The 141483-nt window shown below is 44.6% G+C and overlaps 5 protein-coding genes and 1 long non-coding RNA gene across 14 annotated transcripts; 3 read left to right on the top strand and 3 right to left on the bottom strand.

Annotated features, from left to right (window-relative positions):
- Window positions 1–1763: 1763 nt before the first annotated feature.
- METTL22 (methyltransferase 22, Kin17 lysine) lies at window positions 1764–16136 on the top strand. Of its 5 annotated transcripts, none has more exons than XM_082314529.1 (12): window positions 2086–2624; window positions 2958–3103; window positions 3194–3544; window positions 6128–6478; window positions 6867–6907; window positions 6993–7137; window positions 7622–7693; window positions 8306–8359; window positions 10162–10242; window positions 11258–11360; window positions 12160–12328; window positions 13891–16136. In XM_082314529.1, the coding sequence occupies exons 3-12, from the start codon at window positions 3415–3417 to the stop codon at window positions 13924–13926; spliced, it is 1182 nt and encodes a 393-aa protein (XP_082170655.1). In that variant the 5' UTR covers window positions 2086–2624; window positions 2958–3103; window positions 3194–3414; the 3' UTR covers window positions 13927–16136. The 5 variants fall into 5 exon arrangements, with proteins under 5 accessions (XP_082170658.1, XP_082170655.1, XP_082170654.1 ...); XM_082314531.1 differs by lacking the exon at window positions 2958–3103 and having other exon boundaries at window positions 2110–2209; window positions 2568–2624; XM_082314532.1 differs by lacking the exons at window positions 2086–2624; window positions 2958–3103 and adding an exon at window positions 1764–1790.
- A 42848-nt stretch (window positions 16137–58984) lies between these two features.
- On the top strand, window positions 58985–86331 carry ABAT (4-aminobutyrate aminotransferase). Of its 4 annotated transcripts, none has more exons than XM_082312800.1 (14): window positions 58985–59075; window positions 59952–59981; window positions 60722–60839; window positions 67807–67856; window positions 72164–72244; window positions 72759–72851; window positions 73654–73716; window positions 75418–75481; window positions 76194–76342; window positions 77884–78021; window positions 79747–79914; window positions 80647–80793; window positions 81936–82047; window positions 83337–86331. In XM_082312800.1, exons 1-14 carry the CDS (start codon window positions 59043–59045, stop codon window positions 83456–83458), a joined length of 1368 nt encoding a protein of 455 aa, XP_082168926.1. In that variant the 5' UTR covers window positions 58985–59042; the 3' UTR covers window positions 83459–86331. The 4 variants fall into 4 exon arrangements, with proteins under 4 accessions (XP_082168926.1, XP_082168927.1, XP_082168929.1 ...); XM_082312801.1 differs by having other exon boundaries at window positions 58995–59075; window positions 77923–78021; XM_082312803.1 differs by lacking the exon at window positions 72759–72851 and having other exon boundaries at window positions 58995–59075.
- On the bottom strand, window positions 80087–83419 carry LOC309591057. The gene is made up of 3 exons (XR_014228261.1): window positions 82983–83419; window positions 82250–82364; window positions 80087–80275 (listed from the first exon to the last, which is right to left on the bottom strand). It is a non-coding gene; the product is annotated as an uncharacterized lncRNA (long non-coding RNA).
- A 101-nt stretch (window positions 86332–86432) lies between the features above and the next one.
- TMEM186 (transmembrane protein 186) lies at window positions 86433–89112 on the bottom strand. The gene is made up of 2 exons (XM_082312804.1): window positions 89090–89112; window positions 86433–88085 (listed from the first exon to the last, which is right to left on the bottom strand). The coding sequence occupies exons 1-2, from the start codon at window positions 89096–89098 to the stop codon at window positions 87348–87350; spliced, it is 747 nt and encodes a 248-aa protein (XP_082168930.1). The 5' UTR covers window positions 89099–89112; the 3' UTR covers window positions 86433–87347.
- A 107-nt stretch (window positions 89113–89219) lies between these two features.
- On the top strand, window positions 89220–96808 carry PMM2 (phosphomannomutase 2). Its single transcript, XM_082312135.1, has 8 exons — window positions 89220–89299; window positions 89727–89838; window positions 90811–90887; window positions 91838–91929; window positions 92660–92759; window positions 93762–93837; window positions 94988–95103; window positions 96693–96808. The coding sequence occupies exons 1-8, from the start codon at window positions 89228–89230 to the stop codon at window positions 96795–96797; spliced, it is 750 nt and encodes a 249-aa protein (XP_082168261.1). The 5' UTR covers window positions 89220–89227; the 3' UTR covers window positions 96798–96808.
- A 591-nt stretch (window positions 96809–97399) lies between these two features.
- CARHSP1 (calcium regulated heat stable protein 1) lies at window positions 97400–136718 on the bottom strand. 2 transcript variants are annotated; one of them, XM_082312140.1, is made up of 5 exons: window positions 136642–136718; window positions 116973–117165; window positions 113901–114023; window positions 98330–100572; window positions 97400–97540 (listed from the first exon to the last, which is right to left on the bottom strand). In XM_082312140.1, the coding sequence occupies exons 2-4, from the start codon at window positions 117143–117145 to the stop codon at window positions 100410–100412; spliced, it is 459 nt and encodes a 152-aa protein (XP_082168266.1). In that variant the 5' UTR covers window positions 117146–117165; window positions 136642–136718; the 3' UTR covers window positions 97400–97540; window positions 98330–100409. The 2 variants fall into 2 exon arrangements, with proteins under 2 accessions (XP_082168266.1, XP_082168265.1); XM_082312139.1 differs by lacking the exon at window positions 136642–136718 and adding an exon at window positions 119775–119851.
- Window positions 136719–141483: the final 4765 nt, after the last annotated feature.

The raw sequence follows: 141483 nt of genomic DNA, 5'->3' as shown, positions 1-141483 counted from the left end.
GCCTTTATAGAAGGATGCAGATGACGAGAAACAGATATCTAGAAATAAATACAGACTCTGCATGACATTTCAAGGTTTTTACCAGCATTAACTCTTTAATTCTTCCTTCCCCACAAGCATCCACTCAAGAAAAATACAAGGATCATCTGTAGCAATTGACATCAGTTTCACATAACAAGTAATGAGTATGTAAATGCCCAGTTTTGAGCTGGATCCTCCTGCTGAAAGGTATGGACAACTTCAATAGCCCTTGCAGCCTTGCAGAGGGGCCTAACTAGAATACAGGTGGGAGTTTGGAGCGTATCTGTGTCTATGATTTTGCAGAGAGACCGGGTTGCAGAGCTGTGGTCAGCCGCAGCGAGTCCAGCTGCTGTGGTGTACTGTGCCGGCACGCCGCCGGCGGCCTCCAGACAGCGCGGCCCCGCGCGGTGCCAGAGCAGCAGCCAGCTCTCGGCTGTGGATGAGCTCAGCTGTGCAATGACTACCTAAGGCACCGACATCCAAAACGTAGATACTAAAATCTGCTAGTCAGCTGTTGCCTAACTCTGCAATTTAGATAAATTTCTATTATTACAGTTTCCCAAAGCACTGATATGGTGTTCCTGCTCAACACCTAACTCAGTCTTCTGTTTATTTTACCTGGTTCATGATACCTAGTTAAAAACTCTGCAGAATTCAGCAGCTAAACCCCTATCCCCAGAATAAGCGAGCAGCTACTGCTATTGCTTCATGTAATCTCACGGTGGGAGTAGAGTTCTGACATTATTTGGGCTAAGGAAGAAACGCCTGCTGGTCTCCACGTAGTTTTTATTCAGTTTTTGTTTTGAAGCTGTTTGGCGGTTTTGTGTGGAATTACGTATGAACTGAGACGGATTAAGTAACGCTGAAACCAAGTAATAGAAGAACAGGGGTAAGAAAATGATCAGAGGGATGGAGCACCTCTGCTGTGAGGACAGGCTGAGAGAGCTGGGGGTGTTCAGCCTGGAGAAGAGACGGCTGCGGGGAGACCTTATTGGGGCCTTTCAGTATTTAAAGGGGGCTTATAAGAAAGATGGGGACAGACTTTTTAGCAGGGCCTGTAGCGACAGAACAAGGGGGAATGGTTTTAAACTAAAAGAGGGTCGATTCAGACTGGATATAAGGAAGAAATTTTTTACACTGAGGGTGGTGAAACACTGGCAGGGGTTGCCCAGACAGGTGGTAGCTGCCCCATCCTTGGGAACATTCAAGGCCAGGCTGGACGGGGCTCTGAGCACCCTGATCTGGTTGAAGCTGTCCCTGCCCATGGCAGGGGGATGGACGGGATGGCCTGGAAAGGGCCCTCCCATCCCAAAGCGTTCTGTGGTTCTACGATTCTATGATTAGGAAACGGGGATTCAAACGCTGGGCAGCTGCTGCGGATGCTTCAGTGTAAGACTAAACTTGGCTGCCGGTGTTTCTTCCACCGACTCCGCAGACCGGTTCGTGCCCCGGGCCGCTCAGCCCGGGGCGGCTCGGCGCGGGGCGGCTCGGCCCTGGCGGGGTGCAGCCCGGGGCGGCTCGGCCCGGGGCGGCTCGGCCCCGGCGGGGTTCGGCCCGGGGCGGCTCGGCCCGGGGCGGCTCGGCCCTGGCGGGGTGCAGCCCGGCGCGGCTCGGCCCGGGGCGGCTCGGCCCCGGCGGGGTTCGGCCCGGGGCGGCTCGGCCCGGCCCCGCGGCGGCCGCCGGGGCGCAGGGCGGGAGCGCGGCGTCAGCTGCGCGCCGGAAGGAGCCGTCGCCTGGAAATGGCGGCGGGAGGCGGCCTGCGGCGGCAGGTGGGGGCCGGGGGAGAGGCGGGGTCGCCCGGCCGCGGGGCCGCGCTCGGCTCGGCGCCTGCCTGCGCCGCTCCCCGCAGCCATCCCCCCCCGCAGGGCCGCTCCTCCCGCCCCGCGGCTCAGCCCTCCCGGCCTTGAGGGGCTGGGGGCCTGCCGGCCGCCTGCGCCGCGCTACCCGAGCAGGCGGCGGTGGCTCCCCGGCAGCTGCGGGCGCTGCGCCGGGCTGCGGGCGCTGCCCGGAGCGGGAAACGGCGCCCAGCGTTCGCCCGGTAGCGCTGCGGCGGCTTGTCTGCTCCGCGGGTGGGGGAGAAACTGCGTTTTGTTGCTCTGCGTCAAGTTGGGAGGTGGCTGGTGCTCAGATTTCTGCTGGCAGAGGGCAGGTTTGGAGGCTGGATCAGGCTTTGCAGAAGTTAATAGAAGTTGGTAACTAAAGTGATGAAGGCTGTCTGTTTAACTTGAAGCATTTTAAGCCTGTGTATTTATGGTCTCGTTCAAACACAAGCAGATAATAGAAAATTTAGCTTAATCTCCCAAGATGTTAATGGCAACATAGGAAATGGCATGAACAGTTTTTACATAATGGGTATTAGGGGTGCTCGTAGCTGGTGAGACCTGGGTGTCTGTTAACTATAGTGCTTGGTGATACGTATGTGTGTGTGATCGAAGCTTGTCATCTCGGTTTTTAAAGACATAAATTTTGTTTTCAGATCTATGGTTCATCAGTGTTTCACATACCCTTCACGAAATAATTGTTCTCTTTATTTTTCTGTTCATAAGAGGTAATTTATTTGTTTGTGCCTTAGGACCAAGAAGCAACTCAGCCTTGGACATTAGGTAATGAGAATGATTTCAGGTGTTCATATTTATTTTCTGGGGAAGAATAAAGAGCACCAAAGACAGGAGACATTAATTGCCTAATTAGTGGCGGTATATAAAAGGAGCTGAATTTTCTTCAGGAAGGCCAGATACTCCTTTTACAAAGTTTGAGGGACTAACCTATGATAATGCATTCAGTAATTGTGTCCATTTCTGAGAAAATTCAGAGATTCCTATGAAGAACAAGCTCCCTTAAAATGGTGAAGTTGTGCAGACAAGGCCTTATGTTCCTTTGAAGATCTTGACTTCTGTAAGTCTGTGCATTCATCATAACATCTGGGTTTTTTTCAGGGAGGCTGTTTTTAACACAGGCTAATTAGTAGCTCTTCCTAAAATATGCGATGTCTGCCAGTAAGCTACTCGCAATTAATGTATTTGATGATTCTTTGGAGCATTGTGAAAGAGAGTATTGGATCATTACAATTTTATTGGACAGGGTAATGTGATTTTTGTCTTCTAAAATATGGCTGGAGCCATGTTCAAACAGTGTCAGGATGCCACTTAAAGTTGTCTGTGTTTGGTTTTAGGTTGAATATCCTGATGTGCAACTTGCTGTCTTACTGGAGCCTGATGGAGCTTGCATGGTCATATCTTGCCTGAGGTCTTCTCAGAAACTATGTCATGAGGTTATCTTGCTGAGCAAAACTGATACTCTTCTATTAACAGGCATCAAGTATCATATCACTTTGTGACAGAGCTTCATAGGAGACTGTTTGGGTACTGTAGATGTTCCTCTCACCAGCACATCATGGTAGATGTAACAGAGGAGGAGATGGATAAGCCCATATTTAAAAGTGACACTGTGCTTTCTGATGTTCACTTACACTGTCCAAACAAAAGACGTCTCATGGTACGACTGAATGCAGTTGGACAACCAGGTAATGTATGTTTAGACTGATAGAGCTATATTTTAAGTGTATTCATATCTTTGTAATGTCTGAATCCTCCTTTGTATGGTTGATATTAATAATTACATATCGTATTCCCGTTAGAAGCAGAATCACTTCCTACTCTGTGTTTAGGAAGAGGGCTAGCTGGATTCTCCTCATGAAATTAACTACAGAAATGAAAACTATTAATGTGAAATTTGTAGACAGCCTATCTTAAAAAAGAAATCTTAAATTACTTTCTGAGAAGAAACCAAATTAACTTGCTTGCAGGTTTAATTTTATTTATATATTTGTTCGTTTATCTATAATCTCAATATAGCACTTTGGGTATCATGTTAAAAAGTTGGGATATTTCTTGCATACAAACAAAAATTGAGAAGCCAGGGGTTTTAAATAGTTTAACTTAAGTTTAAAATAAAATTTATCAGCAATTAATTTATGAGTTTTTATAAAATCCTTTTTTGATGATTTACCATCTATTCCAGAGGAGCCTAACAGCTTTGTTTGTTTTTTTGTTTAAAAATGGCAACAAGAAAGCTCAGAATAGTAATGGTTTTGACTGGCCTAGATAATTTGAAGAGTCAAGGCTGTAGTGGAAATGAATTGGCAAATGCTTCTGACTGATTGCCAGCTTGTAGGTTTGTATAAAGTTGTCAGGGAGACTGACCTTGAAGCTGCTGGTAAAATGTTCTGTAGAAAAGTACTGCTCCTGCTGTGACAGAAGCATTAATTGTTTTTTCAAACCCAGTTGTGACATAAAAAGAAAAACTTTTGCAGCTGTTCTAGCATGTAACAATGTAAAAAATGATGAAAGTAGGCTTGACAAAGAAGCGGATAACAATGGTGGCCCTGATCAAGTCAAAAACAGGTGGTTAATGCTGTGCTGTGTCTTCATGCTGTTCAACATTTGTTTGCTGTGATTTTGCTTGATGGAAAGAACCTTTCAGCAGAATGAAATGACAGAGTGTGCTGCCTACTCTGAATGTACTTGTTCTGGGAAATTCCTTTATTTATTAAGACAAGAATTGGATTGTAGTATGGCAGCTTTTACTCTAACAAATACGATGACAGTCTACCACTGTCACTTTGCTGGTTTTTAGGGAACCTCATGGGGATTTAGTCTCTGCCGCTTTGGGTGAGTTTTACCTTACACCTTTTGAAATGCCATAGAACGTGTAGAGGATCAGAATGGACTTGGAGAATGAAAGCATTTCATTAATTGATGGCATCCTCTAATTTGTTAAATATTCGAATCAGTTTAACCTGATTGTCAGGCAAACAGTAGGTGACTTGAAAAATTTCTCATGCTAGGATAGGCAACGAAGATTTTATTAGATCTAGCTGAAAATGGTCTCTTTAGAGAAGAACTTCTCTCAGGTTACAGTAGACCAACTTTGAATATCTTGCTTTCTAAAGAAACTGGAATAGAACTCCATAAATTGTGAAACTGTTGAAAGCAATGGTGGCAAGCACTTTATCTCTTCCCCTTTGGTGTGAATGAACATAATTCCCAGACATTCTTCTTAGAATCTTGCTGACCTTTTTCACTAGTTGTATTCTTGGCTATCGTTTTCTCAAGGCTCAACACGTTGTGTGTGATTTTGGAATAATAATACCCAGCCTAAAATGTCTACAAACGCTGATTTCCTACCAGAGTAGGTGAATCAAATTCCACGATTCTGTATTCCGCGACTGGCCCGTTTAGTCAAGCACAGTGCGTTCTGAGCACTGCTGTAGGGCTGAGATCGACTGTAGATGGAAGGACAAATGTTTGTTCTTCCTCATGTGTTGTATTCAGGCAATACAGACTCCTATAATTAAAATTGCAAGGTCCATGTTTGGATAACTTAAATTTTTAATAGATGCTGATGTCACTGGATGATGGTTGCAAAACGTTTTTAATTGATTGGTTTATTGAGAACAATGGCGTTACTCATTTAACCTCATCAAAGATTTAGTTTGAAGACTTTAAAAAAAAAAATGGTGTCAGCATGTCCAGCTTCAGCAAGCTGTCTCCTATGAGCTTATTTCTTCCTTCTTATACTCACATTAAGCTGATTTCAAGGCTTGCAGTTGCTTGAATTCCTAAAGACTTTTAAAACAATAAAAAAATTTCTACTTGCTTTTTACTAGAACATGTTTGTTTCTTATAAGATAGGAATTAAATCTTAACGAAAAGAAACAAATTCTAACTTGTATTAATTCTTCTTTCAACTTGATTTGAGCTTGTCTTAGCAGAAGATCTTTTGGAGGGTGTAAGAAACCATCCCTTCTGCCAATTGTTAAAATAAGTGTTACTGAATCAGATGAAAGTGTGCATTGTGACTGAGTAGATGCTGAGTCAGCCAGTAGACTGTGGAAGTGCTTCATTTATTTCTACTGACAGAACTTAATAACAGAAATATTTCTTTGTAGCAAATTGAGCTATATTTCAAGTTATTTGTATGATTTTTTTGTCCTCTAGATTTTTAATATATGAAATGCATACCAAAATTTCATGCATGTGGAAGTTGTGCGTAGATTCTGTTCTTACCTGGTGTTTAACTTTTCCCCCCTGCTATGTTCTTGCAGTATTCCTGTCATATTTCAAACTCCTTTGGAACACAGAAAATTTAGCATCTGAGAAACACGTGAGAGAAGCTACAACAGAAGGAGAACACCAGTACAGAAGTGGAGATGGACTATGTGAGAAGGACAGGAATAATCTAAAAACAGAAAGAGAATTAAATAGTGAAGGAGTAGAAGCTCTGCTAGACGATGACGGAGACTTGGAGGTGGTCAGAAGACCTCGAAGTGCCTCTGATTCAGAAGCGGAGGATCTTTGGAGGGATAGAGTGTATCCTGTAATTCTGATGAAAGGGAAAGAAGATGCTTTTGAAGATGAAGAACAAGAATGCACTTGCAGTGATGTTATTAAAATAGGTAAACAGTAGTCTTACAGTCACGGAGAAATGGAATAAATATGTTTGTGTAAAACAAAAGAAAAACAGGTTTTCTTTAGAAATGGAACAGCAGTTGTTAAGTGAAAAGAGGTAACAAAACAAACATAATACTGTGATATTGTAAATATCTTAAAAATTTACCATTTTTCCTCCAGAAGTAATTTGGGCAATAGCACACCATGGGAAACTCAGTGCTCCTTAGTTAGAGTGGGGTTTTTGTCATTATCTAGCTTTATTACATAGAACGAAGAGTGTTTAGTTCTATATTGGAAAGGAAAGCATGTCTCGATTTTCAAATTTGCCACTATGGAACTTGATACAAACAACATTTTGAGATAATCATTTCTACTCTACTTTCATTTTCACAGAACATACCATGGCAACCCCCTTAGAAGATGTCGGTAAACAAGTATGTATTCTGCCTCGTAGTATCTTGCTGTTCATAGATTGTGCTTCAGAATTTACTCAGTTTTAATTGCTTCTCTTATCCACAGGTCTGGCGTGCAGCCTTTCTTCTTGCTGATTACATTCTGTTTAAACGGGACATGTTCAGGTGTTGCTCAGTGCTGGAGCTTGGAGGTGGCACTGGGATTACAAGCATTATCATGGGAACAGTTGCCAAGAGAGTTTATTGCACAGGTAAGGCAGTTATTTTCGGTTAAATATTTTCATGAAACTTCATGAAGCAGTGCTTTCATCATGGGATTTTCATCCTCATCGGTTCAGTTTTAGTTAATAATTTTTTATTAATGTATATAAAGTTGTGTTTGTTTATAGAAAAATAACAAGAACTTTCTCAACAGATTGAAAAAGCAGTACTACTTTTAAGCACAAGAGTTTAAAAGCAAAATACATGGCTGTGAACTCAAGATAGTGTGCCTAGATTAAAATGGGAAGTATAGGGATCTAACTTCTTTCTTCAAGGGTGGCTCAGAGCTTAGTACTGAAAGACAAAAGCAAGAAGGATACTGGGGAAGGCAGTCAGCAGTGAATAGAGTTGTTCTGAATTTTCCTTAATCTTGTTGTCTTGAGAGAAACTTAAGAGTGTAAGTCTGAGGGGTCGGGGCATGCACAGCCCATGCAGAATACTCTCATTTTGAATATCGTTGTTGCTTTTTTCCAGATGTTGGTGAAGATCTTCTGGCCATGTGTGAACAAAATGTTGCATTAAACAAACACCTGATGGAGCCCGGAAGTAAGTGCTATACAGTCAGTGTTTGCGCAATTGCCTATAGGTGAACTACTTCAGGATTAAACGGCACAGTCATTGACTACCTAGCATATTCACAAGTAAAATTAGATTTGTGTCTTGGTTAAGAGTGACTCATTTAAAAAGAAAGATGCAAGATATCTCTATGTGGTCCATAATGGGACAGCTTCCTTTTGAGAAGAGCAAAATACTTACTCTTTCTCTGGTCAGCGGTTAAGACCAGCTGTAGTCCCTACACAGCCATTGTGTGAGTTTCACTGAGGTACTTGGGAGGATCATAGATATCCAGGTGCCAAGGGTCCCATAAACAGAGTGTAAATGGCAGAGGTAGAACTCTGGAAAGGAGAAATATTTTGGAGGTGAGACATGTAAAAGAGAACATAGGTTGTCTTTCTGACCCTTAAGTTCATCCTGTTCTCTTGTGAGGGGGTAACTGGTTTTGTACAGTAAATTACTTGATGTTCAACTTTACTTGTTTCATATGTCCTCATAATATATCATCATTGCTTGTTTCAATACAGATTTTGACTCTTTACTTTTGCTTAGGTACTGTCTGAAAGGCTATTTGTGACTGATGTGATCTTTCTTCACCCACAGGAGGGGAAGTTAAAATAAAAGAATTGGACTGGCTGAAAGATGAATTCTGCACGGGTAGGTGGTTGTAATGGGTCCTTTCAAGTAGGGTTTGGTGTTTTGTTTTGTTTTTTCCCTTCAGAGCCATCAAGAAGTGCTTATTCGATTGTTCATGAAGTCCTCCAGCACACATGCCTCTGGAAAGATAGTTGAAAGTACACGATTGTCTTTGGGTGCATCGTTGCCATGTGAATGAGTAATGAAGAGTTTACTGACAGGTTGAGAATAGACAAGTGGTGGCTGTCCTTTACTTAGGTCAGAATCCAGAGATGCAAACAAGATGCATCTGTTATGTGGTAACAATGGAATCCAGGCACAATGATGCGGATTTGAGTTATTGTAATCCAGATTTTGATGTGATGGTATTGTGTGGCTTATGAGCAGGACCAGGGATGTGACAGTGCCCCTGTATTCGGCACTGGTGAGGCCGCACCTCGAGTACTGTGTTCAGTTTTGTGGCCCTCACTACAAGAGGGACATGGAGGTGCTGGAGCGTGGCCAGAGAAGGGCAACAAAGTTGGTGAAGGGTCTGGAGCACAAGTCTTATGAGGAGCAGCTGAGGGAGCTGGGGTTGTTTAGCCTGGAGAAGAGAAGGCTGAGGGGAGACCTTATTGCTGTCTACAACGGCCTGAAAGGAGGCTGTAGCGAGGTGGGGGTCGGTCTCTTCTCCCCAGTAACAAGTGATAGGACGAGAGGGAACGGCCTCAAGCTGCGCCAGGGGAGGTTTAGGTTGGATATTAGGAAAAACTTCTTCCCTGAAAGGGCAGTCAGGCACTGGCACAGGCTGCCCAGGGAAGTGGTTGAGTCCCCACCCCTGGAGGTATTTAAAGGACGGGTAGACGTGGTGCTGGAGGACATGGTTTAGTGGTGGGCTTGGCAGTGCTGGGTTAACGGTTGGACTCGATGATCTTAAGGGTCTTTTCCAACCTTAACGATTCTATGATTCTATGACTGCATGAACACAAAACTGTAAAACGTGACAGGGAGGGTAGGTGATGATTTGAAGATGTATAAATACTTGCTCCAAATGTAGTGGTGAATGTGTTATATTTAAAATATTTGCCAAGGGAATGTGTTCTGCTGCTTTTAGCAAAATAAAGGCAACTAACTTGAGTGAGATTTGAAGTGCAATTAATGACAGTAAAGCAGATCACTACAACTTTCTTTCTAGTGGTTGCAAGGTCAACACAAAATTGTAGCACTTGGTTATATGAAGCCTGCTTTATAGATTTTTACATCATCAGTTGGATTTGATGTAATGCTTCTAAAAAATAGAACAACTATTTAAGCAAGTGGAAACATCCTTTATGCATTCAAAAGCCTCTCTTGGACCTCAAAAAATTCTGATTAATGAAAATATTTGATACTGGCAGTTGAAAAGGCTTTGTATTTTTTTAGACTTTTCAGAGAAAGTTTCTATATTGTAACAAAGTCTAAATTTTAAAAAGCATGATGAAGTAGGAAGCTTAATCAAAACTTATAGGAAGATGCCTTTGTTTTTTTATTTAAAACAGTATTTATTTTAATCTAGTTAAATCTGTGATTTTGCTACAGGGTAGTAATTGGTTGTAAATTCTAAAGTCAAAGAAAACTTACTCTTGCCAGTCAGCCTTGGGAGGCTTGGACATAATGCAGAGAAAGCAAAGGACTGCAGGGAACTTCAGAGAATGACTAGAGGGAGGTTTTGATTTACCTTCAGTGGGGTGCTCCCTTTAGGGAGTAGCAGATGACCACGAGAGTTAAGAAGTTTCTTTTTTCCAGAGCTACCAATCATTTGAGACATTTAATCATGTACACCAAAGCCATGTTCTTTGTTACAGATCCTGAAGCTCCTTATAGCTGGTCTGAAGAAGAGATTGCTGATTTGCATGACCACTGTACTGTGATAATGGCAGCTGATGGTAGGAAAATAAACACAGTAAGCTTTTAAATCAAACACTTGATCATTATAAGTAATAATTTAGACATACCTAGCTTGCTTTTAAAATCTAATCAGGCCCTTACTTAATTTGTCAGAGCTCTGCCTTAAGTGTTCTTGCCTGTATTTTTTTTTTTTAAATAATTGTATTTACATTCTGAGTTAGCAATAGGAGAACAGATGTTGAAAACTACTAGCTTTTTCTTTCATTTGGCGTGGTAATTATTTGTGACTAAATAAATTACTCAAAGAACATAATCACAAGTCAGTGATGAATTTCACTTTCAGGAGAGTTTTTTTTTGTCCTACCTTCGTCTGGCATCAGATAACCCCTGTGCAAATAATGATAAATTGGTGGCTAGACTAATATATTCTATAATGTGAAAAACAGTTTCAGATGCTGCACTTGCCCATAGAGGCTGTGCCTTTGGATATCTTTTTTTTATTTTTTTCCCCTGCTCTTTTTCTTGCTTAATTGAAAGACTGAAAAATGACAGGCTAGCTTATCTGTATAGGAAAACCATTGTTGTTTTGATATATAAATAAAGGAGAATTGGTTTTAGTTATGATATTGAAAGGTGTTGCAAGACTGCTTTCCAAGGAAATATGGTTATAATGGTATATTAGTTATTGCCTTTTTTGTGTTTTTGTAAGAAATGAGGCCGTATACATTGTGACATCCTGACTTTTTTAGCTTTGCAATCAGGTATTTCCAGGCTGAGAGAAATCTTGTTAAAGTTTTGTAAGTTGTCTGACAGAAGTGATTCCCATTGATACGAGAGAAATCTTAAAGAAAGCCTGACATAGACAGTAGCAGTGGATACTGCTATAGGGTCAGTTGTTGCCATTAAAAATATACTTTGAGATTTAGTTAAAATAGTGACTTGTTTGATTAGAATAATCAAACTAAGGCCTGTTGTTGTTTCATACCTGAGACTTCAGTAGGTAATACACTTAAACATACATATTTTATGCTCTTAATCTTTTTTTTTTTGTAGTGTTCTATGATGATGACCTGACAGATGCCTTGTTCAGAACGCTGTATAGAATCACATGCAACTTGAGAAATTCTTGCACAGTTTACCTAGCATTGGAAAAGAGGTAAGTATTACCAAGAACTTAAAATAAGAAGCACTAAAAACTTTACATGCTTTCTTTATTTGGAAGAAACATCTGATTTGATTGAAGGTCGGCTTCTGATTTTCATTGTATTAGTTGATCACAGGCTACAGTATATGCTCAGGACAAGCATTTGTTTTTATATGTGCTTAATTTTTAGCAGTTCAGAATTTGACTTCCACAAGAGTTCGGCTTTTGTTGTCCTACCTTTGTCTTGCAGCAGATAACCTCTATAAATAAGTGGCTAAACTGTTGTGTTCTATAATGCCTGACAACATTTGCTATATATTTTTAGGTCGTAGAGTGGAACGAAGGGGCTTAGAATTAGGGTGTATATTTCCCAGCTTGAGTACCTCTATAAAAATTTCTCTTGTGTTTTCCTTCAAGGAATCTTTGAATGTTTTTAAGTAGTCACGTGTTGCAGTCCATTCATAAACTAATATATATATAGGCTTTGCTTAAATCTCTGGAGATGTGTAAGCAATAGCTATTCATATGATTTGTTGCAAAGTGTTTGTCCAGGAAGCCAAGCCAATGATTCTGTTGCGGCAAAGTGCCTTAAAATCAATGGCAAGGTTCATCCAAGAGTTACTGGTGTATTGATGCTAACATAAGTCTTGTTTGCTTTTCAGGAGTAGTTGAGGGGTTACTTTTTTTTGGCTGTCAAAATGAGTTAATTACACTGAGAAGACCCACATTTTGCATTAGCTGAGGACAGTTACATAGCTATTTAAGATGCTAGTACAGGAGAGACACTTTAAATTAAATATTCTCTTGCCAGGCTGAACTTCACTTTAAGACATATGGATGTTACATGTGAAGCCTACAGTCATTTCAGAAATACTCTAAATGATTTGGAGAACCTCCAAGATAGAAAAATGAAATATACTGTAGAGCCCATTAAGCTTGATTTCTGCCAGTTTCTCGTTTATGAACGAATTGAGCAGTTGGTAAGTGGCATTCATTAAAATAAATGTAATGTGTTGGGCTAATCATCTCAAATTATTTTTCAGCTGTTTACTTAACATGAAGTAAGAACAGGAGAATAAACATTACCTTTTCATTTATCTGCCTTTAGCTTTGTGTTGTTTTAAAATTATTCTTGTTTGTGCTTACATAATCTATACTAGACTGACATAAGGTACCCTTTTCTGTCACTGGCAGTACAGTGCTTAGATTGCACTCAGTTCCTCAAAGGTAAAGAAACAATCTCCATTACTTTGTAAGATACGATTTTTGCTATTGACTAGAAAATGGGACCAATATCTCTTCTTATTTATTTGCTTGTAAAAGAGCTTTCATTTCATAGTTTTAGTAATTCCTTTCCCAGTTCAGGGTTCAGGAAATAATGTTCTAATATCTATGAAGAAGTTGATTAGCTGTAAACTTCTATTATTCAGAAACATGTCAGATATAATTTTTTTATTTATCTAATTACCTCCCAAGCACTTAGGGTTCTCTTTCTTTTTTTTTTTTTTTTTTTTTTCCAATTGTCTGCTCTTACTAATATTATGCAGGGTAGCTAATAGCTTGCTAGCTTCTAGAACAATACAATTTAACGCATCTTTTTAGAGAACTTGCAAATCTTGTATTGGATTGCAAATCTGTTACCAAGAAATTATGTTCCTGTAGTCAACGTACTATTGCTGTGCCTTCTGCAGTGTGTATGCGTAGTAAGATTACGGGGGCCACGGTTACTTCATGAGATTGATTTTACTTAATGCTGATACCTTCAGGCATAAAACATGCATGCAAAACTTTAAAACAAGTTTTACAAGTATATAAATGTAACCTGGATTATACCTGAATGTGTAAACTCATTCCTTAGCCTTTTTGCGGAAGGCTACTGCTCTTTGAAATATATGCATTTTTAAAATGCCTAAGTTTTTTAGTTATCATGTGTTATATTGCAACAATTCAAGATGTCATGGTGAAGAGTATGTGATAGTCTGCTTACTAATCTTTTGTATAGCAGACAAAGCATATACTAATTTATTCTACAGAAATAAAGTGGTCTGGTTTTTATCTTCATTGTCTAATAGATAGAGAAGTGTGTGTGTGTTTGTATAAGACATGCATTTGTGAGACCTTGATTCCTCAGTAAATTGAGTATTTTTTCAGTTGTATTTTTACTAGCATTATTGAAAGCATTTGTCAACACAGGCTAAGAAAAAGAGCAAAATTATCAGTCGAAATGCTGCAGAAGGTCATGCAGACCAATGAAATTATTTTAAAACAAATTATTTGAATGATACTGATTTTTTATTTAAAAAAAATCCTGCTACAAGAATAAAGAAATCAATTCTATTGCTCTGTCTCAAAGATAATTTGGTGGTTGTTCTAGGAGATTACATAGATGGATTTAGTATCCATCCACAGGTGGATACTATCTGTAGATGGAGGTATAGGGTGTGTCTTAAAACTTGTCTTCAAGTGGGCGTGTTGAACTTTTTCGTAATTGCAACCTACTGATCTGAGAAAATACCTCTATGTATTTTTTCCACTCCTGCAGGAATTGTGGAAGATCATTGCTGAGCAGATAACATGACAGGGACATGAGAAAATAGAAGATCTTTATCTAAGGATAAAGACTTTTTTGATGTTTTATTAAAAATGGATTTTCATCCCAAGAAAAGCATTTTCCTGGTGGAACTGTGTTCTCGGAAAGTATTGCTATGCAGATTTGCTTTACTTCAGTAAGTTTTGGTTTTGGCACTTAGGACATGGTTTCTTTGACGTTTCTTTTACAAAACTGTTGAACGTTGATCTTCGGAATGCGTGCTGGATGCTAAACAGTGGCAGTGACACAGTGGCTTCCTCTTCGGAACTGATGACTTAGGTTGTAGAGGGTGACAAAGAGGTATTTTAACCTTTTCCACGTGGCTGATTTGCAGATGTCGCGCATTTTCCTTTTTAGTTTTCTGAACATGGACACTGTTCTTGGTCTCATCCCAGCTCCACATTATTTATATTTGTGGACATTTGTGAAACAGTGTTCTGGGCAAGACCTGTTTGTCTTTCATGGACTTCTCTTTAAACAATCTGTTTATGAAACTTAGTCCTTAATTTTCAGTTTGTCCTATCTAAATCGTTCCAGTTTAGGGCTACTGTCTGAACTGAAAGGAAACAAGATTCGTTTTGTTTGAGCCTCTAAAAACACTCCACAGAGGTCTTGGAGCTATATTGTCCTGCTGGAATTTTAAGCTATTCTGTCCTTGCCAGTACCACGTGAAGTGATAGGCTGCCGCTCTTTCAGTGTTTGAAATTCTACCTTCAATGTGTATGTGTGAGGCTGGGGAGAAGGAGGTGACCAAGAATGTCTTGCCCATACAAATGGGGCCTTTTGGTATCTTAGTTTTTGGATTAAAGTACAACATATTGATCAAATCTCTCTTGTGTTATCAGTGAAACCAAAAAGCTGTCTGTACTTTTTATAAATTTTATGTGTACTATTATGTTTATATCACTTGCCGTATGTACGCTGTCACGGAAGTTCTTGTGCCTGCTGGATTCTTTAGCATTATGAGAGCATCGGCGATGAAGCTGTTCCGGCCTGTGACTCGTGGGAGTGCGCGTACCTAACATGAGAAGCATCGGGCTGTCTTCTTGAAAGTCTGTTTTACGTTTGGTTTAGTTCAGTTGGTTTAGGTCAGTTACTTCATAACCTGTGTGTGTGTACGAAGACGGGGTTTTTTTGTGTTCTTTAATGAGATGAAAGGTTATTAGATGACGATGGCCTTTTCCTGTGAGTATAGTCAAAGTAAAAATTACACTATGTTAGCTTATATCTGCCTAGATTAATACAGAACGTCTCTCTTACAACCCTCATTTGAACTTCAGAGATAAAAAGCTGTATTTTGATTCAAAGATTTCCAAACTACTGTTCTTTTTGTTTGTTTGTTTTGTAATGTTATTAACTTCGGTAGATTAACTGAAAACAACTGGCTTTGAATGTAGCTGCCTATTTAAGTAGTAATTTTTTGAAGGCTGTAGCAAGAAATCAATTTGAACTGATGTGAAATAGCGTGTGCAGTTAGAGAAGATTTTTACTTGCGCAGGACTTCTGAGAATCTTTGGAATTATCAACAGAAGGTCATTTGGGTAGAGAGATACTGTAGATCTTCTAAATGTAGAATTGAGCCATTTTACCGCAGCTGGCTTAAGTTAACATCTGAAAAAGATTTTTATACTTGTATTATTGGCTGAGTAAATACAAACATCATGGCTGCTTGGGAAGCAAGCTGAATTTCCTCCTAAAGAAATAAAATTAATCTTTCTGTTGAAGTGAAACAACAGCTTTGGGGGTTCAGTGATTGAGATCTAAAGGCCAAATTGCAAATTTGGATAGGACCCTTACCACTGACGATAAGGAGTAGTCAAAAATAGGCAACAATACTAGGAACACAAGAATCGCAAGAGTCTTACAAAGCCTTAGCTTTGCAGTGTTAATGAGAGATAATATAGCTTGCATTGCCAAAGAATTGCCCGCTGCTACTTAAGGATATTAAGTGTGGATGCCATCTTCTCAATTATGACTTTAATCCTACTTGAAGTATGTCACACATGGTAGTTGTTCTCTGAACTCATCATGCAAATTCACACCTTTAGCAGTTCATTGTTTATTAAGATGATTAAAAGTGGGGAATTGTTTAGTCTTGAGCATACAGATTATGACTGGAAATCAAGTTAGTGCCTAAAGTGATAATGCCTTGAGCACATTATCTGTATTTATGTAATCAAGAGGGATTTTTTCCTAATAAAGCATGATTTAAAAAATAGTATGCTCCTGTGATGTTGTATCTAAATTTTGAAAAATTGTAACAGGTAACATTCATAGATTTTTTTTTTTTTTTTTTTTTGGCAGTCCTGTCTTATACCAGGTTTTTTGCTGTATGTTAGACACAATGTGCCATGATTTTTAGCCAGAGGGAAAGGAGAGAAAATATGATTGCTAGGGGGAGAAGATGTTAGTATGTATACGACAGTCCAGCGTAAATTCCCTGAGGCTTTCAATTCATACAAGGTACGGAAAAGTCAAGTGATTCAACATCAGGTTGGATGGTCTTGGACTTGTGAGCTACTGGGAAAGAGTTTGCGTATTTTATTGTAAAACCCTTAAGAACTCTGCTGGCCTATTCATGTACTTCTTTCTGATCACCTCATAGCTAGTAGGGAAAAAAGGGGAATTAGTAGATGTTTCTAGTCAGTGTCATCCACTCCTGCAAGTCCTTGGGAAGGGGAAGGAAGAGAAGGTAGGTGCTTAATCTAAAATTTATTAATGTTTGTACTTTGCTGTGGAGCTGAGGTTGGAAAGATTTCATTTGGAAAACTGACTTTCTCCTCTGCTAAATAAAACCATTCTGCACTTGGGGACACTTCTGAATGTGGTTGGCATAGTCTGGTCAGCCAGATGGATCGTTTTGGGGAGAGAGGAACCCAGAGGAGGTGGAGGGGAACCTGTGGAACTCTTGCAGTGCACTTATTTCTGATAAAGGAGAGGAGCGTCACAGTTTTGTTGGGAAGTGTGGTAATGGATGGACGTGTGATCTTCCAGGAGGAATCTTGTTTGAAACAAACTGATTTTTACTTTTGTCACTGGTATATGGTGAAATAACACGTCCTTTCTCCGTCCGCACATTTCAGATGAAGATGGCAGGCATCCCTGTCCTGCTTTTACCCTCTCTTAAGAGGAACATGGATGACGTAATTGTAGATATTGGTCCAAAGAAGAACTTGAACTTTTATGTGACATTTGAATGAGCACTGCAAGCTGATTATGTTATTTCTTTTCAGTCTTTGTTGACGTGAAACTTGGAGAGCTGCTTTGTTGTGAACTTTTGTGCGACACTTTGCAGTAGAAAGAAGTTGTTTAAGATAATCACTTGATGGGATGCATTATGTATATTTATTATCTCTGTGTGTTCTCATGTGTAGGTGGCTATTCATAGACCATACTTGTAGCTCCATCTGCTGTACAACACTTTGAGTCAAAACATTTTACAGTTTGTTAAACACCCTGTTCCTTTCTGGTTTGACAATATTGTATTTTGGAGTAACAGTTTAGGTTGAATACGTAGTTCTGCATTTCTCACCTAGACTTGCAGATGTGTGTATTGGAGATGAAATTACTGTGGAAATAATCTTGGAAAAAAGTGATGTTTAATTACCTACTTTTTAACAGTAGCTTTAGGAGGCTGCCTTCAGCAGCTCTGGATTTTCAGGAAATATTCTAGGAAGAAGCAGATGTAACTTTGTGTGTGTGGTAGGGACTTCTCATTCATTAGAAGATCAGGACTTAAATTGGATCCGAGAGTTTTATAGCAGGTAAATCTCATGAGATTGTCTATTCATTGGCTCAACTGTTCTTGAGAACTTCTACATGCACCACTAGCTCCAGTCCTTTTCAGTTTTCACCAGAGAATTAAGGGCTTTGTCCCTGGCGGTTGCATTTCTGGGTTTTTTGATCGTTTGTTTTGTTTCTTCATTCTGGTTGGCATCTTCATGAAACTTGCTTTTGTGTGTTTGAGATTTCTGCCGTCTTTCATGTCAAGATCAATAAGCCAATGGACTCCAGCATCTTTCCTTAAAGAACTGATATACTACTTCACTGTCTCTAGTGGGGTAGCACAATGCGTTTAAAGTAAATTATGAAATTGATTATTTCACAACAATAAAAGTTACTAGAGTCAAATTTGGAAAGATTTAAATGCACATTAACAATGACCTTGCAGTAGTATATGATTTTATGATGTGCGTTACACTGTTTCCGAAGCACAGACCCACGTCTTGCTAGAGGTCTTAAATAGCGTAAGGGGAAAAAAATAGCAAAGAGGATTATTGTACTTTTGCTGGTGCTATACAAGCAAATCATATTAATTACAAAATAGAAAAGGGACAAATCCTGGAGAGAAAAATGAGATTCCCTGAACCTGGCGGGGAGCAATCCATAGTGGTCCTAGAAAGCAGCACAAGGAATTCCTGGCAACTCCGAGGGATTTGGAGGGGCATGGGGATTCCTACAAAGCTGAGGGAAATCCTAGCCAGTAGTGTTGGGGGTTTCCTGGAAAGGCAGGAATTGTGGGGAGGTGCAGTCCTACGCCACAGTGTGGGGACTGCCAGGAAGCAGCACAGGAAACTTAGAAAGCAATGGGGGTGGGGGTTAAGCGTTGGGAAGTACCTGGGGGACTCCTGGGAAGCAATAGGGGAAATTCAGGAGCCCAAATGTCTATCTGATCCATACAAGTAAGCTTGATCATGAAGTATTTATAATTTTTTTTTTCTTTGATGTCCTTTTGTGTAGAGGTACTGGCCTGTAAAAAGATGAAGATGGAAGTTATAATGCTCATGGAGAAATAAAATGATAGATTCTTGGAGGCAGAATGAGGAAGTCCCCAGTTTTATTCCATCTGTGCAGATGCCCTATTTCTTGCATTGAGCAAAGTGTTTTCAGAAGCAGCCTTTTATGTCGGCTGAGTTTTGGCTGCCTGTGTTTGAAGAGCCCAAAGAGTCTGAGTCCAGTTCATGGGTTGCTGTGCTGTAACTGAATCACAGTCTGTCCATCTGAACCATGATCGCTGAAGCATACGTATGGTTTTCTCTATGTGGGCTACAGGTGAACGGTATCATTTTGTATTATGCTTTATTTTGATACAAGAATAGGCAGCTGCTGTAGAAGCAGTCCTGCTTTCAACCCCCTATGCTTATTTAATATTCTAGTTATATATTTTGTCTGTTTCCCCCTTCCATGGTGTTGATTATAGCAATTTTGCAATTTGAGTGAGATTTTTTTGATTCCAAGAAAATCTAATTGCAAGTGTATTTCTCCATTGGATCAATGCGATCTAATCCAGCTGACTCCCGTGATCCAATACAAGGCCATCAGTAGAGGTTTGTTGCTGGAGGTACAGAGAGCAGACCAACTGCTTTGATGGCCATGGGTAGGTGGTTCCACTTGGGAGGTACATGAAACTGTACTCGTAACGCGTGGCAGTGCATGGCATTTTAGCAAGCTGATTTATCCCAGTCAGGTGCCTGAGACCACGATTACCTGTAGTCAGACTGCCAGAAGCGTTACAGCCAAATGCTGCTGTTGATTTTAAAGGAGTTGTTGGTGCTGAGTGTTGGGTACAGAAAGCTAAAGACTGCTTCTAAAAAGTAGATGCTAAATTCCCGTGTATCTGCTTGTTGTGAAATGTCAAGAATAGCTGCCTGCCTTGTAAACTTGTAGCGATTTTTTTAATCTGAAAGTAAATTGAGAATTATTCACTTAATGCTTAGCAATATGTCTTTAAAATGCAGTTCACCTCCTAAGTGTGATTATGGTATTTGTAACCTGAAAAAATACAGTCGACAAAAAAGAACTTTCCTGTAGATTAATCCCAAAGGTTAGGGACTGAAAAATTTGTTAAGATCCCTGTGACAAGAAATAGAAAAAGGGGAAGGAGCAGAGTTAGGGAGTAAGTAATAATTCTCCATTTCTTCCTTCATTCTGAAACTTGTTTTCATTTACTTGAAGACATTGTCAAGAGAGAAACTAATGATCGTTAACCAAAAGTAATCAGGCTCTAGTCCTGAATGGGATCTGCCACAGCTGCTGGAAAGAAGCTGTTTCTTTTTGGATTCTTCTGTGTCTAGTTACAAATCCTGCCCCTTCTTCACTTTCCCCTACCCTCCAAAGAAAAGATGATGCAGTGGTTTTCATAGGACAGAGTATAAATTACTGATAAATGTGCTGACGGTGACCTGGAGAGTTACACCAGACTGACCCGGTAAGCACGGCGTGACGTGCGTGGCTAAAACACAACAATGGAAGGAGACGAAAGAAGTCTTTGGAGGTTCAAGTCCAGTAGCAGGATTTGAAAATGAATACTCCCTGCTGCTAGGCAGTCATATGCTTTGGCATGTGACATAAGTCCAAAGGCTTGTATTTTCTTACAGGCTTCATCCTGCTCTTGTTTCACTCATCCTGACCCTGACTTTCTGTGTGTCCCGTGGGTCGGTGCTGAAAGTGGGTGTGTGAACAGGGTAAAGGTTCATCTTGAAAAACACCGCCTCTTTAGGCTGCCCGCAGAGTGCAGCCAGGTGCGTGGGTACGGCATGTTGCCTCAGAGTAAGATTTCTTCCAGCAGATGGCATCTGGAGTTTCTTTTCGCAATGCCCGCACCCCAGTGAAGTAACATACTATTTGCATACATGTGTTTGCATGTGTGTTTACAGATTGCTCGCCTAAGCCAGTCCCGGTGGCGTCGGGAAGAGGAGATGCGAAGGAACGTCCCTGGCTTCTTCAGCAAGCTGAGTGTATTCTCTAGGCTCCTGCTTCCTTTGTAAGAGGGGTTTTCTTTTGTAATGGGGATAGTGACAGCAAATTGTGCTCTATAAAAATTCTCTTTATTCGATGGATTTTGTTCTCTCCAGTTTCTTGTAACTAATAATGATTCTGAAAGAACAAGAGTCTTGTTTTATGTTTATACTCCTAGGACTTGAGCTGATCAGGCAATGAAAATAAAACACTAGCACCAACTATAAAGAAAGTTCTTTGGAAAAGGAAGGAGAAGACAAGAGTTTATCATGGGAATATACGATCCAAAAATGTCTTTCCAGTCTTTGAGTGCAGTTTGGTGCTAGCACAAGTGACTGTACCATGTAATCCCTTGGGAACTTGTCAAGTGGACCATCTCTCCATTCCTCAGGAAATGCTGTTTTTGCCTTTGAGTGCTGGGTATATTTGATAGTGGTTCAGATAGTGACAAGTCAGATGTTAATAATAATTAAAACGTAACATTAACTCCTGCTTCAAAGATGAGGAAAAATATGTATAATGAGTTAGGCAAGAAAGTTAACAGTGAGTTGGACAGAAAATACCATGAGGAAAGTAGAGTTTACTGCTCTGTAATGGCCCAACTCGATTCCTACTGTGGGGTATCAGTCACAGGTTTACATTGCAGGCTGATCAGAAGGGACACCAAGAATTATCTGCTCTGTTTTCCTCTCAGAGCAGAATCATACTCGTCTGAGAATCTTGATGAGTGTTTGTCTTGCTTCTTAGTAAAGCCTCTCATGATTCAGGTCTTGTGTTTCTCCCAGTAATCTGTGCTAGTGCTTCATTATCCTTTCTGCTACAAAGGTTTTCTTAATTGCTGAACTGCTGCCTTTCTTGCAATTTTGGGCCATTAAATCTTTTTTATTCTAATAAACTGTGACAGAGATAAGAGCATAAGTGGAAATGAAGAGGCGTAGATGGCCCAGCCTCGAGCAATGTGTGCAGGGACAGAAGGATCCCGTGACACCATCTGCAAATCGGTGGTGTTTGCAGCAAAAAAGAACCACTTTGGCAGCTCAGAGCCTGCAGGGCTCCTGCCTTGCTTGTGTCCTGCTCAGCTCTCCTCTCTGGTGGCCTCCAGCTGCTTTGCCAGGATATCTGCTCCAGGATACATACTCCTTGGAGCCTTCAGTGGAGGTACTTGAGGGCCGAGCAGGGTTTGACGGCTCCTCTCTCGTGACTGAGTGTCCATCTGTTACGAATCCCAGTGCACAAGTTCTCCTGTGAAGTCATCTGAGAGGGGAGAGGATGCCTGCGTGTTGGTCGCAGGAGAGAGATGTACATTTCCGAAGCTTCTGCTGGCCGCCTGCTAGCCAGGTCTTGGGTTTTGAAGAAAATCGAGACCTTGAATGAGACCTAGAATTCTGTGAGGTGAGAGTCAAGGCAGGATTCAATATGCTTGCAATAGCTTCTGTTGCGGAGGAGATACATAATAATATTTATTATTGGGTGGGAGTTTCAAAGGTAGTTTTGTGTCTGCAAATACCACGTTGCTGTAGATGAACTAAGCGGTGACAGAAGAAGGGGTCATTATTGCTTATAGAGAAACTATTGTGAAAGCTCAGTATTGCTGAGCAGTCCCACTCCCTCACGACAGAGTTGATTGATGGCTGATGTCTTCAGAGAGGATTGAATCCTGGCTATAAACTTACTGATGCTCTGCTGCTTCATCTCATCTGAATTCTGGACTGTGCCAGTGGCAGGGACATGCGTGGTGTTGGGTAGGACGATTCACATGCCGTCTGCGTGTCACTGCCATGCGCGTCGCATCTAGCAGCTTCGTTCCACTACTATCTGCAAGAAGAAGGTGTTTGTTCTAGGCCAGGCTTAAATGTTCCCAAAGACTTGGATTTTAAATTTGGAGTTTGACATCAATACTCGGTTTAATTCGAGTTTCTAATCCGAGTTAAAAGCCCAAATGGCTTACCCTGTTGCCGTGTGTGCTAAATGAAGCATGTCCCAAGTGACTGCAGGTGAATATTAGGAATGAATGAAAGGGCAGCGGGTCTTTGTGACGCTGTGGTAGTGCAGGCCCAGATTCCCATCACGATTAGCGAATAGGCTCGGCCCTTCTGTCGGATGCATCGTGGCCTGCAGAGCTGAGCGAGGCCGAGCAGTCCAAGAGAAGGGCTGGCAGCTCCTTTTTCAAGAGCAAACTGGCTGCCAGTGCCAGCAACGGGATTTTGGTTTCTCTTCCTTGTGTTCCCTGCCAGAGGTGACAGGGAGCCAGCGTGGGTGAGCGCTGCCCCAACGGAGAGCGCCCTGGCGGCGGCGGCTCGGGTCCCGCTGCAGCGGCGTGTTTCGGCAGGGTCTGTCCTTAGCAAACCACCCTCGGGAGAAGACGGTCTCCCCCGTGCCTCCGGTCAGCGAGGCCAGCCCTGGTCCCTGCAGACACCCTGTTCCTCGTCCCGCGGGGATTGGGGATGGGGATTGGGGATGGGGATTGGGGATGGGGATTGGGGATGGGGATTGGGGATGGGGATTGGGGATGGGGATTGGGGATGGGGTGGATGGGGATGGGGCGGGGCCCTCCCCCGCGCAGCCCCGCCCCGCCCAGCGCCTCCCCGCGCCGCCGGGGGCGAGCCCGAGGCGCGCGTCCCCATTGGCCGCGCGGGGCGCGGGGCTGCGGGCGGCGGCGCCGATTGGCTGCGCCGCGCGGAGCCGGGCGGAGGGCGGGGAGCGGCGGCGGGGCCGCGGGGGCCTGAGGCGGCCCGGCCCAGCCCAGCCCAGCCCGGCGCCAGGGAGGAGACGCAGCCCCGCACCTCCCGGTGAGCGGCCGAACCGCGCGGGGTGGGGGGCTGCGGGGGCCCGCTCCTGCCCGGCGAGCGGGACGCCCCGTGGGCCCCGCTGGGCTCGGAGCCCGCCGGCTGCCGGGCCGCCCCAGCCCGGCGGCGCCCCTCTCACCGCCTCCGTCCCCGCGGGGGTGCGGGGCAGCCGCAGGTCGCCCCGCCGCTCAGGCTGCCCTCGCCTCTCGGATGCCCTTCCCGCGGCGAGCGGCTGCCGGCCGCCCCCCCCCCCCCCCCCCCATCGCTGTCCCCGGCCCCGCGGGCACCCCTGCAGGGAGCGGGGTGGCGCTGGGCCCGCCTGGGGGGTCCGGCCGTGGCCCCCCGCCGCGGCAGCGCGGGCGTGTGGGCCGAGCGGGGGTCGGCGTGCCTGGCTGCTCGCGGGGGTGCCGCGTCCCCGGGGAGCCCTTTTTTTTTTTTTTTTTTTTCTTTCTTGTCAGACCTGACCCCGCAGGCGCCGGGCAGGGCGCAGCCGTTCCCGGCGGGTTCGGGGCCCCTCCTGAGCAGCGGGATGCGTGTAAGGCGCTGCGCCGTCTCGGTGGGGCTCCGGTCCGAGGAGCAGGTGCACCCGGCACAGGCCTGGGGAAGGAAGGGAATGCAAGGGCACGACACCTGTGAGAAAATATACGCGTACCGTGGGGAAAACACGGTTGGTTTGGCGTATAGCTCTCCCCTTCTTAATATGTTGCAGCCAGCTGAGTGGAAATCTTCAGTAATGGTGTTTACGGAGGCCTACTGCTGCACTTCCAGCTGAGATTCACCAGTTCTTTTCAGTTTCTTGTTCTCCAGCTAATGCTTGTGATGCAAAACCCAAGCCACTACCTCAGGCTTTGCCTTGAGACCTCCCTGGCTTCGCTTCCCTTTTCCTTCATTCATGCCTTAAAGTCCTGCGTGGCTGTTTAGCCAGAGCTTTGCCTTTGCCTAGCCTGGCTTTTGCCTCTGTGATTCTCCTCTGTTTATAAAATGTAGTGAAGGGAATGGTATGCAAAGAAACTGAACTATTGTGGGAGATTTCAAAGAGTTTTGTAATCTGTAATGAATGTTCAGGCTTATAAAAATTGGATTTTGCCCTGCAGTTCAAAGGCATGGCTTGTGGGTGCAGGCTCTTAAAAGAGTCTTTGCTCCTATGATTTGAGGCAAGGAATTCAGTAAAGGGTGAAAGCCAACTGGTATAAAAGGAGGGTACTAGTAGGGTTACCTTCTGGAAGCTCTACATTAAGGAAATTACCTATTGAATCCTATTATAGTCTGATTATTGTATTATAAATTGAATTGAGGACATTTTTTGCAGCTCTGTTGCATTGTTTGTTTTTTTACTGTAATTGGTCTTTCTGTGTACTTGAGTAGTGTGAGTGTTGGGCAAATTGTGTCAGTTTGTCTTCTCTGACTGGAGTTACATCTGCAGACTCGGAGGTCAGCGATTCACATGCTGGATCATAGCTCACAGTACTAAAGCACAGCATATGCAAAGAAGGATAATATCTGGATGTCGTAGTGTTTCTCATCCTTCATGTTTAAAGCACTTCACAAATGAGATAGATAAACATCACTGGACTGACTCTACAGGTGGGGAAACTGAGATAGATACAGGGAAAGAAAGCTGTTATTGCAGGTAACCTCCTGGGTAGCCTTTTGGACTCGGGATCAGCGTCCAGGTCTTCTGTGTCTGCAGTGAGCCAGTGCTCTGCCATTACTCTGTGTTGTACCTCTTGGACAATCTGGAGTGCAAAAGAGTGTGATGCAGACGTCTCCAGATAATGGAGACCTGAGTCTGTAAGTGCATGGTGTTACTAGACAAGCTGACCACTTGTAAAATGCATGGGGAAAAAAATGCTATAGAACTGCTTTCTCCAAAGCCCAGCCCTTTAGTCTTCTGAGGAATAACAGGCTTAGAGGTATACTGTACAGTGAGACGTCTTGTGCATTCAGATACAAAGTAAACTGAAATAAGTGGATAAAATTGGATATTTATGCCCAGGAGGCAGTAAGCAAGCACAGCATACAAATAAACACCAAGCAAATCAGTAGGTGTCCTGCTGGCAGCTGTGCTGTCATTGGAAAAGGAAAATGTCCTGATCTGGATTCTTTCAGAAGCAGAGAGGAATTAAAATGCTCGCAGGCCATGTGTATATACATCCAAACCAGTTCCTGCTGCACCTGCCAGCACCTTAGAGGTCTCCAGGTGGTTCCCCTCGCCCTGTCTGGTTTGTATGGTGCTTAACAGTGAAGCTTCAGAACAGTTTGTGCAACGCCTTGTCTACCCCACAGCTGCATTCGTCAGCAGTCTAGGAATAGCTGCCTGTGTGCTTAGGTACAACTGCACAGATCTCAGCCCTGCCGGGTGTGCTGACAGGGACAACTCCTGCCTTCAGAGGTGTAACTTCAACTGCAGAGTGTTCTTCTGATCTCTGGCCCTGAATTAAAGCAGCTCAGGTTACCTCACGACATTTACCTCTACTACTGCTTAACTTCATACTTTCAGTGATTATAATGTCAGAGTTCACAGAATTAGGAAGGTGTCACAGCTGGACTAAGACAAATTGGATCTGGTTCTTGTCTTCCCAGCTCTGTTTTATGACTTCTAGGATTTAGAGTCCATTCCAGAAACACTTTTAAAAAATGTTAACTGTTTCAAGTACAAGTTAAGATTCCCTTCCTTTCTTATCCAAATGGAAACAGCTTGTGGAAATGTCTCAGAAAAAAGGGCTGTTCAGCAGCGGTACGTGTACGTATGGTATGAACAGTACAGCATTCATTGTTTTATCTCTGTTTTTAAGATACAACCCTGTTGTATCTTAAAATCTTACTGTATTGGCTGTATACCAGAAACTTTTGATCAAATGGTGAGTCTTTGAACTTGGATGAATCTCCTTTGCTCTTGGCTTTGCCTTTGCGAGAGGGAGCAGGGAGAAGAAAGGAATACTTCTTGATGGGGTAATTCTCAGATTTCACGTAAGATGTTTCTCCTCTTTATTGTTTTCAAAGACCATTTGATTCCTTCTTGTATGTTGCAAATTGTCAATCTGTGTGCACCATTTTTGTTCAAGCAGGCTTTTCCAGTACTGCCTACTCTTCTTTTACGATTCTCTATAAGCTCTTAAGAGTTTTTCAGGCATAATGATAAGTCTGTATCAAATAGTGAGGTATCTTAGCCCATTTGAAAGAGTAACTAATAGAGAATAGCTGGATTCCATCAGAAGGAGAGCAGCTAGTACTGACGTGTAGGAAGCTGTGAAAGTATAGGTAAGTAATGCAAAATGATACATCGGGATTGCTGCAACTTAAAGACCATGAATACACTGCACAGATAATTATCAATGTGGGCCTATCCCCTATGGAAGGATGGATAAAACTTACATAACAGATTTATCTTTCAGGAGGCTGAAAACACTCTATTCTTGTTCCAGACTGATCTGCTTTTAAATTACTTTTCTTTATGAACAGAAGAGGTTGCCTTAGGGGTCAGAGCTGCTACCAACTTAAAGTAGATAATTCTACCAGCCGCTGCTCTGTGGCTTGAAAGCCACACATCTCTGTCCCCTCTTTGTTTCTGAATTTTGTGATCTGCTTTATCAAATCCCGGTTCTGTTTCCTGAAATGACGGCTACAGGCCAGGAAAACAGAAAAAGTGATATTTTTCTTAGCCATATGGTGTTTGTGCAAAAATAACAGTATTCTGGGGGTTTTCCAAAGCATGCAAAGTGTATAAAACAGAGAATATTGTCCTAAACTGTTTCTGTGGCTTTCAGACTCTTTTCTGATCTGTGGGAGTAGGGTTCTGTACTGCATCCTTGTATTAGATTGTTTGTCTTTCCTTTTGCAAAATATTTTACTGTTCGTTTCCCATCTCTTAGTTAGCCAGATACTAGAAATTCAGCTGAAGAATCGGGTAGGGACCTTGGTTATGTGTTGCAGTTCTTGGTTATATGGGAGAAGAAGGTTGTCTCTCTGTCTGTCCAGTGGGGGCATTTGCAGCAGAGAGAACATTTTCAGAGAATATGATTTTCTTTTGAAAAGAAATCCCACTTTTTGCAGCATGAAGTTTATGTTCTTCTGTCCTAGTTTGTGGATTTGGAGTATTTTTGCATTTTGTGCATGGCAGCTTCTACAGTTGTAAATTCTGTTGAGGAAATGAATGCATGTTCTAGCTCGGGCTGGGTAGTCATTTAATTATTTTACTGCACCAGCTAGCAGCTGATCTCGCTAGCTGCCTTTGTGAAGGTGTATGGCAGTCGCTTCTGAAGCTGTACTTCTGAAAGCTTGACACCTGCGGTGTCAAGGACACAGGTCTGCCCTAGTGATGAACTTACTTTTGAAAAAATGAAAAATGAGAAAGCTGCACTGTGCTGGTTGATGTGAGAAAGCACTGAAACCACTCAACTAAAAGTACTGCCTTTAGTAAACGAACACTGCCAGCTTGAAGGAAGGGGCCAGGAATGTGAACTTAGTTATTCAAAGTTAAGTGATTCCCCTTTGTATTGTCTGCTGCAATTATTTTAGTGAATTTCTCCACTTTAATGCAGGAAAAAAGCATTTGTGTAGATGAGTGCTTATATTGTATGGTATCAAACTCTTATTTTGGCCTCCGGCTGAAAGGCAGTGTACTATATAACTTTCTGTGGCAAGGTATAAGGCACTTTAGGCAATAAAGCTTCAGACTTGGTGAGCTTCCCATTTAGATTTTATGATTTCACTGAAATACAACTCAGCATTGGCAGGGAGCGGAGCTTTCTAAGAAGTGTTTATCTTCTTGTGACTCTTGTGACACTCAGTAGTTTAAAAATTAAAATCTAATCCTGATGGTTTTTCTGGGGGCAATTGAGAGTAATGCAGCTTGCTAAAGATTTCATGTGAAAAGGTCAGTATGTCTCAGGTACGCTCTGGGTGACAGAATGAAGTGCCAAACTACTGGTTTAGCTGTACAGCTGTAATTCTGAGAGTAAAACAACTTCTAAACCTGTCGCCAGCTTTCCTTATCTTGAACACTTAAAAATATTCCTTACTCCAGTGGGAATTTTCCTTGCCATTCCCAAGCAAAGTTCAGTTTTAATTTTACAAGTGAAAATATGTTGTTTTGTTGTACCCATATTTAATTCTATTTTACCTAAGAATTTTTTAGCCATGTCCTCGAAATGCCTGGAGTTTGAAACCTGGCATAGTTCAAGCACCCCCTTTTTTTTTTTTCTTTTGGAATACTATTCCTAGCTGGATCTGGGGCAGAAAATTGGCTGGATAACGGCAAAGAGACTGAGTAATCACTCTTTGAGCAATTCTTACCTGGCACCTGCGAAAATACACCAGTAGAATCCAGTTTAGCCTTGACCCGTTTGGGAGATGAGAACGTACCCTTTCCCAGCCCAGCCTGGCGGGCACGGGCCGCGGCTGGGAGCCTCTGCACAAGGCTGACGGTACTGGGAGTGCGGCACTGAGATGTGGGCTTCCCGAGCAGAAAGCTGCTCCTTAGCCACAGGAGGAGACAGCTGTTGTGGGAGAAGCCTGCTGCACACGCTTCCTTTGGTTTATAGCACATTCACATTTTGTGCTGACTCCCTTATGATACCTTTCGGTGAGTCAGCTGAGAGATTTGGATTCAGGTTGCCGTGTCAAAGCCTGCTCTCCGTAACCCACAGGCAGTGCCACTTTCACAGCCGTATCGGCCATGTTTGTGAGCATGGATCCTGGCATCAGGATCAGCACGTCTTCTTCGCCTTTCCTTTCATCTCTTCTGCCATCTGCATGTCATGAGCACCAGATTTTCTTTCCTGAAGCCTCTTAGCCTGCCCGCAGTGTCTGCATGATGTGCTCTCTACTGGTTTTCCCACGTAGCTTTCCAGCCCTTGTGTTTACTGTGTCTCAGATCTGTTTTAAGGACTCTTAGTCCTACCTGTCAGCTCTAAAAACAAATGCTTGTGACTAGAAGACCTCTGTAGGAGGTAGGTGTAGCAGAACATAGGCTAGCCTGTTGGGTAAAAGACCTGCTGGTGTGGAAAGGGAGGTTGGAAGCGTGGCCAGGGTAAACGGACAGAAAAGGTGAGGAGAGGTGCTGTCCTGCCAGCGATGTTAGTGGGCATCTCAGCCTGGAGTACGTGCGTTACCAGTGGGTCAGCTGGCTGGCTAGAAAGCACTGTGATATATTTATGGGTGTGGAAGAGTGTTACCAAGGAGTGTGGATTTCCAGCACAAGGTTTTCTTTCTAGTTGCTCCTTGGGTTGTTTTGGTTGGGGTTTTTTTGGGTTGTTTTGTTTTTTGTTTTTTTTTTTTTGACGGCTTTTATTTTTTTCCTCCCCTTGTAACCTTGGTTTCATCACTGGTTTCTCACAGAACAAAACAGTGGGTGTTGGGAGAAGACCTAAATTAGTGATGATGTTTTCATGATGTCCTATTTTTGATGTTTGGCTCAATTTTAAAGTATCCAGCTTCCATCTGTAAGCCTTGTATCAGGAAAACCACAAAGCAGCAAGCTCTTCATGGAAATCTGTACCCTAGGGCTGGATGATTTCATGCTAGCTTTCTTGCCTGTAATCTTGGTATTAAATCACGCCTTCCTCTTCCTCCTTCCTACCCAGCAAATGAACAACCCTACAGATTTTTTCACAAGAGATGCCACCTCTTGCCCTTCCAGCACTTTTCCTTTCTGAATGAAGTAATGCAAGAATATAGGCTTGCAGAAGCCACTGAGGAAAACAGGGGAAAAAAAAAAAGCAGTTTGCAGGGAAAGGAAAGAATAATATCCCTCATTTGTATTTGTATAGCATCAGGCTCAATCTTGATTAAAGACTTTGAACATCACAACAGCATGCCAATTTTGGCTTCCTCTTTTAGCAAAGGATAGAGTGTGCAGAGGTTCTTGGCAGCATCTCTTGACAGTAAACACAACTGAAATCAACTCATATGTTTTAAATTGGTCTGGCAATAATACAAAAATGTGAATAAGTAACATAAATAACATAAAAATTAAGTATTTTAAATAAGCTTGGTGTAACTTACTAACAGTCATATTTTTTGTTTGTATTATGTTTCCTCCAAATCTGTCCGCCAGGCTTTCTTCATGTTAGATGCCAAAAAATGGGAACCAGCCATCTTGTTCTTCTCCGTCACCTCTCTTTCAGCATCTGGCACGAATGACACATTTTTTGCCAGGTGCTTGCTTGATACTAGTGTCACGATGTACACCAAAAAAAATTAGGACACTGGGAGTAGGATGGAGGGAGTAAGTTTGTATTGAAGCATTTTTAGCAGCTTACTGTGTAAATCTGGTGATATAAATGATTGCCTCGGTGGGAATTAGAGAACGTGGCAGGTTAAAAAGCTGTTTAGAAAGGAAAACATGCTGCTCTAGCATGACAGGACAGATTTCAGGAATAAGATGCTTCCTGGCAACAGGCCAGAGCGTAATCCGACCACGCAGGGCTGCGGACAGGCTAGAGGCCATGGCTTCTGAACCCTTACCGATTCCATCCTTTCAGGCGAAGCACGCTGCTGAGCGTACTGACAGCGACGGTCCCCAAAAGGCAGGCATGAGGGATGTGTTGTACCTCTGTGGACCATAATGTCATCCACCTCAACGTTCTCTCATCCTGGCTCCAGTATAAAGCAAACCTTGTTTTTTGCTCCACGGCTATTGCTGCAATGCAGCTTCCTGGAGAGGGAAATAGGATTACACAATCAGAGCGTGCTGATGGAGGTAGGAAAGCAGAGGATGAGCTTGGCTCAGATGAACTTTGCGCTCCTTGTTTGCCGTGCAGTTTTACCAGGTAATGGAGTTACAGGGGTGAAAATCTTCAGTTTGTTCCATGGTTTGGGCAGCGGGTATTGTAAGGGGCAGGTGTAACCACTGTAATGTGATGCTTCTGCCTTGGCTGTTGTAAGAAGCAGCTGAAGAAAAACGTAAAAAGCAGCTGAAGAAAAACATGAAAAGGGCTAGCTTGTGTTATTAAGAGAGGGAGTAGAGGCAAATGGAGATAATGACAAGTAGTGCTAGGGGCTGGATTCATGATGTGGGGCCTTTGATAGGGAAGAACTTTCGTGATGCCAGCAACCATCTGTGCCTTGCAGTAACTATAGCTAACAAATCTTGTGCTTTTTTCCTTCTAATTGTGAAATCCAAAATGCCAGTTCTTTTACAGGTGCCTTTTAGCAGTAGCAGGAGAACTGTGACTACTTGCTTAAATTCTTATCAGTAATCTTTATTTTTCCTTGGCCAAGAAGGTGATTGGAAAATACCTTTTCTGATGCAACCTGTATGATTCCTGGTGTTAGTTTATTCATAAGAATTGGACCATTACATGGTCATGAATGAGTTCAGAGTTTGTTCTTTTGCTTCGCTGTGAGTTTTAGTGTAGTGGGACTTTGTTCGGTCAAAATGGTAGGACTGATGACAAACACGGGTTCATGGATAGGTGATGTTTCAACAGTGAGTCAAGTGTGGTGGCTGCTCTGGTTGGACCTCTTGTTCCTCACACTGCTCAGTTGTTTTCCTTTCACTGGTGTACCTCGTTTTCCCTGAGCTGAACTTGTGACTACACTGGATGCTGTGAAGGGTTTGGTGATGTTTCTTCTCCAAACTGGGAATCTCTCTGGTGTGGATGGGAGACTGAGCCATGCAGGTGACAGGAGAGCTAGATGAAAGTGGAGTTCTTCAGAAAAGAAGCTAAGAAGGCGCTACTACCCTTGCAAACCCAAGGTTGGTTGGGTGACACCATACATAATTTGTGGATGCAACACTTGCATAAATTGTATTTTTTTTTGCAGAAAATAGGCAGGGAAAATCATGTTCCAGAGTGATCTGATAAAAAATGGGAAACAGCTCACGGGTCCAGTTTTAGTGTTCTGAATGGAAAAGGGAGGAGAAAGGGACTGTTTGTTACATCTGGTCAAAATCCATATGCAGCCTTGCATAACTGATCCTCTGCTCTGGCTGGTAAGCAAACTTTGCAGGCTTGCAGCCGCATTCCTCTCATCTGTTGCGAAAGTTCAACCTCTGATTACCTCTTTCAGCTACTGTCACTGGTTAACAGCAAAAAGGGAAAAGGGGCAGCTTGAGATAACACTGACAGAGTGCTTCTAAAGGCTAACAAAGCACGTGATTTAGTCACTTCTATGAAGAATTATCTGATTATCGATAAATCCTGCAGTTGCATCCATTTGGTGAAACCTTGGTTTCATGAAGGAGAAGAAAAATTTGCCTTTTTTTTTTTCTTTTTTTCTTTTTCTGAGCTGCCATGACCGTGCTCTCTTGGGGCCTCTTGAGAGGGAGAGGTTAAGTACCACTGAAGGAGGATGGAGGACAGTGCTCTGAAGGGACAAGCTCCGCTGTCCCATTGTGCTAGCACTGCTTACGTTCATGAGCTATCCTGAGAAAGATAAATATTTCCCTTAACAGATTTTTGTTAAATAAATAAACAAGCTGTTTAACCTAACTACTAGCTCCTTATTCCATACTGACTGTATTCATCCTGGAGTAACTAGGGGGAGCTGCTTAAAATTACACCAGCGATAGACTTACATTGATCTCTTTTTTGATACGGCAGTCATTCCTAGTGTTTATTAGTGCCTTTCTGGCAATATTGTAGTTACAGAGGCAGGCTTGTCTGATAGTGCAAAAAGGGAGGATAGCTGCTGCCCCATGCCACTGCACAGCTTACATTAAGATGCCTTTCTCTGCCCTTGTTACAGCATTTTTGTGGTATTTGACAAAAAGCGCCATCTCCTACCTGTCCCACCACACTAAGGCTAGTGGTATTGCCAGCTGATTTGTTACTTCATATTCATCATTACAGCCTGCATTTGCAAGATATTTCCTTGCAGCACCCATGGATGTTCCTCATCGGGTATTTGCGGAGCTGCAGGACGTCCACTGGCTCTCTTGGTTGCTGGAAATGAGTAGAGCCAGCACAGAGCTGCTCTGAAACTGTTGGTGTGGGAGGTGAGGCGTGCGGCACTGACGGTGGCTGCTGGCGGCATGGATGCTGGCTTCAGGTACTTCTCACAAGGTTTCAAAACATGCTTGGAGTGTGGGTGCAAGTAGATATTCCAGAAAAGGTTATCTCCCAAATCCTTAAAAATCAGTTCTTTTCCATTCCTGCTTTTAGCATGTCTATAATTCCAGTCCATTGGGCCTTCTCCTTTATGAAATGGAAATAGTGGATATCTTCTGTGATTCCAGAAGCAGCTGACATAATATCCTGGCTTTGTGTCCCCACTCCCAACTTGTGCAGCCTCTCTGAGCATCGCAGTTACACAAGGATTCCTTCAACAGTTTCTTGATTCCAGGTCCCTCTTCTCTGACCCCAACAACTAAGCTGGACTTGCTCAACTCATCATATAAACTTTTATAAAGATTTGCCCGGTACTAGCAGCCTTCCCGAAACTGTCCAACACTTTTTAAATACCTAAATATGATGTATCAAATCTTCACATTCCTGTGATTCATAGCTTGTATGTACCAGACTGGAAAACAGAGCTCAGTCTCTTATGCGGGTGTCAGTGTTATCGTGAGAGTAGAGGGTGCAGTATAGATGGACGTGGATGAGACTTTACCAGTGAGTTTAGCCATTAGCACACTTAGTAAGGTCTAATTTACCTCCTCAAATTTGTGTCCAGGTATTTAGTACTTGTGTGAAATGTAGTGCAACAGCTTCATTTTTTTTGTCAAATAGGCAATATATAAGGAGTAAATAAGCGCTGTTTATGCAGTAGCCATGTGTTTTTTTCCCTAGTGGGTAACTTTCATATTTTGGTAACCTTCAGTGAGTCTTCCAATTACCCGTTTTTCTACCTTGCTTTTAATTCAACAGAGTGCTTTGGCTCATTCACAACTACAGTTTTGTGAATGGGCCCCTTGAAGTAAAAGGGACCACTTGAGAAATATGTATCTTGCTGAATCAGATTGGCACTAGTTTCTTTGTCCATCTGGAGCCCAAAAATAATATTTAAAACATACTAGGGAATTTAGCCACAGAGTCTATTGATTAACACTGCGCGTGTATATGTTCCCTAAACTGTTTTGAAAACTGCCCAACTGCTGTTCTTTTTAACCTATTGCCTGAATAAACAGGCAATAATAGGACTTTTGAATAGTAGAAATTCATAGTAATTGTGCTATATCCCTTTCCTTCTCCTCCTTCTGAATATGAAGTTCTCATGTTTAATGGGAATTAAAGTAGTTGGCATCTGAAGAACAGAGAGGGGTAATCCCACTCTCCCTGTGTCAGTGTAAGTTATACCAGTCAGTGATTTGTAAGAAGTGCAGGTGCAGTTCAGGTGTGCCTTTGCACACATGCAACCTCTGATTTTTCTAAGCTGAGCATCTCCCCACCAAAAGAAATCCCTGGATGTCAGTGGTATCGATTGCAGTGAACCCACTCTGTTCATCAGGCTTTTTACTTCTTTCAAAGAAGAAAAACTACCTCTGTACACTTTGTGTAGTGTTATTGAATGTGCTAGGGTATGAAGCAGTCTTCTGACTAGCCACGGGTTGGAAAAGCTGCAGTGTGTTGGGTTTCCTGCAAAGCTAAGCAATCCCAGTCTGTCCCTTTATTTTCTGTTTTGCGCTTTGTAATAATCCTCTTCATCCAAATAAGATTCTTATCCTTCTGTCTGCAAATTGTTTGCTCAGATTTTTACAATTAACTTGGGGTCAACATTTATATAGTCTTACTTTATGTTTTCTTCCAACTACATTGAAAGATTTTTTTAATATATTTTAAAGTGAACCCAGTAATTACTGTTCACAGTACCTAGAAGTTGATTTGGCAGTCCAGTTAGTGCTTTATTCCTTCTCTGAAGATGGCAAGCCCTTCAGAGGAGTGTTGCTTTTCCTCTTCATGCAAGTTTGGGGTCCTGAGACCCTGCTTTTTAGTCCTGTGGCAACTCTGTTTTTTGAAGGAGGACTAGGACTTGGTGCTGAGTATCCTGGCATGCCTTGCCTCTGCCTTGTGATACTAACGCGTTTTGTTCCCGTTGCGTGCAGGCGTAGGTGACGTTTAGGATTTTGACATCTTGTCTCTACGCTAGAGCTGCTATTTCTGGATGGTGAATTTTTCTCAAGAATTGTGGCTCTGTGTTGTTTGAAATGCTTTGTTTTTCCTAACAAATTAGTAGATGCTTTCTAGAGTGTGAGGCAAGGATTAAGGAGGGCTATAGACTTGCTTCTGGAGGAATTTGCCATCATTTGCAGTGAAATCCAGCAGCTGATAACATAGTGAAACCTTCTAATGTTTTCCATAAAAACAAAATATCCTTTATACTAACCTTGTGCTTTTACTTGGTCTTGTGGACCAGCCTGGCCAGAATCAGATCCTGATTTTTGCCTTGTATCATCATAATATATTTCAGAAGGATGTATGTAGTATTGGTACATAAAAATACATCTAACAGTGGAAAGACATGCTTTTGATTCTGCTAAAGCAGGAGATTGTTTTCTAACAGTGAAAGATTGTATAACGAGTGAGTCTTCCTTGGAAAACCGCATATCAGGGCAGATTGTATACTTACTGTGGGTGGTTGGCGATGTCCTTTCCAATGACAGACTATTCAGCTAGATCTCTTTGCCAGTGTTCTCTTGATTAAACCAAATGGAAGTCCATGGCTTTCTTGTTACAATCCACAGTTTTGTGAACTGCACATTTTTAATACATCTTAAGTAAGTGTTTAGCCATTATAGTTGCTTCAAATCACTGACATAAGAATGACTGGGACTTCTGCGTTCTTTGCCCTGCAGCAGGACTTAGACGAGTCTTTGTCATCCTCTTTGTGCATCCAGCCTGCCAGGCAGGGTAATTATGGATATGGAGGGGCTGTGCTGTGGACGAAGGGGCTGAAAGCAGCCGTACGTAACAGCAAGAACTTACATTGCACCTAGGAAGCCGCAGTTCAGTGTCAAGCCATTTGATGCAAGCGTTAAAACAAAAAAAAAAATCCACTGCAAATAAAAGCCTGCTACTGAATTACTCTCTCCCTGGAGGATGAGTTTCCAAGCAGTGGGACAGGACATGGCATACTGTGATGGGGCAGGATGCTGACTGGAGTCTCTAGATGATGTTGTCATGTAAATTGTTAGCACCACTGTAGCGCTTCACAGTAAGAAGTACTTTTCATCCAAGATAATTTTGTTTAATGAGTTTAGCCTCACATCCTGTGATGTAGCACTCAGCAAAGGCACAACAATTTCTTTGTCGTACCTCGATCTCCCCAGAGTGCACCCTTAGGAGCTGTAATCCTGATATACACTGAATAAGTGTAGTAATAAATTGCTGATACAAAGCATTGCCTTTGAATCCACTGTTTTACATGTGGTGAGTGTAAATACCTACAACTTTTCTCAGTCCTTCCCCCTCTACTTTGTGATGTGTCCCTGCACTAACCATCTGTCTGAATAGGATTATTGCACTTTCTGCGGTAGATTAGCTAGTTAACAAGTTCAGTTTAGAGTCAGCAGTTTGTTTTACTGTCTGGCAACCGGTACAGGCCAGTTTAAATATGTCATTTACAGTCTGTGTATGTAATTAATAACAGATTTTAAATTATGAAGAAGGTGAGGGATCAGCTTCCGTCTTTAATTTGGATCAAATCAACAGCTTGTTACTTAGGAGTGGTATGGTATCTGTCTTACAAATGGCTGCAGTCTGGGCTCCTTTCTTGACAGCTGCCAGTGCTCACATGGGATCCCAGGCCACAGCCTTACGGCAAAGGAGAAGGGAGCTGAAACGGAGTTAGCCACGTCTGATTCCCTTCCTTATAGTGTTAATGGTGTTTTCCTTAGCAATTTGTCTGGGTGATGATCAATTGTCCATTTTGCATAGAAGAGCTCTGGAGAGCAACATGGTGACTTTAAAACATGTATTCCTGCAATGGATATAAATCGGTTGTGTGGATACTGGCATCGCATCTGTTGGTGTGTAAATTATCTGTGTCAGGGTAATGTTACAATGGAGAGAGACTGCGGAGTGTGTCTGGTCTACCTGAACGACGTTCTGTCCCTCGTCGTTCCGGTGTTAGCACAGTAATCATCACAACATCCACCCCAACCAAATAAATACTGCTGCTGTTACTGCACCGAGCGAAGGTGGAAGAAGAAAACATGGTGCTGTAACAGCAGCCCAAACTGGAGTCACTAAATTGCCAGGCACCTTAGCCGCTTCCTATAAGCATTGCATCTTCTATCTTTGCCGCTTGCTTCCGATATCTGTCCTTCCCTCTGTCTATCTTAGACCCTTCCCTACACTGCTCTGTGCTTGGGCTGAGCCAAGGCAGCACAAGTCTCAGGCTCGCTCTGCTTCCCTGAGGACCAGGCTGCTCCCTCGTCTCCCTCCTTGCAGCACATGGGTGCAGGCGCTTCGGTCGCAGCCCCTCGGGCAGGCTTCAAACCCTGCGCTTAGGAAAGCATCCTGCCGAAACATCGCGTCCCACAGCTGGAGCCTACGGGAGATGGCGTAAAGCAGGTCCCACAGCCAGGATCTGGCCCCTGGCTCCCTGCTGCAGTGCAGCCCTGCCTGTTGGGGGGCACGGAGCACCCCCTCCTCTGCTCGAGTCATTTTAATGCCTTGATTACTGAAGTGGGTAAGTCACCATCTCGCTTGTAATAATTACAGATTTCCTCTGTGATTTTTCATTTGTCGGTTGCCACAGCAACCGTGCAGTGGCTCGGCCGAAATGCTGTCACAGGCATTTAAATCTGAAGTGGCTCAGCCTTTTCCTGCGCTCTGGTGCATCTTCCCTCTTGCCCCCCGGCACCATGGCAACCTGGCGATGGCATCCCTGCCTTGGCGATGGCACCCTGTGCTCGCTTTCCCTGCGTCCGCAGGCCTGAAGGGATGCTGCCGTTATTCTCTGTGCATATCGGCATCTCTCCCATTCCCCGTCGCGAGCAGTGCGCGGCGGGAGGTGGCGTTAGGATGCGTGCTGGCTGTTGTACTGCCTGCGCCTGTGCACGAGCTGAAGGAACTGAACTGAACCAAGGTTATTTTATGGCAGTTGTGTGCCCGGGTGTCACCCTCGGGATATTTGCAAATGAGAGTAAAATGAAAGGTTTTAAGGACAAAACCTGTTCTTCGGCTTCCACAATTCTTGAAAACTAAGGGGCCGTTTCAAACGTTAATACAGCCTGGCTCTGCATCTCAGGAATTTGTTTTCAGAAACCTGCCGAGAAGGCATTTGGGTGAACTCAGACTCCCAGGGGTCCGAGCTGATGGGCTACACCCGCACGCCAGAGGTACTGGAGTAGCAAGGGGCAGAGCCAGATGAGCTCAGGTTGAGGCGAGTTGGGTGTTACTCTCCACTGGGTTTGGCTGAGCACGGGGCGTAGCTTGCAGGAGCTGGTTTCATTAACCTTCATTAACTGGGGCATTCCCTCCAGCTAAGCTGCAGGGTCGCAGCTCGGGGTTTCCTCTGGGTGATGCCTGCCCTCGCTGCCGGCAGTCACGAGCGGCTGCTGGAGGGAGCTGACAGCAATGGCATTTCTCACCAATGCAGCCTGCAGCAGCCTACTCTAAAGTGAAGGAGAGAGCGGCGTTTTCAACCAGCAAGCTGGCTGGGGGGAGTTTTCATCCAAGTCGTGTAAGTGCCTTTGCCTTGTGTCTGCGTGGGGTAGGGGTTAGTGCAGACTCCGGCTGAGCCTGCAAGGGCTGCGCTCCCCTGCTTTCTGCTCAGAGGTGAATGCGTGTCTCTCTGCATGTGCAGGCATGTGTGATGTTAAAACGTCCCTGTCATGCTTAGCTGTTCGCCTGTTTGTTTGCTGGACCCCTTGTAAAAGAAATCTCCCGCATGCATCTGCTTTTGTGTGTTTTCAGCTGAAATGGGGGTCACCTTGAGAAAGCAGAGCGCTCGTTCCCGTTTAAGACGTTTCCCTTGGTTTGGTGCAGGCTGCCTCCAAGTGAGCTATTTTATGACTTCAGGAAGCAGAAGAATAAATTGTGCTTTTACAGGACATTTTATTTGATGCTATTTATCCATCTGTTTTCATGACCTCTGAGGAGGCAGTGGTAGGATGCTGAGGAATAAATTCTTACAAGGAATATAACTGGATTTCATTGGAGGCAGCTCCACTTGAGGGTATTTTGCAATACTTTAATTTTTCAAAAACTACAGAATGCTTGTGGAGCAACTAATCTAAAAAGCGCAGCTGTGTCATAATTTCAGCTGTTTAACCCGTTGAGAGCTGGACTGTTCTGGTGTGGGAAACGTGGAAATTAGCAGGCGTGGTTTGGATATGTTGTTGCCATCTGCATTTAAAATAATGGGTTGAAATATGCAGGCTTGAAGAGAGGTTCTTACAGGTAACTCGCTAGTAAAGTTCACTGAAATATCAAAGTGCAGTTTTTTTCAGTGGAAACTATTAAGGAATGACAAACTAAAAAAAAATTAAAGTTTTTCAGCTAACATTGGTTCAGTTGTGCTTGGTTTTTACCAACATTTATGTAGAGTTATGCCATTTATGTAGGTATGTTTAGCTGTGGATCTGAAACTTGCCCAATTTCTAACATGCCTTTTAGACCCCGTTTTTTTCTTTTCCTGAGACAATGTATTCCTTTCACTGGGAAGGTGTGGGCACATTTCATCCCAGCTTAGCTGTTCCAATAGTTCTTGAATCAAAAATGAGCTACTCAAAAGTTTGGTCGGTCACCTGAATCCTAGTGTGCCATAATAACAACATTCCCGCCTGCTCTTATTCATTGGATGAGGGACCAGGAGTCTTTTCTTCATCCAGTATTTGTTGGAGAGAGGGGAAACAAAAAGAGACAAGGGCAGAAAGATTAAAAAAAAAAAAAAAAAGGAAAAAAAGATGTATTCCTATCCAACCACCAAACCCTGCTTAGAAGACATCTAAAGAGAAGAACGGGGACACGTGAGTGCAGTGACACTTCTGGCTGTAGATGAGTTTTAAAACTTGATGGAGGGTCTGAAGGTTTCTGTTGTAGCTTCGCTGCTGGTTCAGCTCTGGCCTAATTGTTGGTCTCGTTAGGCCGGTGGTTATGGCCATGTCCTGATGGATACTGCACAGTACTTTCAGGCTATAAACGTGAGGTTTTTGTCTTCTGCGTTGCATCTTGCTTTGGTCCTTTGCGGCAGTTTTCAAAACAGACTGACTTGAATGCCGGCTGAGTGTGGAGTGAGATAAGGTAGCTGTGCAAAAAGCCCGTTTATTAGGGGAAGACTTGTGCTGTTGTGTGCAATATTTACTGTTTTGTCAAGACTTGAAAGACAAAACCAGTTTCCCCATTTCTGTTCTTCTGAAGAGTAGTGGGAGTGTTTGATCCTGTTGGTGTCAATAAATAAATAAGCAATCGTGAATAACAGACACTTGAGCTTTCCTTGTAGCTATGACAACTGTGTCCTTGACAACTCAAGTACAATCATGGAGTTTCCAATTACATCCTGTTCTAGACAAAGCCGTTAAGGTTATTAGAGGAATAAACAGCAAAAGCAGCTTGTCAGCTTGTGAAGCGTTTTCTGGCAAAATCCACTTTGGTGGTAGATACACGTTTCCGTGTGCAGATGGCTGTCGCTTGTTTTGTCGTCAGTGTTGCCTGGTGGGAAATGCCTGGGTGAGCTGCGCTCGCCAAGGCCAAACCGGCCGCTCGTTGGTGAGCATCACTCTTCGCGCTGACTTTTTTGGCTGCTGCCTGTGAAATTGCGCCAGATGAGTGTTGAGCTTCAGAGCACTCAGGGGTCTCTTTTCTGATGCGTGGTTGTCCCGTAGACCCAGCAGGACTCTTCCACAAAGTGTCTCAGTTGCTGTCGTGATCCTGATACATGGCCTTGGTGTCGTGGGGTACCTGTAACCACCTTTGCTTTTGAAGTATGAGGCTGTGGCCTTTGGTTGACCAAGCTGGATGAGGAGCAGCTTCTTTCTCTTTTCTGTGCCGTCTCACGAGGATGGTGCTAGGTACTGTTCTTCCTGAAGTTGAGGGTTTCAGCTCTGTTTTTTGCTGAGTTTATATAGATGCTGGATGGAAAATCTAATGCCAGCCTTATATGAACACGAGACATAAATGTTCTTGCAACTACCTCTTAACAGGGCTTTCCTATTCCTGTGATGATTTGAGATACCCTTAGTCTCGCTATCACTAGAAATTCTTGATGTTACTCTAACAAACTTCTCTTGCAAATGCTGTTGTAAGCTCCTTCAGTTTTTTTTCAGAACTATACCTTTGGGAAAAAACCTGTTGAGGTAAAAGCACGTGTTGTGTTTCATTGTGTGCACTCAGGCTTTCTTAACTACATAGTCTATATTGAACTCTTAGCTCTGCTTCTGGGACCAAGTGAATTGCAGTTAAATACATCAACATGCTGGCAGGCTGCTTTATTTATTTACTTTGTTGTTTACTACATTTAAGTGGCTAAAGCAGTAAGTCAGGATTTCTAATGTCACCCTGCGCTCTGTCAATAACAACTGGTTAAGTCATTCAATTTTTTCCTGCTTCAATCTACTGGATGTGGACATTGCCCATCTCCCCAAGGGAGCATGGGGTAGTGCTTAATGACTGCAGTGCGTTTTCAAACAGCGAGTGCTGTATACATGGAATCTGTTTATGTAGATACCACAATCCCGTTAAGTTGCCCCATTCTTATATTTCCCACGCTTATATTTCCTTGTGAAATTGCAGGGATATGCCAGACTCTGGGATCTCCTTGAGCTGTTTTTAGAAGTAAAACATTTGAGCTGCATCACCTGAGTCATGAAAGATGCTTGTTTATGAACACTGCAAACCAGGAGACTTATCCCACTTTAAAAATCCAAGGCTGTTTGTTGTTATTCTTTTAAGGCAGGGCCCTTCAACTCTATGTTTTCTGGGCCCCAGACACACAACGCTATCTGCCAGAAGTTGGTGAAAATAATAAAAAATGAGTAATGAGGGATTTTCATGAGTTTATGGGGTGCAGAATGTAGAAGGACTAGTTAAGATTTTTCCTTCTAACTTGTCATGCTGTTGCAGAGTAAGAGATGATAGGGCTTGGGCAGCAAGAATGAGGCTGGAAAGCTTGGCCCTGTTGAGCTCAGAAGCTGCAGTCCCATCCAGCTCTGGTTTTGGCAGCCTTTCTATCTTTTCCCTCTTTCAGAGCTGCTTATCTCATCTCTGACTTACTGTACGGTAGTCACTACCTATGTGACAGGGCCTGTGACTCCCTCTTCTTAGTGCCCATGTCCTGGCCCCATTATCCAGACTCTTTCCAGCTTCCCTCCAATATATACCAGTCTGATTCTCTTCCAGAAAAGCTGTTTGAAGAGCCCTGGTGTGCAGGAGTGGGAGCATTGTGGAGGTTAGGAAAGGAGAAACAAGAGCTCATGGAAGATAAACAACACCAAAAAATGGACTACTAATGCTTTATCACATTGTGAGTCTTTGTGACAGTAGTTGGACTCTCTATCCTGTGAAGCCAAGGAAATTACCTTTTCTTTCCAAAGGAAAATCCGCTTTGCAGTGTTTTCCCACTTTCAGCACAGCTACCTGAGTACTGCAAGGCTTTTCAACATTGTTCTTTGGTTTTAGTCACAGGAACCATAGCTGACTTGGCCTCTCAATTTGCAGTTTCTCCCACTGTTAAAAAACAGATGCAGAAAATGCAGCATCAAAGCATGTTGAGCTGTGAACTGAAGAGCCTTCTCCCCGCTTTGGGAAGCACCTTCCTTGCAAACAGGTCTACACCAGCTCACCTCCAGGATGCCAGGGCAGGCTGGGGTGTGGAGAGGCTGGGTTTGCTTTGAGGGGCAATGCTGGTGCTGCCGGGGGGCTCCCAACAGAGGGGGGAAGCGGCTGCCGCTGCCTGCGGGATGGCAGAGCTTCAGGACCTTGGGCTGCTGCCCCTGCGCCCACCGCCAGACCCCGGGCAGCTCCCAAAGCCCATAAGCCTTGTGCTGTTTTCACATTGAGATGGATCCAAGCAAACGGGAGTAAAAGATAGTTTGAGATGTTTAAAATTTCATAACAATTAACACGTAGTATGACGATACCCTCGCTCGCTGCTGTGCAACATCGAAAAGTCAAGCAAAGGAAAACAGGAAAGAAGGAATTAATTTGCCTTTACCTCCCTGCTCCCCTGCCCCCGAAATACGTATTGTGAAGACTTGTGGAGTAATAGCAGTGTGCAGCTTGCGCTGCTGTTTCTAAACCACTTAATTGTTCTGGTTAAATGGGTTTGGAGCAGCTGAGGGACAGATGAATGTGCCCCCATGAATTTAAAACAGGCTTCTGTGTCTTTGGTGAGAGTTGCAAGAAAGAAATGCAAATCTGCAGTGCTGACTTATCATCCGCGTCTTGCAGTATCTCTATTTCACCTCTTACCTTTGCATCTATCCCGAGGATGCTTTCAAGAGGCTTTTGCAAGCTGCGGTCTGAAACACGGACATCATGCTGCATTAGCTTCTCTGCTAGCAAGCGAGAATGTTATACAAACTCATAGTTTGTACATTTTCGCTCTTGTATCTGGATCAAGCCCCCCTGAATGTTGAGGTCCTTGTCTATTTTTTTATATTTTTCCAGGGGTTTCCCCTAAGAGATGTGATCTTGTTAGCGGACAGAAAGAATGCGTCTTTATATGTTCACAGTAGACTACTGCTGCTGAATGACTGTTGTCGTTCCTAGTAACTAATTTTGCCTGTCAGAAACAATCACTCAGTACAGAATTTTAAGAGCTGCTATTGAAAAAAATACATCCAATTTCACATTGTGTGCATTTAAAAAATCCCCGTATCTTTATGTTTCATGTGCTTAATAAACCGTACTGAGCTTCCTCTTTGAAAATAATTTTTCTTACTAAAAGAATGTGACTGTGACTTAAACTGCATTTGCCAATGCATGTGTTTACGTAATGCAAAATCACATACAAAAATATATGCAAATATAGCTGTTTCGTACAGTTATCTGTAACGATGGCCTTTGACAGCTCAGACAGTTGCCATTAGAGGAAAATTATTTAGAGAAGACTTTATGAATCTCTTTTTCTGGAAAAGCCTCACTTCTTTGAGGTCTACGGTAGCTAGCATTTAGTCACAAATCTAATCCAAACATTGTCCTTCACATCCTCTTTACACTCTGATATCTGCGATTGGTGGATGTATTTTGCCTAGATTTTAAAGAATCTGAAACTGTAGGCAGTTGCTCCGAAGCAGCAGTGGTGATGGAGCGTGGCTTTGCTGCGGTTTTGACATGTGCACGAGCCGATTTCTGCTGGCTTGCAAACGGTGCCGCTGCTGCTTGCAGTGCTCAGACAAGCTAGGCCTGTGCGAATTGATCAAGAGATGCATTATGGAGGCAAAATTCAATGGGTTATGATGATAACCAAATAACGTGCGCTTAGACAAATATACCAGTCACATCAGCTGATCTCCTGCGAGAATTTGTGTGCATAATGGAGATGGAAAAGAAGTTGATTTTAGTTATACTCAAATGTGATATTACATGATTTATTCTGACTCTGGACTAGAAAGTGGTAAAACTTTTTATATAACAACTGTCAAGGAAAATTAGGGCTAAGCTACTTTATTTTTAAACCTCTTGCAATAATTTTTTTCTACGAGTATTTCAGAAAGTCAATACCATTTCCGGATATATTTTTTGAGCCTTTTATGAATATTGTATTTCAACCATTAAAGGACTTAAGATGAACAGTAAATATAAGTAAAAGCAAAGATGTAGGAGTGGTTCACCGAGGGAAAGAAGAGTAGGGAAACCTGCAGGGAAACCTGGACGCTGGTGGGTAGGACTATGTAGCGTGATTTGAAGGTATGTTTGATTTGTATGTGAAGAGGCATCTCATCACTGTGGGGAAGGTAGGTTAGTCAGTTTGTAGCAGAACGCCCACGGGAGATGACTGACGGGGACTCGAACGACGAAGCAAATCTCAGTGGGTTGTTTTAGCCTTCTGTCAGGTCCGTTTGCACTGCTCCATTTGCTGGTTCCTGTAAAGCTATGTTCACGTTAGCTTTTAACAGGCTCCTAGAGACTTCTAAAAAGAAATACTTCGCAGAGCAAACTTAAGGAGGGAATTGTAGGTTGCAGAAGTACAGACCAGATAAACAACTCTGAGCAGAGGACGTCAATCAAGGTGGTTAATCATTGTGAGAGCTGCTGGGCTGATTCACCCTTTAACAGCATTTTTCCACAGTGGTAGTCTCACTGACTTAGATTCGCATTTCTTTTTTCCTAGAGGATGGTCACGAGATAAGAAACTTATGGTATTGGGATATTTGTTTACACATTGATTATGCAAAAGTTAGCACAACTAAAGAAAGAAGCTGAGAATGAAAAATGAATGAAAGAACTAAATTAATCTTGTCTTATAAGTGAAGTTACTCTTTTTTGAAAAAAATTAACTAGTCCCCTCTACACTTCTGACCCAAAACCTTACAAAGCTAATCTAGCTTTTTCCAGCGTGCGCACGAATGTTGTGCAAGCGTTTGCTCACCTTGGCAGATTTCAAAATACCTTGAATTTTAAATTGAACTCGGAGCAAACTAAGTGAAACCAAGTGCTGTGTCAATTGTCTGGGAAGGCATAGAGAATTTTCTTTGTACCTAAGTATTAATAGGTCCATGAATTAATAGATCTCTGTAGGCAAGTTGTTTTTTGTTTCCTGTTGCCAATTTTGAAAGAGCTCGAGCAAGAAGGAAAGCAAACAGTATCTTGGCTAAAGACAATACAGAAATTAAATATCCCATATATTAGTGTTGGGTAAGAGATACTTCCTATCACAGTAGCAATAGATCAACTGCTTCCCTGCATCTAGTCATCAACATGTTTGCGTATTTTATTGATGGCAAAGACATGATGTAAGCAGTAAGCTGTGATCTCTTTCTGCTGGAAGATCAGCTTCATTCTCAGAGCGTATTTGTTAAATAGAGCTCTTCCCAGGAGGTTTACGGGTAATAGTGACGTTTCATTTGGAGTGCAAGGCTCCGTCCATTGCTACTAGATGGTCTATACCCACTGGGGATGGAGGGACATCCAGTGAGGTGAAAAATGCCAGCTTGGTCTCTGTACAGGCAAAAGAGACCTCTGGTGTCCTGCATAGAACACAGGGTACCACACTTCTGAGTGTAAAGTTTGACTTTAACCTGTGTCCTGGATTCCATGACATGTTTTATCTATTTATGACTTCCAGCCAGGCGTTCTGCACAGGTGAAAAAGGAGTCATGTTAACATTCATGCTACTTGACTTTACAAGGTCATTTATATTTAACTAGCTGAGGTAGAATCACAGAACGGTTGAGGTTGGAAGGGACCTCTGGAGGTCATCTGGTCCAACCCTCTACTCAAGCAGCGTCACCTAAAGCAGGCTGCTCAGGACAATGTCCAGTTGGGTTTTGAATATCTCCAAGCATGGTGACTCCACACCCTCTCTGGGCAACCTGTCCAGGGTTTTTCTGTGTTTAGATGGAGCTTTCTGTACTTCAGTTTGTGCCCATTGCCTCTTACCCAGTCACTGGACACCATGGAGAAGACCCTGGCTCCTTCTATACTCCCGTCAGGTATTTATTACACATCAATGGGATGCAACCTGAGCCTTCTTCGGGCTGAACAGTTCCAGCTCTCACAGTCTCTCTTCACAGAGACGTGATTAATTGGTAGAAACTGTTTTTTCAGGGGATTGATTTTTCTTTTATTTCCTAGTGCTTGTCCTGCTGTCGTCTTGTATTAGATAAGATTTTTCTCATAAACTTAGGTCGAATCAAAGTAACAGATTGGCTTGAGAGACTGACTGGAAACAATTTTTTAAAAGTTTATTGTAGTCCACATACATAAAGTAGAGGAGAAGAGCAAAGGAAAATAGATAATGATCTTTACTCCCTGGCCCTGCTAAAGCTGGGAGGTAGATTTAGCCTAGAAGTCATTTGCCTCAACAAGACCTAGCATCAGACTTGGTTCTCAATCCTGAGACTGCTCTGAGCATCAGCAGTAATCCATCAAAGCGTGCTTTCCGTTTCTTTGGATTGAAATTAGTGAAAGGAGAAAATGAAATGGATGGCACAGTAATAGTGGCTGCATCCGTAGGGACATGAACGAGTATTTGCTTTTCTTTTTTTCAGAACGTCAGCCAGAAAGAAATCTCTCAAGATTGAGTCTTTTTGAGTAAAGAAAAGATAAAATGGCGTCAATGTTGCTTAGTCGACAGCTGACCTGTTGCCTGCAGCAAAACTCCAGGCTGCTTGTATTTGGTAAGTGGTTTTTTTTAATATTTCTTGGTTTGGATTTGATAAGTGTTCACTTTATGCTGGTGGAGAAAATTCCAGTGTGAACATTGCTGGGGTTTGTCTGGTGGTGTTGAGTCTTTCAAAACTTGAAGAATACGATGTTCTGCATCTTAGTTAATGATGCAGTTGTAGTCCAGAAGTGGCCCACAAAGGTGCTGTGTTTTTTCTGTTGTGTTGGTTTTTTTTAATTCTGCAAACAAGAACTCAGTTAATAATTTGTGCTGTGAATTGAAATGAAGCTCTTCAGCCTTTGGAACTCCGCTCTTGCAGAGCTACTTTCTGATGCTACGTGGTGCAGAGATGAAACAACCATCCACCAAAATTAGCCTTTTTTGTCTTTGTGCTATGTAGCGTGACCCTGCCTGTCTTCCCTTGTGGGGAGGTTTCGTGTGACTGACATGAAGAGGTGGCTCTCACTGGGGATGTGTGTTTCTGCCTGTACTTAGCTCTAGTGTGAAATAAAAACCTGCCACACAGCACCAAGCCACTTTCTCCTAGGTGCGTAACGACAAGTTCTTGCTTGGTCCTGGCTTGTAATTCAGAACGTGTATGTGTATAGTAAGCCTGCAATCTCTGTGAAGTAGATATAAAAACTGAATTTCTGTTGGCCTTGTTGGACAAAGCAGTGTAGAACGTAAGATCTAGCATCCATTTCATGTGCTCGTATACTGAACACAGTATGGCTGAATGGCTGTTTCTGTGACCGAGTAAATATTAATGTTTCTTCTCTCCTCTAACCCTTCTTCTGCAGTGCCACTGTGCTCCTTCTGCCACTGCCAGGCAAACACAGAACCCTTCCATTTGCTCAGAAACTTAAACATGATTGATTTCCTTTTAAAGAACACACTTTGGGGATCAACTGACCTTTGGCTAAAGAACACAAAGTCTGGTCTTGTAACTATTGGAAAAGTATTAGGTCAGTGTTTCAGTACAGGATGCGCTTCTATTTATGGGAGTGACGCACTGATTATCCGTGCTGTGCGAGAGGAGTGATCGTTTGGTCGATAGTGGACAATGGAAAGTGCTCGCAGCAGCGAGGCGTTCATTAGTTGTCAGTCCTTTGAGCTAATCTGTCATCTCAGTATCACTTAATGCTCCCGGTCCCTCCCAGTGTCTTGCACACTTCTCTGCGGCTTCCCAGCCACAAAGACACATATATTGCAGTTGTGCAAGATACTCGAGGTCACTGGAGGGCAGATGCACGAACTCACTCTTCCTTTCTCCCCATTGCTTCTCACATTGGGGTGTAGATCTTGAATAAGACAGGAAAGCAACTCCGGGCTCCGTTAATCCATCCTTGCTTTCAGGAAACTTGTAAGTGGGAAAGCCTGCTAAAATACTGAAGCAAAGAATAGAGGGCCTTGGCTGCAGGTTGTATAACAGACCTGTGGCCTTTGGGACTGAATGCTTTCTGTGTCTGTCTAGAGATTAGAAAAGATGGAGCAAGAGGAGAGCCCCTCACCAGAAGGAACTGTATCCTGGCAGTTTTTTAGCCTGCAACATTCCTGGCTGACAGAATAGTCAGGAGGCTCTGACGCTTATAGCAAAAATCGGAGCTTCAGGCCATTTTTCTGGAGAGCCCAGGCTAAGGTTGCAGTGCCACTGGTCTCTGCTGGCTTTTAGGGAAATTCTGAGGGCGACATCCAGGAGCTCTCTGCTCCAGAGTGCTCTCCTCCAAGGTGTTTTTGAGCACTCAAGTTCAGAGCTTTACAGACTAAAAAAGAGACTTGTACATTACTCCCACAAAAATCCTGCAGTGCCATTTGGTCTGCTAATTTTTTTGCTGTGGATACTGAAATGACAGGGTTTGCAAGGAGGGGATGGAGGTGGAGAGGAGGAGAGAATAGATTGCCTCTTGGTAGAAGTCTCTACATCTGTGGGCTGTCATGTTTCACTTCTGTGTGTGCATTAAGCGCGATAATCCTGTTCAGCTTGAATCTATGATAAATTTATTTACAGAAAGAGGTTTTTCTCATCCTTGATTATTTCTGATTTTTAAAGCAAACGTGGGAGTCAGTATTGTGCTGACCCTGGGCATGAAGTAAACTGGTTACTGACAAAAAAGGGGCATGTGGAAAGGAAGGATGTTGGCAAGTTTGCATTCACTGTAACAAAAAATTACATACACGTTCACTGTTGTAAAACATGTGGGAACAAAGATAACTAAGCTTTATATTAATCAAAATATTTCTAGGAAGCTTTTCTCTAGTTGTATGTGGGAGATAGTGGTTAATTCTAATTAAGATGGATTTCAAGCCCTCAGTCTTTTAAAGAACGTGGGACAAGAGGTAAGCATCTGGTTGGAGAATTTTTTTTTTTTACTTAACCATTGCTTGTAGTGTTCTCATTACTAACACAGTGCTAGCCCGTGGCAAGCTAACTGGACAGGGAAAATGAAAATCATTTAAGTTGATCAAAATGCAAAAACTAAGCAAAACATATGAAAGTAGTATGTAACTGAAATCTTCCCTAAAAATGTGAAGCCTGTAAGTATTTGGAGTCCTTACGCCTTCCTTAAAAATAAGCCTTAATCAGGTATGTTTTCATTTTCCTTATGTATTTGATCTACTTGATAGTTTGGCCTCGAAGCTAAAGTTCAGTCGAATCTGAAGGATGGCAGAAGAATGAGAATAGACTGAGTAGGTAGCCTAATCTTTTTTTATAAAGACTCCTGTGTAGTGCTGTCAGTGCGGTAACAGCCAGGCAAATCCAGGAGAGGCAGCTGATGTTGGAGAAATGACGACGTACCTCCGCGTTACGTCTTGCCTGAATTGAGTTCTGTTGCTACTGCCAGCCCAGTGTGCTGCAAGGTGATCACAACTGATAGTCTGAATGTAAATATGTATTCTGCTTTGTGTGAGCTCTGGTTTTATCGGCTGTGCCACTGTAGCAGGAAAGCTGTTCCATTTCCATGCTTTGGAGGCAGATGAAGATGCAGTCGGTTGTTAGCTGGTAGGGTAGTACCATAATTACGAGGATAGGATGGAACTCCAGAGATCTAGGTTCAGTTTGCTACTGATTACCCCACTGAGTTGAATTCATCTTTGAATCTTGAACTGGAAAGCATGCCAAAAGGTCAGTCTTCTGCCTGAAGGTAACATCAATTTGTATTAGTGCATGCCCATGCCCGTCTAGGATGCCGACTTGTTCTTAAAGGCCCCCAGCAGTGCGGCTTCTGCAGCCTCCCCAGGCAATCTGCTGTATTACTGAACAGACTTTACCTTTAAAACTTTTTTCTAATATTTAACCTGAGTTTCAAAACAGGAAAAAAATCCTTATTTACTGTCCTGCCCTCAAAGGACCTGGAAGCTGGAATGTTTATTTTTTCTTTGCAGCAGCCTTTTATGTATTTGAAACCTATTACCACCCCCAAGACCTCATACTTTTTTCTCAACTGGTTTAAATACTGTTTCGGTCTCTCCTCATAGGTCCAGTTTTATTATTTATTCTCTGCACTTTTATTGCCGTGCCCTAAATGGACTAACTCTGGTTGAGGCTGTACTTCACCTGTCTCAGTCTGTTTCCTATCTCTCTACAGAGGATAATAATGTTTTATCTCACAGGTGTGCTGCAGTAAGGGCTGAGAGATGTTCATATTAATTATTGACTTGTCCCCATCACAGTTACTGGAAAGAGGTTAGAAAGCCATGAGAAGTGTTTACTCTCAGTCCTACTTTTGTCTCCAGTATTAATTCTTGCTAAGACTTTTTACTTTTTTTATTCGGTTTGTACATTAGGAGCTTCCCTAGGAAATCAGAGAGAACAACCTGGATATGCGTGAGGGATGTGTGGGAGAAGCAAGGATCAACTCCCTTCACTGGATTGTAGAGAACATTGACTTGAGGTCCGCTTCAGCTGATGCCCTGGGAACGGGCCATTGGTGACTGGAGTGCAGCCTCTCCCACTGCACTGAGGAACCTCTACTTTTCTGTCTGATCAAATGTTCCCACAAAAAGCTGAGATGCATAAAAGTGTTCGTATAAAAATCTGTTGCACTTCTCCGTTCCTTGAGCGAACGTAAGGCCATTGATGTTCCTGTCTAATTGTTCGTTCTGTGCCACAAAGGGTGGCTGTGGCAGCGCTGGCTGTGCTTTCCCACCTGCGCGTTCCTCCTGTCTGTTCATCCGTAGAGGCGTCCTGAAGAGCTCTCATAGCTGGTACTCTGGCCTGTTGTGCTGCAAATGAGGAAGGATGTTAGGACTGATTCAGATCACAAGATCTACAAGAAAACTAACAGTTGGATGCTCCTGTAACTCTGCTGAAGAGTTGATATGGGATTATGCTGTGGTGGGGAGGGAGGACTGTTGTTCTTCTCACAGGTGCTTCCACTTCCATACAGCCTGTTTGGTATCGGATTTTTTCTTCGTCTTTGGAGAATCCTGTTCCAATAAAATCTCCAGCGTGTAAGTGGGAGTACTGAAACACAGATAATCTCATGTGGAACAGCTTCTGGTCTTACAGCGTAAGCACTCTGTAAATAGCAATCTCAGTTTTCCCAATATTATGCAATAGCGATGTTCGTTTTCCAAACATCTCTAGCTAGCCTGGCCTTTTGCCATTCTCTTTCAAGATCTGTTAGGTGTTGCAAGTAGAATCTGTTACTAAAACAGGACTTGGGGGAAATCGCAGTCCTCCTACTTTTGGCTGTCAGGGCCTCCACACGCTAAAAATTCTGTCTGGAAGGTGGTTTGATAGACACCGTGGAGTGGAAGTTAGGGGCACGCATGGGAGATTGCCTTGCTGCGCTTGCACAGGGCAGCAGTGCTGTAGCACATGTAACATGCCTCCCTGGAGACCGGGGGGCTTTCACTTTACACTCTTTCACCGCAGAATGCTTCCATTTGAGAGATCTGGCATGCCAGCATTTCTTTTCGCCTGTCTTCTTTTCTTTCTTTTCCTTGGGGTAGTTCCTCCTCTTAATTACACTGATGTAATTTCAGTGCCTCCGCTGGTGTTTCTCCCAGGTAATATCCAGTTGTTGTACACTCAGGAACTGTGATTAGAGTGTTATTTGTGGTCAAACATATCAGAGGTTTAAGCACTTTTTTTCTAGGCCTACGTTGAACCTAGCTCTTGTTAGCAGAGATCACCACTTAGCACAGAGACCTGCTAACAGTAGTGCTCTTTGTGACTGCCAACATCACAAAATGTTAGAAGGGTGTACTTATATTAATTATGTTGCTATAGCAATGTGGTACTTTGTCAAAAATTGCTGAGTGAGACACCTGGTGAGTGATGAGGGTAGCATAGAAAAGAGAAGTTGGAAAATGAGCTTTTCTGTCTGCTAGCAAATGGTGACATCCTGTTAGATGGAAAGGAAGGATGTGATAATTTGCTGATGTAACTCAAGTGTTTAGAACGACGACGTGTGTTGCATAGAGCTTTGAGAAGTCTGCAAGGAGGAAGAAAAGTAGAATCTAACTTATTGTACCCGCCCTCTTTAAAAGGAATGGGTAGAAAATTCTCTGCAAACCGTTCAGCCGATGTGCTCTCTGGTATTTAGGTTCATTAATAGTACATACGTTTGTGCTTTGACTTCTGCCGTGATGTGAAGAGATAGCTTTGTTTACCAGGGAAAAGAGGGTGCTGTTCTCAGTCATATTAGCTAAATGTAATTTAAGGGCTTTCCTAATGCTTGTTCAGATGCTACTCTGCTGTAGCCCGTCACCTCTGCACACTTTCAAGATGAGAGCTGAGGTCATGTTATTTGGTCCTGTTCTTAAGTTGAGTTAATATAACACAAGAAACCCTTTTTCTATTGCAGTTTGATCATAGGCCTCAACAGAAGGTCAGTGGATTGACTTGGTCCATTGGCTCAAGAGCATAACTTTAATTAAACATCAAGGTTCTGATTTACATACAAGTTACAGTATAATATAAATTTAAGAATATTAATTTATAATTAATAAATATTTAATTTAATTAATAAATTAAATACTATATGAATATTTAATTTAATTGATTTAATAAATATTTAGATATTTATTATTAATTTTATTGATAATTGTTTCTTATTAATAATTGTTTATATTACTAATTATTTATAATATAAATTTAAGAATATTAAAATAAAATTATATAGTTGGGGGTTTTTAGGATTTTGAGGATGTTTAGGCCAATAATACATTTTTGTTGCGCTTTCACCTTTTCTTTTGAAGAAATTAAAAAAAAAAAAGCCACACAGAGAGTTTCAGCTCCCGTGTTTGGCAAAATAGGGGTCTCTCTTGATCTTTGTGACATTTAATGTATTCTAGATCTTTTATTACAAAGGTAATGCTGGTAGTTCACTGAAGGACCAGCCACCAGGGATTCTTAATTCTTGAAAATACCTTGCTTGGACATAATAAGAATCTCCGTTTTTATCTGTCCCATCTCTACTGTCTTTTGGAGGAGCAAAGTGCAGTGTTCGAAACCAAGACCTGATGTGCAAATGTCTAAAGTCATCAGTATCAAATTGGAGTGGCCTGAGTTACAGGGTGACTTCAGGGTTTCTGTTGCAGGGTAAGTTGATATTAAAAAGTCAAAAAGAAATAATTTGGGCTAAGTTGTAAAGTACATTGAGTCCTTCAAGACAGAAATGCCAGATGCGCAGAGCACGCTGCAGTGTACTGGGGGATGAAACACTACAGTGAGTGATCTGATTTACTTGCATTAACTTGCGTCATTAGGAGAAAGCGATACTGATGCTTGTGGTGGGGGGAAGAGACAGAGCATGGCCTCTGGGCTGAAATCCTCCTCAAGGCAAAACAAAGCAGGTATTCACGAGGCTGTCCATCACACAGTGTCCAAGTGCTTGGAAAAGCCTTTGCAGGAGAGCGAGCCATCTCCCAGAGCTGTGCTCTGTGTGCAGGGCCTCAGGCGCCTGGAAGCCAGAGGCAGAACCCCGTGCCCTGTGGTTATTTGGGGCCCGGAGGACAAAGCGTTGCAGAGTATCCAGAGCAAGGGATGCCAAAAAGCTGGTGAGTCTTCATGCAGGGGGTGGCCAGACCATCTTTCACCAGGGCTCTGATGTCTGTGCCCTTTGAGAGTGGTCTGAGCTCCAATAGTGGCAGCCTGCGAGACCGTAATGAAACGGGCCGTCTGAAGGGGAGCAGTGCTGTGGAGCAGAGAACCTCGCTGTTCATTAAACTCTGCAGCGTTAAGCTGAGCAGGAGTCCTTAGCTGGTAAAAACTGCTGTGCTTCCTTTCGTTTCATTTTGGACAGGTCCCTGGGCGCTGATGTAGCATTAGGCTTCAAAAGTCTTCTGCCGTGTGGCAATAAGACAGTTTGTTTTCTTGGTGTTAAGATGCTCTTAGATGAGAATTGCTCTTCACGTGTGAGTGCCAATGACTTGCACAACCTGGGTGTGCCAGTACAAGTCACACAGAGACTGAGCTCTTGCAGGAGCCAGTCATTTAGACTGTCATTAAAATCTCTGATCAGAGCCCCAGTGTACTTGAATAAGAGTAGGGGAATTAAAAAAACAGGGGAAGCAGGGGAACCATGGTTTTGTGTTCTTAAAATTTGGGTTGTTTTGTTTATTTTTAACCAACCCTGTGAACAAGTATGCGTATCTGATGAGTAGTGGGTGAAGTGGGCTATTTGGAATAAACCTGTTGACCTTGCTAGAAATGCTGTGAGTTTGTGCCAATCATTTATGTTGCACTCTCAAAGGGAGAAGAGCTTCATTAAAAAAATAAAAAGGCTGAGGATTAACTCCACTTTGGTTTTAGCTTTGTTAGTATGTTGAGGTTTTGGTTTTTTGAGGGTTCTGTTCTAGCCTGCATTCTTCATCCTGTACCTAAGGGGAAGAAAAAAAAAAAATTTCAAAATCCTTTGATCTGGTGACACAGGGCATTTGCATTTTATTTACGGCAAGCTGTTCCTTCAAATTCAAACTATAGCGTTTGCCTGAGCTAGGAGGTCGAACAACTCTTTGGCAAGTATAAGGACCAATAAATTGGTATAGCTGCCATTATACTGGTGTTAATAAAGTGAGATACTCTGTGTGCTCCTGAAAACGAGCATATAAAATTAAATTTGTAACAGTGAATCAGCCTAGAAATCACTTTCTCATAGAGCCTGATGACATGTAGTGTGCTTTAGGAGATACCAAGCAAATGAGGAGTGACCTGTCACTTGTGTTGCTCTTTTTTGAGATGGCTCTGGTTTGCTGGCTTATTGAAAATGATTGTGGTTTGGATAAGCTGCTCCTGAAGCTGTTGTTTTAAAAAAAAAATTACTAATGTGATAAAAATGATCTTTAAAGCAACTCTTCTTCTGGGAAGATCTGCGTGTTTTAGTTTCACTTGACCAATCTTTGCTGTATATGAAAACCTGTCTATTGATAGGCAGGAGCTGTGCCAGCGTGAATCAGTGCAGCGCCGCTCCGCTAGGTACTGCTTGTTTTTAATGGCTCATATGTGCCCCGAGCAAATATCCAGTTCAACATACCTATGCAAAAGAGGCTGTGGCACAAACAGTAGCAAAAAGGTGGTGATGATCTGTGAAGCAGGCTGACCAGTTTTCGTCTTTGGTACACAGCCTGGCTGATGGAAGCAGCCTCCTCTTGACTTGCGGTGTTAAACAAGTTAGGACAACAGTAAAATATTTTCCAAATGAATTCCCAGTTCTGTAAACGTGTGTGTTTTTGTAGGGAAGACTGTGCCCTTTGCAATACCCACAACAGAACTTTCTTAGAGAAATAATTAAATTTGCGTTTAATTTAGAATCCTCATCTGTTAAAATATTTCACAGGTTGTCCTTCAGGGAAGTGGAGGAGGGAAATGTTATCCACGCCTCGCAGGTGATGGCCAGGAAATCTTTGACTCTTGGTCTCGGTTCTAGAGGCTGGCAGTCCGGCATCTTGCACGTTTGCAGGAGTGGCTTGGTTGTTAACAGAAAAGGAAATCTTTAATCACTGTCCAAAGAAGTGCGTTTTTATGAGAACTCAGTTAAAAAGACTAAGGAGGGCAGCGTGCCCCTGTAGGCTGCTGCTCGGGGCGGGAGGGCCCTGGGCGATGGACGGCGGGACCGTGCGTGCCGGTTGTACTTCACCTGCCTTAAACTCGCAGCTGTGTCAAGCGATTCCAAGTACGCTGCTGGGTTTCCGTATCTTTCCTGTTACTGCTGACCACCAAAATGTCCTGTGCATTCTGTGCCTCTCTTGGTGCCTTCCCCTTCATCCCATCAAGTAGCGCCCAGAGCCTGGGGGCAGGGAGAGAAGAGGACACAGGAGAAGGAGAAACGTTTGCTGCAGTCTCCATCAGGGAAGGAGCAGGGTGCACAAAAGGGTTAGTTTGGTCTCTTCCCCTTTTAGACTTCATAGCGTGTCTACTAAATCTGCAGCTTCATTGGCTATGAATTGTGTAGCTTTTGATCTTTTATATGCAGCAGCTTTTTTTTTTCCAGTGGAGCAGTTGTCATGTGGTCCGCAATTTACATGAACGCTAAACAGAATGACACAAAAATGAAGTGGCGTTGCTGTAACGAAACCTATTAATAGCTTTGCGGAGAGGCACTGACGCATCTCAGATATAACACTTGGAATTAAAGCCTGAGGAGAAAAACCATCTTTGCAGACTAAGTTTTCCCAAAATGAGCAGTGAATTTAAGTGCTCAGTTAGAGATGCTTTCAAAGGGCTGTGATTTTTCAGATAAAGTTTCTCAAAATCAGGCTTGCTTCAGACATCTCAACTTGGGCTGACACAAACTGAGGCAAACGTCTCTCATCACTGTTGGAAATTTGGGCCAAATGGCTGTATTCAAAACACTGCCAAGCAGTATCATAGTATACCTTCTGTTTTCCTTGATAAATATTTGTTTTATTTGGCAACTGTTGTTTCCAAACAAAAAATGATTTTGGTACATTTCTGAAATAAAACTGGCAGTGAGAGGTGGTTATGGATGGAAGCGCAGAGGGGCCGGTGCTGCCTGGGATTGCCGCTGGCACTGCTGCACCCCGGTGCTTTTCGTCTGCGTGGGTGCTGGCCTGCCTCGCCATGCGTCTCCCTTTCTGGACCTCTGACGGATTGGGGTGCATGATATCATTTTAACACTTGGCAGTGCTGCCCTGGCGCAGCGTGACGCTGGGAATGGTAATGTCAAACTGTGCTGCTGCGCTGCTCCGAATCCCCCCAGGCGAGACCAGTGGTGAGCGAGGCGTTCTGAGCTGCAGCTGGGCTTTTCACTGATGAGAAGGGGAGCTGAGGATCTTCATTTTGGGTTTTCCACATTGCACCAACTTAAAATGCTTATCACAGACTATAAAACAAGTTATGCCCTCATCTTTCGGGTGTTGATCTGGTACAAGTGTGATACCCTAAGTTACACTTACTAAGATTAATTTGTTGATGATATCATGCTGGGTAAAGGCTTGCAAGTGCTGCGTGACAAAAATGTAATTGTTAAGAACATTAATTTAGTTCAAGACTTCACCACAGTGCACAGAGCAAGCACTTGCTGGTCACCTTGGTAGAGCTCTTGAGTCTGTGCTTCCTTTGTTGCAAATGTACAATTCCCATATTATCCTGTAATCCCCTTAATGGAATACATACATATTTGGAATATATGGTTACCAGAACTGTCTCTGTCCTATCAGCTATGCCTAAGCCCTGTATTTTGAACAGTTACTTCAGAAATGGGAGCAGAGCCTGTAAGTGATGAAGCACAGGAGATTTTTGCCTTTTGGGAAAATGTCGAGTTTATTATGATTCCTCAATTACACGCATGGATAAAGAACAGCAAGGTCAGAGGCAGGATCAGAGGAAAAACTGTCACTGTTTTTCACCCAGATTTCAGAGCTGCAGTGCAAGATGCTGGATTCATGTGAGCTTCTGAATTTATTTTAGACACAGCCATTTACCTCTGAGACACAAATCTTTCCCAAACGGTGTTCTTTGAGCTACTGCAGGACATCACGATGTTTGTTACCTGTGGACTCCATCAGGCTTCTCGGTTATTACTGGTAGCGAACAAAACCAGCTCTGCATAGGAGTGGGGAATTCACAGCAAAGGCATGCTCAAGGCATAATGGATGGGCTCAGCAACAGAGATGGAAACAGATGTGCTCTTAGTCCTCCTGTCCTTGACAGTAGGATTTGCCTCTGTTTCTCTAGGGTTGCCTTGTCATTTCACTTGAATTTTTTTTTTAAAGCCACTTCACTGGTATTAGTTTTATTTTAACACTTGTCAAAGATGAGATATTTAGTTCACTTCAGACAGTACAATGTAGTTGGTCTCATCTGTCAGGTAAGGTATGGATATTTATTCTGAGAGGAGAGCACAGAAAATATGGTCTGTACTCAGGTTTTCATTATTTTTTACAGGACACAGATATATCAGTCAAGCTGCAGCTAAAATTGATGTGGATTTTGATTATGATGGACCTCTAATGAAGACAGAAGTTCCTGGACCACGATCTAGAGTAAGTTTCCGAAGTATAACGGCTTGTATTTTTTTTTTCTTTAGCTGTGTTTAACTTGCTAGAAAACAAATTTCATTCCAGACCTTAAATCTGATATGAATAAACATCATTTCACAACAGTCTAGGCCCACTTTTATCAAGATGCTGAGAGTGAAAAGCTCATGAATGAAATGCCCCTCTCTGAGAGAGAGATCTGAATCTCAACTGCCAGCTTCCTATATGAAGTAACTGAAAGCAGAAGAGCATCAGTTTGATGAAACATCGCATCAGGCTTGGTTACTTGTGCTCCTGCTGAAATGGAAACTTAGCTGGCTTTTTAGTATGTGAAATAATGCTTTGGTTTTGAAATGAAACAAGAGTTTCAAGTTCCTGGACATTGTTTTACTCTGGCAGTCAGTATTTATATGTGTGGTGATGTTCTGGGTTTTGTTGTTTGGTTTGTTTGTTAGTTGGGTGAGGTTGTTTTTTTTAAAAAAACAAACAAACAAACAAACAAACAAAACAACCAAAAACCCAAAAAAGGAGCTGTCTTTCTAGAACCAATGTGCCAGTATCCCTTCTGTGTGTCGCTGGCTTCTCTTATTTTCTGATTTCACTCTTGTTTTCTCAGTTCAGCTGATCAATATAGAAAAGGCAGCTTTCCCTTTTTGGAGATTTACAATTAAACTGGCAAGCTCTGCACACCACAGTTAATAGTTTTGACTGTCGTATTTGCAAGATGCACTATGAAAGTTCATGTGGCAAGTAGAGTTGCCTGGTAAGCACATAGGACTGCAAGTTTTGCATATGATTTATGTGGTCATAAAAAATAAACTTACATCCTTCAGTATTTGGTAATTACACACCTGAGACTCTTTGCTCTTTGTTTTTCTACAGGAATTAATGAAGCAGCTGAATGGAATTCAGGTAATTTGTCAAGTTTTCTGAGTTTGGGGAGTGTTAATACTGTGATATCAGAACTTGTTTTAAAATCCTGTTTTGTATGTTCAATTCCACACCAAAAAAAATGTGAAACAGTGACTCTGGGTTTGTATGCTGACTCTATTACGTATGGTATATATGTGCATTTGAATAAAATACTTTTTACTGAATTTTGAATAGTGCAGAATTATTTTGCTAGGGTCAGTGATTTTTCTTTAAACACTATATATGCCTTTTGAGTTGTTATGAAGTGGCCAGTGAAAACATAGGTAAAAGTTTAAAAAAGTAACAGCTTAAAAGTATGTCAACCTAAGTGCATATTGCCTTCCCAAGATGAGGAATTCCTCAAAGTCTGTGCTTCATTTCTGTAGAAAAAGTACATACTTGCCCTTTTAACAGTCCCTCTTTATCAAAATAGCTCTACAGTTAATTCCCGTGCAATTAATATAATCATAGAATAGTTTGGGTTGGAACGGACCTTCAAAGGCCACTCCAACGCCCCTGCAATGAGCAGGGACAGCTTCAACCAGATCAGGTTGCTCAGAGCCCCGTCCAACCTGGCCTTGAATGTTTCCAGGGATGAGCCATCTACCACCTCTCTGGGCAATGTATCTTTGTATCTTATCATTAGATATTTTTATCAGATTTTGCTGTATAACCATTAGTTGCACCTTCCTACACACTGCTACGTTTTAAAGCATTCATTGTTTGTTTTTTCCTTTAAGAATGCTGAAGCTGTACACTTTTTTTGCAATTACGAAGAGAGCCGAGGGAACTACCTGGTAGATGTAGATGGCAATCGCATGCTGGATCTCTACTCTCAGATTTCATCCATCCCAATAGGTAGGAGACAGTTGTACCAAAATGTTTTGGTTTGTCCTCCAGCTGTCGTTTTCTTATCTCGGCCACTACCAGAGAAGTTGGTTAATTAACTAAAAAAAACAAAGCTGACATAATGTATGCCTTGTTGCGATTACGGTACACCTCACTGCTGCGTATTATGTAATGGTGTTTTTGAAAAGCTGAAGAAACTACAAATTCAATACTTACAGCTCACTTGACGTACGTAGTGGTACCTGGGAGAAGCTCTAGTATTAATCTTAATTTGAATATGCAAGTTCCACAATTTAGGTTGTCTTTGTTTGCTTGAATTTGGGTACTTTTGTGATTCTGTAACAGTATGTTACTGTTTTAAACATTAACAAACATAACTTAAACATTTTAACATTAAATTATGTGCTTTAGTTAACATTTCTGTCTCAAAAGAACTGAAAAAAGGAGTTGGCCCTGTGGGCTCCAGTAGGATGAAACAAGACCAACCACTGAACTGTGGTGCTGAGTGAAGCAAAGGTGGCAGGTCAGTTGGGCTGAGGGACCAAGCAATGGACTTGCCAAGTGTTTGGGAAAGTCAGTTGATTTTTGTGAAGCATTTCGGGAAGTAAAAGCAGCAAGGCAGAGATGTAGGCCCCAATGGCAAGGAATATAGGTTTCAGTAGGCGTTCAGTTTGTTTGTGCCTCGTCCATGGTTCCTCTCAGTTGCTTAAAAATTTCTGCAGAAGCAAAAAGAGCAGAAGTGCTGGGGTAATTTAAAAGGTAGATGCTGTGCTATGTATAGAAGCAGTGATGACTCAAAATCATCCCTACAGGCCTCTTCTACTGGGAAACAGAATTTAGTGATGTTCAGGTCATTACCAAATTTCTGGCATCTAAGACCTTGTGAATGCAGTGGGTTTTCAGTTATCCCAGTCTTCTTTGCAGACAGTTAATATTTTTGCTCTCGTGTAGCACCTCAGTAAATGTGTAATCGTTCCAGAACTCTTCAATGTTTGAGCTTATTTTCATCAACACAAGTTCTAGATATTTTTTATCTTTTAGAGGCTGCACTGAGATAACTTTGTCACCGCTAATGTGGAAATAAGGGTGAGACAAAGGAGCACAATGCTTGTATGCCAATGCTCATCTAACTTAAGTGGGATTGGGTTTTAGGTTTCTAGGAAAGGAAGTGCATTTAGTGTTCAAGACCTTCCATTCTTAACACAAGAAGTGCTGATTCGGAGAGACCAGTGCATGATCATGTAGTCAAAAGAAAGTCAGTGCATACTCCAAAAAAATGAAATTAAGGTTGTACAGACAGTGCACGGAGACTTTCTGACCTTCTAGTGCTTGATGGTGCAAGCATACCTGTTTTAATATAGTTTTTGTGTATAAAATATTTAAGTATTAGGGGGGTAATATTTTCTTAATGGGCAGAAATTCTTAAAAAACATGTTCAGCTATTTGTTAACAGCTGAACAACTTCAGTGTTTATGCATCCAAAATGCCATATAGCTTTTTCTGACCTTTTTTAGCATAATGGTAAGTTAAAGGAGCTGATGGCTAACCTTGTGGGGTTTTTTCCCCATTTTTCTCCTGTTGTCTAAACAACAGTTAACATATACTGCAGTTGTCTGTTAACGGGGTTTATGTTATGACCAGAATCAAAGTAAGATAGACTCTTGGGCAGCCGCCTCTGTTTCATTCGGCCTTTCTCATTTCTTCTCTAGCTCATGTTGACTGCCACCCTTGTGCCAAAGGTTTGCTATTCTTTGTAGGTTCTGTGACAGCATCTCCTGTTGGGGTTTGGACATATTCATATCACCTTTCTGGGAACCCCTCCACCATTATTTTGGCTCTGATAGCAACCATGGAGTGACTTATTTGTTAGCTCATTGGAGCTTTGTAATGATGGAAAACATGTGTTGACTGAATGGATGCCAGCCACAAATATGAACTGTAGCCAACGCTTGCTAACAGTCTTGGTTGGAAAAAGGAATGAGATTTCATGATCTGTTCATTCAAACCAAGAAGTGAAGCTGATTGATACACTCACTCTAACATCCTATTGCATATTAAGGCATGAGACAGTGGTGAGTTTCAGGGTTTGAAAGGAGTGGAAAATAAAGTAAACAAAGTTCATGTTTTGAAATAATTTTTTCCAGGCTATTTAGCTAGTTGTGTGCGTGCATTTTTCTTAAATCCTGTGATTTAAAATAGGATTTTGACAGTTCTCTTTTAGCCCAGTTCCTTCCCTCCCAATGCTAGCTAAGCTTTTATCAAAGCAAATATTCAAGAAATAAGATGCAGTCTGGAGTGGAAAAGCTACTTGAAATACATTCTGGATGCTGACAGGTAAAAAGGGAAATTCTCAGGAACGCAATATGCAGTCTTCTTGTCAGCTGCTGCTGATAATATAATGTAACTTATAAGTGAAATAAGTGTTGGAGAAAAGATGCTTTATGCTGCTTTATGCTAGACGTTGAGAGAACCTCTGCTTACAGCATAAGTGCAGCATAGGCAGCGAAATTGCAATTCCTGCTAACATTTGCTTCAGCTGTGAATCAGAGAGGGGCTGAATTTGTACTGTCGGCATACATTCCTTCCCAGACAGCTCTTCCCAAGCCATGCAAATGAGAATGCAGCTCTTAGCTTATAATGGTGAATTCAGTAAGAGTGAATTTCAAAAGCATATGAATATATTGCCTGCAAGATAGTTAACATAACCCTTCAACATTTAAATTGAACCTGCAATCAATTGCAGTTGGTCTAAGAGATCACTTAGTTTCTTGGAACCATCTGCAATAATGCCTGATTTGGTTAAAATTGTCTAAAAACCTGATTGTTCATATCTGTAGCACTATTAGATGTGCTCGTAATGTCAGATGTGGCCATAACTTAACTGTGGTCTATTAACTCTCTTGAGATATATATACTAGTCATGGGATATAATAGCAGGGGCTTCTCCAGTTTATTTTCTCTGGTTGATTGAAATTGGTGACATAGATAAGACTCCAGTACCTATAACTGATCCTCAGCTAAGGCATCGAGTTCCTCCTTCATGTGTGGCAGTGCCTTCTTGAGGATAAGTTGGGTTTTTTTGTCCTAGAGGACGTGTTCCTCGGTCACGAAGGAACTGTAGTACAGTGCTTCGTACAGCTTCTCAGATAATGGCTCTGTGATGTGTAGCAACAAGAATTAAGTGGAAATTTAATACTTACAGGCAGACCTAAATCTAGCTGAACACACAGCATTAATTTACTTTTTTTAAGCTGTAGTGAATGACAAGACTGACTGACTGAAGCTGCAGCGGTTGCTAATAATGTCCCTCTTGGTGACAGAGTTAGGTTCTAGACTGGGACACCAAAGCAAGATCACAAGGTGCTTGCTAGTCGTCTGTGCTTATCTCTCTGCAAGTAAATCCAATAAAACCTTTTATGAATCTGTCAGGACTCCCCAAGATTTAATAATGATCTGCTACACTGGAATATATTTATCAGCAGTGGTGGAGAGGTAATAAGTGCCTGTGCAGAGAGATAAGAATTGAAGTATAAAAAAACCTCTAGGTAAAGATGTTCTGGGCTGCTTCTTGCTGAAAAAAACAAAAATTAAAAGTTTTTTATCACATGGGTTTTGGGAAGTTGTAGCGGAACACACTCCTTTGAACCTGTATCTAATCTGCCTAACAGAGTTAGAAACCCCATGGAGCCAAAGGCAAGAGGGGGTTCCATCGATGTGTTTACTAGCAAACATCCTGGAACAGCAAAGGGAACCATCTGTTTTCCAGCGCTGGGAAGGTCTGTTTTTGTTTGGGGAGATGCGGAGAGGTGTAGTTTGGTATTATTGACAGCAGCCTGCTGCTTAGTTCAAATGGATTCTTTCAGCTTTCTCCATCTCATTATTTTAGCAGCCTCCCGTTTTTCTTCCTTTTGCAGACAGGCACTTTCATGAGCCTGGAGGACATGTACGTTCCTGTCGCGTTGATCTAGACACACAGCAAGAGTGATGGAGCAGGTGCCCTTCTCTTAAGAGCCAGCTCTGTCACTTCTTATATGAATGTATTTAAGAGTGGATTCATAAAGCTACAAACCCTTGCCTTGGTCATGGCAATGAAACAAGTTACTGTCTGTTTGCTGTCTGAGCCTAGAGCTTTTTGACTTTGCCTACCATAGTTATTTAACCATTTAGTTCTTCCTGCTGTTAGTTTTATGACTATGAACCCATGTACTAGTCCAGCATCTTTCTACGGGCAGACCTACTCTTTCAGAAAGAGCCGGGCTTTAAAGCTTCTCTCTTCTTTCACGGGGGCCTGTTTGAGGATGCACCAGCGGGACGGGGGGGGTGGGAAGATGACTGGGCCACTCGGCCTGAAGAGAAGAGAATGGGAGAGACATCTTGTGTGGGTGGGAAAGGATAAGTTATGGGTAATAGAAGCCTTGAATTTGTGTTACCTAAGAGTAGATGCAAAGATCTCTGTATTCTTCATGCGTCGTAACACCAGCAACAGAATTGCACGTTTTTACAGGCAATACCAGAGTTAATGGTTAAGCTTCCTAAGCAATGGTAGCTATTTATAATAAAACTTCTCTAAGTTTTAGTTTGGGGATTTCTGAAACAATATATATACTCTGAAGAGTGCTCTCAGCAGTAGCCACAGCTACAGCTCTCAGTGACACAGCTTTCAACTGTCTCGTTCCCTCCAGCCTAACATCAGTTCTTTCCATGACAGCAGATGCAATGCAGATTTAGTTGTCTGTGTCCCAAATAACTGCTTGTATTATCTTCATAATAATTTTAACAGATTCTTTGCAGCCTGACACGCAGATAAAACAATCTGGATATTTCCTTGTTTTGAACTAAAATATTCAAAGCAAAATTTATAATTAATTTGTTAACGCAGTAGCCTAATGCTCCGTTGCTCAGGCAGGATAATCAGGGCTATTGCCATTCAACGAGAATGAGGAGTTCAGAGGCATGATAAGCTTTTGTAATAAAATTAGAGCAGTCTGACTTCTTGAGCAGTAGGGAAGATGAGGTTTCCAACTGTTTCTACAAGGGAATATAAAAGATGATGTTAATCTCTGCTTTGGTATTTCATACATTAGAAATCAGGCTTAAAATGAAATTTTCTGGGCTCCTTTGGTGAAGATTTTTTTTCTTTAGCATCAGATACATTGGTTTGCCTGTAAGCAAGCAAGTTATCCCACAGAATGGGTATAAATTAAGCACCTTTGTTGTGTTAAACCTGAAGCATCCTTAGTATCTTGATGTTTCTGGATAAAAAGGACAGATTGTTGCATCTTTTTCCAACTAAAAGCTTGTCAAAGTAAGGAAAACAGGAAGGGGAAAAAAAAAATGGTCATGAGAGAAAGTGAAAAGTGCAGAATCTCCTTCTTTAATACGAGACAGCAATTTATCAAACAGGGTTTTTTTATGGTGATGCACAGCTGAGGTATGTAAATCTATGACTGGGAAGGAAAGATTTCCAGACAGATGTCGTGGAATAACTGACGGGTTGTGGCGGGTGAGAGATTTGGGTGCTTATTAGTCTGTGATTTCAGGTGCGTGGCTGTCTGTGTAGACAGCCTCTTCCTTCTGGTAGGATCGTTCACGATCGCGCACGAACATCTGCAGTATGCAGGGGCAGAATATGCATCTTCATGCGTGCAAATAAATGTGAGTGTGTGTATATATAAGCGAAAGCCTACATAATGTGGAGGCCAGTACGTGCACGTCTCCAAACAAGTTTGGCAGCATCTCGCACAGAGTGTTTCGGTAGCTTTGTAGAGGATAGCGGTGATGAATGCCATCCAACTGCGACAGATGTCAAGGAGCGCTGTCAAGCCATTGGCAAAATTCTGCTGGAGTCCCAGGGCTTATCCCTGCTGGGTCTGCCATCGCGTGTGCTCATTGCACGCATCAGCAGTGAACAACCATCTCTTACCCTGCACCATCCGGCTGTACCTGCTGAGGGACAAAAAGCCCCTGGTGATATTTTGTTAGTACGTTATAATGCGGTGAAATTACAATTGCTAAATGGGCTTTCTTTGGGAAATGGGTAAATATGTGGATTTTTGCTTATCTGTTTCTTATGGTCAGCCGCCAAAGACTGGGAAACTGCATGGAAGAAAAGCATAAAGGGCGGAATATATGTTTCTTAGTTGATTTTACAATGAGGAAAAATCCAATCAGTTAAAAAGCACAGTGCGGGGGGAAAAAAGCTCTCTTATTGTGCCAGGAATAATCAGTCTGATATTCAAGGAGGGTAAAAATTGCTATGAGACTAGAAGCCTAGCAGCAGATACTGTAAATGGACCCGGGTGCATGGGGATCTTCCTTCTGTGGTTCAGCGTCAGAAGCCCTTTCTGAAACGCGTGTCGGGTCGGCAGGGCTCAGTGAGAGCCGCCTAAGTCCAGCAGGTCGGGGTTACGGGGAGCGGGAGCTGTAAGCAGCCTGCTTCAGGCAGGGGAAACCGGAGACGCTCCTATACCGCAGCGAAACGGCGACTGACAAACAGCGGCTGGTGGGCTGCGCTGGCAGAAAGCGGTCTCGGCTCTTAATTGAGGGAGAGGTTCACACGCCGTGCTGTAGGGAAACCAAATATACGTGGGGAACCTAGAAAGGCGACCGAGCAAGCATTTAATAATGTTGGTCCCGCAGTACTTGGTAGAAACTATGATGTTTCAGTCAGGCCCTATCAGACAAAAGATCCATGTCATGTTCATTTATTTTTGTGTTCAATTTTTAACTTTCAGTACTAAAATATGTTTTGCTATTGCCTGACACAAAGTTTATACCAAAGCTCCAGATAATATATTTTGTAAAAGAAGAGAGGTTTGTCCTACTTTGTTCAAAGTTCTATTATTAGTAGTTAAAACATACACAAGTTGCACAGAAACAGTTAAGCATTAAGTTAAGGTTATTCTCTAGGTTATGCTTTACATTAGTTTAATGAAACCAGATAGAAATGTTTTCTTTCTTTGTTCTTTTTAATTAGGTTACAGCCATCCCTCTCTGATAAAGCTTCTACAGCAGCCACAGAACTTGGTAAGTGAATTAAAACATTAAGTACTTGAAAGTCTTCTCCCTCCTTGTGGCGATCTGTCTTATTTTTTATTAAACTGATAATGAATGCTTAATGACTCAATTTAAAGTATGGTAGGATCTGCCTTCTTTATTTCTCACTAGATGAAAAGAGCTTGGTAGTGTTTAAGAAGATACCAAAACATCTGTGAAGCTTTACAAGAAGTAAATATTTGGGTGATGCCAGCACGTGATATGTTTGCAGCCGATTTTAAGTCATAGTTCAAGCATAGTGTTTCCAATTAATCATTTTAGCAATGTTCTTGAGTGAAGATTTTGAGCCTGAAAGCAAGCACAAGTCCTTCAGAGAGAATATGGTATTTTGAATATGAAAATGGTGCCTTAAATCGCAAATGCTGTGGGTGGTTGGTTTTTGGGGGGAGGAGGGGAGGAAGGGGGGTGGCTGGTTCCCATCTCCTAAGTACTAAGTTGACAAAATCACTGACATGTCCTTGAAAAATTAAAATTATTAGACTAGAGCAACAGGATTATTTTAAAACAGAGTAACTGCTTTAAATAAAGTATCTTCCTTCCCTAACACTATACTGATAGTGATTGGAAATAACCTGGATTAAATTATGGAAGTTGCTGAAATGAAGTTGCATTCTATTTCAAGCTTCATTTTTTCACTGCTTGGACAGAAGTTTTGGATTTCATAATGATTTTGTGCAGTTTTTTAAATTGTAACTTCTTTTGGCACAATAGCTTAGGCACATAGTACGTGGATGAACTGAGCTCACTGGCGTTTGACTGCACCTCGGTAGATCCTTGTTGGTTTTACTGCCTTTAGTGATTGAGCCCCTGGTTCTCCCTCTCCTACCTGCATTGCCCTTCCTAAAGAGCCTGCTGGCTCACTCCAGCGGAGTGTAAATCCTGAGCCAGCATTTCAGAGTGCAGACGTTTGAGTTCCCTGAGCTGATTTGCTTTATGGAGTTCTCGTTTGTTCAGGATGAGAGGTTCTGCCTTCCCCAGAACTAAAATACATCAAGTTTTTAAAAAAACAGCAGAGCTGGAAATGCTGGAGTTATCAAAGGCAGATCTGGATATCACAAAAGCACTAATATTTCTGAATACTTATGTTAACTTGTAAAAATGATTTCTGAGGAGATAACAATGCCTTCGTTATAATGCAGCAGTAGGCAAAGTCAGATTTAAAAAACAAAAAACAAAGACCCCCCCAAAAACCCAAAACCAACAAAAAACCAAACCCAAAAAACCCTGGTGTCTGGTGGCAGTTGCGCATTTGCCCGCTGGAAAAGGGAGGTTAGCAGGCTGCCAGCTAGAAGCCTGCGGTAAGAAGAACTGCCTCCAGAGTCCAGCATGAATGGCGCAACCAGGAGCCCTCTTCCCCACGTCTGAGCATCAAAGGTGTTACTGGTACCCTGTTCCGATTCCTGAAACCTGCCCTAATGCGGTGGAGAGGGCGGCACTAAACCTGTTCGTCTGCGCCTGGCTGCGCACTTAGGATTTCTGGCAGGCTTTAGCCTCGGCCCGGTGTCGGCGGGACGTCGGTTTTGCAGTGCCAAGGCCCAAGAGCTGTGCAGAGCCACAGCTCGTGCAAACCTCGCTGCAGACAGAGCATGTGCTGGCATCTGACCGCAGATACAGTGCCAGTTTGATTGCAAAAGTACTTTTTTTGAGTAACAGACACCAAGGTAGGGCCCTCATTTAATGTTAATGACGGGATCGGTGTTTTCTCGTAGGGATTTTTTTGTCTGGTTTGTTTGTAATGCTCCATGTGCCCTCTTTACAGCCAGCTCTAAGAACAGAATATGCGTGCGTTCATCTGAGACCATAGCAGCTTGATGTCGATGTTCTGTTTTTCTCAGTACTGAGTATCTCATTAACAACAAAAGAAAAATACACTTTTCTGCTTAATGGCAAATGCTGTCAATTGACTGTGACAGCCCATAATCAAATTCACAACAAATTTATGGTCTTGTATCTCTAACTTTATATGAAAATTTACTTCTAAACTGAGATAAAAAGCCAAGTAAGATTTCTCATACATACTAAACAAAAACTTTGTGCTAATCTGTCAGTAACATCCTTGCTTAGTTCTTTTTTTTAAAGCTTGAGTCTGTTGAAACAACCATTGTTTTGGAAGTAAGACGCTTGTCCAAGTTACAAGGTCCGAGCTCATACCCTGTTGTATCTTGTGTGATGCTTGGTTTTCCCTAAGAATTCTGATGAAGTGTCCTTACAGGTACGGTGTGACACTCACATCTCTTGCTGTGGCCCCCACACCTGAATAAACGAGTACTTGTATTGAGGAAAAAGATTGAAGGTTGCTGATCAATGTGCAAGCTTGAGTTGCACTGAAAATATGAATGTTTTAGGGGAGGCAGTCTGTCCCCTCTGGAGACCCGTAAAGACTTAAGTCATCGAAGCTCAGCCTTTAATTTCAACGATGACTTGTAAAAACAACAAATGAACAAAAAAAAAGGCAAATAATGCTGCTTTGCAAATTTATTAAGCTTGTCCTTTTCTGAGCAAATTTAATTTAAAATAAAAAGTAGGACATTGTGAATCAAATAAGATTACCTACAAAGGCTAAAAGCAACGATCAATCAATTTTAATCCATGACACTTAATTTAAATTAATTGCATAAATATGACAAATTCATCTCCATTAGTGGGCTGGGGAGACCGAGGGTTTTTTCCAGAGCTGCTCTTTGGGAAGGCCTGCGTGGGCAGCAGGCTCAGCTTTCCCACCCGCTGCTGGTCACTGACACCAAAATTACCTTTCTCAAAGGTGTGAATCGTGATTTGGCCAGTTCGTAGGACCAAGGGGACAATTGAGGTTGGAAGGGACCTCAGGTGGCCTCTTGCCCAACCTCCTGCTCAAAGAGGGTCGGCTGCGAGATCAGACCAGGTTGCTCAGGGCTTTATCAGGGGTCTTGAAAACCCCCAAGGAGGGAGACTGCACAGCCCCTTTGGGCAACCCGTTCCACTGCTTTGCTGTTCTCTTGGTGAAAAAGCTTTTCCTTATGCCCAAACCAGTACCTCTCGTGTTTTGATTTATGCCCATTGCTTCTTACCTTCCCGTTGAAGAGCCTGGAGCCGGCTCCGTCTTCTCAGTAACCTCCACACAGGTACGGGAAGGCTGCGTTCCTGTGGTCACTTCTGTGATCATAAGGGCTCTTGGAGCAACGCAGGTTCAGTTCTGCTGACAGACAGGGAAAGGGAACGGTTGGAGAAAAGACTTCTGGGACGCAGACATGAGTTCAGCCAGGCAGTTTCCTGGTAGGCTGTGGAATTCCAGTGCTAGGAGAGACCGCGTTGCATCCATGAAGACGATTTCAGCATGAGTGGCTCCTGGTCCATGTCAGACCTCAATCAGGAAATGGAAAGGAGAAAACTGGGAAGCTAGAAACCTGCTGTGGCAATGCACTGCAAAGAATGTTCCTGTAATTCAGCGGAGGCACTGAGAAGGGTGACTGTGCCCACTGAAGGCCCTAGAAAAGGGAATATTTACCTGCAAATCAGCAAGCTTCATGAAAACCGTACGTGGCTGGAAAGGAATTTCACCAAGGTGTCTGGTTATATCACGGTCAACGTTCTTGAGCTTGATTAAACGCGTGTTGCCGAGTAGTGAGGTAATAACATGCAGGGTAGCTTCTCACCGATCTCCTCACTGCCCTGCCCATTGCTGTACATGCCAGAGGAGTCTAGAATGGAGATCGCATGCCTGTGTGCACAGGTTTTTTGTCAGGAATCTGTTTTATTGTAGTGCTGTGTTGCTGATCCTTGCCTGTGTGTTGTCTTTCTCAGCTGCAGCCCCTATCCTTTAAGTTCACCTTTGCCTTCTTCCCCCCAAATCCCATTGTAATAATATCTGGAGGATGTTTATAACCACAGCGGTCTGAAAGGGTCTGTCTTGAAACTCAGTAAGGAAGAAAGTGCTGCTCTGCTAATTGAATTTAGCTTTAGCTACTCAAACTGAAGGCAAGTAATTAAGATTTTAAAGTGCATTTCCTGTGTATAAGGGAAATTGAGATGGAGCAACGAAAATGGCAATATCGAAGAGGAAATGTCAGTATCAGTTCGCGTGCACCTTTTCTAAGGTGTCCTGCAAGAATGAAGTGTTAAGGATTAGAAAAACATATTCTAAGACATGAATATTGTTCCCTGGTTTTAAAATTCCTTGTGCCATGACTACAAATTTCTGGCTGGTATTTGTAATTAGAATAAAATGTAACTGCCTTGATAACGTGATGTTTTTCATGTGATAGGAAAGCCTAACAATTTCTCTCTCTTTGTCTTTGTAGAGCACTTTTATCAACAGGCCTGCCCTAGGGATTTTACCTCCAGAGAACTTTGCAGAAAGACTGAAGGAATCTTTGTTATCGGTAAGTTTGAGATAGCAGTGATGAGTTACCGTGTTCTGTGGTCAGGGACGTGGGCGTATCAAGGGATGTTGTGGATTTTATCAGGGAACATTACAGATAAGCCGTTTGTCCACCTGCCTTCCCGCTGCAAGTAATGAGATCGAACCTTTTCCCCCGACTTGACAGCTGAATGCGAGAGGGTGGCGTGTCCGCTCTGCACAGATACTGCCTCTTTCATTCTGGCTTCAAGAACTGATGAGAAAACACGTTTTCACTAGCTTCTGTTCACTGTGCTCTCATAAGCGATAGTGGAATAAGTGGCTTCTGTTTGTCTTGATTTAAATTTGAAGATCCTTGGGACTGAAACTGAGTCGAGCCCTCTCAGCTGCAGTTGAAATTGGCTTTCCTCATCCTAGGCACGGTTGGCCTCCCGTTATACTGAAGCTCATGACGTTAAGGACTGATCACTGTTACCATTGCTTTGCACTGTACTTGTGCTTAATATTTTGGAGTAATTTTCTGTCTTTGTTGACAGGTGGCTCCGAAGGGCCTGCCACAGGTGATCACCATGTCTTGCGGATCCTGCTCTAATGAAAATGCCTTTAAAGCAATATTTATGTGGTACAGAGTGAGTAAAATATTAAGATGTTTTTTGTAGGTTTAGATGTAGAAATGAGTATTTATTCATCGTCAGAACTGTTACTGTAAAACAAAGTACAGGAGGAGAGGAGAGGCTGAGGGAGCTGGGGTTGTTTAGCCTGGAGAAGAGGAGGCTGAGGGGAGACCTTCTTGCTCTCTACAGCTGCCTGAAAGGAGGTTGTAGCGAGGTGGGGGTCGGTCTCTTCTCCCCAGGAACAAGGGATAGGACGAGAGGGAACGGCCTCAAGCTGCGCCAGGGCAGGTTTAGGTTGGATATTAGGAAAAACTTCTTCACTGAAAGGGTGGTCAGGCACCGGCACAGGCTGCCCAGGGAAGTGGTTGAGTCTCCATCCCTGGAGGTATTTAAAGGACGGGGAGACGTGGTGCTTAGGGACATGGTTTAGTGGTGGGCTTGGCAGTGCTGGGTTAACGGTTGGACTTGATGATCTTAAAGGTCTTTTCCAACCTTGACGATTCTATGATTCTGTGAAAGTAAGGCTTGGAGGTTGTCTTGTTTGTGATGTTACTTATATTCAACCTAGTATAAAATCTTTATTAAAAAGTCTTCATCTAAGCTCTCACTGTATATTGACACAACTTTAGAAATTATAAAGAAAAGGAAATACAGAAAATGCAGATTGCCGTCAGTATGTAAGAGCCACAGTCACAGTCCTCATTGGCTCTACTTTGGAATACCAGCATTACTAATTTGTGGTTCAGCCGTAAATGCATTGGTTATAACTACAGGAAAACTCTCTGTTGGGTTGTTTTGTTTTGTTTTGTTTTTTCAGAACAAGGAGAGGGGCCATAATAATGTCACAAAAGAGGAACTGGAATCTTGCATGATTAACCAGGTAACGTTTGTTCTTTACCACACCTACAGACGTTCCATTGGCTTGGGTTTATACGGGAAGACTGGGAGGGGGAATGGGCTTTACTCTCTCTGAAGTGGAATCACGGTTTTGTGAATTCAGGAAATGGTGAAATACAAACTGCTCCCAACAAATACCAAGACCTGCTGCTTGTATTCTTTTGCATCCTTCCCAGTTCCGAATCTTGGGAAGATCTCCCTTTTTTCGTGACATAACATTTGCTAGAGAGGGGCCCACATGATGGACGGGTCCATGGAGATCATTAATACATGCAAAAGTTTACAAATAGTAACAACAGACCTCCTTTTTTTTTTTTTCAGCAGTTGTGATTTTTATGGCTTAAAACTGATCAGGGGTTGGTTAAAATCTGACTGACTAAATGTTAACAACAGGCAGGATGAGGAAATTTAGATGCAGCCGATAAACCTGTGAAGTCCTATTCACATTCAACCGAGGTGGTCTTGCTCTTGGCAGTCACAAATCTTAACATGCCACAACAGCAAAAACTAGAGTATTTAATCTCTTCTTTGAGATAAACACGTTAGAAATTAATAACCTGCTGGTCCCAGCCTGATCTTTAGCACTTCTGTAGTGACGAGCATTCAATTCATTCACAGGGGATTAGGGAACTCATTTGGCTTTAAAAATGAGGAGGGTTCTTAGAGGGGGTTTTGTTTTGTTTTGTTTTGTTTGTCTTCAGAATTATTTTTTAAGTTCTGTGATGCTGCTTACAGCGTGGTCAGACAGATGGCTGTGTCAGTGCAAGTCAGAGGATGGCACATCATGACCTGAAGGAGCAGGAGTTTTATAAGATAACCAAAGACTTGCAAAACTAATGATCGCTTTTTGTCCAAGTTTAGCTATCTAAACATTGGGATTCCTCTTCGAGCTAATTGTCTGAGTTCTCTTTACAGCTGGGGGAGGGATTTGAGAGGGGGGGATCCTCCAGAATCCAGTTACAAATATTGGAGCCTTGCCCCTGGAGCTGAGTGGGGGGTACAAGACTAAAGGTGTAAACCGAGTGTGTAAGTGGTGACAAACCTCTCACTGGCGGGATAAGAGAGAGGCATAAAGAAAGAGAATTTGTATTTTTAGAGGGGACCAGGGGGGTTAGCCTAAGTATATCCTTTTATTAAATTCCAGATAGCATGCGGTTTGCATGTCTTTTGTCGTGGTTCCTTCTCCTTCTTGGTAGAGCTAGCCGTCAGGAAAGCGCGGGGTGTCCTGCACGGGGCAGCCCCCGCCTCTCCTGGCAGCGCCCCCGGTGCCACGCCTGGGCACGGCCACCCCGTACACGCGGGCTCCTGCTGCGTACAAAAAGGGGCCGATTGCGCTGGGTGCCCAGCCTGCGTGTGAGCTCACGTGTGACGTGGTATTATGATACCGTATAAATTGCCAAGTATTCATTAGTATTAATGATGTACTTTAGGAGGTCAGGCAGTTTTTAGGGGACGACAAATGTATTTGTTCAAATGGGTAAAGGTAACAATTTGCGGTGCCTGATGGATGAAGGGGAAACGGATCGGCACGCTGCGAGGGGCAGCAGCTCGGATCCAGCCGCCCCGCGGCACTCTGGCCGGGGGTTTGTGTCTGGGCTGCGTCAGGCGCCCGCAGCAGCGGGCGGCAGGGCCACCCGCCCGCGGCACCGCGCGCTGACTGCCCGCCTGTCTGCTCTGCTTGCAGCCCCCCGGCTGCCCCGACTACGCCATGCTCTCCTTCATGGGCGGCTTCCACGGCAGGACCCTGGGTAAGCAAAGCACCGCCGCAACACCTCCCTCCCCTCTCCTTCCCCCCGCAGCCGCTGCAGTAAGCTGTCATCTCGCTGTAGGTTCTGAAAAGGGTTTTTTTCTTTAGACAAATAGGACCAGTGGAGAAGCTGTAGGTTTATTGAAGGTTTGCCTTGGAAGCCCCACCACTACTGAAACAGAATATTTGAGTGACAGTGGGAATTAATTTTATAATTTTTTTTTTTAAATGTACTTTCAGAAGGTCTCTTATTTTCATTCTGAATCCAAGGTTTCCTGTCTATACTAGTAAAAATCTAACTCCTCGGGTAGAATCACCACGATATATATGAGATGTCACTCACTTTTACCATTTTATATCGTCTCGATCGCTTTTCTAAACGTGTTACCCAAGAGTGCTGTAATTCTGAGCTTTGCGAGCAGTTGTCTTTGGACAGTGAAACCCATCTCAACTGAGCAACCTGTTCAGGTTGACAGAGGTTCTCCTGTTCTTCTGGAACAGTGCATGTGGAAACTGATGCTTAAAAGCTAGAGCAATCCACTTCAGCTTGACTAAATCCAATTACCCAGTAGTTCAGAAAATAAAGTAAAAACATAGAGCAATTAAGAGAATTCTACAGTCCTGGTGTCAGGCAATTTTTTACCTCTCGGTAGCTTTTCTCCTGTATTGTTCCTAGACAGGTATTATTTTAATTTTTGCTTTTCTGGGTTTAGGTTGCTTAGCTACAACTCACTCTAAAGCAATTCACAAATTGGACATTCCATCGCTGGACTGGCCTATTGCTCCTTTTCCAAGGCTAAAGTATCCTCTGGAAGACTTTGTCAAAGAGAATCAACAGGAAGAAGCCCGTTGTTTAGAGGAGGTAAAAAATTCACTGGCAGCTTTCTGTTGTTTTTGGTTTGAAATAATGAATAGCGTTAGTAGGATTAGCTGCTTTTCACTAAAAGAGTGTTTTCAGGGATTGGAACAGCATGTGATTAAAACAGCATTCACTGTTGTTTACGGTCAGAAGTTTGGCCCTGCCTTTCAGCAGAAGAGCCAGCTTACTGGGAATTGCAGGTCTCCATGGATCGTACTGGAGTGAAATTTCACGTGCAGGAGGAGTCTGTTATATCACAGTGGCCTTGTCTGCCAGACCTTGCAATGGGACACGGACTCAGAGAGAGCACAGCGCATCTCATCCTCTGCAAAGAGAACCTGTAACAGTATTTCAGGTTTTTCAGCTTTTCTGCGGTAGCCTTCTGGCATAAAGCTCTGCTGCTACCTGTGGCCGCAGGGAGCGAGCGGGCAGGGAGCCTGTGCCTTCCCTAGCCCAGGAGAAAGGAAAGGCGGGCAGAACAGAGCCTAAGGGAGGCAAACCGTCTCCAGGTGCCAGAACCACGGGATTCCCTGTTGGGCTCCCTGGGATCCAGGATCTGTCGCTCGCAGGGGCTCGCTGCGAGGCGGTGGTGGGGAGCAAGGCGCAGCGTGCCCTGTGGCTGGAGCCGAAAGCGCGCGCCATCTGCAGCGTCACAGCCGACCACAGAGGCAGTGACACCGTGGCGCGCTGAAGGCAGCACAGCAGCGCTCTGCATCCAGCAGAGCTGGATGGAAGAGGCTTCTTGGGCAAGCCCGCCTAACTTCAGAGAAAGCGGAAAGCACAGCAAACTGCCCCCCCGTGTTTGCTCCGCAATAGCTGGGGAGGGGCGGGGGGGAATTGTGATGCAAAAAATCAGCGCACAGACTTGAAGCTGCTATTTCAAAAAACGACATAAAAAGCCGAACGCTTTCTTTGTAAGTCTGTGAATTGGCTTACTGGCGCCCTTTGGAAGCCGTTGCTTTATACAGCCTGCGGAGGCTGCGGGCCCTGGAAGCCGTAAGTGGCATTTCAAGTACAAGTGACACTACTAATCGCAGCACCTAGCACCACAAGGTTAATTAAAACGTCTCTGTAAGCCCTTTATCAGCAACAGGATTGCTGCACTATTTCATCTGATTAATTTTAAAGTGTCTGACGTGGGTGACTAGAAAAAGCAAATTTACCAGATTACCTTCTTTAATACATTAGCTGAGTTTTGTTTTCTATATTGCCTAGGTGGCACGACAGCAATGACAGAGCAAGCCGCAGGGGTTTCCGCCGTGCTTCCAGCTGAAATTTTGCTAGGGCTTTCACACCATTGTAGAGAAATGTGCAACTGGTTACAACGTGGTTAGGACAGGATTTAAACGTAAGCGTTACTCAGGAACAAGAGGGCAGTGTTAAATCCTGGAGGGACTACTTGGTAATTCCTTACGCTTCCTGACACCTTTATAGCCAGGAACGTCTGTGAAAAGTTGAAGTTCTGTTGCTGAGATTTAATCTTTCTGGGAGGAAATGTGCAAATGTCCTGAAAGGAGGACGTACCATAAATGTTTGATTTACAGGTGGAAGACCTGATTGTAAAGTACAGGAAAAAGAAGAAGATTGTGGCTGGAATCATTGTAGAACCAATACAGTCCGAGGGTGGGGACAATCATGCTTCAGATGACTTCTTCAGAAAGCTACGAGATATTGCCAGAAAGGTAATCAAATATTTCACTGTTCGCCATTGGCGGCCTTCCCCCCTGCCCCAGGCACTTCCAGAGCTTCACAGGCCTCCTTCCTAGCAGCCGGGGTAGTTATCGACGTGTCCTCAGGTACAAGCAGCCCCTTGTCAGCACAGCATTTTCTCTTCCATTTGACGCACACCTCGTGGTTTCCTCGGTCCAATAAATTCTCCTCTAATGTCTAAGTGAGAGAGAAATTACTCTGATTTGTTAACTATGGATTTCACGGTAGTGTTCTTTAAATGGTGATGCCCATTTGTTGATGGGGGTTCAAACAATTTCAGAAGAGGCAGGTTTGGAACAGGGTAACTTTTTGTTGACATACTTGTTTTTAATGGCAAAAAAAGATGAAACACAAATTGAGTCCAACTGGAAGTGCTGATGTTCCGATAAAACAATGAAAAGGACATATGTCTTGATACCTGGAATGTGAAGGTACCTGTTTGGAAGTGATGACCCTCAATAAGACTACTCCATCCTTTTTTCACCCTCAGAACATTTGTGTGCTTACAGAGAAGAGCACGGGTGACATTTGGAGAATTCTGTTCCGCCACGAGAAAAAGCAGCTTTTCCCATTGTTAACAGCTGCTCAGGCAAGGCTCATGTAGCAAATAAGGTGAAATGAAAAGGTTTGCCTTGTCTAAAACGAGATGCTGCCAAAACTACTTACCAATTGTTTTTAATTACGATATCATGACATAGCTTGATCTCACTGTCCCAAAGTTTCAACAAAATAGTCCTTCGCATAAAAAACCCATGTTGCCCGCTAAAATGAGTAGCGCTCTCAGCAGATCATCTGAAAAGGCAGCTCTTCCAGCGTCATTGTAGGCCCCCAGGCTGGACGGATCATGCTGCTGGTATTGCCACAAATGCCTGACTCAGGTGGGAGGCAGAGACTTCGTATTTAAAACAGACACAACTCCTAGAAATGACGTTCTGCTTCCCTCAGAGGCTTTGCAAATGCCACCCAGGCTCCTCCCAGGTGTTTTTAGGTAACCTCTAGAAATGTTCAAGACTATATAAAAACACATACTTTATGAATTTAGGTAGAAAATCTATTTCTAGTGCCTTTCTGAACACAATAGCTGAATTTTTAATTGTGAAATCCGATGCACAGTGCATTGGTATGGGGGGTTTTGCATGTAATTCTGATCTGAATTCTCTCAGTGCAGGAGGCACACAAGGCGCGAACATCGTTCTTCCACTTTGATCGGTCTGCGGCTGCGTGCTCTGGAGTCCCAAGGGCCACAGCGCAGTCTTCTGTTGGTTTTTTCCTCAGGACATGACCGATCCAGTTCCATCTCCTCCTCCTCACTTCATTACTGATTTTCTCCATCTCCGCCATTTCGGGTTTTTTTGAAAGTTGATGCTCGTCGTTTCTGCAACTTTTTATTTTCTTTTTTTCCGGGAGGAGGTAGTTGGCCTCCTGCCCAACCCCCATGACTTGGAGGGCCAGTGGTTTTTCCGTCAGGGTGGCCTTCCCTTAGGCTGCGTTGGTTCGCGGCACCTTCTTCAATTTTATCCGGTGCACCCTCCAGAGAGGGATCCCCTATCCGCCACCCAGGGGACGCGCCTTCTAGCCGTGCAGCCCCAGCTGGAGGTTTGCATGTAATTGGCTTGTATTTATCTGTTCGCTAAGGGCGGTACTGTTGTTTCGGAGATGCGGACTCAGTTCCCTGCGCTTTCCATCTGTCTCCGCAGCATGGCTGTGCCTTCTTGGTGGACGAGGTGCAGACGGGAGGTGGCTGCACAGGAAAATTCTGGGCACACGAACACTGGGGCCTGGATGACCCAGCTGATGTGGTGACATTCAGTAAGAAGATGATGACAGGAGGATTTTTCCACAAAGAGGAGTTCAGGCCAAATGCTGTAAGATTTTCCATGAAACTCAAACTCTGTGCTAGCTGGTGGCCCGTTAACGAGTACCTGCAACGTCCATGGAGGAGAGCAGCTTTCCTTCAGTCAGGCAGGGGCAGCTAGATGGAGCTGCTGTGCCATAGATCCTTGCTTTGCGCTTACACAACAGTTGTTGTCACTTCTTCGCTTTTATTCCAGTTGCTGCAGGTCACAAAGGTCATGAAGGTGGCGGGAGGGAGTGGGGAGCTGGGTTTAGCCTAAGGAACGAGCCTTCAGTACAAAATCCAACCACAGACTGACAGGTTTTTCCGTAGGGCAACTTGGTGTCTTCAGAGCTTGTATGTCAGTGTTACGGATTCTGTCAGCAACATTTCTTCTTTGCATTAATGACATTTTAGATGGAATAAATGAAAGAAAAAAGGGGGGGAGAAGATAAAACTTGAATGTAAAACCTGTATAGATGATGGTGATTTCCGTGTCATCTATAGCCATGTTTCAATGAGATGTCAAGAGCAGCAAGATGGAACACACTAAATTTGTAGCATAAAGTCGTTTGCCCTTTGTTTCTGCTCAGCAGGGCAGCTGTATTTTGCTCTTACAACAAAAAAAAGGGGGGTTGGTGGGATTAGTGCGTGCTTTTTCATACACCAGAGGTTTGCATTGCCAGTTGGATGGCTTGCTTTTCTTTATTATAGTGATTTGCCTGTTAACATGTTCACAACTCTCTCTCCACCCTTTCCCAAGCCCTATCGGATTTTTAACACCTGGCTTGGAGACCCATCCAAGAACCTTATGCTTGCTGAAGTCATTAAGGTTATTAAAAGGGAAGACCTTCTAAACAACGCAACCCACGCCGGGAAAGCGCTACTGACTGGGCTGCTGGATTTACAGGTACACAGCTGGCAGGATTACAGATAAGAAGGAGAAATTTGCTGATCGGGTAGGATCTGACCCAATCCAGTTTAAACACTTGGACTGGGGAGCAGGCCGTAATCATAACTTGCCGGTTTAGGTACTTGAAGGCGCGCCTGAACAACTGTGTCCCATTTTGAATTGAAGTAAACTTTCTTTTACTGGCTTAAGAATGCTGGTTTTATATAGCTTAATCCAAAATAAGGGATGACCCCCAAAATGTCTGAAGGTATGACCTGCAGCTAGTTAAATTATTTTGCTAGAAGTCTCTGTTATCGCAAGCAGCTAGCATTTCATTGTCCCAGAAGTTCTTTCTAAAGGAAGGTGCCTTCATATTTTGTTACGATTCCGTTGGGCTGCTGAAACAAGAAAATGGTAGCTTTCCTTCCCTTGACTAAGAGAAATTCATTCACAGCTTCAACGATGGAGCCCCCATGAGAAGGAAAATCGGCCAGGCATTTGAGGGCAGGCTTGCAGATGCTCGCCTCTCAAAAGGCACTTTGGGCACCGGTGGGGCGGGATAAGCCCAAATAGAGTCTCTGCTCTCTCCACAGCTTCAAGGCACAGCAGGCAGGAGAACACAAAAAAAATTATCTTCTTCCTACTTTGGAGGGCCAGAATACAACTAGTACTATCCAAAAAAGGTTACTCTCATAAAAGACGAGGATTGTTACTGACAGTAAGTGAAGCAAGCGTCTTAGTGCAGCAGAATGAGAATGAGCTGATTTCTAGCCCCATTCCACATTATTTATGCTCAGGTTTTCCTGGAGCGCATTTTAGGCGTAAGGTGCTTTACACTCACTTCAGGAGGCCCCAAGTAGATTTTACTTGGCCCGGCTTGGGGTGCAAATTCCTTCTCACTGCCTGCTCAGACGTTTGCTTTGTGAGGAGAGCCCCCGCCTGCTGTTGGGCTCTGCAGTCTGCAGCCCTTCAGCCCGTTGTCGGGAAGGGGTGGCCAGGACAGGAGGTTCTGAGCCATCCCGGCTGTGCGGTGGCCCCGCGCCAGCAGAAGGGAGGCGGGAGGCAGCAGGGTCGCCCTGTGGCGGAACGCCCGGCGGAGCAGAGCGTGCCGCCAGGTGCCCCCTGCCGCAGCCGCGCGTGCTGCTCACCTCTCTTTGCAGGCTCGTTACCCCCATCTTATCAGCAGAGTGAGAGGAAGAGGAACATTCTGTTCGTTTGACACTCCAAATGACGCAACTAGGAACAAGTTAATTACAATAGCCAGAAACAAAGGTAAGAAAGCTTGTGCGTGGATTAGCTTCAAATGACAGTGGCAGATGTAACGCTTTAAATTGTCCGTTTTCGTACGGCGTATGTGTACTACCCTATCAGAGCACAGAGTGAAATTATCAGCAAAGCTGTGTTTAGAGTTCTCTGGAAATACTTGTGTTTTCAGAGACATCAGACCAGTCCGTTGCATGGTGTGTACGCTTACCTTGCTCTGTAGGTCTAACGTTACTGGAAGAGATCTGTGTAGGGCATGAGTTTCTGTGACATCGCTGTCATATTCCTCTGCAGTGACCTCCGGTGCACCTAGGCATGGCTTACTTCTAGAAGCAGGTCAGGAAAGTTAGAAGAAAGTAAATATGACTGTTGCTCAGGAAAATACAGGGAGGAAAAACTATGAATTTTATGGAATACCTAATCGTGCAATATCATGAGTTGCCTAAAACGGGCACAGGTCTACAGCTACGTCCCTCTTCTAGTACAGAACTCTTGCCCAGCTGTAGACAAGCCCAGGTATCACAGGAGGGGAGCCTCGTGATCGGAAGCCTACCCTGGCTTTGCTGCTGTCAGTTTTCACTGTTACTCATCTCTCTTGAAAGAAGCAGGCGTGATGCAGCTAAACTATTGTGAAACCAGAGTCTTGGAGTGTAAAAGACATTGATGTTTTTGTTCTTGGAAACTAAGCCAGCAGGGAGAGAAGGCAAGGGGTTTGTTTCATGGTAAACCAAGGCTATGCTTACAGGCAAGATAAGCTCAGCTCAATGGTACGGATTTTCATTGCCCACAAACATTTCAAAGAATGAATTGATTTTGGGGTAAAAAAAAAAAAAATTACCATGCATTTAAAGTACTGCAGGAAGAAGTTTGCCAGCACTGAGATATTTTAACTTTTTATAATTAAAAATGAAGTGGTTTAAAAACAAAATTGCAAAGAAACCTACTGTGTCTCGTCCTGGCATTGAGGCCCCTGACCAGCAGAGCATCGCAGCTGTGAAGTGTCAGGTGCTGTCGGAGCTCTGCGCTGGAGGGAGTCTTTCCACTGATGCTGGGATTAGTCCCAGCGTTCCAGGTGGTTTACAGAACGGCGGCAGGCACCCCCAGCGCTCTGAGCTGCTGGGCAGCTTGAGGCCCCTTTGCAGCGCTGACAACGTGCTGTATCCTTGTGTGGGCAGCAGCCATTTGGGGAGCCTCTCTCGGCTCTCCGCAGGGGGGTGAAGCTCTTTGGGAGACCTGCATTGTCTGGGGAGTTGGCCAAGATGGAGAGGAGTAGAGGACCTATTCTGTTCTCGTTCTAGGTGTCGTGCTGGGAGGCTGTGGCGACAGATCGATCCGTTTTCGTCCAACGCTGATCTTCAAGGATCATCATGCGCACCTCTTTCTGAACATTTTCAGTGACATCTTAGCAAACTTCAAGTAAAAAGCGGCTCCCTCACACTGAACAGCTGATTATGAGATTAGTTTGCATTAATTCATGTCTTCTCTACTTACAAGATAAGTGTAAAGTCATAAACTAAGGTTTGTGTTCTGTCTGTAATCCTGCCCAAGGCAAGCTGCTCCATGCACACTCGCCCGGGCAGAGCATGGGTCCTGGTCACCAGCAGGTACATGCAGCTGTCCCACACCGTGCGTTTGTAGAAGCTGTGGCCCTCCCTCCATCTTCTGGCTTGGGTGGTAACTGCAGAGTCCTCTGCTCTCCTGGCCCCGACCGGCTGATTGCCCACAGGGGACCTGGCGCAGTCCGTGCCCACAGGTAATCCCAGCAGATTTGCTCTTGCGTCCAGAAGCAGCCACTATGGCGTTAACGCTGAGAGCCACGCGCCTGCCATACGGAAAGCGCCATTCTCTAATGGCAGCTGGAATGAAATCGGTGTTTCAAGGAAAGCTCTGCTTTCCGCCACTGCCAAGCACAGTATTTTACAGAATAATTTCCAGCCTTGTTCCCCTGAGTGCAGCTGTGTCTGCCACACCAAGTGGGTCAGGATGCCATCAGCCTCTACTCTATGCCCAGCCTACACATTCTGCTTCAGAGGCACTAACGCCCTCAGCCACAGGCGCAGCGCTGTAAGTGGAACTGAAGTACTTGTACTTGTTTTCCTCATCCTGGATTTTAAACCTTTTGACTTCTCTTACAATCAGACTTGCAGCAAAAACGATCCCCTGAAGTATGTAATTTGACAGAGCGCAGGGAATCACGTGAAGGACGTTATTTCCACCTCTGTCAGCCATCTAGAATGACAGGAGATGATTTTACCATCTACCCATAGCAGAAAACAGCCATTAGTTTGTCTATTACAAGTTCTACGTCAGTACTTGAGGTATTTTGTAAAACTACAGCAGAATTGCTTGTCCTTAGCCATTACCTGACATCAGAGCCACTACAGCGAAGGCCTAGTCCTAAGTGCACATTTGTAATGCAAAGTAATTCTGTTTTTGTTCTAATAGTTAATTCTAAGTCATTGATACTCAGAGATCTTCTAGAAAGCCACAAGATCAAAAAGTGTCAACAGTTCATTTGTTTCTCTTCAGAGAAGTGTTTTGGACGTCTCTTTACTATGTACTCGTTGCTTAACGCAGACTTGAACTAGGTCCGGTGCCTTTTTTTTCCTTTTTCTTGGTTAGCAAGCACCTGGATTTTGCTTACAAAGTTTAACTTCCTGTTGTGCGCCAAAAACCAGGGACCACAGCGGACTGTACAGTTGCCCTGTTACGATCTGACCACAATTTTTCAGTACGTAATAAGAGACGGAGCAGTTAAAAGACCCACAGGTTTCGTACGGCTACCAAAATGGTTTCTTACCTGCTTTGAGAAGTGTTAATCACCGTTTTCCCATTTTATTTTTTTTTTGAGTGCTGGTATTGGGAAACTCAAGTACACTCACTTCTGCTAGCTGAAAAATAACGGGATTTCTGTACGCCTCTCTGCAGAAAGCAGAATTCTGGTACCGGCTGGTCAGAAGCTGAGCAGGTTTTTGAGCAGAGGTTGTAGAAACCTGGGGGAAGGACTGGTGAATTGGTGTTCAGCAAACCCTCACGGTCATCGCTGTCCTCGTGAGCGTATTGTCCGCAAGAGGACAGGCAAAGCGGGAACTGTATTTGACAGCGTTTTGGGAATTGGGCTGTTCAACATATCAGTGCCGTAGTTTAGTAAATGTCTCTAGCAAGTCTTGTACTTTTACAGAAGCAAAGGTCCAGTAATTTGAAGTCTTACCACATCTTCACTTTTATTATGAATACTCTAGGTGTTTTTATAATTTTTACTGACACTCAGTAACTGTATAATTGTGTACAACATGTTGATGAAATCATGGTAGAGAATACATAGAAAGCACTGCAGCTGAAGCATATGAAATTAATATTGTTTACAGCATACTGTGGACAGTGCCAAATAAATGTTTGAACAAATACTTACCTACACTTCATGGTGTAACTAGTAACTGTACACAGATTCATAAAAAATGACATCTCACGTGTAATCAATATTCTTAAATAAAATATTTATAATTGAACTTCTCCAGGGCTTTTTATTTTACACCTAGCACATACCTAACCTGAATCATTCATGCGTATTAAACACGTTCTTACGAAGATAAGCCTCCCAAAACCACGCTGTGTGCGTACAGCCCCCTGGATTTCGCTGCCCTGGTGTTTAAGCCAAGGAGCATTTCTCTTTTCCTTTTGATACTGCTGTACCACACGGCATCAGCCAAAATTTAAAATAATGGAGCCCCCATTAGGAAAAGTTCAACACAAATAAATAATAAATCAGGGTTACCCCATGGACTTAAATGACAGTTTTACTTACCTGCAGCTGCCGATCCACCCGGAGACAGGGGTTTCAATACGTGTGAGGAAGAAACCGGGAAAAGAACATTCCCCGTTTCTCTGCTGGCGAGGGCCAGTTTGTTTGCCATTGTTTCCAATGAAATCACGGCCCGAAGAGCAGCGTAAGGCCCTAACTTGCTTCTGACAATTCAAAAAACGTTCTACATGTTACAAGTCATCAGGTTTGATTCTTTCTTGGGTTTAAATCCTGCTCCTCATTCCTAGAGAGGTTTTGGGCTTGGAAAGGGAGGAACCCTACTAACAGCAGAGAGTCAGACCACTGTCCTTCACGGACACAGGTGCTGAGGTGATCAACCCTGCAAGTTCGACAGAATACAAAGTACCCGTATTTTCAGCCTGAATTGGACACAGCTTTCAGGTGTCTTACCTTTTTTCTTTTCCTTTTGGGGAGACCCAGACCGGGGGAGTAGGGAGTGGAAAGGGTACTTGGCAACGGAGCCTCTGATGGTAAAATACGCCCAAATCAGTCAGCACATGGAGGGATACAGACGACTTGTTCCCAGGCTATGTGGCAATCTTCACAGACGACTGCTTAATTCACAGTCTAAGACAATTCTGGTAACGTTTACTGAAGTTTGTGCAACTCAAGTGTTACAGCACTGATTAAATGTCATTCACACACACAAAACAAACGTGAACACGTACAAAGAAGGACAAGTAGTTCCAAATTTTCAGATGATGATTAGGATCCCAGCTGAGCAAAGGATCACAGGCTGTGCCTGTAATTCACAGCATCGCAGTCCGGGTTGTTTTTCCTTTACTCCAATGGGAAAGCAGTTTCTCGGAGAGGCTCCTGAAATGCTGCCCCAGTCTTAACAGCTGAACCGTCAACACGGCTTGCAACATGCTCCCTTGTTTTGCCCAGCTATGTTCACACCCTGAAGACCCTGCCAAGAGCCCCCGCACACCTTACGCGGCGTTACACACCGCTCTTTCCAGCTACCTCCATTTCATTACTGCCTGAGTGTGTCTCTGACATCCAGCGTTACTTATCATATGTACGTACGAGACAAGTTTTAATTTCAAGAGGCTTCCCAGTCAACCCAACATTTGCTAAAATCGCCATGAATTTAAAGTAAGGATGCTCTGGCAGAGTTACTGCATTTCACTTCAAGTGTTTCTTCCCCGTTTAAAAACGATCTAAGAGGCCAGCTGAAACAGCCAGGGTCAGCACCAGTAATTCGGCCTCCTACTGCACGTTCCAAGCAGGACGGCTCAGACGTACGGCTGCTGGTGACCGACCGCGCGCACCACCGTCTCCAGCACAGCAGAGACGCTGCTCACGCCCTAAACACGCTGCAAAGGCATTTAATCCTGTGCATTTAACACTGAGGGCACTTACCAGCGGGCTTTGCACAGGAAAATGACAGAAGTGTGTCAGTTCAGTAAACTAAAGAAACTTCACAGAAGAATAAGCACAATGAAGACACAACAAGGAAAGTCACTGGAAATTACCGGCTGTATCACTCCAGTTTTCCAAATATTTGAGTAAACTTCTGTCTGTCTACAATCTGGCCAAACTTGATTGTAAAATACAACACATCTGCGCTATTATACCGTTTGAACTGGAGAAGCAGCTCCCCCTTGCTATCTCCAGCTTCATCCAAAGTCATCACTGTCTCTATGGGACAGTAAATGTCATTCCGTCTTCCCCAGAACGTCAAGTGGGCCACTCTGACCGTACGGCCGGTTTCATTTAAGTAGATTAATCCAATAATTCTTCTGAAGAAGTAGCTCATACCATACAACATCGCACCAGCAAAGAGCGCAATGCCAGTTGTATACACGAGGATATTCTGAGAAACCTGCTCTTGCAGATAGAGGTAGCAGATGGGCGGCAGCGCGACCACGGTGGTGGCAGTCTGCAGCAGCTTCAGTCGGGACAGCACCCTGCAGTACTTAATCCCCGGAAACCTGTAGACCAGTTTGAACTCTTCCGTTTTCTCAGCCGCAGCCTTCTGTCGGACCACAGCAGCAGGGGCCGAATGGCACAGACGCGCAGCTGGCTCCCGCTGGCTCCCAAGATAACGATTAACACCATTAACTCGCCAGTTTTGTGACTGCAAACACTCCCACGTACCAAAACACCAGGGTGGGCGAGCGTCTTCCTTCTTCCACGGCCTTGTCCAGAGCTCATTCTGTAGACATCTCCCAAAAGCTGGAGCCGTGCAGATTTTAGTCCTAATTCTGCAGAGCCTTGCCTACAAGGGAATATTCCCACAGGTCATCATTTGAGTCTTCTTTAGAACCGAACCACATTTAGCTCAACATCTGTTCCTGGGCACCTGAAGACAGTTAGCATAAGCCTCCCCGCCCCAGCTCGCCGTAACCTGACTTAAAACTAGTGTTACGTTAGGAAACCGGCATTCGTGCTCGCATCCCTCCCTGCGGGCGAAGAGGGAAAATGCTTTCGCTATACCATAGCCGAGACCAAAGTTAGCTTGCTGAGCGTCACCTTACGGCATCCCCTGCCTCTCTCTGGTTTTGAGCAGCATCAACGTGGAAACACCAGCACCACGGGCTGCTTCTACGCAAAGAGGGTACGAGAACCTGGGGCAGCGGAATCAGTGAAACGTTAAATAACCACCTAAATAACAATGTTAGGGAAACAGAGAAAAGCGGACGCAGCACGGCAAAGGGGAGGAGAGCACGAGTAACACTGAAAGCAGGACCGGGCATTAGGAACGTGCGGGACAACGCAAGGTAAAGGGAAGAAGGGAACTTCTGTGCTGCCCTCATGCTGCAACACAGGCGCTGGCGTCCCTGCCCGTGCAAGGCGCGGACCTAAGCGGACCGCCGCCGCTCCGGAGCCTGCCTCCGGGCTGCCCGCCGGCAGCCGCCGCCGGCAGATCAACGCGGCCGGCGAAGGCGCCGCTTCCCCCCGGCGCCCTCCCGGCCTCCAGCCCCTGCGGCGGCGGCGCCTGCTCCCTGCCCGGCCCCGGCCCCGGCCCCGGCCCCGGCCCCGGCGGGGGCGGCCCGCCCCGCGGCGGCCGTTACTCGGCCGTTGGGCGCCGCGCGCGGACGCCTCCCGCTGCCCCCTGAGGCGGCCGCAGCCGCTCGCGGCCCAGACGCGCTGCCGGCGCCCCACGGGCGGCACCGCTCACCCCGCGCCCGGCCCCGGGGAAGGCGAAGGGGAGGAGGGGAGGGGGAGGGACACCCCCGCCCCGGCGGCAGAGCCCCCGCGGAGCCCGGCCGCGCCGCTCACCGCCGCCATGGCTCCGCCGTCCGAGAGCGCGGCTGCGCCGCGAGCCTGCAAGGGGCGGGCGGGGCGATGCCCCCCGCTTCCCGGCGTCCCCCGCGGCGGCAGCGCGCGGCCCCGGTTCCGCTGCCCCGGCCGGGCGCCATGGCGGCCTCACCGCAGCCCGCCGTTCTCTGCCTCTTCGATGTGGACGGCACCCTCACCGCCCCGCGGCAGGCGAGACCCGGGGGCGGCGGGACGGGGACGGGGCCGGGGCGGCGGGGCCGGGGCGGCGGGGCCGGCTGTGCCCTCGCTGGGCGCCGCGCCCCGGCGCGGGGCTGCCTGAGGGGCCGAGGGGGGTTTGCGGGCGCTGTCAGCCCGGGCGCCGGCGCCGAGAGCATCGCGGCTCTGGAGGGACACGGATCGTTTCTTTAAGGGCTGCTAGGGAACAGAGCGTGTAGGCACGCCGGTTCTGCAGCCGCTTCCCTGGTGCTTGATGTGCGAACTTAATTTGTCGTTTAAGGCAAAAAAAGAAGGAAAAAACCCTCCCTTTTTCTTAAAGCTCTGCACAGTACTGCTGGTTTTTAATAGTTATTGCGAAATAGAGATGCTGGTCTCGTGATAAGGCTACTGACAAACCTAATCCTTTCATTTTGGAACCTAGAAAATCACAGCGGAGATGGCGGCGTTCCTGCAGAAGTTGCGTCAGAAGGTGAAAGTGGGAGTCGTGGGTGGTTCAGACTTCGGGAAGATTAAGGAGCAGCTCGGCGATGACGGTAAGGATAGCGGCTGATGCAATCCCCTGCACTCAGTTGCTTACAAGGAAGTTGTGAAGGTTAAGTGTAGGTTAAACTCTTTTCATTCTCCTCCTTGCTTTAAACTTTTTTCCTCTTGTGTTGCACTCAGTCTGTGAAAAGCAATTTGCAGGCATTTGGAAACTGCAGCCCGTGTTTGCATTTTACAGATATCTCGGTATCTTCGTAAGGGGTAGTTACTAATCGCGAAATCCTGACTTTGTGACAGTACCTTAGGAGGGCATTTTAACGTTGTCTCTTTAAAATGGAATTACGTACCTAACGTATAGGTGTGCAGGCTGCTCAGGTGTCGACCTCATCCCTGAAGGACCTGATTTCGGTAACTGGGGGGTTACGATGCAGAGATGGACTCTTGCTTTAGTCCTTTGAGAGGCATTTCCTTTTCTGTATAAAAGACCGTCTTTAATGGTCTTTTCTTAATTTGTGGCACTGACAGCGTTCTGTAATGCCCAGATAACTCAGAATTTGGCTTACAAGTGCTCTCCAGTAAGCCACGTCATCCTCCATTGTAGTGAGATTCTCACAACTCTTGGACATCTACTGTAGATTAGTAACATCGAGGAAACAAACCCAAAATAGTAGTATTTGATTTGCGCCCTAGCCAGGCTGCGTGCCAGGGTTTTGTAATATTTGAGGTGTTCGGTCACTGCCTTACGTTTAATGCAGAGAGACATATTTGCAGGAGAGGAGGAGCCTTTAAGCAAAAATACAGGTAACTTAACTGAGAGACTTCATGTCATTTGAGGTGTGTGTCAGTCTTGGAGAGAAATGAGAGTGGTTTTGATCGTGTGCTCGATGTTACGCTGCCGAATCGTTCATGCTTTATGATCTAATGTTTGCTGTATTTTAACCTATTTAATGTGTAAGAAAGACAACTCTGCATTAGACATACAGGGGAAATTATAAGTTACTGTCTTTTTTGTTTGGTTGTAGTGGTTGAAAAATTTGACTACGTTTTTCCAGAAAACGGTCTTGTAGCATACAAAGATGGGAAATTCTTGAGCAAGCAGGTAAGTGTGAAATGGCCAGTAACATGAAAGAGAGATTTTTCTAAACAAGATTTTGCTTTGTTGCTACAGTGCAGTCCTCTATAATCACCCTTCTGCCCAAGGCCAAAATTGCTGCTATTTTCATGCGTTACTTCTATAACAGATCATTCATTTGGCACTCTGGTTCATGTAATGACCGTCTGCACCTTAAGGTTTATTCTTTGGGGTATTCTCAAAACCAAAAGCGATTGGAGTCTGGCGTGTCTGATGGAATAGCAGTGAAAATCCTGGAGCAGCCTTTCCCTCGGCTTATCCACAGGAAACGTGGCCAAGCCCCTGCTCTGGAGGTGCTGTGGAATGTGGCGTTTCATAGCTGGTGTCTGTTGGGCCTCAGGGTTCAGAAAGTTTCTTGTAGATCTCTTGTAGCTGCTTTGTAGCATTAATTCAGAGTGCGCATTCTGATACGTTGCATAAGACAGAAGGTAAATAAATTAATATAAACGTACGTCTGATTCTAGATACCCTCATCACCTTCATCTGTTCAACGTAAGTAATGGAGATTAAAAATGTAAAAGAGATCCTGGCTGGAACTGCTGACTTGAGCAGTGGTTCCCAGTTTACTGCAGTAACGATCTCCGTTTCTTCACGCTTGGCTGCAGCAGACGTTAGCTGCAACTTTTTGTTTAGGTCTGCTGCCTTTGGCCCACACCGTTTCCTTCTGAAGCAAGTACCAGTAGGGAGCGTATTAAATGAGAGTTTGGTGTTAGGGTTTTAAAAAACCAAAGTAAACAAAAAGAAAAATGAGAGCCTTTAGTCGGTAGCGTGTGTGCATCCAGTGAGAGTTAGTCATTGAAGGCATGTTTCTTGCGGTATTAACCACGCCTGATTATCCAGTGTGTTGGCCGTGTGACCTGTTTTTAGCATCTGACATTCTGGACCCTTGGTCGAATGGTATTTATTTATTTTGTTAGAACATTCAGGGTCACCTGGGCGAGGACATACTTCAGGATCTAATCAACTACTGCCTGAGTTATATTGCGAAGATTAAACTGCCAAAGAAAAGGTAAGCGCATGCAGGCATTTCAGCGTCACCGTATTCTTCACGTTAGAGTGTTGAGCATCAATACCTAAAGCAGGCTGCTCAGCAAAAAATGAACGATTCGTGTTTCAGGAACGCTGTATACATGAAACAGAGCTCAGTCCGTACATACAAAGACAAGGTCCCAACTGGAGCACAGGGTTTGAAATACTGAGCGTTTTTATTTAAGAGGGGTGGAAATCCAGTTTGGAAGTAGGAGCATTTCCTGGATGTGTTTGGAATTCAGCAGCACAATGTTTTCCAGAGATTGGAAGCGTGCAGTAAGATCGGTTGTGTGTGACAGGTGAGGGTGCAGCCGCTCACGACGTTAATGCACTCCCCAGGGGAGGCTGGCCAGAAACACTGCCGAGACTGCGCTAAGTTTTGCCGCTTCACCCCAGAGCTGACAGACCGGCCTGTCAGCGTCTGAGAACTGGGTTGACAGGATGCTCGTACTAAATTTTAAAACCAAATCATACTTTTAAAAGTCATCAAGGATGATGTTGAGGTTGCCAGGTGGAAATAAAAGTCCAAAAGACTCCTTGACGCCAGAGGGATTGGTTCCTACACACTGGTTTTATGCATACAATGAGAGGCTGGAGGAGACATCTGATTCCCATTGTCTTCAGAATTAAAGGAAAGTTCTTTGTGATCTTTAGTATTTTGAGCATTTTTTTAATCTATTTTCTGTCTCGTTAATCAATTCTTTTTCCAGGGGCACTTTTATTGAGTTCCGAAACGGGATGTTAAATGTGTCCCCCATTGGAAGAAGCTGCAGCCAGGAAGAACGAGTTGAGTTCTATGAACTTGATAAAGTGAGTTCCAACTCTTGAAAAATATCCAGCTCTTCTGGAAGAGGCAGTTTATGGCCAGGTTATGATTTTTAAAAAGTTTCTATCCTTTGTGCCATTTTTTTCATTTTAATCCTTTCCGTGTGGTTTAACTAACTAACTTCTTAGTTCAGACTTCAGGAAATAGACAGTAGGGTTTTTTGTTGCAATCGTTGACAGCGTTTACTTGCAGAAGGGGTGGGTTTGGCTCATGTTTCTTTTAACCCTGTGTCCAGAGCACCTCTGCACACAGGGCTCCTGAGAAACCCTGTCACAGACAAAACCATACTTCTCTGGAGTGCTCCTTAGGATACCAGCCCATGTCCATTCAAATCAATAAAACTATTACTTTTCTTGTCAACTCTTTAAAGCCTTTTAAAGCAGAATTTAAAAGCTGAGGTCAAACTATTCACCATTTATTTTCCTTCGTACACAGCTAAATGCACGAGGCTGAAATGAGTCCGAGCCATGATATCAGAGTTCTGTTCTACAGAACTCTACACCCTAACAACTGTTTCTGACCCGATGCAAAAACGGCAACCTGTTTCCTCAAGAGCAGTCTTTGCCTGTGACTCAGGGCTGAAAGATACCTAAGCCCAAGGCACTCTGAAAATCCCCTTTCTGGAGTAGATGGCATCAGGAGATCAGTACCGTTTTGAGACTCTTCCTATGCCTCACTCTCCCCGTTTGTAACACTGAATTTTACGGGGAGTTGAAGCGTGCTTCCGTGGTGTTCCAAGATTGTCAGATAGAAAAGCCAATATCGCAGCATGTATGTGAAGTTTCGCTCTCGTGGTTTACAAGTTGGTAACAGATTACAGTGGAAATATTCTCAGCATGCTTTCCGTAATGATAAAATATAGCTACATCGCACTAGTCCTGGCACTCAGACCTTTGGATAGTTTTAGGGCGGTTTTATGGGTTATCTTTTTACTGATGAATTAACACAGCATGTAACTGATGTTTGGTTTTGTTTTTTTTAAACAGAAGGAACATATAAGAGAGAAATTTGTAGCTGATTTACGAAGAGAATTTGCAGGAAAAGGCCTCACGTTTTCTATAGGTATTCCATTTAAAAGAATTTCATTTAAAACATCATTTAATTTAAATTTCCCTTAAATCATATCCTCTTATGGGTATGACATGCCCTGCCTCATTTGTGTGACAGCTCTCTCTCTGGGGGTGGTTGCAGGCATTGCATGCACGACTAAGCCTCTTTTTCCTCTTAGGCTTTCATGTGGTACATTTTAATTGAAATCCATCAACAAAGAGAACTTCATTGCTTGTCATCAGTTCATTGTCTTTTAATGTCAGTTGTGTGATTGATTCGGCTCATTTTGAAACATATTACATGCTTCTGATTCGTCAGAGTTGTTTCTGCAAATCACTTTTGATCAGAAATACTCCATCAGTACGGTTCCAGTAGCCCTTGGTTCTGCAGTTCTGTAGCTGCATTGTGTGGGAGGAAGGAGAGGAAAGAAAATCCAAAAGCTTAAAGAGAAAAGTGGTAATAAGGGGGAATTAATTTTCCCAGCATTTTTTCTTTTTTCCCCTCTCCCCCAGTATATTACCACATCATTATTTTTCAGAATTACAAGAAAGTGTTGCCATTAGAGGTGCGGTATTAAAACACGAAAGCAGAAATGAACGGCCAATATAGCTCTCCTAAAGGATGCTGTAAATACCTTTTTGACACCCACTTTGACTGGGAATCACGCTTTTATGTATTGGTAAAGTCCAAGGATTTGGAACTGGAACGGTTGTTGTCCTGTTAGGCTGTGTTAAAAAGGCTGATTGCCTCCTTTTTCTATTCTGAAAGCCTTAGAAGGGCTTTCGCTTACACCTTTATGGCCGTACATACACCGATGGCTGTATTTGTTCATGTAGTTTCTTTCTAAAAGTAAAAAGATTAAATGGAATTTTAAAAAAGTTCAGTTTGTTTGAGAGCGGTCAGTGTTTGGCAACAGGCCGAGACTTTCATATTTGTTTAATGGGTAAATAATAATCTGTAAATCACAACTGTAATAACTGATACCCTATAAACCACTTTCTGTACTTGTAAGACTTAACTCCAGGGTCTCATAACACATGTGCCTTCTGCAAAGCTCCCTCTACTAAAAATCTTACCCAGTTTAGTTTTTCCTCACTTACTCTGCCCTCAGAAACGCGTTCTTTTAATAAAAGCAAGTTTGCTTGGTTCGTGTCTGTCCTAGGAGGCCAGATAAGCTTCGATGTGTTCCCAGATGGCTGGGATAAGAGGTACTGCTTAGGAATCGTTGCCGACGATGGATACAAGACTATTTATTTCTTTGGAGACAAGACTATGCCAGTGAGTATATTGTTCTGCACAGACATTTCAGAGCTGCTGTTTTAAACCCCAAGCACTCTCGGTTCTAAGCAATTGCCATATGCCGGACAAGAACTGAAGTCAACGTAAATGCGAGCACGCGTCCACGTGTGACTGGCTGTGCGCTACTGGTCAGCGTAACGCTGGGAGGTAGCCCTGAGCAGGGGTTCTTCCCCTGTGTCCTGAGGTGAACGCAGTGTTCTTGACAGACTTCATACTGCAATATGTTTTTAAATTGAACTTCTGTAATTACGTTAAAAACCTAGGTGCCGTGGCTCTATAGAACTCCTCATCCTGGTTGGTTATTGTAGATGGATGCTGCTTGTTGGCTGGTGATTATTAAACGTATTTATTTTCCGATGAATTTAATACTGTTCCTTTGCTACCCGCTCTGTCTGGCTCCACACTGAGGAACTGAAATTACCGGTAATCCCTGTCCCTGTCATTGGAGCGAGCGGAACAACTCTGCAGGGTGACTGGGAGGCTTGTGAAAATGCTGAGCAGAGACCTGACCAGAGCTAGCCAGGGCGACGGCACGCGCAAGGGCTTGGACGAAATTAAGGCTGACGTGGCCAAGGGACAGTGTCAGGCTGAGTTTTATCAGAAAAGGCTTAGTTTTATAAAAACTTACAGCTTTAGAACTACAAGTTACAAAGAGCTTTATAGTTTTATAAACTTAAAAAGGCCAAGTTTTATAAGAAAAAGACAAGCTTTAAATGAAAGGGGTTTTTTTTTCCCCCTTGACACCAGCTGCGAGAGCAATCACCTGTCCCTCTGGCACAGACCTGACGGACAGTTGATTTTGAACCCCGTAATTGGCAGTGCAGCATTTCCAGAGTTTTGAAGTAGCGGGAGTGGCTGCTGGCTCACCGGAGAGCAGCGTGGCAAACAACGTACAGAAATGAGGCACTGCTCCCTGCGGCGCACGAAGCTGCGGCTTTCGGGGATCTCTGCTCGTGCAGGTGGCAGCGCCTTTGCTCCCCGAGCCAGCTGTGAAAGGATCTTTTCATTGCTCTCCTCCGATGAGAAACCCGTTGCAAACGTCTCAGCGGGCCGGTCGCGAGCAAGGCCAAACCACTACGGCAATAGCAGAGGGTCTTAACGATAATTTAACTAAAAGGAAAGGAAAGCAAGTTGGGATAATGCCAGTAAGTTACAAATACCGTGTGCTGGTACGGTGTTCTGTAACAAGCTTTACGCCTTAATAGTAGCAAGTCTGCAATGTTAAAAAGCCAGTACTGGCTTGCTGTACCAAACTAAAACCATGGCTGAGCGTATGCGGAGCGTTCTGCTCTGTCCTTACCCGTGCGAACGTGCGGGTCAGGGAGCTCTCACCCAAGTGCCCGGTGTTCCGCAGAAGCTTCAGCCCAGGTGTGCTATAAACACATTATGCAGAATCTCACAACGGTGGATTGCCGTTTTTTTAGCTTTCTGGAAGACATCTGAGACACGAATACGTTACGTCCCTTCTTTCTGTAATTCCCTTTCTGTGTCCCTTTTCCACCCCAAGACTGTGACTATGTGTTAAGTTAAATAAGATTATATCCTCTTGTGCTGTTTTCTGCTTTCAGGGAGGGAATGACTATGAAATTTTCACAGACTCCAGAACAGAAGGCCACAGCGTCGCATCCCCACAGGATACAAGAAGAATCTGCGAAGAGCTGTTTTTTAAATGAAAGACTTTTGGAGCTCACACTTACAAAACGATTCAGACAGCTTCGTAACTCAGAGCGTCTTCGTCCCTTCTGTACTGGTTTTCGTAATCGGTGATGAACAGTGAGGGCTTTGCGGGTCAGTCAGCGCTGAAGGGAGGGGGTGTAATGGGGAACCTTGCTGCCTGGTGGAGTCCCGCAGAGCGCGTTCAGCCCCATCCTTTGCTGTTCTGTTCACACAAGTACTTCGTTTTCTTTTTGGTTGGTTGTGGGGTTTGGGTTGGGGTTTTTTAACTTTGTTGTTGTTTTTTGTTGTCGTTTTTTAAGTCATCAGTAAACTTCCTTAGCTCATTCGTTACCTTTGGGGGGGAATAATCTGCCTGTGGTTGATTTATGGTCTCAAAATTGGCCTGCAAGGCTTTATCCCTAGTTTTTATTTTGAAGCTGCTATTTAAAAGATGAACATTTCAGAGTTGATTTTTAAATTCTTACCTTGTGCTACAAAGACACAAGTTCTAAGACAGTTGGCATTTTCCTGTTCAAAACTGGAAGATGAGTGAAAGAGAGGGGTTTTGTTTCTTGCCGGGGGCGGGAAGGCAGAGCTGAGCCAGAAGTCCCTGCTCTCGTGGTCAGCCGGTGCGTCCAGTCTTCCGCCCCTGGAAAGGCTGGGCCAACTGGTGCTGGAGGTGACCCTCCTCCCTGCGGCCGCGGTGCCAGTGCACGGTACAGCTCACGGTACCTACGCTTTGTGCAGACTGTTTTTAAATCTAAAAAATAAAAAATTTATAAAACTTAATTAAAACAACTTGAGCATAGTAGCAAAATGTATTTCTGTCACTAATTACATTTCTGATTTTCCTGGTAAGACATGAAGGGTAGATGAGATTTTGGAACTAAGAAAAATGACCTAAACTATGTTTCTGTTAAAATTCAAGTTGAAGCATGACACTCAGTGTAACTGGTAATATTACTTTTCTCATCTGGCATTAGGAAAGTAATATTGCGTATGAACAGTTTAATTTAGTAAAGGAGAATAAAATCTCATTTTATCATGAAAAATTACTATTTCAATTTGTCATTTTGGCAAATAAAATATGTAAAGCAGACCTGTTGCACGCTGCCTGTCTGTACAAAGAAAGGATTGACTTGAGGCTTGCCGATTCCAAGTTTACGTGGTACTTACGCAGTAAAAAGGGGAGAATACAATCTTTGTGGACAAACCAAAATCCCCAGGAGGGCTTACAAAGAAAAGGAGGGGGAGCTGTGATGCTCTCACGCATCAGAACTACCTCGTTTTCCAGCGCCTGCTTCCGTAGGGCCGTTCCGCCTCAGCCACGTCAGCGGGAGCAGACTGCACCAGAGCCCTCCGCAGCGCGGGAAGGCTCTTCGAAGACGGACGGATTTTACTACCTGCTGCTCCGCGTACCTGATTACGCGGTCACTTAACGCACCGTGGTTCCCTGTATTTGCAGAAAGTTACCTGTGCAAAACATCCTGCGCAGGACCGAACCCAGGTTTGTTCCCAGCCTCAAATACAATCATCGGTGCGCGCGTACCTGCGTACGTTCCAGTCCTAACGGCTTGCTGGTCAGCCTCGCGCGGCCATTGCCCGCAGCTAAGCTCTATCTCCTGCCTCTCGCGCCGACGTCGTATCTCTCTGAGGGGAGAGCAAACAGCAAGCAGAGCACCGCGCAGCACCTGGGCCCTTGCTTCGATCGTGCTTTCTGCGGCGCGAGCCACAAGGGAGGGGGCAGGCACAGCCCTCCCCGCCGCCGCCAGCTGCCCCGCGTCCCCGCAGCCTGGCCGGGGCTCGGCCGCAGCGTTTCTGGGCCGCCCAGGTGAAGCGACCGGGCTGCGCTATCCCGCCCTGCCGTATCGCAATATAAATAACAGCCAATATTAAACGTTGCATGATGAAAATAAATGTATTGACAGTAGGAGGATATATTATGCACCAACCCATTAACGAGCTAGAAAACTCGCTACGTTACTCCCTGACTGTTCTGATAATGCCACTCAGTTGATATTACAACGCTTTTTAAAAAACTTAAATCTCACCAGCGGTGTGCGCATGCAGGCACCTGCGTGCTCCCGTCTTTATTGCGAATCATCTTCAACGCCAGCTACGCAGAGAGCAGACGGAAGACACCTGTTAAAGCATTGTAATGGTCGCATTTATTGTAAAGGAAGCGGCGTGTGATATTCCAACAAGCTGGACAGCGTTAAAACCAGAACTACTAAGTGTTAGGGTTAATAAAAAAACCAAACGAAACCCCAAAACCCCGCTACAGGCTGGTCATGATCGGACAGCGAGCGCCTATTGCTAAAACTGCCAACAGGCAACGGCCATTACACTGTTTCACACAACCAACAAACGAGTATCGTGCCTTTTTTATTTTTTTTTTATTTGCAAAGTCAATAAAAATCCACTGTTAGGAACATAATAATAGAGAAAAATGCTTCATTTGAAAAAAAGAGGTGGAAGGCAAATAGGAACAGAACTAACTTCGGCGCACAACTACGTCAGCTCTTGCAGGCAGAGGGGAGTCAGGGCAAGGGTGACCACATCCCACCCCACCGAGCAAGTTTGCCAGGGAAGCGGCTGCAGAACCTACTTCACCGAGACAGCTGAGCCTATCTATCTATGAAGTAACTCGAACAGTATTTTATACACAGTCATCTGAACAGCGTGTAACTTGCTTTCCAGAAGTACGGTTAGCCTGCCTGCCCAGTGAAACACCATGGCAGACGTTCAACTCCATGCAATCAAGGCGGCAAACTTCAGCTTTGTCTAAATTCGGGCACAATCAGAGGCTATGAAGTATCCGCTACTCTACAGCTTTCTACCGCTTACCTCGAAGCAAATTTTTTTAAATTTTGGGTTTGTTTTTTTTTTTGTTTAATACTGACCTATAGAATCTGTTGCTAATCAACCAGCAAGGCACCTAAGTAAATTCACAAACAACCCAGGCTGTAAAACCGCAATATCCCACAGGCAGGCAGACCTGCCGCTCGCAGAGGGTGCGCCTGAAGGGCACCCAGCCGAGGCCATCGGAGCGTAACCACCAGATGGAGATTTTCCACCCTACAGCAGCCGCTCTGCTTGTGAACTTCCTTCCACCAGGCAAAGAAATCGCAGCAACGACCGCCCCTCCCAGCCCAGGCGCTCAGGCACTGCCGTCAGCAATAAGCGGACTCCGGCCCTCACAGGAGAGCAGCTGGAGGGAACAGAGGGCCTCGGAGCCGTGCCTCTGCTACGGCCGGCTGCGCTAGCGGAGCTCTCCTTCAAACCCCTCCCTGATTCCCCTGGGCTTTTACCGGAATCAGTTCACAAGATAAAAGAAAAACCAAACCTCCCCCCTTCCACCAAGCACACAAACTAGGTGTCTTTAAAATACGGTTTTTGTAAACATATTACAATATATTTTTTCCATTAGCATCTGAATTGCCTTTTTTTTTTTTTTTTTCTTTTTTTTAGGCCAGCTGTAAAAATGGTAATTTTGGCCTACTTCTGCTTTATTGACCAGGCAGTATTTCCTCCCGCACAATAGGTAGAATATTCTCAGGACAGGTCCCCTGCAGCCAGTTGTTGAGCAGTGACCACGCAGGCAGCGGCCGCGCTCCCTCCGGGACGCCTCAGGAGCTGATGACGTGCCCCGACCAGGTCTCGTGCTTGGTTCCCGGAGCTAGATGGGTAATCACCACCTCCACCGCCTGAAGCTTCTCGTTCTTCGGGGGGATGGTGCACATCTTGTAGGTGACCTCGTCGCCTGCCACAGGAACGTACTCGCCTTCGATGCTGTGGAGGGGAAGCTTCAGTTAATCATAAATCACATAAACACTCCTAGTCCTTTGCAGCTTATTTAAATTTTTATCATAATGATTATCTTAGGTGCTCAAGATACTTCAGGTTTTTTTATAGAGCCCACCATCCACCAAGGCTTGATGTTGATTTTGGTTGTCTTGCACCAAAATCCTATGAAAACACTATAAACACCACCACCACCCTGAAAAAACAAACACAAAAAACCGTACTCTACTATGCCTTAAAAAATAATCAGCTGAGCGCCGCCTTGGACAACATCGCTGTGAACCACACAACCACCTCTTACTCGCTGGCAGCACTAGAGGGCAGGGCTGACGCTGTTTGGCACTTCGTTTGGGGGGTTGTTTCTGTAAACTATGGGAAGTTGATTTTTTTTTTTCCCTTCTCTCACGCTTCTGAAGTTTTTTTTTTTCTCTTTTTCGTTTTTTAAAGAAGGATTGTACCATGTCAGTCAGTGATTTTACCTTTAGGTTACTCCACCGTAACACAGTTCATCTGAGGTATGAAAAGAAAAAAAAGAGCCCAATTAAGACACGGTGTGGGATACTTCAAAATTACTTGCTGTGAAAAAAGAGAGTTCTGTGACCCTGATGTGTTACACCGCAGAAATTCTCCTCCAGCATCCAGCACTTAAAAAGATTTCCAAGAGTCGCTCGCTCCTACCCAGCCGCTAGCAGCACGATGACGTGGGATGCTGGACGACTCGCACCGTGCATTTGTTGCTGCATGCGAGTCCTTAGCTGGGACCAGGGGGAGATGGCAAAAGGCCTGTCGCCTTCTGTCCGGAACTATGCACTGACGAAACGGAGAACTGCAAAGGGTAACAGCCTTCCTCGTTTCTACCGCTGCGCTCACGATGAGAGCTTTTCAATAAAAATCCCAGCGTGCGCCAGTGAAGACAGGCAGAGATGCCTTCCAACCTGCATCGCCACAATTCTCTGACAGTAGAAAGGATGCTACTGCAGCTTTCTTTAAATATACCCACACGATCCCACGCTCAGGTTCCCCTTCTCTGACAACCTAGGCTCTAGATTTCTTGTTGTTTGTGGGTTTTTTCAGTGTATCTCAGCAGCATTTGTATTTGTGAACAGAGAACCGCCACCGAGTTTGTTATTTGCCTCACCGAGACCACACTGGGAGCACACTCACACCACCCAGGAATTTTACCCCACAATGTTTCTCTTATTGCAGGGACCTAAGATTTTAGTAGTGCCCTTCGTATCTACTCTCATCTTGTGACCTGTTATCATTACGGCTTTTCTATTGCAGGAAAGACTGGAAGGACTGATAGGAGGTAAATATACCGTCACTTACTGCCAGTTGTAACTTCACATCAGATTTTGCCTCTCCCCCCAGTTCTGCAAAACTGCTTCAGCTTCATCTCCTGCACTGCCTCTTCCCCCCCCTTCCCCCTTTAAGGGCTGCCTCGGCTCCTGCTCCCCTCCGACTCGTGCATCGCGACGGCTGCTCAGGGAGCTGGTGCACGGGGCTGGGGCTGAGCAGAAGCAGCCTGTAGTCAGGGATGAGACAGGGTAAGCAGGCGTGTACAGGGGAAGCTAAAACTGACCCATAAATTCTAACTTCTCCCATGGGAAATTCAGAAGAAAAGTCATTGTTTGCTAACTGATTGTATCAACATGATATTGAAAATGCTCCTGTATCTAAATATGAATCTAAAACCTGCTAGGAGGAGTTAAAGGCGTTCCCAAGGCCTGTGGCTTGAAACATGTGTCCTTCAGACTGTATTTCCCTGGGCTAAACCCCTGGTCCAGAGCTGCTTGTGACTGCGGGAATCAGACCTGAGAGGGCATGTCCTGAGCTGAACTCTTCAGAGCAGCGCCTGGGAAAACGGCAGCAAATTGAAAACAGAAAAAATATTTACAGAAAAGTCAAGATAAAGCCTCCTTCATCAGACCTGACAGCCCTTTCCTCCCCACGCAGGCTGATCCGACTGACCTTTATTTACTTCCAAAGCCTCCAAACCGACCCGTCAGCCCAGCCCTATCACACTGGACAGACTACGTTCAAGCTCCTACATCTGGACTCTTGCTGTGGCTGTCCTCTTCAGTTACTGCCTTCATTTATACCCCGCCTCCCCCATTTCTAACAGGTTTAAGATTTCTTCAGGTGTGAAGGGGTTGCACACTCAATACTTACTGTCCTTTCAGGAGCAGAGCTTAATTTACCTTTTTTACTGCCAAAGGAATTTGCCACCAAATTCTCTGCAGCTTATCCTGACTTTAAAACAGGGTTTCAAGCAAGGGTGAGAAGATGCTACTTGTACAGTCTCAGAGCCTGACAAGTGGACATGAAGCCCCAAGAGGAGACACAAGAGAGGGTGTCCTGGTTTCAGCTGGGATAGAGTTAATTTTCTTCCTAGTAGCTGGTGTAGTGCTGTGGTTTGGATTTAGGATGAGAATAATGTTGGTAACGCACTGGTGTTTTAGTTGTTGCTACGTAGTGCTCACACTGGTCAAGGACTTTGTAGCTTCCCATGCTCTGCCCGGTGCACAAGAAGCTGGGAGCGGGCACAGCCAGGACAGCTGGCCCCGACTGCCCAAAGGGCTATGCCACACCGTATGGCGTCATGCCCAGTATAGAAACTGGGGGAAGAAGGAGAAAGAGGGGAACAGTCGGAGCAATGGCATTTGTCTTCCCAATTAACCGTTACCCGTGATGGAGCCCTGCTTTCCTGGGCATGGCTGAACACCTGCCTGCCGATGGGAAGCAGTGAATGAATTCCTTGTTTTGCTTTGCTTGCATGTGTGGCTTTTGCTTTACCTGTTAAACTGTCTTTGTCTCAACCCACGAGTTTTCTCACTTTTAGTCTTCAAATTCTCTCCCCCATCCCACCAGGGGGGAGCGAGCGAGTGGCTGTGTGGGGCTTAATTGCTGGCTGGGGTTAAGCCACGACAGAGGGTCAAACCACGAGTGAAAAGAGGAATGTCATGTAAGAAATGACATCATCCCGCCTACTTCAATCTCTTGAATGATCCCTTGTTGCCAAAAAAAATGTTGCTGTTGAGCTAAAACCACATTGCCATGAGCAGTAACTCACAACACAACCCATGCAGGATGCCAGTCCCACCTGAGGAAGGTAGCATCTTTGGAAGGCAACACAGCACAGACATTTTATCTGTACGAAGGAACACGGGACTAGCAAAACACAGTGAGCAGAAACACTTTCCGGCTCAGATGTAATGAATGTAGACAATACGAGCTGAAGCGGAAAGTCTACACTGACTCAAGTACAGCTGAGCGCCTGGAACAAGTCGTAAAACATGTTTCTTCATGCGGCCTCGAGCACCGGGACCAGCTGCAGACTGTTTCGGGGAGCACAGGCAGAGCAGTTACGTGGGGCTGGAACTAAAGCAGCATCTCCTGACATTACAGCCACCCACGCCACAGCCCCAGGTCTTGCCTTTGATTCCTGCACAGAGGATGAACGTGCACAGCGAGCGGTGAGCTCAGAGTCACCACTTTGCAGGCATCAAATGAAACGGATGCCCTGCCCAGGAAGGGATCTCATGTTTGGCTGAACGTTTTTTTTAATGAACAGGAACCTTACATGTTCTTTAAAAGCTCCTGTAAAACAGGATGAGACGCAGTTAGCGAAATAAACATTTGAAATCTGCAAAAGATATCAGTAGGTATGGTTAATGCAGAAGGAAAGTGGATTCACACCATCTCCTGAAGCACCAAAGATGTGCCAATACAGGAAGGCAGTGTTTTAAACTCCTGAAAAAGAGAGATAAATTACTTATCACTTGAATCTTCAAATTCAAGTGAGGAAGAAGTACAGCTTGAGTGCTAAAAAAGATAGGGGTTTTGTTGGGGTGAGTTTGGTTTAAAATTGCAATATGAATATATACCAGGATGGGTTCTGGTAAGAAAGGGATTGTAGGTGTACTGGTAACCAAAGTGGTCCTGTTTTTTCAAGAAATTAAGAACGAGTGAATCAGTACGCATGCAGGAACGGTACGCCTAACGTACGATGGGCTGCAGTCAGGGAGAGGAGAAGCAAAGGGACTGACCCAGACTGGAGGACACGCTCTCAGCTATCCCTGAGAGCCACTGCATCCCGCAGCACTTGTAGATGACTGGTTGGAATACTGCCTACAGCCTCTGGTCTGCACAGGAAAAAAAAAAACCAAAACATTTGCTGACCCAAGTTTCTTACACTTGAATCATGAGGTTAAATACTCCCGTTCCTTCTTCTAAACAGATCACATTAGCCCCCAAATCCGCACAGCCTAAGCATTACCCAGAAAGGCACACTTTTCTCCACCAGGAAGCGCTTCTTACAGGACCAAGCACTATGCTGACAGCATCAGATCCTTTTTTGGTTTCTTTCCTTATCCAAACTGACGCTACAAGCCACTGAAGCTCATGATAAAACCTCATTCAACCCCAACATGGCTGCTTCTCATCCCCTAGTTCGTCTTATTTCTTTCCTTGCTTGTTGAGGTGACCTACCTAATCAAGACCAGGTCTGTCCTTTGCACAGCTGTCTAAACAGCTTGCGGCCACACAAACAGCTCAGATTTCATTTTCTGCTTTTGGCCTTTACATTTTTCTCCCACAGATCAGATATTCTTTTCTTTCCTGCAGCTTTCTGATTACCAGTTACTCTTGGTGCCTACGGAATATGAGATTATTAACTCGTTGCCCCAGTGCACATGAAAAGCGAGAGCACAAAGGTCTTCGTTTGCAGCCTGAGCAAAACTGTTTGTGAACAGCGTTCCCAGCACAGTGTTTGCCCACCAAATGCTTCTGGGATAGATGCAGACTTACTCTAGCGTTGTTTTCGCTACGTGATGCTTAGAAGCACGAACAAACAACATCCAGACTGCGCAGTACTTCTGGTGGCGTCAAGAAGGAACAATATAATGGCACTTGAAAGGTGATGAGATGGTATGGCACTGGAGGCGTAGCCCTACACAACGCTGCAGGAAGATCCTCCATCAGGAAGCAATTACCGTAAGCGCTGGGAGGGAAATGAACTGGAGAAGATCAGAGAAAGTAAATCTTGGAACAGATTCAGCCTACAACAGCCACTCTATATACAATATAAGTTATCTGAAAAATTTGGTAGAGGAAGTTAAATGTGGACTTTTTGGATGTTATATATTGATTAAATATTTTTAGATCTGTATTTTTTTACTTTTACCCTAACTATATATTAAGTGTTGATCTGGAGGAAGGTGGAGATTTTCACTGCTATTTAAGAGATTAGCATGCATGTGCTATTCAAAATAATGAATATCTATGTATCCAGGAACTTCAAGACACTTCAACAAATTAAGCTAAAAATAGGAAATCCTTTCCTGATGTTAGTGTCAGAGTGAGACACAATAGACTGAGTTTTATACTATCCAGCAACTCCCATTTCCCAGCTCAGCGCCAGTTTGGTACGGTGGAGCATTTTATCCTGCACTATTTTTAGGGAACTGGGAGGTTATTAGGAAATTACCTAAATAAGGAATGTTCTAGTTCTTCCTTCTCACAGCTGCTATTCATATTCCAGGGCTCTAGTTAAACCTCTTGGGACAAAGACTAAGTCACATGGAAACATTTTTCAATACGAATTTTCAGTGAATTCAGAGCCTTGCTGGTCAACAAGCCTGCCATGGATCGCACCACATGGCCGCTTCCCACGGATCAACGGGCCGTATTATCTCGTGGGCTTCTTAAAGCTCATTTAACACCTCAACACACCTCCTAGGAAACCCGTATTTTTATTAAACGGCAGGAGATGACAGAGTAATGAACTAGTATGAGTTACTAATCCTGAACGCCCTCCCATGCAGTCCCAGGGTAAGCCGACAGCTCCAGCATTCATCAGCAAAGCCAGCGATGACCTTATCGAGCCAGCTGGCAGGCAAAGCAGAAGCAGGGCTGCCTCTCACCCACCAGTCACACTCCTAACTGGGACAGGCAAGTGTGAAAGAGGTCCAGACACTGAAGAATCCCAGCTGTTAATATCCAAGGTCTCTGCTATGGGATTGCCCCGGTCTCTGTGCCATTGCAGAGAGATCTTCCCAGGAGCTGCCTTGTCTAGGACAGAAGCTGCACTTCCCTCCCAGGACAGCAGATGCATCATCCTCTTGCCCGGTTCTCTACTGAGATCTCTAGTTGTGGTTTCTGAATCCACGTTCAGCGATAGTTATGGCTCTATATCTACTTTCAGCAGCTAATTCAACACCAGGCAGCACACCGCACACCATGAAGAAGAAACTGGTGATCACAAGAGGCAGAGCTTTCCACGGATGCCTACACAGACTCAGTCAGAGGTACAGAAGATGCCTGTTCCTGCAAGCATCCAGCTCGGATCCTGTCACGATAATACCTACTGTTTGCATCTGGAAACCAAAGCCCAGGGCAGTTATACTCTGTGCTCACCAAAGAAGCTCCCATCCTCAGGGGGCCACAGCCTTCTTCAGTCCCCACTGCCTGACTTGCAGGCAGAGTATAAGTCTTGGCTTTGACCTATTACAGTTTATATCATTTAGGTGGAGATTCTGGGAAGGTTTTGCTGCAATCATAACTGCAGCAAGCTGGTTCTCCTGCATGCACCAGTGCAACACGTGAGTTCTCTGAACCAACTGGGGGGGTGTGGGGAACTCTTAGGAAAAGGCTATCCATGTTCTATTCATTTCCAAACCCCTCTCAAGTAAGATCTGGTATTCTGCTGCCTCTCCTCCCCGCCCCAGATAATCTACTTATTTCAGACACTTCAACAGATGCAGCAAGGCACCAGAAAGGGAGCATGTCAGGAAGGAAGTGTGCAGCCATTAAGTGCTTTAAGTATTTTGCAGGAAATCAGAAAGCTCAGATTTGGCTTCCCAGCAGCCCCCGAGCAGTCGGTTGCAGCCAGCAGAAACTGTTTTGCTGCTAGTTCACAGAAAAGGCAGGGAGGCCGGAAAGGTTTGTTCTCTCAGTTCAGATTCAGCTCTCAGTTTGTTTATAATTACCAGTTAATTTTCAACCCATATTGTTACACTCCACCAGAAAAACAGCATCACAGAAGAGCCAGAAGAGGAGATATGGCATTAATGCTTGGCATTAAACATAGTGATCTGCCAGAAAATCAGAGGAAAGAAAGGAGCGTGAAAAGATGATCTCTCCATAGACACGAAAAGCTCAAAGCCAGCTCCTCAATGCAGCAGGATAGCAGCAGGGATGCAGCTGGGTTCCTCCCTGCAGGAAGGTGCAGCTGATGGTACATCGCTGGCATAGCCAGAAACTGAGATGCAACAGCAGAACGGGACCATATCCCCACCTGGGAGCCCACTGAGAGACCACTTTGTTCTGTCCAGTACTCCTGCGTTACAGGCACTATAAGCATACTCTCCTGAGATCACAACACAACGCACAAGCAAAGCACAGCAAGCCCAGGATCTCTCCAGGGACCCAAGGGTGCTGTGTGTCAACATCCCAGGGGAAGTATAGGGTGAATTCTCCAAAGGCATCATTAAGCATGGGGCCAGGAATCCAGCCTGAAGGACAGCCTGAAGGCCTCTCTGCAATGCAGCATTTTCCCCTTCAGAGCCAAGTACTAGCAAACTGCAGAAAACCCACAAGCGCTGCACATGTTCTTTCTGTTCCATTAAATCAGCTGCTTTTGCAAAATAAAATCTTTAAAAAACCAAGAGTGTGGTCATTCATTCATCACTGCTCTCTGGTGAGCTGCCTCCTTGCCTTGCCCTTGCAGCTACACAGGCTTCAGGCCAAACCCCAATCAAATGCAAAAGCCTGGAGAGCAAACAAGTACCCATCGTCTGCCCGCTCCCACATACGCTGGGAAAGCAGAAGAGTGGGATTCTTATGCAGTGCTCTAAAGCCCATCATTTGACCTGCCACTACAGGCACCCGCACCCCACCTCCCCCACGGCCCTTGCTCCGTGCCCTCAGGACCCCCCTCTGGAAGGCGAGCTGATACAAGCAGCCGCCCCAGCACAAGGCGGGGGACCTCAACAGCCAGCGCTGCAGGGATTCCCCGTCTGCTCTCCGGAAACGTGCCACGTCTACGGGAAGAGTGGCAGGAGAGCGAAACCGAAGCCACCAGAGCCGTTACAGTTCAGCAACAACCCAACCGGCTCGTGTTTGTGAGAGCTGACTTACTCCCGCCATGAAACAACAGCAGACGAGGTAAGATACCGAGGAGGATACAGTTCTCAGCACTGATGCTACAATAACACCATCAATTTGGCGACAGTGAATCATCATACAGGCTGGGAGAAATGAAAGCATTAACAGTACATGTCACTATTAAAAATGTAATTAAGGGCTTTTTAAAAATTTCACTCCACGCAAATGAGTTTGCCTCTGCTTCCAGCTTTCCAGAGCCATTATCTGGCATTACCGTCTCAGCAACTCCTCCATCCCCATGCTCGCCAGCGAGGGTTTTACACTCACTACTAGCAAGCACATTTTGTTCTCTGTTCTGGAGAAGGGCAAAGCGTTAAACTGAGAAAAACAAAATCTCGCCACGTTCAACAAGCCATAACATTTTCCTAGCACGATTGTTTATACCAACTTGAGAAGTGTTTCCAACAAACACAAGGAAGCAGGACTCGCCGTGCACGCGATGCAGAAAGCAGCAGCGAGCCTGTGCCTGGCGCCTTTGGCTGGGTGGCACGGGTGCGACAGCTTTCTCGTTGCGCCAGGCCACGCGTCTGCGGGCAGGAACGGCCGCTGAGGTCAGGGTGCGTGAGCTGGCTCTAACCTGTCCATCTCGGGTCCCGACGGCGTTGCAGTTGCGGTACAGGGTTCCAGCCACGGATGCTTTACCCGCAGACCGACCCAAGAAGGTGCCGTGGATGCTGCCAGGGAGCTGCCACCACCTGCAGTGACTGCCACCAGAGCCACCGCCATGCCTCTACGTGCCACACGAGGATGGCTCAAAAGGAAACGCTACCACCTACCAGCATCAGCATTTCCAGAGAACTCCAGGCTGCCGTGGTTAATTGTACAGTTTTGTACGTTTGTATGTAATCAGTTAAAAAGGAGAACTGGCTCTGCACAAGTGTTATCAAAACCCAAACCAAACCTTCTCTGCAGTCTTCAGAGCCACTCCTTTAAACAGACAAAGCCACACAGACAAAACACACCTTTAAAACCTGCATTTTAAACTGGCATTTCTTATACTGTATATCTGCCCACACCTGACAAGTCCAATTTCACAGCAATGCAGCTTTGCTGCAAGTTCCACTCATAAAACATGTCCATATGCCCACATTCACCTTAAACTCTTGCACAGATACTGAAATTTAAAATTTTCCAGATGCTAAGTGAAGAAGCTTTTGAACGCCACATGTATTTGACCTTATTTTTAGGCTAATGCTCACTATGGAAATGAAAACGCCACGCTAAGCGTTGTTATCTTACAAAAATAAATGGAAAGCTATGGGAAACAGGCATCCCATTTTATGGAAGACATTTTCATTGAAGTGTAACCTTACAGCTCCCCAAGCTTAGGGAAGAAAAAAATTTAATTCCTCAAATTAAATTTTTATGTTTAAAATCATATTAATCTGCAAAATAGGTGGCTGGTCCCAATGCTCAAAACCTTCACTAATCATCACAGCTTAGTGATGAACACAGAGGAACAGTCTATCTTGCCGAATCCAAACGGGCATACCATTTTATCCAAGTTCCTGAAATCCTAGCTTTCAGGCAGAACTGATTGAGGAGAAACAATCCTCTCTCATTTCCCAAGTAGATGCCTATACCGCACTGAGACAGTGAACAGATTGATGTCTCTATCACGTTCAGGTTTAACTGAGTAAAATACGTAGAAAAGAATCGTGTGGTAAACATAAGCCGTATCTCAAAACTCACGCTACGCAAACCAGAGTCATTGGAGTCCCTTGAGCCACAGCGATGGTTACAGAATGCTGCTGCAATAAGCAATTCCCATTAATAACGGGCAACATTTCTATTTCACTGTGAAATAAACTGAAATGAAAGGCATTATTAATTCGTCTTTCCAATGCTGCCTTGCATCAGAATTAAGACAGTACCATCACCCTCTAGCACTAAAAGCTGTTTCCAACAATTCAAATACATTCAGAGTAATTAAAGAACGCAATGTACTGAAACCTTCAGTACTTCAATAATAGCACTTTTTACTAACAGATTGAGGAAGAAACATCAGCTATTTTTCAATTTAAGTTCTGACACAGTACCTACATAAAAAACATTTAAAACAGTGGCCCAGTCCTGGTTCACTAGAAAAAAAATCCTGTTGGCTTCAAGGGAGCAGAATTGAGCCTAGAAAAGTTGCACAAAGCACATCCTTCAGTCCTACAAAATTCGTATGAACTAACCTTGCTAAAATGTTTCTGAAAGAGCAAGGAAAACAGTCTTTGAACACATAAATTACAGGCTCAAAGAGGAAAGGCATCATTTACCTGCTGTGGAGATGGAAGGAGGAGTGAAGGGCCATATTGAAAGCAAGGGAGATGTCAGTTAAATACCAGTAACAATTAAGAGCCAGGTCTGTTAATTAGAGGAAGAGGTCACCCAGGGAGGCAATGGATCCCCAGCACTTGAATTGTTAAGAGCACGTTGGGTAAAGCGTCTGCCAGAAAGGCACAGACGCCTTCCAGCAGCGGAGAGGGTAGAGGAGGCCCCCTCCAATCTTCTCATCTACAGTAAACTTAGGAGAGCTGCCATGCTGGAGAATGGCATGCAGCAGCACACCGCAGCATGGCATACGGAGACAGCTCCCCACTCGCACGAGCATTGAAGTGAAATGAAGTAACTAAAAATGAAGAGAAGCAGCCTGGTCCAGCAGGTAGGGCGCTAAGTTGAGACCTGGGAAGCCGGAGCTCAGGCTGAAGGTTGTACCTGAGCGGGCCAGAGCCCGTCTCCCCCTGCCCACGCAGCGGCTCTTTATCCTTTACCTGCTCCAGCCTTCCTGCGCAGGGGCGGTCTGAGGGCACGGCTGGGTGAGGGTGAGAGCAAGCAGAGAACTGGACACGCATCAGCAAAATAAATGTGCTGATAATACATCAAAAGTGTGGTTGCCCACAAACTTTTACAACCTTGGTGACTCGTTCAATAGTGTTTTTAAGATAGAGCGAGTGGGTGGAAGAAAGGGGAGGGTGGCATACCACATTCAGGGTACAATTACTCAAATATAGCTTACTGATGGCTCACAGTCAAAGCATTTTGAAAGCATACAGGATCGATATGCCAACCAACACAGCCCACGAGAGGGGACTCCTGTGAGAGGGGGCCTCTCACACAGACCACCAAAATCACAGCAGACGAAAAATGTTTTTCATAATGTGATAAAGGATTTCAGTATAGGAGACATATGGGAGTCTTAAATAGTCAAACAGAAAAACATCACTGGAGTATCTAAGAACTATAGCTGATTGGAGGGGGATTGAGGGTAGGAGCAGTTAGGTAACCCAGAATCAAGTACTGGGGTTTGGGCCCAGAGAGAACGATGTGTTGGGCCATAGGATAGGAACTGGGGAACACTTGAAAGGTTAGTTCACATTTTGTATAGGTAAACAAAGGGTAGCCCCAATGAAAAAGTTATCTCTAGGGTTTTAAAAGGGTTAATTTCACATAACTGAAGAAAATTTTACCAAACTAATTGGAAGAGAAAATGTAGAGGAAAAAAACAGGACTGAAAATAGACAGTTCTTTAAAAAGAATTCGTTAGAGGGCTGAGAATTCATGTTTCTGTGAGAGGGCTGTTTTAACTAAACCCTTGCCGATCAGTAACTGTATAGGTCAGACTAGATGTTCACAGTAACATTTTTAAATTGTGATATAAGAAATGTTATTTTTAAGTTATTCAGGAAATAAGGAGAAACTGTGCATTTGTATTAGATGAAAGGAAACAAAGATATTAAATAACATTTCCTTGGGCTCAACACAAGTCAGACCACTCAGCCCATTTGCATCCACCAGTCCTAAAAAGCTTTGGCTTGCCAATGCCCATCATGCAGCAACATTTCAGAAAACTGGAAGAAGGCCAATGTGCTCCTTCTCCAAGGACACATGCTACACGCACAAGCAGCAAAGACAGCTGGGGCAATGTGAGTAACTTTGGTAAGGCTTTTGTTGACTTATCACTGGACAACCACTCCAAACAACAAACAAGGATTATACAGCTTCAACACTGTAAACAATATGTAGACTAAAAACTGGTGATAGATCTAAAAGAGAGAATAAACATTGAGCAATCTTAATACACAACCTCAGAGATCAGTTTCAGCCCCCATTCTGGTCAACATCTCAATATAGAAACAAATACAAGATTGTCTATTAAACCTTGCAGATTAGCCAAGCAATAACTAACAAGGTGCAGCCACGGAGCATGCTCTGGATCCCTTGGCAGGCAGGGCCTATTCAGGTAAGATGTGCTGCAGTGCAACCAAATACAAAGTCGTACATCTAGGAACAAGGAATGCAAACACTGCTGTCGGGGATGCCAGACTGTACCTGGGACTGCACCAAACTCTGACGCTGCAAAGGATGCCGAGGTCAGAGCAGATAAGCAACTCAGCAAAAGACTAGAGACAAGAGGGCTAATGCGATTACGGGATATACAGAAAGAGAAACAGAGCAGGAGTCTGGAGGAGATTTTATCCCATATATTGAAAGTATGTGTACAGTGTATTTTTTAAAAATATTTAAATTCTACAGGACACTTAGAAAAGAGACTGGAAAAACTGTTCTAAACTGGAGAAAAAATTCTCAGTGAGGGACTTGAAAAGCTTAGTGTGTTTAGTTTATCAAAAGGTAGATTCAGATATGATGGTTCTCAGCGTGTTCAAGGCAAAAAAGTGAAGCTACTAATGAACCCTTTAACAGAGAAAGCTTCAGCTATAAACTGCTCAAAACTGAAGGTAGACAAATTCAAGGAAGTAATAAAGTATGACTTTTCTTAACAGTAAAGGTAATTAACCTTTAGTTTAATAATGGTACAAGCAGTGCAAAGTAAAAGTAGTGAATGTTCAGTGCTATAAATCTTTAAATTAAAACTGGATACTGCATAGATGATTTGCTTCAGGTAAATGCAAGTTTCTGGGTCTGGGTGAAACTGCACAGCTTATTCTAAGAGATTTGACAGGATCGTCTTCTGGTTTTTAACTCAACATATTTATAGTAATACAGGAAAATAATCTATCGCTGCCAGTAACATCTGCATAACTCCTCTTTGATGAGGTAAGGGTGACAGATTATAAACCATTCTGGTATCTGAAATGTCAAAAGCATTCAGTAATTAAGGCAAACCAAAGCTCCAGCCTTCCTCAGGCACCCAGATGACTTACTCAGAGATGTGTACAAAGATGTCGGGCCCTCCATCCGCAGGGGTAATGAAGCCATGGCCTTTGGAGCGACAGAAGCATTTACAGACGCCTTTGTAGATGGGACCCTCTGATGCTCTCACAGTTCTGCAAAAGAAAGCACAAAAAGAGGTTCATCGCTGAGCGTGGGTGTGACAGCTCCCAGGTGTGTCAGCCGGAGCACACTACGCAAACGGGCACAATGGTCCAAATACTCACTCCCGGTGAGTACACTCCTCTGTAACAACTGCTTAATACTCAGTTTCATACGCTGCACATGTTTTGCCTGTAGCCTTTTTAAGAGAGGTAAAGATGATGAAGGTGTTTGCTAGCATTAGAATCCATCAGCTGCCAGCTTGAATCTATCTGCTGTATCACCCTGCCAAGTTTTCTTTTAAACACTATACTAAATGTAAGCCTCTTACACCTTTCATGAGTTTGGGAGTACCAACGTGCACCTAGGTGTTGCATGCGCTTTCACAACTTCAACAGTAAGTGTGTGCATGCAGTATCGAGAGAATGCAGTGCATAAAGACATGTATAAATGTGTACATATGTAGGTATGTACATATTCACACACTCCTTCTGCATGCATGTCTACCATTATCCTGCCACACTAGGATCCAGTGAAGTCAATATTTCACCTCCAAATGACCCCAACAGGCTACGAAGCCCAACTGGTATGCATAATACCAAGACTCAAGACTGATCTCCTTCTTCACTGTCACGGGACCTGTATTTTAAAACAAGACAGATTTGAAGACAAACCTTTAGGATGACTTATGGCCATCAAGAAAAACGATCCTGAAAACTGTGTGATTAAATCCTCTTCCCCAACAAATATGCTGAGTTGAATCTCCAGGGATCCAAACTCACTCAAATAGTTCCATTAATGAAGCCAACTGGTTTAGACATCTTAACAGGGTTTACACAGAGGCGCTACTAGATCAGGACCTTCTCATGCCATGACTATCCAGTAGGTTGCTTCCGTGTTAGAAGAGGATTTTGGTGCAATTCTTCAAACTCCGTAAGTGATTGTGTTGCCATTTGGTTACATGCATCGTGGCAATTTTGACATCACTTTCCCAAACGTTTAAAGTTTATGGAAGCCTGAAGAAAATCACTAAAAAAATGTGGTAACAGCTCTGCTCCTTAAGTCAAACTAACACTAAAGAAATACAGTTGAAAGTGTTAAAGAAAGAAGAAATTTTCATTAAATCACTTCATTTCCAGCTCTATAAAGCTGTTGATGCACCTGACCCCACAAGTGCTTGTTACACAGAAAAGCACTCACTGCCCTACATAAGCCATTAAAGTTCTACTGCATCTTTCAAGGAGATAAAACACTGTGGGGGATAAGGCCCCACACTTGCAATGAACCAAAATTAAATAATCCTACTGAATAATAAGCCACTGCCTGTCACATTCATCTTTTCCATACAACTGTGGGACCAGAGCTCACCTAGAGCTCCTCTTGTTTAAAGAGGACACTAAAAAAATAATAATAAAAATTTAGAGCTATTTTGATTTTCATTTTTCAAACAAATACAGCAAGACTCCTACACTAATTAATGATTAAAGAACTGTGGAAGCCAAATAACAAATTCTTTAGTTTTGTAAGAACCAGACTAGGATTAACAGCTGAGAAGAATTACAAAGAGTTCATTATTAACACAGCACTGAGGCAAGCTAGCTTACAATTGCTTTTCAAGGGCAATCCCAATTATCAAGTCAGTTATGTTCCTTTTAGCAATCTACTTCCATTACAAAGTTTAGGGCATTTGAAGGCTTTGGGAACTGACAACATAGACATTTTTCTTCTGCTGCTGCTGCTGTTCTTTTTTGCCTCATTTTGAATACAGAAGTAATAATACAAAGCATCATTGAGACTGATGCTGTTTAAATCCGCATGGATAACTTGAAGAAAAGCACTGGGTAACACTGCAAGAAGCAAAAAGGAAAAAGCATGCCAGCTAGATTAAGCAGCACAAAATAGGCTAGCTGCGGGTTTGAGATCTTACTTCCAGTGTTTCACTTGGTATTGCCAGACCTCCCTTACACAGAAGTAATTGCCAGACTGTGGCAGAAGCGCAATGGATTGACCGCAGCTTCACGTCATACCCTCAGATCCTGATTCAAAAACCACTGTGATAAACAAAGAAGCCCACGTTGCCTTCTGCAGGTCCGCACCTCACTGGGAGGCCCATCGCAGGCACTGGGATTTTTTTGCAGTGGCCAAACCTTGCAACACCATCCTCTGCTGCTGTGCTGCAGAGGAGTCCCCTTCGGGCGGGGGGCTCCCAGGAGCCTGGCACGGCACTACGGAGCCACAGGAAAGCTCAGAGAAAGCCAGCTCTGCTGTAGGATCACTACCTGAAATAACTACAAATGGCAACAACCCCCATCTCATTTTATGGAAAGCCTCATAGAATCTTAGAGAATCAGAGATCAGGGTTCATATCTTGAAAAGCAACATATTCTTTTACAGGTCTATTTGAGCAATATTAAGATGGAGATATGAAAGCTGAATAGGAAAAGGAAATAAGCCCTCTTAAAAGTGACAGGGTCATGGACCGTCCCTAAAATGTAACCTGGCTGATTGCAGCACAGGTGTCGGGACTGAAAGAACTAAAACCTCCAGTGAGGTCTGGTCCAGTGCTTCAGGGGTGGTGAGAAGAGAGGTTGTGCCAAAGGAGAAACACCACCAGGAACTGGTCCCAAGAGCCACAACCCAGTGTCTGAAGTGAAGCAAAGCTTCAGACAAGAAACTGTTTTGAAAAATCTCAGTGTATTTTCCCCTCCCTGTAAAACCTTGGTCTTAAAGAAAAGACTTTGAACATCCTTTACACAAACAAAGCATTGAAAAACTACAGGCAATTTGGACTAAAAGTCTAGTGGCATCAGAATTTATTGGAGAAGAGATAACAGTAAAACACGAAAGCATCTTCCAGATACAACCGTCCCCCCAGCTCCCTTCACCTCAGCAGAGGGCCAATCATTCTGCCCAAAGGCAAGCGTTTGGTTGTGTCTATGAAACACAGGCTTCCCAGTACTCACGCTGAAAACGTCCTGGTCCGTCGGGTGGGCAGCGGACTGGGGATGAGGTACCCTCTCATGGGCGACGGGGAGCGATCTCTCACCCTGCGGTTTTCAGGCAGATGGAGAGAACTGGGGGAGGGTGCAGAGGTGGGGGACTGCTGCGAGGCAGATGAAGTAGGCTCAGAAGACATTCCTGATGTCTGAGAAAAACCTAGAGAGACGAAGAGATCTGACTTAGCCCAAAATGGGAATTGTCTTAAAAGTCACAAATTCTTCAGCTGATGATTTTGTAAGAATATGACTCACTTCCTGCAGACGTACACACGGACACAATTGCACCAAAAGCTCCTGCTCACTGTGTCAGTGAGTTCATTTTTTTTAAAGTTTATTTCTTTTTAAATCTCACAGCTTTTGTAAGCTCTACTAGGAAGCACCACTGAACACAGATTACTCAACAACTACCACGTATTTGCTTACTCCTGCCTCGCTCACAGGCAGCGGCTCCTGAGGCAGAGCTCAGCCCCAGCACTAGGTATTGGGGTGCCCCACGCGGCTCCCAGACAGATGGGGTTAGACCACTGACAGCACAGAGGAGCCTCCTGCATCTGCACACAAACAAACGTTACGAGGAAGAAACGCTAGAAGAAATGCTGAAATAAAGGCTGCACCTCCACTGCTGGAGGTTAGGTTTGCTGTGCAATCACCGATACCAACTTCATTGCTGCTGCTTAGCTATTAGCACAGCTCTGTCAGCCCGTGACACCTTCGGCTTGACTGCAAGAAGAAAATCATACAAGTGCTCCTTAATTCAGAGTCAGACAGTTAATTTTCTCTGCCAAGGACAGGAACACAGACAAAGCCAGGAGGCAGTGGCTGGCTGTGGGGAGGTAGGCCCTCCAGGCTGCAGAGATCTGGCAGAGCCAGCAGTCCCCTTTGCTAGGTCTGAGTCTGCCACAATCTGCCAGCAACTAGGAAGCCAGCAGTCCACATCTGCATTCAGACCCCCAGCAGCCCACGTCAGATTTGCTCTTATTCACGTCCTACAGCAGAGGAAGGAGAAGGTCCCTTTCTCAGCATACCACCAGCAATATACATCTCGTCAGACAACAAACAAAACTCACGGAACCCATGGAAAGAGAAGGACTGATAACAAACAGCAGCACTTCTACATACACGAATGCATGGCTTACAGGTGCAGCAGTGACAGAAAGAAGATGAATCAGTCAGCACTACTCTGGTATTACTGTGCAAGTCCCTGTCCGCACTGGAAGGGGAATAAGCTGTATGAAAATAACCAATAACCCACCACACTCTTACTTAAAAAAATCTAAAATTATCTGGATATCTGGATGAGTTAGCAAGAAGTGTGGCGATTTGGGTCAAGAAAATATCACGAAGGCAAGAAAAGCTGACTTTAAGGCCCATAGTTTCATTGAACTGAAATCTCATATCCATTATGCACCCTCCTTTCGACACCCACACTCCCTAGCCCATGAATTATGGAGTGGATCCTTCACATGACATTTGAGAGATGCAGCCTTCTTGTCAATGACAAATTCCCATTATTTCTTCCTGAAAGTGAGAACTAAAATTAAAAAGGCCTCTTAAGAATGAAGTCACCGGGGAACAAAGGCTTTTGTGTTTAATTGCTCAGGGTGCTGAGAAGGTAGAAGTGGATAGTCATGTTCCCTCGTGTACCAGCTTGAGCTTTCCATGCTGTTCTCAAGAGCAACAACTCAGCTGAAAACAAAACTACAGCTTTACAGATGGTGTTTCAAATATGGATGGTGTTTGCCACCCACGAGCTAATGCCCTGCCCAGTGTCATGGCACAGCGTTCAGCTGAGACTGAGATGGTAACACCAAAGGGACAGGATTTTCCAAACTTCCTCCTCCTCCAAAGAGGCCTGCTGTGCTGGCTGGTACTGAGGAAAGTCTCCTCGGATCGAAAGACCTCTCCTTTGAGTGCATTGCTTTCAAGGAATTCATGTTTGACATAGCAGGACTATAATAAGTCACAGGAAAAATAGGAGCAAACAATTAAAACCTCATTGTGATAACTCAGCACACATGGTCTGGCCTTTGCACGAGTGAAAACACAGCTTTCAGAATCGCACACTTTCTCTCCTAATCTGAATATAAACCAGCTTGTCAGGTGACAAGCAAAACGCAGAGCTATTCATCCATCCACAGCAATACAGTAGGGCCAACCACAAAGTACTGCCCGTCCCCTTCCTCAAACAAGGGTAGAGAGGCAGGAGAATTTTCCCTTCTTTCTTTAAAACACAGATGAACCACAGAAATATTTACAAAGAAGGCTAAATGGAGTTAGAAGTGTGCTAATGTATGTTATTGTTCCCATTTATGTTATTTTTGTGCCCTCTGCTCTGTAAACATAAAATAAAACAGTGATGTAGAACATTCAGTGCCATTCCACTGTACAAATACCCTTTTTGTTCTTTGCCCACGGCCAAAGCAGATGAATGGCCTCAACTCTCATAATTTCTATTACACAAGTCCTAAATTGTGATCAGAGCTCGGTGAGAGCTGATACACAAATGCACGCAGCTGGAGGCAGCCAGGAGCAGCTATGCTCGACTTCACACCCGCTGCAGCAAGCAAGTACAGCACAGAAGAGGAGGGGATGCAAGCGAGCAGCAATAGGAAGCCTGTGGCTACGCTACAGCTCAGCAACATTCTGTATTGGCATGTATGTTGTATCACTGCATGTGCAAGTGCACCGGCACATCTGTTTGCCTCTTGGGCTTCTCCGGCAATTGTAAAAATCGGACACAATGAAAAGGCTTGGACGCTGAATTACCAAGTTTTACCATGCGCACTGCATACAGTGGGATGACAGCAGCTCCTGCCTCCTGCAAACCTCCTCTCGGCTTCCTCGGTGCAGAAGATCACTTCATCTGAACCTTTTTGAAGACAGAGGTGGAGTTTAGCTGTTTCCATTTGTTCTGGTGTGGCCACTGTCTTGACGTTGTTCATACTGGGATTAACTCATTTCCATTGGCAGCGTTCTCGAAGGAGCAGAAACGCTACCCCCACTCGCACGCACAGCTGGAGGCACTCCGAGGCTGGGCAGTGTTTGCGCAGGAAGCCTACAGCAAACACTCAAACCGAAACCCCACGCCCCCAGCCCTCCCAGCCTTCCTCTACGCACAAGTTTAGCCTTCCAAATGCAGTTATTGGTAGTCTTCAAAGATGTTTTTCAGATGTCACCTGGGTTCTGAACTGACCCTCTGCAAATCAAGAATCACCCTTGGGACTCAGACAGCTGCCTACCAGCCCATCCTCAGCAGCCACGAATGCCTTCCCCTCTTTGTGACTAGCTGAACAAACCTACTTTCTTACATCTCCCACCCTTTTTCCATTAGTTTTCCTCTGTCCCTCCAGTCCAGCCACCACTCTCCACTTTCTCATGGCAAGGAGGCCATCGCACGAACCCCTGATAGCACTGACGGAGCGCCCTGCCCCAGCTCCCCACGAGCATCCCGCTTGCTGTGCCTTGTGAAGGCAGCCAGGACTTCACAGCAGCAAATCATAGCTACAAAAAGCCCAGCACCGTGAGATACCAGCTACAACAGAGATGAGGGACAATACAGACACCATCTCTCTTCTGCTTGAGCCAGGAAAATATTTGCCTTTGGGTATTTAGAGAATAAATGTAACATGATGCAAGGTGGTGGTATTTTCAGGCTCTTTAGGAAACTCCAACCACATGCCACCTTACCCTTAAATCTCCTCATATTTCAACATGCACCATTTATCTTTCACCAACATGATTTTTTAATAATTTTTTTTAGACTCTAGGTATGCACCAAACTAAAATATAAATAAAATAAATCATAGAAGCATCATGGAAACAATAGACGAATTTAACATTGCAAAGCAAATTTTTTTAACCACACTTCTTTCAGAACAATTGGCCAACGTGTACACAAAGAGACCCAAAATGTCATCTGTAACAGGTGACCTAACAAAGCACAGAGTGCAATACATGCTGCAGAAATTTCTGAAATTCTCCATAAAATACTACCAAAAAATCTATTGAAGTAATTAAGCTTGGGGGTATGTAAGTGCCACCATCATTTCTCTATATATCTATACATCTTTTTTCTATTCTTCTTTAAGTCTACCCCATACCTCTAAAAATACCCTAAAAATAGCAATTTGGGGGAAGTTATCCATTCTGACCAGCACAACACTACCATGGAAATCTAATCTCACTTTTAATTAAAGGCAATGCCTGGAAAAAAGTCAAAACAGATAGGGTAGGGTGACAGACTCGAGGAAATCTCTCCGTCTATGAATGGTTTCTTTTTCACACAACAGACCTCCAGTGGGCACAGAGCTCATCCCCAGGAAGCATTGCTCTGCGTGCTTCAGTGCCCCAGCACAGAGAAAAAGCTCTTTCTAGCCTCCTTAGCCTGGAAACGACACTGTCTGGAGGAGCTGCTTTCAGAAGGTACCACGATGGCCTATGAACAGGACAGCACTGGCCACACACGCCTGGAAAACCAGGCCTTTCCTCAAAGAGAGAGCAAGGTTTCTGTACCCCAAGAGCAGCCGCTTTCAGCTGGCTTTTGCTGGAAGTTAGCTCTTTCATTTCAACCTCCAAGAGGAATGTGGACATCTGAAAATTTGTTTGTTTTCTGGGCTTTCCTTGGATTTAGAAACAACGCCAAGAACTCTTTTTAAGTGACTTACTTTTAAATGTCCTGGTTTCCAAATTTATTCTACACAGCTGCATTTCTTTCCTTCTGTAAGGAAGCCGTACGGATAAACCCGTGAGCTTTGCCTGCTCTTCTGCTGACAGCTCTTCTCAGCAAGAGAAAAAACACAGCTCGGTGGCACACGGTGAGCCATACAGAAACTGATTCTGCTCCAAAGTGCCCTTTCCCAACAGTATGTCCCTTGCTCTCAAAGAGTGAAGGCACCGGGACCCTCTGCTCCCCGCACTACCTTGCACTGATGGAGGAGAGGAACCGGGGGTGCTTGGCTCCCAAGGGTGCCCCCAGTTCTTCTAAAGCAGCTCCCAGCTCCCTGGCACCTCTCCGAGGCGCCTGAGCACCCACTCACCCTGAGCACCAGGCCACAGCATGGCTCCCACCTGCAGATTCTTTCCAAAGCACTTTCAGGCACTCGGACCCCAGTGCACGCAAGGATCCCAGCGTCACAGAGCGTCACAGTGCTCCTCCTGCGTCACAGAGTTAAGCGCTTACAAAACACACACAATTACGAAACAGCCGGTTCAAAAAGCTTCCCCTTCCAGCTTAGTTTGCATGACTAACCTTCCACAATTAATACTGGTATTTCAATTAACACTGAAATTCAGAGGAGTTGCAACACGCATGTGACCTGTCAACACAAAGGATTATGGTATAAACATTACGCTCTTAGAGGCCGCAGAGGAGTGGCCACATACTGCAGTGATTTGGCAGTTAATGGGGACCAGGACATTGCCCAACCATCCCCATGTCCAGTAAAAGCCTAATTATAAGGCAGGCAAAATACAACAAGGAAAATTCCTACTGCTGGTCTGTGCCTACAATTTATTTGGATTAAAACAGGGTTGAGTTTAAGCAGCAACAGCTGTTTCCAAGCAGTCTCAGCAGCGAGCACCTTTTCCCCAAACACTGTGGCTGCCCTTCCGCTCCTCTAGCGAGCGGCTTGCTGCGTCTGAAAGCAACGCTGCCCGAGCAGCACAAACCAGCCGCGCACAGCAGAGACCACAGAAAGGGGTGGGAAGGGAGCCAAGTCATCAGCAGCCTGTAAAGTATATTGATAAAGATGAGGACTTCTTACAGTCCAGTATTTTCCACTGTTCATGTAAGCTGACAGATGCACTTAAAAAATGCATTTAGGTTAGGGAATGGAGTGGATAGTGAGGTTAGGTACATGTTTCAACTGGTTTATGGTTACACTGAAGGCTATATGGTGACAGCCTGTGGCTCATTCTATCAAAAATACAGAGGAATCAAGATCCTCTGTTGCTGGAAATCCAGTATTTGCCGTGATTGATGCTGCATAAACTTCTTGCTCCCAATTGTCCAGAACAGAGTTAGCCAGCATCCTTTGCTTGTAAGCAAACACAGGAGGACATAACCAGCTGCAGCGTGTCGGCTGCCGCAGGTGACAGGGCTCACTAGGATTTGCCTAAAGGGAGAGCATGCGCAGTAATATGAGGAGAACCAGATTTCATCCCACATCTTGTCAGGAAGTATTTCAGTGGGAACAGAACACAACAGCGCCCAGCAGTAAGGTAACTTCCTCGGGACTATGCCGGGCAGCAGTCACCGAGCTGGGAATGGCACAGAGCTCTCCCGGGATCAGCACACCTCCCCTCACTCTTACAGCACAAGTCCAAGACTTCAGCCTGCTTACAAGATCTCACTTATCTAACTCTTTTGGTTTAAAGAACGGATTAGAAGAGATGGAAAACTCTCCCCAGCTCATGGCGAGCCTGGACGAGCAATGACAGGCACACATCCCCGTCTGGGAGCTCTTCCCAAGCAAGGATGAAGATGATGGTTGAAGACGATGGTGATAATTAGTGCATGCTAATCAAGTGCAAGTGTTGCCCAGTGACTTAAGTTCCTGTGCACATATATTATTGGCTAACATCATCAAGTATTTAAATGACAGTCACCTGCAATGCTGTTCACTTTGCTCTGGTTATCTCTAGTACAAACCAAAAAGTCCACAACAAGGCAGGGCTGGGAGGAAGAGGGGGGATTCTCATGAGCACCCACCATGCCCACGCTATCCCGGCTGCAGGCACAAGGCCATGAGAACAGCATGAGAAGGGCACAGAAACAGCAAGGGAAAAGTGCTGTTGCAGCGGCTCTGGGAAACTCTGCCTTACCAGCCGGGGGAGAAGGCTGTGGTGCTGCAAAGAGTGGGCCCATAGCATTGCCAAGGCAAGGCTGGGACAGACTGAGCCGTGCTCTGCACCGGAGCTGCTGTCTGTATGGCGTCAGCCCGTCCTTTGCACTGAAACCCACACCCGTGTGGTGAGTGTGGGCATCTCCAGCGCCAAGCTGCATCGTACAGTGAAGATGTAACCTTACCTGAAAGGTAAGCCCACGATAAGTCTAAAGATTGTGCGTACAGCTTCATTTCCTTGCTCATGCAAATCCGCAGGTTACACAGCACCACGATGAAGTAAGTCTGGGAGACAGACCTACACATCAGCCCTTGCATTGCCTGCACCTGAGCAGGACACAGCAGCCTCTCACCAACCCAATACGGCGGGCCCAGGTGGGAGCCACCACGGTGGGGACGAGCTGTTACACCCATCCATGTGCTGCGGGGGCAGCTGACGGCCCAGACCTGAGCCAGTCCAAGGCACAGCTGCAGAGAGATCGTGAATCATCACTCCTGGACTAGGAAGATGACGATGCTGAGCCAGCACAAGCCTGGGGTGTGACGCCCGGCGTCTTGCCTTGCTTTCAGGCTGCCAACTGCTTTCTGCACGAACTGCCAGTCTACAAACGTGGCTGCTTCTGTAGCAGCACAGTGACACTGTGTCGCAGCACTGCCCAGCTGCTGCAAAATCACTGCCAGCAACACCCACGCTGCCAGCACCAGGAGCAGAAGCACATACGCCAACTCCCAAAGCCCTGCTCCAAGCGCTCTTTCCCTGGAGCCAAGTACACAACACGTCACCTCCAGTAGCAAGTGTTGGTTTCCCCAGATATGTCAGCCTTCACATGTCCCATACAGGCTGTAATAAAGGGACAGGGAAGTGTGAAGGGAGACCACAAAAGGAATTTTGCAGTGAGGATGACTTTACTCAGTCTGACACTGGTAGCCAGGTGTGGCTGCCTAGGTCAGAGTTAAGTATAAGGTGAGTACAGAGTGGTGCTTACCCTCAATGTCTTTCCAGCGTCCTGGATGTACAGTTAAAATAAATGCCAAAGTAAAGCTTGCATAGTGGTATTTAATAACCTCCTATGAGTTTTTTTCAGGCCCTTCCTGAGCTCCTGTCATCTTTTAGCACCCACAATATCCTGTGGCAAGGAGTCCCACAGCTTAACTGTCGTGGAAAAAAAGCATCTCCTTTTAGTGGGCAGTGAGGAGTAGCCCTTTTTACAGAGAAATTAAGAAAGAGCAGTGAGATCAAAAGACAGAGCATAGCAAATAAGATACGAAAAGGAAAGAGAAGGGCATAATATGCAAGCGACCGAATGGGAAAGAAGCATTAGCTCAGAGGAGCACACCGGGAAGGGTGCAGGCTTATTCGTAAACCAAACCTTAAATTTTCCACCAGAAGTGACATAAATGGGATAGAGGGCACAAGGAGCTACAAGCTTCTTTCTGGTGTTTATCCATCCCTCCCCGTTTTAAATTTCTAAGTACCAAAGAAAAACCTTACGCCTTTTTAAAACACATCTTAGTACTTCTAAATCACTCCCCTGATTTGTCACTTGAATGGCTGCCATTACTCTTTCTTAGACAATAAACCCTACTAGTATCAAATATTTCTAAATATTTAGCTTGTCAACAAGTTAGCTGGTTTCGGCCAGAAACCAGATATTATCTATTCAATGTTTTATGGTCTCCAGCACAGAACCATTGTACTGATCACTCCAGACTCCTGCTCCCTTCATCACGCCTCCATTAGTCAAGCCTGGGAACCCTGTTCTTGGATAGCAGAGGCAACATTTAATACATCTCATTCTATTCTTGTTAAACCGACTCAATCACAGTAAACTTCCCTATTTCCCAGATGAAATATAATATATGGCTGAACAGGGAACAAGCTGTCCCTTCCAGCGCTTGCTCTCGAGCTCCGCAACTCAGCTCTTCCTTCAGTGCTTTTGCAAGTCTGAAGCTCTCCCTCTGCCATTACTTCCATGCTGGCACATCCCAAGTGAATTTATTCCAGGATTTATTTCGTTTTGGCAGAAAACATCTATACCAAAACATGAGAAATCTCTCATGTATCTTGTGTGTAAGCGTCTCAGGGCTAATCTACAAGGCAAATGGGCTTATACAGTGTCATACTATTATAAAGAGTAGTTATACATATGTAAATCCCGAGGCACTTTTGAAAAGTTCTCCCTTTTTCAGCCTCCTCTCACATCACAAAACTTCAGCCACTATTATGGGTAAGTTTGTTCATGCGCAACTTTGAGCCTTTTAAGGCTACTGAAATCCCCTGAAATATTTATGTGGCTGAAGTGTTACTCAGAACAATTAGTTCACTGTGTTTCCTCCCTAATCAACATTTTCAACAGGGGAGAACAGTTCACATTATAAAGATCTATTTATGAGGCATACAAGTATTGGCAAAGGAAAAAATAATCCTCTGAGGATATTTCATCTGCCAGCATTACAGTAAGAGGCAGATGGCAGGGTGCAGAGTCAGAAACCACTCACAAATAACCTGATCCTCACGCTGGTACCGTGAGGCACCCACAGACCCCAGACTCCGTTCTGCCAGGCCTGGCTCTATTTTCTGGCTGTCCCAATGCACAGGCCATCTCCCAGTCTCACTGCCTGACACCTCCTATACGTACTTTAAAGCATCTTAGTCTAATAACCTGAGTATATTTCAATTAGATCTCTCAGAAATCAACTAAACAAAAGGTTTGTGATTGAGATGTCATTAGGAACCTGCATCAATACCAATTAATGACCAACAGATATACAATTTACTGAAATACTTTAGGAAACAGAAAATCCTCTGCATCTGACACAAGAGTGATTTTTGTTGAGCAACAAAGAAATGCTCTTGATTTCCATTAAAGCCTCCTCCTGTCCTGTCATGTCCCACAGTTTCCTACCTGCATCCTAGTTCCCAGGCTCCAGCGGCACAACGGCTCCCTACACAAGTGGCTGCACCCACAATAGGTTTTTCTACCACAGCAAAGTCTTAAAACAACATTTCACTGGCACAAAAGGTTAGCGACTGGCCTCATCACTCCAGCAAAGACAGCTTGATGAAACGCATATTCAGCCTAAGTTAATTGACAGAGCACTCGGAGGTGTAGAAAGGCACATTCCATTAAAATCAAACAAAAGGGAACATTTTCACACACGCACACTTAAGACAGGAGATGGGATGACAGACCTAAATTTTAATGGAGAAAGTTCATATATACACGCTAACAGATCACTGGCCCATTTAACAATTGCAATTCTGTTTTTCTTTTTCGCTCCACCATATTTCTCAACCCAATTTACAGTATATCTCACCGTGCTGTACTCAAGCTTGTGCTTGTGACCCTGAGTGTCCTCATTTCCTCAGGTCTAAAGCGGAGATAACAACCTCCTTGGCAGCAGCATGGTGAGGACCAGCTGTGTCCGTACCTTTGGATACAAAACCCTGACTGAGCTGCAGAGGTTCATCAGGCTGACGATAGCAAGCCTTGGTTCCCTGCTCAAATCCAGAGTCGGTCTCACTCCAGTCTGGATCGTACCGCTGCAGAGGAACGAGACCTGGAAACAGACTTCTTGCAAACCAGGTTAATAGAGGGACATAACGCTCCCTCGCTTGCCTCTGCCAGCGGGCAACTGTGCCGTGCCTCCTCAGCCTGCGTCTCCGCTGTGGCAAGGCTTCGCTACTGCTGAGCCCTTCCCAGCACCCACCCCTCCTGCGGCCCACGTCTCTGCCCCGCAGCGGCAAGCGGAACGCAGCGCGCCCACTGCCAAGGTGCCTGTCCCAAGACCAAAAAACCTCCCTACGAGAAATTCCATTCTGCTTTTGGTGAGAAGGAGACTGAGGCGGTTTATCTTCATGCTCTGCATTCACGAATACTGTTCACAAGCAAAAGTCATACTCACACTCCACCGGGAGGCAAGTGATTCATCAACACTATAAAAGTAATGCTTAGTTCTTGACTCTCAAGCTGAAATTGTCTTAATTTGTTTAACTCAAGTCTATAGGACAAGCACTATGTAAATATACATATTGCACAAATCTGTTTTTTCTTATGTAACCAAACTACTTGCAAAACAGAGACTGCATAAGCAAACACACAACCAAACCACTTGCAAAACAGAAAATGTTGCCATTTTACCTTATGTCTCGTTAGACCTCTCCTCAGCTCAGCCTTGGCAGCACAACTATCCCCACTGTGAGCTGCTGCTTTAGGTAGATCTGTGTGGTCTGCTGCACCGAGAAACAGGTAGTCCCTATCCAGTGTAACCAAATCCATGATTGCGTGAACAGCAATAGAGCCAAAGCACACACCCACAGCTCGCAGCCTCCAGAACCGCTTCAGGGACAGCAGCCACTTCAGTAAACACCCTGAGCCCTCTGGAAACTACACATTATACAAATCCTCCATCGCATCCCCTTGGCCTGTTTTCCAGCTTGGAAAACATCACTGATAATACCCTTTAGGCTTCCAGGAAAAAAATTCTTTTTAGTCTCAAAAATGGCTTACAATACCAGCAAGCCGACTGTAGGCAATGCATCGCTCTTAGCCAACTCATGAGAAAATGGACCTACAGGGAGTTTGATTGCTTTCCCCAGCTACCACGGCTGCACAAACTTGTCTTTCTTGCTCAGCACATCCACTCTCTGCGTTCAGAGCCAGTTAAATGGCAAAAGGAGTCATATTGTGTTTTACCGCTTGCAAAACCGCAGCGGCAGCACAGGCACGTGTGCGAGGCTGGATTTTGTGCCTACTTACACATCAACAAAACTATTTACCACGCTGTGATTTTGAGAGCCGTGGCTCCAGCAATGTGCTGGAAGTGTACGGAGCAGGACAGAGTTGTCCAGAATCACAGATGCTGTCGCTATTATTTATGTCTACTGTGTTAATGCTCAAAAGCCAACACAGACCAAAGCAAGGGAACAGGTGACATATACTTTTCAGGGAAGGTAAAAATCAACTGTTATAGTTGAAAAAAAGCAGATGAATCTTAAGGCATGTATGTTCCTCAGGTATAAAACTAAAAATCAATATAGAAGCACATGTTTAATAGAAAATTGTACTAAGCATTGTATTACAGCAGTCACTACCCCAAAGAGCTGTATCTACTTCAACTGCAAGTGCAGAGGGAATAGGACACACAAGCAGCGCAAACACTGCACACAGCAATGGCGGTGAGTGCCTTTATGAAAGATAATTTTGATTCGATTTACCTGTTTGGCCATGTGCTAACAGTTACATGACCTTAAGAAGTTAACATCTTCCAGATTTCCTCACTGGGAGCTGATAGCAGCCTCCCACGTGCACGTAGCCACACACCAGCAGCACAATGGGGTAACCAGACCTACTAGCTAGCGCCAGGGCTCCTGCACCAAGCCTGGTGGAAGGAGCCAAGAAAACGGCCAAACCTAGAAAACCATATGTGAGGGCAGGGTGCAGGCAAGCAGGAGGGGCACTGACAGCCAGCTGGCAGTCTTGACAGGGACAGATGAAACCCAAAAGCAAGCTGGGCTTCTGCCTGCCACGCACACCCAGAGCGCAGGTCAAGCAGCCCAGCTGGGAACAAGCCCCGCACACACACCACGGGACGCGCCAAGGATGGAGATGCATATTCAGCGCACCCCCTCACACAGGGCTCTCTGGGAAGCGTTTTCCTATATCCAAGATTTGCAGCCCAACACCCTACCCTGCGAGCTGGGACGTACCGCCTCTCCTGCCAAAAGCAGGCAGGAGTCACGCCTGCAGCCGAGAGGAACGGGCTGCTGGGGTGCTCTTTCTGACAGCAGCCCCATGCACACAGCACTGGGGTGCAGTCCTTCCCGCGAGGGTTTAACACAGCGCATAAAGGGCCTGTACAGGAGTGACACAAAGCTGAAACAGGCTCACAACCATGAGAGATTCAAGATCAGCGAGAAAACGGAGGCAGGGAAATGTGTAACAGTGCCTTTGTTATTTTTATCTAGGCCAATGTTTTGCATGGAACATGGTGTTACACACGTAAGAAACCTCAGGCGAGCTTGCACGTCCGCCTGCCTCAGAAGCAGGCCGTAAGTCCAGAACAAGTCATGTCATGGCACTGGGAAACCAGGTGCATGCGCCTCTGGTGGGTTCACCCTGCTCTTGGTGGCCAGGAGACGCGAGGCTGCACGGCTCCGCATCGGTGGGGTACCAGAGAGAGAGTTCATCCTCAGGATCTGTGCCAGGGAAGGGGCAGCACTGCAGCCCAGCCACACTAAAACGTTTAAGAACAAATTCGATTAGGATCCCAGACCTCAGTGACAGCAGCTTACTGAGTGTCCAGCAAAAACACTTTTCTCCCCACAGGGCTGTGATAAATACCAAAACAGCTCTGCACTACCTTTGTTTCTTATTTTATTCCTCTAGGAAGATTTTCAGGAGCGGTTTGTCTTCATAAAAAGCCTGAGGGATGGAAGGGTGGGAAAGGTCAGCCTGTGAAAAACTGACAGTGCAGGCAGCAGTATGATGACACCGTGACCCTGGGAGGCTGCCGGCAGTGCCTGTGCAGCAGCTCTGCCAGATTCAGCCTGGCCTGGCTCCAGCAGTGAGTTTCTTTCTGAAGTCCCTGCTACTGTGGGTAAAAAACACTGCAGTGCATCTTGTCCCCAGGGAGAGAGGCCTTCCTTGCCTAAACCTGGTGCTGGAGAAAAGTAAAAATAAAATTTTAAAAAATAATATATCAGAAGACAGTAGAGCTGCACACATTATATATATATAAAGATACATTTTCTCCTCTAGAACCTGTGTTCTAAACATCAGTGACAGTAATTTTTAGGACTCTGCCAGAGTTCCTGGGATAGGGAAAAGCAGCCTTTCTGCATGGAAACAAAGTGCATGTTTATTCAGAAACCGAGACTTGTGTAAGATCACTTTTCAGACACACTTTCCGTAACACCATACAGCAGAAAGTGAATACAAATATTCACTCTATTTACTCTCTCCCCTACCAGTAAAATGAAAAACCCACCACGTGAAATACCTTTAAATACTTCAAGAACTCCTTCTACCAGTCTCCATCACAAAAAGGCTCTATGAAAAGGCTATCGCCACATTTCATAATCCCCATTGCTAGATTTTCTCCAAATATTGGAGGAGCCAGAGTCACAATCTACACAGCCGAGTACATTCTGCCTTTCCTGGCTGCTGTCAGCAGAGCTCCTGGTCTGGACATGTCACTGCACAACAGGCACTGCCTTGCTGAGCTGGGTGGAAAAATCCAAATCATTTATTTACACCTCAGTAACAGGTGCAAATTTTGTAAACAGGAAATTTTTTTACCTTTGGCAGTTTCATTTACCCTTTTAAGTAATTGTCAAGAAGTTGCAATCATGACCCTGGTTTACTTTAATCAAGTAACTGACGTAACTGAAAACAGGCAAATGCCTTTGACCAGCCTTCTGAAATCATACCCCGAAGAGAAAGCCACAAAACAATAATCACTGAGAAGGCAGGAGCTCATAAAACAATATAGTCCGTATCGCCACAGTGCCTTGGTCAACCTGACTGGCGGCACAATGTAAACAAACCAAACATTAAACAAGTACTGACATGAAAAGAAAATTCCTCCCCAATGAGACAGGCAAGATTAAATGTTTATTTCCTGGACACAGACTACTCTTTGTCTGGGCAGTCTCTTGAATAGCAAGTAGCAAAGAATTTGAAAGCTTGGGAAAAGCTCCGCTCCTGGAAAAGCACCGCTCCTGGAAAAGCCTTAAGATGCAGAGTTGTGCCTGAAGGAAAGCAGCGTGACTCCCCGTGGCAGAGCTGCCACGACAGAATACACCATCCTTCCCAGCCTGCCCAAAACCAGCACTGGGAAGGCAAGGTGAACCTCAGATGCTGGGTTGGCTACAAACCTCCCTACTCCTTATCCCAACAGTCAACTGCATAAACAGCCTTTTGGAAGCAGAGGTTCACACTCCGATTCTCAGAAATACATTTTTTTTTTTTTTTTTTTTTTTTACTGTTAGTCACCAAAAAGCTGCAATTTCAGCAGGCAGCTGTGCCTCCACACCAACTGGCAGTCTGTCCTCCGTCACGGGACACGCACACCACTGCTGATGTGACATGCAGCACGCTACACACGGCTGAGCAAGACAGAGACCCACTGCTACAGGCTCTGACAGCGCAGCGTGGGAGCGCTCCTCACGCTGGCCACGCTCCGCTGGTGTCTCATGGCTGCAGCACCATCAATGCTCAACCCACCTTGGCTTCCCACCCCAGTTTTGCAGCAGTCCCCAGTGCGTTAGCTCACAAGCTCCCACTCAAAGTAGCACCAACGCGCACCTTGCTTTCCTTCTTGGGATCAGCCTTAGCTCTTAATGCTCTGCCACTTCGAAGTCATATGCTGCTCATGAGGCATGGCAAAGGACCAGAGTGGTTTAATATTCACGAGAAACTATCAGGTCAAGGTTCTCCGTTTTCCTTTGTCCCGCACAAAGCGGTCTGTGATCAGATCAGGCACAGAGCCATCGGGGTAAAGAACACGGCTGTGCGACATGGCGCCCACAGGCTTACTTGCTTTTTCCAGAAAACTGTAATAGAGCCCTTCCCTGCAGCGCTGCTCTCAGTGGAAAACCACCCAGGGATTTAACTGCAGGTTATTTTGTTTTCTCTGTGCCTTTATCCCTCCACTATCTGATCACCTTTCAAAGGGAGGCGGCAGCTCAACCCCAAGTTTACCTTCCCAGACCCCGTTGCTAGGCGAAACGTGTGGTCACAGGGCACCAAACAGAATTATGACCCCAACAGCCCAGCAAAAACCCAAAGGCCAAATTCACATTTGCTGTCCTTGAAACACCCTAGTATTTAAACATCTGTCGAGCCTTCACCCTATCTCCAGCTCCTCCCTGAAGAAATGCAGAATTTGAGGCAAGTGTTAGATTAGTCTGCAGAGCCTAACACTCACACCGTGGATAATGGGTCAAAAATTTAATGTTAATTTCCTTTAGACTACTATTCAGTTTCCAAATTGCATTAATAATGCAGCAACCTCTTAATGCGAGTGTCATTACCCCGAAGATACTCAATCGTTATTTAAAAAGGATTTCTTAGGTTACTTCATTATTTAGCCATATTTTAAACTGACCCAATGAAAAAAGCAGGTGTGCAACAGCAAGTAACCAGGAAACCTCTGAAATCAGTCAGTAATATTGTAGCATTGGAGGAAGCACTCAAAGGAAACCTGATTTCACTGAAGCAGGAGGGGGTTCTCCAGGCTGTTGAAGCCCTGTCCATTAGTGCGAGGTCAGGCTCGCAGGGCAGAGCCCTCGCCCCATTTAGCCATAAGCCCTACGGCCAAGCCTGAGAAGATAGGACTTGACTTGCATGGTATTTTACAGCTTCCCTGGGGGAGAACGAACAACAGAAGCACCACTTTAATGTGCTCCACACGCCCCAAAAATGACAGAAACGGAAGCTAAGTGTCTTTCTGCACCAGGCAGTGACAAAGAAAGCGTCGGTTCGGTTCGCCTCCCAGACGCACCTCGCAGCTGCCACCGAGGCGGGGACGGTGCTCTGAGGTGCCACCTCATGACAGAGCGGTTCCCATCCCTGCATCTTCTGTTTCTTAATGTCTTTTTTTCTTAGTGACTGGCTGAGGGCAAAAAAGCGAAGTCTGCCTCCACAGCAATCTTGCTTGCGCCTGTTTACAAAAACCAAGAGGCAGCTGTTTATTCTCAGAAAGGGGAGACTGTGCAAGAGGCAATGCTGCAACAGGGAGAGTTCAACGCCGCGGGTGCAGCGGTCTTTGTTAGCTGCACAGACACCATTCATTGCATCGTTCAGTGCTCTTCCCGATAACATGGGTTGTATCACACAAGCTATATCCACACACATCATGAAAAAGGAGAACAGGCACAAAGAAAAATCCTGAAACTGCTACCTAGCTAGCAGAGGTCGGCTCAGAGGAACAAAATTACAGAACCGAAAGAGCAGAGAGCAGCGCAAGGCTACGGCTGCTTCCCCCGGGCTCCGAGTTACCCCCTGCAGCCCCCAGGGACCATCCGGGCAGGCAGCGATGAACGGAAATGAGCTGAGATCAGCGCGGGAGGCAGAGGAAATGAAGATTACCGTCTGTCCAGGGGGCTGCCTTGGACACGAGGAAAAGGCAATATGAGACTGAGACAGAAGGAAGCAAAACAACCGTCTCTACCCTGCCCTGAGAGAAAAGAGAGAGCGGTTAGTCAGATGAATGCTTTCTATTTTTCATTTTATCTGCGCTACGCCGGGGAGTGACACTTCATGCAAACCCAAATCACCACTCTGCATCGCTTGTTTCTCTACAGTGTTTCAGTTGTTTCTTTTTGTTTAGTTCTCCACATCAACCTGTTGCAAAAAGCAGAATTTGAGTTTTGTTTTTTTAAAACTGTTGTGCAGAAAAAAAACCCAAACATGCCATTTCATTCCTTTTTTCCTCCTCAAAGATTGCCACCCCTCTGCTGTGCAGAGCGCTGCTCCCAGCCCCGCTGCCTGCCGGCCCCGGGAGGAGGAGGCTCCCAGCCCCAGGGAAGGGATGTGATCCCCACTGCCACCAACTCGCTCCCCTCCCCTGCTCCAAGGTGGATGTTGATGGGTTCGGCACTTTTCAAACTCAATTCCTCTCCTTAGTCTCTGTCAAAAACCTTCCAGATGAGGGGCAGATTAACCATCAGCTCTCACCACCAACATCCAGAATATTTATCAACATATACTTGAACAGTTACAATCTCATTAAATTTTGCTAACGATGATCCTCAACAGGCTTCTTCCAAGTTCCAAGCAGTTGCTATCAAGCCCTGCTGAGTCTACCCCATGGGCAGTGATCCAAAAGCGGTTCCTGATAGAAACTTGAGACAAAACCAGCCAGAAAGGTGAAATCAGCAACAGCTTTCACCCTGAAGCCACCCTAGCCACAACCAGCAGGCCCCAGCTGCTTCTGCACCCCACAGCCCACTCATGGTGAAATGGAAGCAGGATTTCTTTACTTCTGCCACCGCCAGGCTTAGCACCAAGAACAACCTGGCCCATTGCCTGCTGGTCCCGTCACCTAGAAATAACCCCCTAAACCCCATTTCATCCAAAGAACTACATTGCGTGTAGTGTAATACCAAAACGGTCTGGCAGCTTGCCGTCTGGGAGCTTCACTAGCAGTAGATACATTCATATTCATGGTGCGTTTAATTCTTCAAGTGTATATAAAGACTGGATTCACCAAAAGTACACTACTACCCAAAAAGCAAGAGGCATAAGAGAAGACAGAAGTGAGCATTACCTGGCCTTATCGGGCTACTTTCAAATTACTTGTATGCAAATATTTCTGTGCTTACATGCATGCAAGTAAAGGAGGGGATGCTGCCGGTCAAAATATTTCCAACCATGGGCAAACCACAGTGACAGAAGCTCAGGGCAGTGGAGAGGGTAGCTGTAGCCAGAAGCAAGTGCCCAGGACATGGGGGGACGGAGAGGCAGCACAGCCACACGGTTGGTCTTGTCACACGTGGGTGTCACGACGCACACAGGGCTGTGGGATGAGCTCCAGCCTCAGCTTTGCCCCTGCAAAGGGCCACTCACAAGAACCATGTCCTCCCTCCTTTTACACCCCCACGTAGCATGTGAAAATATACCCCGTGCCAGAGAACAGTCACATCTTTCCTACATTTTCTTTGGCGCACACAATTTTCTTCTGTAAACACACAAAGTCATCATATATGCATACGTGCATATATGAAAAAAAAATCCTTACTACGTGTTAGTTAAGCCTCTTTAGATTTAAGAAGATACTAAGCTGCATTTATGAAAGTGCAAGCCCTCTGCAGCTACGTTCACAGGACTTGCTATTTTCCATTATTAGTAATCAACAGAAGGAAACAAAATACATTTGCCAAATATAATAATATTTGTAATATAATTAAAAAGTAACATCATAATCAGAAGGTGAAGGTTAAGAACAGCAGCCCAAAAAAACCCTCTCAACCTCACAAAAAATAATGATCAGGAAGGTCACGTCAAACCAGCCTTAAAATTTTCTCCAGACTCTCCAAGGAATCAAATGTGTCACCACAGAAGGTTTTGCAAACATTTCTCAGAAGTAGCTCTGCAGTTCCAGCAAAAACAGTGTCAGAAAAGAACTTGAAATCCCCTCCCTGAAAGCCAAATTCAGAGGCACAGATCCAAAATTAAGCTCCGAGGCTTCTCTACAAGGGCAAGTGACACGCATACACCTCCGACATGCAAGAACACGAAATAAGGGTTGGTTTCCCCAGTTTTAACGAATAGAGGTGCTGACTGTAAGAGCGAACCGTTCATGCCAGAGCAACACACTCTCTAGCAAGACTCTGTAAGAAGTTTTGAAGTATCCCCCTAAGCAACCAGTGCTGTTAGACCTTGTTCTTCCTAGTGGGAGAAAGCTCCGATTTCGCATGCTTTGTCTTTCCCGTGATTTATAAAAAAGGCAATTCTGAGCGTAACAATGACACACCCCCAGTTCCTACGTGCAAGAAAAAGCACAAATAAGTGTTTAAAAAAAAAAGAAAAAAGGGGAAAGAAAGCAAACTAGCCGTAGTATCTTAAGCGAAATAAATCCACCGATGAGGCGAGCGCGGCGCACCGCCCGCAGGCAGAACCGGCCCGGCCCCGCTCCCCCGCCAGGTGCTTCAGCCCCGGGAAGGGCTGCCCGAGGCGGCAGCTCCGGACAGCACCTTCCCCCCTCGCCCCCCGGTTCGCCCCTCGCTCGGGAAACACCACAAACAGCAACAAAAAACCGAAGAAGCCCCCCCAAGCCCCCCTCACCTCGGGGAGAAGGCGCGGCGGCCGCGGCGGGCCGGGCTGGCGGGCGGCGCTGGCGCTGGCGCGGCGCGGGCCGCGCTATGAGGCGGCTGAGGCGGGAGGGCCGGGCCGCCCCGCTCCGCCCCGGCCGCCGCCTCCCCGGGCCGCCCCGCCGGCCTGCCCCGGGCCCGGGAGGCTCGGGAAGCACAGCCGCAAGTCGGCGTCCTCAGGTGCGCCTTGCCGGCCTGAGAGCTTTGCTTTTTTACCTTTTATTGCCGCGGGCCGCGCCATTCCGCCGGCGGGGGGCACGCAGCCGGGGCGCCCGGCCGCAGCGGCGGGCTTGTCCCCGGGTGGCCGCCACGGGGACCCCCACGCTCGGCCCCGAGCCCGTTTGTCAAAAAGCAGAAGTACACCAGTGAAGTGAAAACGCTGCGAAAGGAGGGATGACATGGCCGGAGAGCTCAGTAAAACCCGCTGAAGTTGCAGAATAATAATCCTGGTACGTTTTCCCGAATTTTGCAAGGAGGAAGGACGAGGAACCGAGCTGCGGTGCAAGCTGATGGGAAAGACCACGCGTGTGCTCCGTAGTAGCATGGTTTGCATGTGTTTGGCATCTCCTGCGTGAACCAGAGCTGCCACAACAGGGCCCGAAGTGGAAGGTGCAGCAGGACAACTGATGAGGCAGCGCAGGAGAGCGACGAGGGGAAACTCTCAGTTAATTGCCGCGGACTTTACTAGGAACACAAGGGTGACGGGAAGATGTTAGGGCAGAGAGAGCTGTCTTCACCCAGTGTTCAGTCACCAGAGTTTTAGCAATGCTTTCATTCGTGCACAATTTTCCTAGCTGATAATAAGCCACAGTATTTTAGGACATGGTTTTAAAAAGATAGCTTAGGCACTGAATTCTTTCTGGCTCTTTTCCACTTATAGGCACCAGACCCAGCACGTCCTCCTATCATTACGCAGGTAAGATTTATAGGAGATAGAAGTATACGCTCCTTTAGCCAAGCAGAATCACATAAGAAACAGAAGTAAAACTCCACAAACAGATTTGAGCAGGGCTTTTTTTCACGAGGAAAAATAAACAGAAGCCCTATAAATACAGCGTTTGATCTAAGACAGGGGATCTAGAAGAGGTCGCACAATATGAAGCAACCAGCTTCACATATCAACCACACGGTCGTCTTCCAAAGTGTCTCACTTCTCTGTCTACTTCGGTTCCACACAAGATCTTACCCCTTTTTAAGATGCATAGTAATGGGACTGATGACTTCTCTTGCTTAAAGCATTCATTTTATTCCTGGAAATCTTTTCTCTTTTGCTCTGTGTGCAAAACTGACTGATTTTTTCAAGGTGGAGGAGGGTGAAGGGAAAGCACTACATCAGTAAGCGCTGTTCAGAGCAATCTCCCTGGTCACACCGCCTGGGATTACAGCTGTGCTTTCCTCAAAAGTTCAGCACTGTGAGTCATCCCTCTTCCTTTCCCCTCTCTCCCTCCTCTTCCCGAACAGAAATGCACTGTGGGAGATACGTGACAGCGTATGTCCACAGGCATGAGGCTGGTTTTCAAGACGACTGCGGGCTTCGGGGGCCCTCCATGTCAGTGTGCCTGTGTGTCCCCAGCTATCACAGTTAGGAAATGTGATTCTGCCTGCTGCGTTTTCCACCAGCTGCTGGAGACAAGAGAGGTTCCAGCTTCCCCCTAAACTCCAGGCTGTCTCCCTCCCCGTCTCCTTTCCCTCGGCACAATTACTAACGACCGGTTAATCGTCTTCAGCACACGTGCCTACCTTGCTCTCTCTGTCCCTGGTGCGGGGTGGCGGCAGCAGGGCGGCGGTGGCTCCTTCCGAGGACGCAGGCAGGGTCGGGAACGCTCCCCAAGGCCACTGCTGTTGGGTTGGGCCAGCAAGGGGCACCCCACAGCTGGGAGGAGGGCAGGAGGTGGTCCAGAGCTGCGGGGCTCTCCTGCCTCTCTCCTTTCCTGCTGGCTGGTCCCCTGCTTACTCAGACACAGCTCTGGGCTGTTGCAGGGACTGAGCGCTCCCCTCAGCAGTCCTGACAGAGAGAAAACAGAAGGGTTTCTTGATAGCATGGCATCATTATACCACTTTTCATTCATTTAAAGTATTCAAAGTGCAATTACTTACACAATTTGAGTCAAGGAAATGAGTGTGTAGGGGGAAAATGTATCAGCTAATGTGATTCATTAGCAAAGGTGGGTGATATACATCCCTGCGCAGCAGCAAGGATGAGGCGGCTTGAACAGCTCTTAAATAATTAGATGGGTGCTGGTACTCGACATAGGGCAAACACTGTCCACCTCTATCAGAAAGGCATGAATTAGGCTAGGACAGCTCCACACATCGCAAACGCAATCCTGATTTCAAATTCCAGCTTCTGGGCTGGTTTTTGGAACTATTTAATCTAAAAGATAAGGTTGGCACAAGCAGAGAGAGTGTAGCCTGGACATGAATGAACTGCGCCTGGAAATTAGAAGCAGGGTCTTAATGATTAGAGCAATCAGATTGTAGCAGGGAATAATAGGAGGAAAAATACCCTTAACTCCTTGAATATGTGGCATAATAAGTACGCTTCAGTCTAGAATGCTCCACTGCACTTTATGTTCTCATGTCCAGTCGCAATGGCAACTGGAAATTGAGCAATGCAACACCAGTGTGCCAAACCGAAAGCGTGTGATCTGCCTTTCACTTAAAGCTGTTTACTATACAACAGGATACAGTCATTCCATTTTATAAGATCAATTTTTTCATACCAGGTATCTGACAAGTTATTGTGTGCTCTCACTACCTTAATCATCTGTAATTTTGAATCATGCTTCAGATGAGTTCTGTTCAGTTTGCAAAGCGTAGGAATTGAGGACATCTTTCCTGCTCTCAGATAAATCATAGCAGGGAAAAAAATGGTCATAAAGAAAGAAATCTCCCTCTGTGGTTAGGGAGTCAGTTAATGCTAATTACAGATACAAATAACCTTGCAAATACTTTACAGAGATTCAAAATAATGAAAACAAACTCCCACATCACCATATAGTCATCAATAACACAGTATAGTAAAAGTAGCACTAACACAACCTTCTCAACAAGAACTTAGTGAAACATCTTTCCACCTTTCCCTCAGGGGGAGGATTTAGCCCCCAAACTTAGTTACCAAATCCAGAGCGTTCTTAATAGCAGGGTGAGAAACAAGTTCCAGAGCCTCACGGCCAAACTTGGGACACTATGTCATGGACAAGGAGTAAGTCAGCTCCAGGTTGTAATCACCTCCCATTTTGTACTCCTGAAAGGTGTACCAAAACCCTACTGAACAGGTATTGCTTAACTCTTAATTTGGCCAGTTGACTATTTCACTTGGCTAGTGAAATAGTGAGAGCTGGCATGAGCTGGCCTTTAGCAGGCTTATCTTCTTATATTCATTCTTCCTTTTCTTATACTAAAACAGTTCAGGCTCTTCCTCCCATGATTTGCACGTAGGTGAAATTTAGTTGTCTTTATTAGGAAACAAGGGACTTCATACCGGTGCAGGAGTCGTCAGTGAACAGCTTGGCAGGAGGCATAGTCCACCTAGTCGCTGCAGATCATTTTTTCTCTTGGCTAGCACGTCTTCAGATTTCGCTCCTTCAGAAGAAAGATTATGTTTATCATGAGCAAAGGAATCTTTTAATGCATGGAATCAGACAGAAGCCACACAGCTACCAGTCAGGTTGTCTGTCTGTTGGTCCTGAGGCAATCACCTAATATTCAGCTCTCAAACCTGTTCTTTGAGATTGCTTGTCTTCACAGTCAAAAGGATACAGTTTTTTACTTCAGGAGAAATAACGTCTATGGATTGTGCTGAAGTAGAAACCCAGAAAAGCTGAGCTTTTCAGCAAGGTAAGCTCCAGGGAAACTGTGGTGGTTTAAGACCAACGTGTCTTGTCTTCTCTGCGTTTTTACTTCACATGAAATAGGCATCCTTAAAATAATCCAAACCCCATTCTAGTAGCAAAACAAGGCCTTAAAGAAGAACTGTTTACTCTCCGTTTGCTTTTTATTTCGTAAATACTACTTGTCAGAAATAAAATATCTCCCTCTTCAGTCAGCATCTTCTCTCCCTTACTCCTGTTGTTTATATTTACTCTCAATCATTATCACAAGTTGCCTCGCTGGCCACTTGCTTGCCCAGCTGCTCTGTGGAGACACACCCTCAGGCCGCCTCAGCTTGAGGACGTCTGCTGACAAATGTAGCATATAGATCACGTTGTGTTATCTGTAGTTATTTAAATACATTTGTTTTACCACACACTGGATGATAACATTCATAATTCACAATGATGAATAATGATGATAATGATCACATAATTCATAATTATGACATGCTGATAGTTAATTATAGCAAAAAAAAACCAACCAAAATGGAAGCTATGCTCTGTCCAAATGAACACATAGCAAAATCTTTATCGTGAAAAAGAGCCTACAAAACAATCCTATCACACAAGTGGGTTGGGTTGTTTTTATGACCTGCCTCGATAGATGGCAACTGCCTGGAGGAAAACCACAAACACCAAGTGTGTAGATAGCAGCATCGCTTGAACGTATGACAGCTGCAGCTGTTAGGAACTGAAATACAAAGGCTGGCGATTTTCATCGACAGCTTATGGTGAAATGTTTCTTATTCCCTCGCTATCTGGCCATCTTCAGAATAGGCACCGTTGTCCTCTTTTCCCAGCTTGTCTATTCTGTTCAGATCCCAAACTGCACACAGAGGTCATGTCTGCACTTAAACTTCACATCCTGCAAAGAGTTCTGTTCATTATCAGTTGATTCTTTGTGATAGCTGTGATAAAAGTGGTATAAATATCTTTACATC

This window comes from Platalea leucorodia, assembly GCF_965183815.1.
Source record: "Platalea leucorodia genome assembly, chromosome: 5".
In the NCBI taxonomy this organism is placed as follows: domain Eukaryota; kingdom Metazoa; phylum Chordata; class Aves; order Pelecaniformes; family Threskiornithidae; genus Platalea; species Platalea leucorodia.
Note: the sequence above shows the minus strand (reverse complement) of the source record. Positions and strands in the feature narration are given on the sequence as shown.

What these genes read in the sequence shown, in the direction of transcription:
- METTL22 (XM_082314532.1), top strand. Translation starts at nt 3,415, where the DNA reads ATGGTAGATGTAACAGAGGAGGAGATGGATAAGCCCATATTTAAAAGT. An exon ending in ACACCTGATGGAGCCCGGAA is followed by an intron (nt 7,694 to 8,305) that starts GTAAGTGCTATA and finishes CTTCACCCACAG; the next exon opens with GAGGGGAAGTTAAAATAAAA. An exon ending in TGTGATAATGGCAGCTGATG is followed by an intron (nt 10,243 to 11,257) that starts GTAGGAAAATAA and finishes TTTTTTTTGTAG; the next exon opens with TGTTCTATGATGATGACCTG.
- ABAT (XM_082312800.1), top strand. Translation starts at nt 59,043, where the DNA reads ATGAAGACAGAAGTTCCTGGACCACGATCTAGA. An exon ending in TACAGCAGCCACAGAACTTG is followed by an intron (nt 67,857 to 72,163) that starts GTAAGTGAATTA and finishes TTGTCTTTGTAG; the next exon opens with AGCACTTTTATCAACAGGCC. An exon ending in TGAAGGAATCTTTGTTATCG is followed by an intron (nt 72,245 to 72,758) that starts GTAAGTTTGAGA and finishes CTTTGTTGACAG; the next exon opens with GTGGCTCCGAAGGGCCTGCC.
- PMM2 (XM_082312135.1), top strand. Translation starts at nt 89,228, where the DNA reads ATGGCGGCCTCACCGCAGCCCGCCGTTCTCTGCCTCTTCGATGTGGAC. An exon ending in CCCTCACCGCCCCGCGGCAG is followed by an intron (nt 89,300 to 89,726) that starts GCGAGACCCGGG and finishes TTTGGAACCTAG; the next exon opens with AAAATCACAGCGGAGATGGC. An exon ending in AGGCCTCACGTTTTCTATAG is followed by an intron (nt 93,838 to 94,987) that starts GTATTCCATTTA and finishes TGTCTGTCCTAG; the next exon opens with GAGGCCAGATAAGCTTCGAT.
- CARHSP1 (XM_082312139.1), bottom strand. An exon ending in CGGACCAGGACGTTTTCAGC is followed by an intron (nt 114,024 to 116,972) that starts GTGAGTACTGGG and finishes TTTCTTTTGCAG; the next exon opens with AACTGTGAGAGCATCAGAGG. An exon ending in ATCTTTGTACACATCTCTGA is followed by an intron (nt 100,573 to 113,900) that starts GTAAGTCATCTG and finishes TCCCCTCCACAG; the next exon opens with CATCGAAGGCGAGTACGTTC.